Source organism: Aulonocara sp. 'chitande type north' Nkhata Bay, linkage group LG4, assembly GCF_057382095.1.
Source record: "Aulonocara sp. 'chitande type north' Nkhata Bay isolate Kocher_YH1m ecotype deep benthic linkage group LG4, A_spYH_male_GT1.1, whole genome shotgun sequence".
NCBI classification, from domain to species: Eukaryota; Metazoa; Chordata; class Actinopteri; order Cichliformes; family Cichlidae; genus Aulonocara; species Aulonocara sp. 'chitande type north' Nkhata Bay.
Genome location: NC_141347.1, coordinates 18,271,970 through 18,414,397, shown reverse-complemented (window position 1 = coordinate 18,414,397; position 142,428 = coordinate 18,271,970). Strand labels below are relative to the sequence as shown.

General features: G+C 40.0%; 7 protein-coding genes across 32 annotated transcripts; 5 read left to right on the top strand and 2 right to left on the bottom strand.

The window, feature by feature from the left end:
* The first annotated feature begins 9,952 nt into the window (after positions 1–9,952).
* On the top strand, positions 9,953–16,460 carry LOC147332350 (uncharacterized). The gene is made up of 3 exons (XM_086290793.1): positions 9,953–10,111; positions 15,488–15,694; positions 15,731–16,460. Exons 1-3 carry the CDS (start codon positions 9,953–9,955, stop codon positions 16,229–16,231), a joined length of 867 nt encoding a protein of 288 aa, XP_086146919.1. The 3' UTR covers positions 16,232–16,460.
* A 137-nt stretch (positions 16,461–16,597) lies between these two features.
* LOC147332349 (uncharacterized) lies at positions 16,598–19,583 on the top strand. Of its 2 annotated transcripts, XM_086290590.1 has the most exons (3): positions 16,598–16,990; positions 17,543–17,659; positions 18,169–19,583. In XM_086290590.1, the coding sequence occupies exons 1-3, from the start codon at positions 16,613–16,615 to the stop codon at positions 19,243–19,245; spliced, it is 1,572 nt and encodes a 523-aa protein (XP_086146716.1). In that variant the 5' UTR covers positions 16,598–16,612; the 3' UTR covers positions 19,246–19,583. The 2 variants fall into 2 exon arrangements, with proteins under 2 accessions (XP_086146716.1, XP_086146715.1); XM_086290589.1 differs by lacking the exon at positions 17,543–17,659.
* An 8,507-nt stretch (positions 19,584–28,090) lies between these two features.
* dhrs7b (dehydrogenase/reductase (SDR family) member 7B) lies at positions 28,091–33,312 on the top strand. 2 transcript variants are annotated; one of them, XM_086288854.1, is made up of 7 exons: positions 28,091–28,311; positions 28,804–28,978; positions 30,438–30,556; positions 30,674–30,884; positions 31,059–31,151; positions 31,250–31,402; positions 31,824–33,309. In XM_086288854.1, the coding sequence occupies exons 2-7, from the start codon at positions 28,825–28,827 to the stop codon at positions 32,027–32,029; spliced, it is 936 nt and encodes a 311-aa protein (XP_086144980.1). In that variant the 5' UTR covers positions 28,091–28,311; positions 28,804–28,824; the 3' UTR covers positions 32,030–33,309. The 2 variants fall into 2 exon arrangements, with proteins under 2 accessions (XP_086144980.1, XP_086144981.1); XM_086288855.1 differs by lacking the exon at positions 28,091–28,311 and adding an exon at positions 28,452–28,601 and having other exon boundaries at positions 31,824–33,312.
* cramp1 (cramped chromatin regulator 1) lies at positions 32,812–48,538 on the bottom strand. Of its 2 annotated transcripts, none has more exons than XM_086288853.1 (20): positions 48,338–48,538; positions 46,191–46,567; positions 44,190–44,392; positions 43,942–44,095; positions 43,406–43,489; positions 43,180–43,228; positions 42,863–42,948; positions 42,300–42,423; positions 41,332–41,413; positions 40,220–41,161; positions 39,756–39,927; positions 39,408–39,580; positions 39,226–39,300; positions 39,040–39,121; positions 38,754–38,864; positions 37,953–38,110; positions 37,124–37,310; positions 36,689–36,856; positions 36,307–36,452; positions 32,812–35,364 (listed from the first exon to the last, which is right to left on the bottom strand). In XM_086288853.1, the coding sequence occupies exons 2-20, from the start codon at positions 46,564–46,566 to the stop codon at positions 35,251–35,253; spliced, it is 3,486 nt and encodes a 1,161-aa protein (XP_086144979.1). In that variant the 5' UTR covers position 46,567; positions 48,338–48,538; the 3' UTR covers positions 32,812–35,250. The 2 variants fall into 2 exon arrangements, with proteins under 2 accessions (XP_086144979.1, XP_086144978.1); XM_086288852.1 differs by lacking the exon at positions 48,338–48,538 and adding an exon at positions 46,951–47,093.
* A 711-nt stretch (positions 48,539–49,249) lies between these two features.
* Positions 49,250–53,596, top strand: jpt2 (Jupiter microtubule associated homolog 2). The gene is made up of 5 exons (XM_086288856.1): positions 49,250–49,428; positions 50,174–50,325; positions 50,732–50,883; positions 51,543–51,579; positions 52,188–53,596. Exons 1-5 carry the CDS (start codon positions 49,373–49,375, stop codon positions 52,448–52,450), a joined length of 660 nt encoding a protein of 219 aa, XP_086144982.1. The 5' UTR covers positions 49,250–49,372; the 3' UTR covers positions 52,451–53,596.
* Positions 53,597–61,498: 7,902 nt separating this feature from the next.
* On the top strand, positions 61,499–93,389 carry mapk8ip3 (mitogen-activated protein kinase 8 interacting protein 3). Of its 20 annotated transcripts, none has more exons than XM_086288845.1 (34): positions 61,499–62,518; positions 66,697–66,817; positions 67,565–67,635; positions 69,399–69,490; positions 71,263–71,286; positions 72,837–72,882; positions 73,689–73,917; positions 74,045–74,147; positions 74,359–74,477; positions 75,279–75,290; positions 75,805–75,822; positions 77,882–77,939; positions 78,171–78,323; positions 78,629–78,686; positions 79,411–79,562; positions 79,867–79,923; positions 80,013–80,183; positions 80,632–80,758; positions 82,062–82,112; positions 83,410–83,499; positions 84,792–84,944; positions 86,166–86,331; positions 86,480–86,677; positions 86,762–86,945; positions 87,101–87,220; positions 87,503–87,583; positions 87,705–87,772; positions 88,261–88,409; positions 88,534–88,705; positions 88,805–88,918; positions 90,316–90,354; positions 90,796–90,960; positions 91,310–91,456; positions 92,183–93,389. In XM_086288845.1, exons 1-34 carry the CDS (start codon positions 62,213–62,215, stop codon positions 92,311–92,313), a joined length of 3,945 nt encoding a protein of 1,314 aa, XP_086144971.1. In that variant the 5' UTR covers positions 61,499–62,212; the 3' UTR covers positions 92,314–93,389. The 20 variants fall into 20 exon arrangements, with proteins under 20 accessions (XP_086144971.1, XP_086144954.1, XP_086144960.1 ...); XM_086288828.1 differs by having other exon boundaries at positions 72,837–72,978; positions 80,599–80,758; XM_086288834.1 differs by having other exon boundaries at positions 72,834–72,978.
* Positions 93,390–93,416: 27 nt separating this feature from the next.
* On the bottom strand, positions 93,417–101,020 carry nme3 (NME/NM23 nucleoside diphosphate kinase 3). Of its 4 annotated transcripts, none has more exons than XM_086288848.1 (5): positions 100,396–100,572; positions 98,955–99,085; positions 98,751–98,852; positions 98,533–98,637; positions 93,417–94,208 (listed from the first exon to the last, which is right to left on the bottom strand). In XM_086288848.1, the coding sequence occupies exons 1-5, from the start codon at positions 100,496–100,498 to the stop codon at positions 94,062–94,064; spliced, it is 588 nt and encodes a 195-aa protein (XP_086144974.1). In that variant the 5' UTR covers positions 100,499–100,572; the 3' UTR covers positions 93,417–94,061. The 4 variants fall into 4 exon arrangements, with proteins under 4 accessions (XP_086144974.1, XP_086144976.1, XP_086144975.1 ...); XM_086288850.1 differs by lacking the exon at positions 100,396–100,572 and adding an exon at positions 100,873–101,020 and having other exon boundaries at positions 93,418–94,208; XM_086288849.1 differs by having other exon boundaries at positions 93,418–94,208; positions 98,525–98,637; positions 100,396–100,552.
* Between the last annotated feature and the right edge of the window lie 41,408 nt (positions 101,021–142,428).

Here is a 142,428-nt window from a genome sequence, read left to right as displayed (position 1 = left end):
TTAGTGAGGGTAATGATAATCAATTCAATTGAGCAGAAGTGACATTCTTACTTCGATTCGTCCAAATTCATGTGAGTTTCAGTCTGTTCAGCCTGTTTCTGTGTAGCACCAAGCAGTAGACCTAAACCTGGATGTGCTTCTGGGTTCTGCCTCTAATGAAAACGGATGAGTGTAAAATAAATTTAGTTTGCACTGGAGGTGGACGACGTTTAATCTGTGGAAAGATCTGAGACGGAGTCGGAGTCTCCCCATAACATCTCCCCATCACGCCTCTATGGACCAACGGTGCGAGCTTTTGTCCTTTCTGTTTTTCTAATTTAAGCTGGAGTTGAACGTCTTTCACTCTAGATTTTAGATGACCTATCTCTTTTTCTTCATTGCCAGCCTTTCTGATCATCTGGTTCACTGGTCCAATGAGCTCCTGTTTTTGTTTGAATAAAGCGTATTCGGAAGACTTTACCATATCATTGTACTGCTTTTTATATGATTCCAGCTCCCGTGTTTTATCTAGTAAAGCTGCATCTAGAAGAAACTCCTTCGTTGTTCCAACAAAGGGGATGCCTTCCACACCGTCTACGTATTTCTTTTTCAAGTTGAGGAATTTATCCCTAAATTCCACCTTTTCTTTTTCTCTGAAGTGACCTGCATGTGGAAATGCCTTTTCAAAGGACAAAAACGTTCCAGAAACTCGTCGTCCAAACTGCAGTGTAATTATAAAACAGAAAACCTCTGTTAAATAACAGAAAATGCCCTATTTAATTATTTTGTGTGGACATATTCTCAACAAAAACATTTTTATATTTCATAACACTTTACAGATATTTTTTAAAACTTTATTAATCCAGAAGGAAACTTGTGTGGTCAGCATTTACTTTATAAAACTAAATACTGAATACAAAACGTATTAATAAATAATCATTACATTGAAATTTTCTTCAGGAAATGCATTGTCTAGTTCTATAAAATCGTGAGTTTTTTTCAGGTTTAAGGCTGGCAGTTTGCTATAACACACAACACTGAATAATAATTAAATACGTGTTTTTAAATAACACAAAATTCAAGTCGTTCTTTCATAAAAGTCTTTTTGTTGTTGTTTTGCTGTGATAGAGCTCCTGACCCAGGCCAAGCTGGCTCTCTAGGAAGACAAGGAAAAACTCCCAGGTGCCAGATGATGGGAAGAAACCTCGGGAAAGTGTGCACAAATTCCACTTGACAACACAATAAAACGCAACATAGGTCACGGAGGATCTCATAACAAGGACAGAGCAGGACGAATAGGACAATCACAGGAAAGGAACAAAATCACGAAAAAATTAACGGAAAGGACAAATAAGAAGGGGGTGCCATAACAATAGAAAAATAAGGATGGATAATGGAAAAGACATTACAGAAGGGGGTGCCAGAAAAATAATAAAAACAAAAAAAAGCCTAAGCTAACACAGGACAAACTGTCATGATCCTGGGTCAAAAGGACCCAGCGTTTTGTGTTTTCTCTTCGCGATTTTGGTTCTGTTCTCTAATTGGTGTTTACCCTGTTCCCCCCGTGTGTTCCTGTTTTATTGTGAAGGTCTGCGTCTTATGTGAGTGTTTTCAGTTTGCCTCCCTGGTCTCGTCATGTTAATCACTCCCAGCTGTGTCTCCCACCTGTGTGTAATCTCCCTGTGTTCTGAGTGTATTTAAGTTGTATTTTCTGTCTTAGTAATCGCTGGTTCGTCTGTGTTGTTTCCCCTCGGTCTCCCTGCGTCTTCCCGTATGTATTTCCTCGTTTCTGGTTTGTCTTATTAGTTTACCCAGTTTAGGTTTCCAGTTTCATGTTTTGTCGCCACCTTTGTTTGTACTTACCCACCTCTGTGAATAAACACTCACCTGCACCAGAGCTGCCGCCTTTTGGTCCCTTTCTACAATTCCACACGGCTTGCCCCGGCAATCCGTGACAGTACGAACCAGCCACCATGGACCCAGCGGCAGTAAATCCATCCGAGGAGCTCCGGGACGACGTTACATATAACGTGGAGATTCTCCTCGGGCTGTGGCTTGAGGACCCTCCAGAGGAGCTTCGCCGCGCCGTGGAAAGTCGGCTACAACGGCTCTTTTCCGGCCTGCCATGGCTTCTAACTTCGCTTCCTCCGACCGTGCAGGCTTTTCTCCGGCACACACCCCACCTTCTCTCAGCCGCTCCTGCCTCGCTGCCCAACTCGCCGGATGTGATCTTGCCCGGCCCGTCGGAGCCGTCTGCGGGGAGGAAACGCCGATCGCGCCGCAAGCGCGCCACCCCACAGCCGGACGTTTGGACTTCTAAATCGCCGGCTGTGGTGAGTGAGGACTCTTTTTCATTTCCGGACTGCATGACTGTTCATTCAGGGGCTGCATTTTGTGTGGCGGATGTCAACGCGAGCTGCTTATCGCCTGTGCAGCTACCGGCAGCTCAGTTAGCTCCCCCGCAGCCACTCTCAGCTCGGTTAGCTCCCCCGCAGCCACTCTCAGCTCGGTTAGCTCCCCCGCAGCTACTCTCAGCTCGGTTAGCTCCCCCGCAGCCATTCTCAGCTCAGTTAGCTCCCCCGCAGCTAGTGCTCCTCTCAGCTCAGTCTCCTGTGCCCCCTTCAGTTCAGTCTCCAGTGTCCCCCTCAGTACAGCCTCCAGTGTCCCCCTCAGTACAGCCTCCAGTGTCCCCCTCAGTTCAGCCTCCAGTGTCCCCCTCAGTTCAGCCTCCAGTGTCCCCCTCAGTTCAGCCTCCAGTGTCCCCCTCAGTTCAGTCTCCAGTGCCGCCTGTAGCGCAGGCCCCAGTAGCTCCAGTGCCGCCTGTAGCGCAGGCCCCAGTAGCTCCAGTGCCCCCGCTACCCGTAGCTCTGGCTCCAGTATCACCGGTTTCACTCATTCACTCCATGCAGGGAGAAAGTCTAATTTCACCTCAAGGTGCTTTTCATGGTTCAGCCGCCATTGGCACAGTTTGCCGCTCCAGGGCTTCCCCAGAGGCTAGGTCTCAGTCCCCGGCTGATTCTGGACCCCTGAAGTTTATGCCGCCACCTGAGAACTGCACCATGTCAGCGTTGCCTGGGCAGAGCCAGTGCTCAGTGCATCGCCAGTTGCCTTCGTGTTTGCCAGAGGACTCCATGACTGCTGGCTTAGTGGTGACTTCTGCTGGAGGGTCCGTAGGACCGCTCCGGCCTTCATCTCTAGTCTCCGCCGGGGGGTCCGAGAGACCGCTCCGGCCTTCGTCTCCTGTCTCTGCTGGAGGGTCCGAGGGACCGCTCCGGCCTTCGTCTCCTGTCTCCGCTGGAGGGTCCGAGGGGCCCGTTCAGCCTCCTGCCTCCGCTGGAGGGTCCGAGGGGCCCGTTCAACCCGTCCAGCCGCCTGCTGTAGCTCCATCATCATCCTCGCCTGCTGCAGCTGCAGCTCCAGGGCCTTCAGCCTCGCCTGGTCCAGCCTCAGAGCCTTCAGCCTCGCCTGGTCCGGCCTCTGCCTGTGCTTCGCCTGGTCCGGCCTCTGCCTGTGCTTCGCCTGGTCCGGATCGCCATCGCCTGAGTCACCGCCGTTGCCTTCCGCGCGGTCGGCCCCCTGAACTGCTCCGTCGTCTCCCTCGTCGCCGCCGTTGCCTTCCGCACGGCCGGCCCCCGGACCCTCTTCGCCTGAGTGGCCGCCGTTGCCTTCCGCACGGCCGGCCCCCGGACCGCCATCGCCTGTGTGGCCGCCGTTGCCTTCCGCACGGCCAGCCCCCCGAACTGTGTCCACGTCGCCGCCGTTGCCGTCCGCACGGTCGGCCCCCCGAACTGTGTCCACGTCGCCGCCGTTGCCGTCCGCACGGTCGGCCCCCTGAACTGTTTGGACTCCTGTGCTGTCGGCCCCCTGAACTGTTTTGGACTCCTGTGCTGTCGGCCCCCTGAATTCTGTTTTGGACTCTGTTTTTTCCTGTGTTCTGGTGTGCTTCGTTTCTTTTGGTTTTGGGCTCGTTTTTTGTTTTTGTCTTTTGGCCTTCTGGGGCCTGTTCTTCGTACCTCGCTAAGTAAGTTAGCTGGATTAGATCGTTGACGATTTCGCGTGATCCTGGATCGTTCGGTTCCCCGAAGCTCATCCGGGACTTGCTGTCATAGCAACAGAGCCGTAAGCGTAAACCTGCTCGTGAGCAGGTTTACTTTATGTAAACAGGATTAGATGTCCGCTTCATTTATACGAAAGCAACAGCGATATTCCACCACTGTTTCACCATAAATAAATAACATCAATGTAACTAAAGATAATGCAGCACTTGATCCTTTTATTGATGTCACACAGATACATACAGGTCATTTCCTAAAAAAGGGAAATGTACCATTAACATTCTATTACATGTATGTGATTATTACAGATGTAATTCATATTTCAGAGTAGTAATTGTAAATTACTTCGTGTAATCAAGATGAGAGACCACGGCTATAAAAGCGAAGGTGGATTTGGGAAGTCTGTCGCAGCCATGTCCTGTCCGTATACGCGACCAACCCATTGCGGAAGGTGCAAGATTGATAAGGAGAGTCCTCAGAATTCAGCGTATATTGCGGGATAGACAGGATCCTTTAGCTCAGCGCGACAGTGTGCTCATTGAGAGATATCGATATTCCCGTGAGGGTATTATTTACTTAACCAACTTGTTGACGAGGGGGTGCAGGACCACCACCTGTCTTTTTTTCCTCTGCCCTTTTCTTGGTTGCTGTTATGAACAAACTAACAGAGTATTACAGGCCAGTATTACCTTGCCAAGAGACGAAAAGCAATCTAAGAGATAAATATTACCATTCTGTAGAATACTCCTGTATTCCACTTTTACTTGTTCCCATGTTCTTGTGGGTCCTGTTGTGGCTCTAATGTGAAAGGGGATATAATATAACATATTATAATATAATATAATGCCATATGATATTGGATAATATAGTGTCATATGATAGATCTACCCTACCGCCTACTGGTGTTGGCCAGAGGGGCCGATGGCGCGATATGGCAGCCTGGCTACAACCGTAGCTGCCTCCACCAGTGTGTGAATGTGGGAGTGAATGAATAGTGGTATCGTACAGCGCTTTGGGTGCCTTGGAAAGCGCTATATAAACCCAATCCATTATTATTATTATTATTATTATTATTATTAAATTACCTACGAGTTTGATTTGTCAGCAACTTTCTGCCAGCCCTCTCTCCTTGCTTTTGCAGCCTTTGCAGTGTTCTCTTGCGTTTTAATTAAACTCTGAAACTCCTGGAATCCCTCACTCATGAGTTCTTGCTCTGCTGCCGGAAAATACCGTGCACGCCCCTTCGACATTTTCGCCGACCAATCAGCGGGTTGCCGATCAATGTTTCTACTATCGATGCGTAGCCCCTTTTACGACACCCAGTGATGTCACATTACTGCGTCCAGCTGTACTAATCGTCAACAGCAGGTGTGTTCGGGGAACCGGATTAGTGAGCTCACGGTTAGCGCGATGGTTTGGTCTTGGATGTGTCATTTGATCTTGGATGTAGTAAGCGACGTACGAAGAACAGGCCCCTGGTGCTCCGGTTTTGTTTTGCTTCGAGCCCTCCTTCCTGGGCCCCCGCCGCCCACCCTGGTCGGGTTGTTTTCTGTTTTTTCTGGCTGTTTTGTTTCTTGTTGGGCTGTCTGGAGCCAGCCTTTGAGGGGGGGGGGGGGGGGTACTGTCATGATCCTGGGTCCTTTTGACCCAGCGTTTTGTGTTTTCTCTTCGCGATTTTGGTTCTGGGCCCTGTTTCAGGAAGCCGGTTTAGAAAACTCAGAGTGAAAAACGACACTCAGGGTTGAGTAACCCCGAACTGTCCAACTCGGAATATTCGGTTTCAGAAAGGCTGATAACAATTAGTTCAGTCAACGCGGAGTTGCTTTAACCCCAAGTGAAGCGCGCGGACGAGGATACATAAAGCCCTGATAAGCGGAGCACAGATTAAGCGAGTCACCATGGAGACGGAGGGAAAGAAGGCGTGGTCAATGTATTTTACAGCGCTTGAGGCCGAAATTCTGATGGCAGCATATGCCGATAACACGCAAATTCCGCGGAAAAAAGTAACACAGCCACAGCTGCGAAAGAAAGGGAGCATGCATGGCAAAACATAGCCGACAGAGTCAATGCGTGAGTGTTAATATAAACATTGATCTAGGGATTTCCACCCATTTAACACGTTATTTTATCATATGTTATTTTATTTGTTATTTTATACATTTTATTTTGTGATGTGATGTGAGCGCAGGTGCAACCCAACAGGCCCCAAACGTTCCTGGCAGCAAGTAAAAATGAAATATAAAAATATAGTCCAAACAGGTGAGGTGTAATTGTATTATGAGCCATAGTGCTTGGTCTGTTTGTCCTATGTAAATCAATTGCAGTTAGAGGCTACATTAATTTTCTGTCTGTAAGCACTTATTGAAATTATCTGAGCACATTACAAGTACATATTTGCTTACTCTGTATGCTCAAATGTGGCCCGTTATAGCCAACAGAAAAAAAGCGGAGGCCCGAAAAACAGGTGGGGGTCCTCCACCACCACCACTCACAGAGGCTGTGGCCGAAGGCATCTCTGCGGGGACATCCTCTGAGTCAATAACCCCGCAAGACACAAGTGCCTACATAAGGGGTAAATTCAAAATAATACATGATGTGCATACATCCTTTCTTCACAGTCACCTTCGCAGTGCTGCTCATTCATTTGATAAACTCTTTACCATAATGGATTATTTTGTAGTGAAGTTATTTTCCTACTGATTTTGCCTTCCCTCAGTCTTGGTTGTCTTTGAGAGCATAATGACAATGAAGTGTAAGGTGCTTGGTATGTTTGTTAATTGCCATTTGGTCCCTTGTAAGTTATAAGTGACCTGTATAAACCTCATATTCTATCAGTTGATGGTGATGGTGTACTGCATCTGGTGCAGCCTCCTGTTGAGCCAGACCAACATGCAGTTGTGAGTAATACTCCACAGATTATATGAGTTTACAGTAGAACAGCAATGTTGTTTATTTCTTTACTACAGGAAAATAATGAAGAAACATTGACAGCTGTTACAGAGGAGGAAGCAACAGAGACACTTTATGAGGTTTACATCTTTTAATACTTTGTGTACAGGAAATACAGGCGACCAATAAAGCCAGTTGAACAAAAAATCTGTTTATTCTTCTTTCAACATGTTGAGGTGATGGGTCAAAAGAAATGATTGTGACATATGGTGTCTCTGACTGCGCTTCCATCTTGTATGTCCGTGGGAGGGTCAGGATGTTCATGGTTTGGATCACTGCTGATGTTTGGTTCAGAAGGACAGTGTTCTCCTCTAATTGTGGCAATGTTGTGAAGAATCACACATGCCACAATAATGTCACATGCCCTTTCTGGGGTGACCCTGAGTCTTTGCAGGCACTGGAACCGGGCCTTAAGCATTCCGATAGTCATTTCAATTCTGGCTCTTGTCCTGCAATTAGCCAGATTATATCGCTGCTGTGGGCCCGGTTCAGGGTCAGGGTAAGGGGTAAGCAAATAGGGTAAACATGGATACCCCCTATCACCAAGCAAGTAGCCAGTGAACTCTCCTAAGACAGAAGGATACACTTCTGAAGCAATTGGTCTTTATATATTTTAAAGTATTTTCAACTCACCATGTCCAAATTTTGTGCTCAGTGTACATTCACGGAATATTTGTGAGTCATGGACAGAGCCTGGCCACTTGGCTTCCACATTTGTGATAATGTTGGCAGCATCACATATGATCTTCACAGTGCAGAGAACACAAATTAGCATCCATTACTATGATAAAATAATTTGTTAGTTTGAAATGCTACAGGGAACTATGTACCTGTACATTAATGCTGTGGAAAGACTTCCTGTTCACATAGTCTCCTTCATTTACTAAAGGAGCAATGACTGGAATGTGAGTGCCATCTGTACAGCCAATCACGCCTGGGAACCGTGAAAATAAATGTAAAATTTAAGTAGTAGTTCAAGTATCACCACATCATGAATTAAGTTTTGGTCATCCTGCTACCTGCAATTTTGTGGCATCCCTCTTTGATAAATCTTGTGGGTCTGTGACCGGGGAACACCACAAACGAGTACAGGAGACGTTTCAGTGCAACTGTAACATTCCTGACTGCCCGACAGACGGTAGCCTTGGAAACGTGCTCAGCGTCACCAATATTATACAGAAAGCTCCCGTTTGCAAAAAACCGAAGTGCGATACAAATAATATGCACAGAACTGAGAGAATGTCCGCGATGTGTCACATGAGCAATATTAGGCCTGAGGATGTTATTCAAATAAATTATAGATTGTGCTGAGAAACGGTAACGTTCGCACAGAAAATCATCAGGAAATGATAAAATGTCCAAACGCGCTCTGATCACTCTCTCCCGGCGGAGAGCTCTGCGGAGAATTTGGGCTTCACGATCTACTGGCTCTTCAAGGAAGGAGCACGCCATGTCCGACACTTCCTACTGTCAGGTTTCCGACAAAGGGGCGGAGACAGTCAGGGTTAGTTGTAGTAAACCTGCTAGGGGGCAGGTTAGCTTCACGGCGTGTGTCGTCATAGTGACTCACTCAGGCTTCAGCTGAACTCGCTTTGTGAAACCGAAAACCCAGAGTTTTCGTTAACTCAGGGTATACTTACTCAGTTTTTCCACTAAACCGGCTTCCTGAAACAGGGCCCTGTTCTCTAATTGGTGTTTACCCTGTTCCCCCCGTGTGTTCCTGTTTTATTGTGAAGGTCTGCGTCTTATGTGAATGTTTTCAGTTTGCCTCCCTGGTCTCGTCATGTTAATCACTCCCAGCTGTGTCTCCCACCTGTGTGTAATCTCCCTGTGTTCTGAGTGTATTTAAGTTGTATTTTCTGTCTTAGTAATCGCTGGTTCGTCTGTGTTGTTTCCCCTCGGTCTCCCTGCGTCTTCCCGTATGTATTTCCTCGTTTCTGGTTTGTCTTATTAGTTTACCCAGTTTAGGTTTCCAGTTTCATGTTTTGTCGCCACCTTTGTTTGTACTTACCCACCTCTGTGAATAAACACTCACCTCCACCAGAGCTGCCGCCTTTTGGTCCCTTTCTACAATTCCACACGGCTTGCCCCGGCAATCCGTGACACAAACATTAAAGATACTGAACAAAAAAAACCAATAAAACAGAAATCCCAAGAGTGGGAGGAGACACAGCACACTATAAAAGGAGGGGCAGAGAAGAGTCTCTTCATTTTAATTTAGCCAGCGACGCATGTGCACAGCCTGAAGAAGGCACAGCCCAGCCGAAACGTAGCCACAGCCATGCGTCAGCACTAAAAAGTGTTTTTGTTTGTTGTTTTAGTTTGTTATTTTTTGGGGGGGGGGGATTTCTTTTGATGTTTTTTTTCATTTACATATTGATTTACTGGCCTAAAAATTCAAGCCTAAAAATTGGAATATCATAAATTTATAACCTAAAAATTGGATAATTTATGGATAAAAACAGTTTAAAAGCCTAAAAATTGGAATTAAAAACGACACAGAGACTAAATTCATTGAGCAAAGACAAATTTTATTAAAACACAGTTAGAAACCTAAAAAAACAGGACAAATAAAACACAACTTTGGTAAAAATTAAACATAATTTGGTACTTACCTGAACCTGAAAAAGAAAAGGACGGTACTTACCTCAATTCGGACCTGGGGATTGCCGGATACGGTAGATGGGATGGCGGGTCTCAGGAAGGGTCATGGTGCGGAGCGTGCACCTACTCCTGCCCTCCTTGTGCAGGGAGGAGTTTCCATTCCCCTAACCTAACCCATCCTAATAGTGATGGGATTTCCGGCTCTTTTTAGAGATCCGGCTCTTTTGGTTGGGCTCACTAAAAGGAGCCGGCTCTTCGGGTTGTTTTGTTGCTTTAAAGAATGCGAGGAACAACATCAATCCTTGTAGTGTTGGATTGAGGGTCTTTTGACACACAATACAAAGCTACAGGACCAAAACGAATTAATGGGTAAAACTGTGAAAGATTTAACAGACGAGAAAGATCAAATGGGCAAAGTAATACACGACCAAAAGGCCCAGAATATGGAGATCAAACGGAAATGTCAGAGTAATATTAGAGCTCTGGCCTTGGAAAAGAAAATGAAGGCTATGGTCGAAGATGAAGTTGATTCTTTGAAAAAGAAAAATGAAGACCTAAAAAAGGCCCTAAGCACCAGTGAACCAGATGGTTCAGCATGGCCCACAGAACCACCCCTGGATGTTGCCTTGCATGGAGGGAGAATAAATAACAGACTGTGACACTTGCACTTCGATTAGTTGATCAGTAGTGTATGATGATAGCAATAAATCAACAAAAGGATCAATGAGTGCATTTCTGGCTCTGGTCACACCCCTCATTCTATGATGTCATTCTAATGGTATCATGTTGTCCAGGTCATGGAGGATGCCATCAGACTGAACAATGCTGTGGACACCCATCGGGAGTATTTTAAGGATGAGGAGGAAGTGGAGGAAATTCAGGAGTCACCATCAGCCTAGAATCTAGATGCAGCAATTTTACGAGGAAAACACTAAAAAACTGGAAGACAAAGCCAATGCTGCAGACAGAAAGTTAGAAGAGGTCATGGAAATGTATGATTCCAAAATAGAAAAGCTTGAGAGAACAGTAAAGAATAGTAGAGGTGTGGCCGTCAATGCGGTTAAAGAACGCGAGGAACAACATCAATCCTCGCAGTGTTGGATTGAGGGTCTTTTGACACACAATACAAAGCTACAGGACCAAAATGAATTAATGGGTAAAACTGTGAAAGATTTAGCAGATGAGAAAGATCAAATGGGCAAAGTAATACACGACCAAAAGGCCCAGAATATGGAGATCAAACAGAAATGCCAGAGTAATATTAGAGCTCTGGCCTTGGAAAAGAAAATGAAGGCTATGGTCGAAGATGAAGTTGATTCTTTGAAAAAGAAAAATGAAGACCTAAAAAAGGCCCTTAACCACAGAGCAGGAAAACCACAGAAAGACAGCAGAATATGCATCTTCTTTTTGTTTTCATATTTTAATTTATATTTAATTGTTTTGTGGTTTGCAGTGTTTTGTGTTGTTTCACTTTAAATTTGTAAAAGGAAAAAGCTGAAAATTTAAATAGTTAAAAGTTGAAATGTGAATAGTTGATTTTTGTATTATATGATTTTTTTTATTACATTTTATGTGAAGTGAATAAAAAGTATATTTACGGTGGCCCCTACAGACAAAGCACATACAAACTTCAAATCACGTATGAACTCTGAAGCACGTACAAACCCTGAAGCACGTACAAACTCCAAAACACGTAAAAACTCCAAAGCACGTAAAAACTCAAAACACGTACAAAAGACAACAGAAGTGCTCCAGGATGCTAGGCGCAGTGTTGAGCTTTTGTTACCTAGTGGCTACACAAGCCAGCAAGTACCAAAGACCGGATTTGGTGTGTGGAACAGGTAAATGAACTTTTTTTTAAAATTATTTGAATATATATATGAGTGCGTGTGTATAAATACACAAACAATACACACATGCTTTCAATTGTGTAATTTAAGTGATCTAGTAGCTCTGCTTTGGAAGTTCAGTTCATGCTAGAAATGTGTTTTGAAGTTTGTACGTGTTTTGTCTCTAGGGGCCACCGCATATATTTATATATAAACATTAGGGGTGCAACGATATTTGTATCGATATTGAACCGTTCGATACAGTGCTTTCGGTTCGGTACGCATATGTATCGAACAATACAAAATTTGTAATTTATTTTATCAACTTTCCTTCTGACGATGCTGTCTGTGTTGAGCGCTCAGTGAATCTGCGTTCGACTACTCCGCCTAGGCTGCACTGTCGAGCGCAGATCCACTGAGCGCTCAACACAGACAGCATAGTCAGAAGGAAGAGCGCAGGGCAAGCTAGCGAGACAGAAGTTAAGCTCTCCTTGCAACATGGACCTCCCCCACCCTCATTCAGATCTGGCGTTTGGAATTATTTTGGTTTTCATGTGACGTATGACCCTGAAGGTAAGCGAGTCATGGACTAAAGTAAAACAGTATGTTGGATGTGCCATGCAATGCTCAATTACATGGGTGGGAACTAGTGTGTTAGCGCAGTTAGCTCGTTAACGTGTTGGCCGTCTAGCCCCATGCACGGGGCGATCGGCGGTAGCTCGTTAACAGAGATTTGCCGTGTTGTGGCGTTAAGGTCATTTCAACGAGATTAACCTGAAAGCACTAGTGGGAACACAACGAATATGACTGCACATTTACGCCGACATCATCCTAGTGCAAAGACAAAAACAACTAACTAACTTTAGCCGAGTCATTTAGACAGCTGTTAGCACATGATTCTCCTTATGCTGCTGAGAATATAGCCCAGAAGAAGCGGATAGTATAGCTTTTATTTTAGAAAGAGACATTTCTCTGTAATAAACTCTCTTTTCCAAAGATGAGTGATTCCTCAATCAGATACAGGGCTTGCAATATCGCTAGCCCGACGTCCTGGAGCTAGCGATTTTTTCAGTCGGGCTACCAAAATCTATCTCTTCCCTGCCCGTCGGGCTATTGTAGGAAGGAAAAATATATGTCAATGCTTTTGCATTCTTTCAGAAATGTAGCTGGGTAATTATGTCATTGGCATCGATGAGCCACTGTCAATATGTGACATATTGAAATCGCGTTTGAATTTGCGCTTGTTTTTTTTGCTTTCACTTTGCAATCGCGCAAACTGTGTATAGAGAGCGACAGCACTGATCTGTGAGTGATGATAATTTGTGCACCAATTCCTCTGACATCGTCTTATTAATTGTTAGCTTACTATGCAAACATGACAAGTGAAATCTCCCGCAGCAAGCTTAAACATGTGAGAGGTTGATCGCGCAGAGAATCGCTGAGCTTATGTGAGTGCATGTGTAAAAGCAGCAGGATATATATTTCAGTTCTGCTGAGCCAAATAAGACAGGTCAGGGTGAAGAAGTGACAGACAAAGAAAAGCTTACCACAAAACGGAAAAGTTATGACAAATCAGACTATAAGGCAAAAAGAAAGTGCAGCTTTATGGTTTCATGGACAAAATAATTTCTGTGGCTGCAATATGACGAGCTAAATAACCAGGGCTGCACATAAGTGGTCCGTACGGAGCCCCCCAGGGGACATGGGAGAAAAATTTAGACGGACTTTTGCGAGATCTCGCAAAAGTATTGCGAGCGCTCGCAAAAGTATTGCGAGATCTCGCAAAAGTATTGCGAGCGCTCGCAAAAGTATTGCGAGATCTCGCAAAAGTATTGCGAGCGCTCGCAATAAGTATTGCGAGATCTCGCAAAAGATCCCGCTCCTTTTTGATAGCGTTTCAGTTGAAGGGTGCGGTGCTACGGTACGGGGCTCCATACGGTGCAGACATGGAGGAGGATTTAGAACATTTCAAGAGAGGTCCCACACGACGACATCATGCACATGCAACAAGACAAAGTACGTATAAACAACAAAGCATTAAACACCGCGGTTCAACTTGTTGAAAAACCGAGGTCGTATATGCAGGCCTTTAATGTTAATTCTTGTAAATATGTTCAGGTTCATTAAACATAACTCGTTAAGTGCACATATGTTTTGAAATTTCAAATCGTGTCCAAATTCATGGGCTGCATCCTCCCGAGGACTCGGGCTTCGTGGTCTACGTGGGCCGGGTTCTCAGAACGGCTGGGGAAATTGGACGGTCTAGCCTTCTGATTAGCGTCACCGCTGTCTCGGTGGAGTGTAATAAGCTCGTCCGTCTGCTCCTTTCTATCTAAAATATAAGACGACACTGGAGTAAATTCTCGACCATCTCGCACTTCTGTTTAATCAGTTTTCTGTGTGACGTTGATTAAGCGCTGTAAAACCAATGTGGAACCCACCCGGGGGATTAATAAAGTTTTATTTTATCGAATTTAATCTAATAACTTTAATCTCAGCCAAACCGTTTTACTCACGAACAAATGAAACACTGAAAAAAGCCAAACATTAACATTTTTAGGTTGTCTAAGTGTTTTATATATTAAGTTTAGCCTGAGTAGCTAAAGTCCGCGGTGATCTGAAAATAATATGCCGCGAGTTGTGCCGTTCTTGGCGGCTTTAGTGACCCTTGAGCTCTCGGCTACCTATCGAGCTGGTGGGTAACAGACATCAAGGAAAACGTCGAAGCACTTGCAAATATGCGATATCTTGATAAACCGAGAAGATATTTCAAGTTTATACACCCACGTTCTCCCCTGAAATGTGTTTAAAAAAATTTTGTGACCCAGAAAGATTAATAACGGTCATTTTAAAACTTATTAACGGCCGCCATTACCGGAAACTGGAGTTTGGCTGGGCCGCACTTTGAATTCTGGGATATGGGCCACGAAGCACACACCGGACCCATCCTTCAAATTCGGTGAAAAGTGAATGTAATTCTTTGTATTACACCCCCTGGCATATGTTAATTTTGTTCTGGTTGTATACATGTTCTGTATACTGTTTCTTAATAAAGTTCAATAATTTAAAAAAAAATAGGTGAAAAGGAGGACGCATTTGTCTGCTGCATTCGGAGGAGTTTACGAATTTAAAATAGAATCTTTGTAGAGATTGCCAGAATTGTTGTACATTTCTGTGCAAATAATAAAAAAAAAGGAGTCTACGAAATTGGATAGCCTTCGGTGCATCGCTGTGACATAATCGGTCTACAAAAGGGTCCTCAGGAGGATGCAGCCCATGAATTTGGACAATGTGATAAATACAGTTTAAAAAAAAAAAAAGAGGTTGCAGCCCATGAATTTGGATGTTGTTATCTGGCTGTGCCATTACCATGGTAACATGGACAGCATGGCACAAAATACTTGGTGGAACTTACCTTACTTATACCTTACTAGCAAAATATTTTTTAGTAACGTAGTATATTGCTACAGGAAAAATGATTCTATGTTTCTTTACCTTCTTTTAAATGTACAAAGATGCCCTTTGTCTGTGGTTAGATTAGTTTAGAAGTGTCTTTTTAGACTTTCCCAGCAAAGACATATTGTTTCGGGGACATATTGTTTCAGATTGTTTTATCTCTCCCAGCTCTCTGCTGACGAGACTAGCACCATATATGGAGTTGTTTATTTTATCTGTTTATTATTTTCTTATCCTGTTCTCACTGTCTCTGTGATTTGTGCCTATAAAAATGCCAAGCCACTGTCCATGGTTGTGGGTTGTTTCCAGCAGCTCACCCGTGTACACGTTAAGCATAAAAAAGTAACTTTGTCTCATTGTGTCTCTATTCCTCCTGGGTTTATTTTTGCAGGGTTTTCTCCCAACATATATAAATATCTACTACTATTACTATACTAATACTAACACAGCAACAGTAAAGTAATAAGACAGAAGTTGACAGAGTAACTTTTGATAATGATCATGAACAGTGATTAAGAACTCTATTCTAATACAGTTAGTATTCCATGTGTGCTAGTGTGGCTTCCTAGAGTAAAAGTATATTAATACCATTTCTCTAATGTTTTATGTCTGCAGGTGGATAAGGCAGTGCTGTCCGTCATGACTGATGGACAAATGGCAAAATACATAAGGACATATGGTGACAGACTAGCTGTCCAGTCCTTCTGTCAACAAACTAAGTACAGCACAGATAAAGAGACTGTTCTGCAGAACCTAAGAGATAAAATTGCGGCACGGAAAGTAAGATCAAAAACCAAAGGAGTGCTGTGTGGTTCATCAGGTGTGTTCCAAAAGCAAAGTGAAGGGATGGCAAGACAGAGAAATACTGCAGCAGAGAAGACCTGCAGAAAAATAGAAATCGGATGGCTTCATTTAAGCAGTAATGAATACCGTCAAGTGAGAACCAGAAATGGTGGAGGAACAAGACATGCAACTGTGGAAAAAACTACAACTGTAGCTAAGATTTTGGAAATGGGAAAGGACCTGTTTTTTCCAGATGGGTACTCGCCAAAAGGGAGAGTTGAAGACTTTGTCATTGATATCTGTGATTTTAAAAAAAATCCGATTGCTTTAGATGACACTGTTGGCAAACTTTATGAACAAACCAAATTGAAGCTCCTGAGATTTTACATTTGCATGAAAGATGAAACACTGTTAACAGTTCAGTCCTCATCTGAAGAGGATTTTTCTGTCAGCATAACTGAAGAAGATTCACCGGTGACATTACTTGGATTTGACAGTGAGACAGATGATTTTGTCCCAGATCTACTTGAACATGGGGATTCATCTGACAGTGACACTGGCAAACAGGTTTGTTAAAATAAGAAAGTTATTATTAAAAATAATGATCACTTTAAAGTTACTGTATTTTGTTGTGTTTAGTAGTGCTCGGTGGTAACATGCGACATTTTCTAATTTTGTTGTACTATTGTACTAGGTTTGACTGTGCAACTGCAATAAAGAGTTGTCTTATTCAAGTGCTTTATGTACATCTACGAATATTTGCACTTCTGAAGGATGAAATTATTCCAGGAATTTGTTGTTGACTTGTGTGGTAAGGTACATTTAATACATCTGTGAAAGACTTACAGCTTTGTATTCATTAACATGTACAAAATGACTGGCTGCTGAAAAAATAATTGAATTATTTTCGTTTGTGTCTTGTGTTTGTTTTCTGGTTCACAGATTCACAATTTCCAGATGGAACCCAATCCAAAAGAACTGAAATCACTCTGTGAGGCAGTGACAACACAAAGTCCAGGAAAATCCCATCATATGCATTCAACCCCAACAGACATTAAAAACACTGTCGTGGGACAGCGGCAGCAGACTGACTCAAGTGATCATGATTTCCCTGACCACTGCTCTGAAATTATTGATCTGACCAGTATAGTTCCTAACAAATCCTTCAAACTAGAGTCCTTGGCCAAACTTCCAGAAGATTTGGAATGTCGTTTTCCACACATAGACGAAGCGGATACGGTTGTATGGAATCCTGAAGAGGATCTTGTCAGAGCAGATGGTGATGACACAGTCGTGATAACCCTGAATTATGTCAACAGTGAGGATCTCAGACAGGTAAGACCATGGACAGTTGTGGTTGATATGGTTCAAGTGTGACAAAATATGGAAATTTATTAATAATCAAATTCAGTAACTTGCATAGTTCTGATTTTAAAAAAGCTGATCATGCATTCCTGCTTGGACAAAATTTAAGCATGTGTGTTATTTTCTGTAATATTCTTTTGGATCTTAAAAGAAATAACTTACAGTACTGTGAAAGAATTGCTCGATTTCTATTAATCAGAATTCATCTCTTGTTTGTTTAAAACTTGATTTTTTTTGCAGCAGTAATACAACATTTTAAGTAGCAATAAGTACATCAAGATCTGATAAAAACCTGTGGGATTCCACTGTAATATGTCTTTTTACTCTTGTAAGTGAGACATGTAGGCTGAAAATAAAGTGGTGTATTTTTGTTCTATTTCTTAATACCTATTGACATATTTTGCAGACTTTTTAAGAACATTCATGACTTAGAATAGGCCAAGGTAGAAGATTGAAGAAGAGTCTTCTAATCTTGAAGGGTTAAGGTGTCTGTTGTCAATTAATGCAATACTTCCTTCTCAGAATGCCGACACAAATGGATTACCTATGGATGGTTTCCTGCTACCATTGTCTTCAGCTAATGGCTTGCCCACACCCCATATGCAGTCAATACAAGAGGAAGCACCCCAGATTGCACAGGTAAGATGGATCAATTCAGGCAACCATAAACACCTACCTTTACATACTGTAGAGATGCCAAAAATGTCATGCTATTTTCTGAGGATATGGCAGTTTGTGGGTCTATTTGAATTAAAAGGATATTGTCAGTTGAGAGACAATTCCAGTGTTTTACATTAACATAAGATTAAACAGGAAATTTTGTCTTGAAATCAAATTATTTACATAACACAGCAGTGAGACATTGTTTTGGTGTCACTATTGTGTTCTCTACCTATTTTGCACATAAGTGAGTCTTCTCATACATGTAAAGAACACTTGTATAATTTTCTGTGAGGCATACAAGGACATCCATCAGGCCACAATGTTAATGTTATATATAAATTGTCAGTGCAACCATGGTTTGGGAATGTACAGCCCACTAAAATTAGACAAATAAATTTCAAACTTTTTCAGAACATTGATATTGTGTAATCTGTACAATTCATTTGCATTTCTTATGGAATGTGCATGTTTTGTCTTTTACTCAGGACCATGGACTGAATTTCATCGCACAAGGTTTGCGTTTAGATTCAAGCAACCAACTTTCCCCATCAAATTCAGGAGACCCACAGAGCCCCCTACATGTATCAATTCGCAGGATAAAAGTTGTTGATGATCTTTTGGCTGTATTTATGGACAGTCGCATTCTGAATGTGACTTTAAAGATGAACTTTGTAAATGAAAATGCTGTTGATGATGCTGGGGTGTCAAGGGAGGTTTACACTGCATTTTGGGAGCAATTTTTGGAACAGTGTGAAGGTGAAAATGAACGAGTTCCAAGGCTGAGGCCAGACTTTAGTGAGGCTGAATGGCAAGCAGTTGGGCAGATATGGGTGAAAGGCTTACTAGACCATGGTGTCTTTCCAGTGAGGCTGTCAAGGGCTTTCATTTTAGCCTGCATCCACGGAATGGACTCAGTTGATGTAGACATTCTGATTGCATCGTTTCTCAACTATCTGCCTCCTGTTGAGAGATCAGCTGTTGAGAAGGCTCTCCAAGGCACAATGGATGAAAATGATGAAGAGGACCTGCTTGACCTTTTTACAAGGATGGGTTCCCACTTCCTACCACCTAAGAACAACATGCAGCCTGCCATTGAAACAATGGCTCATAAGGCCATTCTCCAAGAGCCAAAGTATATAATGGATTGCTTCTCCACACCCATGGCACATCTGCAGCTGAAACTGGCAGACAAGGAAAGTGTGTTATCTCTGTATGAGACAAAGAAGGCCACAGGCAAAAGACTAGTGCAGCTATTTGAAGCAACAAAAATCATGCTGTCTCACGGAGAACAAACAACGTTTAACCATCTTCAGCGTTATGTTAAAAACGCTGATGAAACCAAAGCTGAAAAAATCCTGCGCTTCTGCACAGGATCTTCTGTGATATGTGTTGACAAAATTTTGGTGTGTTTTAATGCTGAAACTGGGCTCAACAGAAGGCCTGTTGCTCACACCTGTGGAGCTACCCTTGAAGTGCCATGCACTTACAGTTCTTATCCTGAATTTCGCACAGAGTTCGACAATGTCCTTTCCAGCAATTACTTTGAAATGGACATCATTTGAACTTGATGAGCGTACTAATGGTTAGAGCTGTAATTTTTATTTGTATGATTATCCTTGAGTTCATAAATTCTGTCTTGTTTCATTTTGTCATTGAAGCATTTGATATATTCAGCCGTATAACAAGCAGTCACAAATTTAATTTTCTGATGGTTTAGTTGTATGTTAGGTCAGATTTCACAAGGACTCTTTATTGTTTAAAATTCTTTGAAAATGACCACATCTTTAACTTCTGTTGAAAACAAGGTTTGTGTTTAGCGTTAGAGGGACAGATCACATCAAAATTTGCTGTACACATTGTCATTATTTTCTTTTACTCCAGCCATCAGCCAGAATAAAGGCTCGCTTTTGTTTTAAGTTGATTGTCCTCTCTCTCTCCTTGTCTGCTTTTGGGTACGTTCTCTCAACACACCTGCATACCCCGCAGTGACACACATTGGCTTGCTGTTTATCCATCTAGAATGTTTTGTCGTGAGTTGCCTAGTTTTGGGAGATATTAGCTGTAGAGATCTCTTCCTTGTTGAAAAACAACATGAAGCTACATAAGGTCTACATAAGGACTTTGCTACTAAGCATTAAGTACCATGTGAAACAAGAGAGGGGTAGGCTTGTACAGTCAATATCTCTAAAATTGGGCAACTCACACTAAAACAATGTGGATTAAGGAATACTACAGCTAGCGAACAGAAAAATTTGTAAATTTGATTTTAGGGTGAAAAGTCCATTAATATTAGTAAAGAATGTCACTATGGTTGCGAAAGAAGTTATTGAAAGTTAATGATAAGACCCTTTTTACAAATTCTTAAAGCTGATGTGGCCTATAAACATCATCTTGTAACAATAAGTCCTATTTTCCCTTGATTAGCTTCCAAAATGTTTACTAGTTGTTTTGTTAAAAATCATATTGCCATCACAAGTTTTTTTTTTTTGAAAGGACTTTGCCATAATGTGACATACAGATGATTCACAATTCTTTATACTGTCTTATATAATTACAAATTAACAAGCAATGATAATCAGATTTAACAGTTTCTAGGATAAACAAGATTGTAGGCCAGGATTTCTAATTAGATTAAATAGTATATATGGTTAATTATAAAGTATTGCTACATTTTTGACAGATTATGCACTTCTGTCTACCCTTCTCTGAAATTAAAGTGCCTGGGAACACAGGCAGTCAATACACAGATGTTGTCGATATGCTTTTGTCATTTGCAATTTTTTAGTTGTCTGTACTACATAGTCCAAAAATAATTAGAAATTGATTAGATTTCAGTTTATTTGTCCGGTAGTTCAACAACACATATCATCCTTTCAGAAGTGGTGAGTTTTGCAAAAATAGCATTCGAATGAAATTGCTGTTCATCAACAGAACAGGTGGGTGCAAAGAATTTGTTATTCAGCTGATAAAATAAGCTTCAGATAAATTCAGTGACAAAAAAAGAATGTTTATATCTATTAGAAATTCTAAGAGTTCAAAAGGTCTCTATTTAGTTCTTTATTTTTTCACTTTTGTTTAACCAACATTAAAAAACTAAAGCTCTTCTGGAATCAGAATAAATAGTTTAAAAAAAAAGAAGCAAAAATGACATGAAATAACTATATTTTTAGCCAGAGAAACTGGAGTTCAGAAAAATGCCAAGGTGCCCCCTCTCAGATCATGATGCCCCTTAGTACCATTTCATGTAGCCTGCCAATGTGACAGTTGGCGTTATAATATATATAAAGCAGCAAGGCATAATATCATATCTCTTCGATTTTAAACAGTATTCTAGCCAATATCAACAACTAAACATTCCCATCATTAACAAATACAGATGGTGTAAATAAAAACCAACTCACCATTTAAAAATTATTACAAAATACTCAACATAAACCACCATTATCTGATTAAACACTGTACATTAAAACTCCTAACACATTAAATTAAGATGTGTCTTATGTTTTGATCCATGTATCAAGCCAAATACACAGTTAAAGTAATTCGAAGTAATACACATAGACATGGAACTTGATAACATTTGACAGAACATTACAGTGTTTTTGTGCTAAAGAACACTCAGAATATCATTAACAGGCAGAGACTCCCCTTTATACTTTAGTTCACTGACCCTCCTGGAACACAACAATAAATATTTCTATATAAGATATTCTCATAAATGACTGTGTACTAGAAAGCTTACAGTTTACAGTCTGTTTAACATCCAGAAGTTAGCTTTCGCACATATCACAGGTCAATTTTGAGTAATGTTCTCTGCTGCAGTGTATGCAATTTACACTAATGCCATGATGTTCTCTCTTAAATGCATGTACAAGTTCACAGCCTGATATGAGTCTGTTGGTGGAGTCAGATGGGACTCAGTCATGATGATATTGCACAGTTCATATACATCGGGGTCACATGGTTTGGTCAGTCGAAAAACACACTCAGTTTTACACATTTCAACATGTTCTTCTTCAGTGGGGCAAAGGAAGTCTCTTGTCCCGTAGAGCTCAGGTAATGTATACATTACATTAGGTCGACCACTGGGGATATTGATGTTTGCTGATGGCCTGATGGAGTGTGTATTCCAAACCTGTGCAGTGTCATCCAGCTCATCCTGTTAAAAAGAATACAGAAATTTAAGAAATGCGATCGCATGTACGTATATACATATACGCAAATCACGATGAGACAACTCACTCACTGAGAGGAAGGTTTATTAGATTTATGCAATTTATTATTTTTAAACAATCATGTGCATTTTTGTAATCATGTACTTTACCTAATGTCATCTGTACAAGTGTTTCACACACTAACTACGGTTACTGTTATGCTGTGATATCTTACATTAGTACTATTAGTCTTATTACTACCTGCTTGGCTCATCTACTCACCTCATAATAATCAATTTGTTTTATGTCACTGATCATTGTATTTTGTATTTGTAAGTTATTTTGATATCCCAATCGAAATAATTCCAAATTGTAAATAGTTAATATTATAGATAAGAAAATTTCATATGCCATGTCAACATAAACAACATAGATGTTACTGTAGTCTTGGTTGTTGAGCTCTTCCTTAAGGCGGCCGATTGCTTAAACCTAAATTATAGTATTTACACAATTTTTGATTTCATTTACTCCCTGCTCCTCTCACCCGCTTCTCCCTGTCTTGTCTCTTTCTTCCTGCAAGTCTCTCCATTCCCTAAACCTGGTACAGGGCCCTATTTCAGGAAGTGAAAAACGATACTCAGGGTTGAGTAACCCCGAACTGTCCAACTCGGAATATTCGGTTTCAGAAAGGCTGATAACAATTAGTTCAATCAACGCGGAGTTGCTTTAACCCCAAGTTAAGCACACGCACGAGGATACATAAAGCCCTTATTAGTGGAGCACAGATTAAGCGAGTCACCATGGAGACGGAGGGAAAGAAGGCGCGGTCAATGTATTTTACAGCGCTTGAGGCCGAAATTCTGATGGCAGCATATGCCGATAACATGCAAATTTTGCAGAAAAAAAGTAACACAGCCTCAGCTGCAAAAGAAAGGGAGCATGCATGGCAAAAAATAGCCGACAGAGTCAATGCGTGAGTGTTAATTTAAACATTGATCTAGGGATTTCCACCCATTTAACACGTTATTTATTATATTTTATTTTATACATTTTATTTTGTGACGTGATGTGAGCGCAGGTGCAACCCAACAGGCCCCAAACGTTCCTGGCAGCAAGTAAAAATGAAATATAAAAATATAGTCCAAACAGGTGAGGTGTAATTGTATTATGAGCCATAGTGCTTGGTCTGTTTGTCCGATGTAAATCAATTGCAGTTAGAGGCTACATTAATTGTCTTTCTGTAAGCACTTATTAAAATTATCTGAGCACATTACAAGTACATATTTGCTTACTCTGTATGCTCAAATGTGACCCGTTATGGCCACTAGAAAAAAAGTGGAGGCCCGAAAAAAAAGATGGGGGTCCTCCACCACCACCACCACACAGAGGCTGAGCAGTTGGCTTCCACATTTGTGATAATGGGAACACCACAAACGAGTACAGGAGACGTTTCACTTCCTCAGTTTCCTTTATCTCTCACTCACACACGCATGCATCCAGGCACGCAACAAAACATATTTTATTAACTCACCTGGATGAGTCCCATGCAACAAAACTGAAGGAGGTTTTTGTCCAGAAACCCACCATCAAAGTACCCGTTGTCTCTGATGTCTGCAAATAAGGATAACCAGAACTCCAGACACTGGCTGCGAAGAAAACGCCACCAGTATTCAATCCTTTGATTGGCGGTACTTGCTCCCTCCAAGTAACTCTCAGGGGTGTCGTTAGGAGCCACGGGCACAAGGAAACGCTGAAAGCCTCTAACATGGCCATTTTCAGTTCCAAGATCGCCCCTCACAACTCTAGGGCAGCCCTTTAAACGCTGCACCGCTTCTATGTAATACCCCCCGATCACTTTCGGATTACTATTTGTTGTGTATGCATTAAGCCAGATTATTTTTCTCGAGAAACCGTCAATACTACCATTGATACAGATGCCATATGGCTTCAGTTTGTCGTAGGAGTCCATGTGCCAGATGAAATTCGGCCCTTTTGAAAAATAGTTCCTCCGCCTGAAACGTCTTGCTTGCCTCAGTGCGACGCCTCGGGGATCCAGCTCCTTCAAAACCAAGCGCACATCCTCTTTCCTCACGCGTAGTCCATGTTCCCTGCATTTAGCGTACATCCATCGGTATCCGTGAAGCTGCCCAGAGTACTGCAATTGGTTGTCTATAAATTCAACCAAGACGGCCAGGTCAGAGTACGCTTTGTGGCGAGTGTGTCCCCTTGCGCTAAGAACTCTCTTCAGATGTCTTTCGCTTATATGAAAACTGTGTCTAATGCAAAGCACAGTTTTAATGTCTTTATAGTTTAGTCCAAGCTCAAAGTAAAAATCTATGAATCGCTCAAATGGGTGTGTGTCCTCCATCGCTGTGGTTGTTTCTAAGGTTTCAGTGCTGATTTGGAGGTCTATGGTACAGACCGTCTTAATTTTTTTTTTTCTCCCTAATTTTTTTTTTTTTCTCCTCCGTAATTTTTTTTTCTCCCATGTCCCCTGGGGGGCTCCGTAGGTCCGCAGGTGCACATTCGCTGTCAAAATAAAAAACACGCACAAGGGTTAGGGTTAAATTTAAAAACTGTACTTTTGAGTTAAAATATATATTTATAATTTTAATAAATGACAAATTAAAAAGGCATGAACATTTTTTTTGTATCGAAAAAATATCGAACCGTGACACCAAAGTATCAAACCGAACCGAACCATGAATTTTGTGTATCGTTGCACCCCTAATAAACATATATGAATAAAACCACTTTTTTTACGCTAGTAATTCCTTTTGTACATAATTTTATATTATTGTTAATAATAAATTAATTAACCGCATTGACGGCCACACCTCTACTATTTTTTACTGTTCTCTCAAGCTTTTCTATTTTGGAATCATACACAGCAAATCCAGCATGTCCAAATTAACACTGTCGGATTTGATTTCAACACTATTAAAGTGTCTATATGGGTCCACACCAGAGAGTGTTAATTTAACTCTTTTTGGAGAGTTGGTACGTTAACTCCGATTTAGTGTTAAACACCAAATCTGTCTGGAGTTGATAATTTAACACTTGGTGTTAAGAGTTTATATATTAACTCTCAAAGAGTATTTTAGTTTAACTACGTAAGAGTTATCTTCTAATTCATTCTAAAAAGCGGGAATTTTACTGTTCTGAACTTCTAGAAATTTCTTTTGGAAATAAACATTTACTAAAAAGATGCAATGGTTTTTGAAAAACATTTATTCTGAACTGCGCACCACAATTTCAAAACATTTTCTGAAAGATGTAACAGCGTACATGTTCTCACTTTCATTAGAATTTTGTTTATCAAAAGGTCTGACATAGGTGAGCTGGTAAATGCAAATAACAGCATTCTCATCACTTATTTCTTCAATACAATATGCATGTCCTTCATTCATCCCTTTGTGGAACTTCAACGCACTTCTGCTCTCCCCCATATTCCATCTTCACAAGCATATCCTGTGCGGAGATCGAATAAAAATTAGTTGACACTAATTAATGGCACAAATAATCCAGTAAACAATTGCAGCACAGTAACAAAAAAAAAAAGGAATCCTCTTTGAGCCATTACTTGTGTAAAGTATTTTCCCAAAAGACAAAGACACAGGCAACAGGTAATACTGAACTAAATGTAAAACCTCAACCTTTTTAATTTTTACCTAAACCGTGTGCACAAAACTCTGGAGGGATCTATGCTAACGTAGAATCGAGTCAGGACATCAGCTACTGCTGTTTGCTCGTGTTTTTTTTTTTTTTTCATGGGCGATCGTTTTCAGGCTTCAAGTAGCACCATTATACCAACATTTCACATTCTAGACATTGTTTTAGGTGTATTTGACCAAACGTTTGACTGAAAATTCACATGCAAGCTTTTTTCAAGGCTGTGGTATTTGCCCGCAAACATTGAAACAGTCTTTGAAAAAATGACTTACCAAGCATGGCAAACAACTCAAATATGTAGTGCAAAATGTTCTGAAACGGCTTCACTTCAGCTTCGATTGGAGCCGTGCTGGGGGCGGAGTCTGTGAATTTACTCTATTAGTGTCATAGCCCCTGTAGGAGTTCAGAGTGAAGAGGTCAAGAGTTAATGTTTCCATTGTAACACCTCCAGATTTGACAGAGAAACACTCATTTTTAACACTCGATTTTAACTACTATCATTTTACACCTCAGAGTTACATTAAAAGAATGTGACTCTGCTTAGAGTAAAATTAACTCTACTTTTGCAAGAAGACTATTAACACCAAAACATTTAACACTTTTGAATTTGCTGTGTACATTTCCATGACCTCTTCTAACTTTCTGTCTGCAGCATTGGCTTTGTCTTCCAGTTCTTTAGTGTTTTCCTCGTAAAATTGCTGCATCTTATTTTTTTCCTCTTTGTGGCGTTTCAATAATAATTCAATAACTTGGCTGTTGTGAAATTCCTGATGTACCACCTTTTCTTTTGCTGTTTCCAGCAGGACTTCGACTTCGTCCTCATCATCTGTGATTAGGTATTGAAACAGCTGTTTACTCCCCAGATGTTTGTGTCCTCAAAGAAATTCCATTTTGATTTATGTGAATGTATTGTGCAGGTACTTTCTCTGCTTCGCCCTCATTGCTTGCTTTATCTGAGAACATAATCTGCCTTCTTTTAGCTTGGGGTAGGCCTCAGTTTATGTTTTAAATTAAAAAGCTTGAAGACAAAGTGAACTCTGGACAAGCGTGCGGCCTACCTGAAGCCCAGGTGGGCTTGTTGATAATCACATTTTCACACTCATCTCGGGGAACATCCATGGTGTTCTGGTGCCAGCCTGTCCCCTCTGTTTTTGTGGGGGTTTTCCCCACATACGAAAATGGCCGCTTCTGCCTGGAGGGAGTTTTTTATTTTTGCTTTGCAGCTGCACAGGATCTGTTTTAAACACTTCTATTTTAGGCAATTTTATAATATTTTAGACGACAGCACATAAAACACTTTGTGCTTGGACTGAAAACTGACTCACAAACAGGTTAGAGGCTCCACCCATAGAAGACCTGCAGGGAAAGATTTAATTAAAGATGCATCAACAACTAGAACAAAAAAAGAATCCTATTAGACATGATTTAAAAAAAAACCAAAACAGTTATAGTCCCTGTTTACAACACCACACAGGTTGGAAACTAATTCTTGCAAAAATAATGCTTTCTACACAATTGCCCCAAGGGATCAATAAACTATTCTGATTCTGAAAGTCCAGATCACAATCCACACAACGGTGTATTCTTGGTATCCTTGGGAAATGTGTTGGATAGGTCTCAAATGTGGCCGGAACTCACAACTACATCAGAAGTCACATGAGATGATAAACCGTACCTTGATTTGATTTATAAATCAGAGTTTTATGGTCAGACGAAGCAAAGATTGATCTGTTTGGCCACAATGACAAGAGGTAAGCTCAGGGCAGTAATGTTGAGTCTTTAAAACTTAGTAACAGTGTTAACCAGGGTGGTAGCATCAATAGCTATAAAAAGCATCTGGTTGAAGTGCAACTTACTAAAGGACATTTAACCAAATATTACTGGGGGTGTATGTATATATTTGGGCCTATATATACTTTTGACCCTGTGTGGATTAGAGAAAATCCAAAATAAAGAAGTCTTTTTTTAAAAGTCATTAAAGATGTACGCTGTATAATCATCCCTTGAAAAAAACGTTACATTAAAATCGTTTATAATTATATTTATAAAGCACAAATTTTAACTTGCAACAGCCTTAGAGGTACATACGTTTGACCTCGTGTAACCTTGGATTAGAGAAAGTTCAAAACCAGTTCAAACTTGTTTACCTAATTTTTGTTCATTTTAAAGAAATTAAAAATGTGTGCTGTACAATCATTTCACCCAGGACAATTCAAAGAGATCATGAAATTAAAGTCCATAGTGAGTCCCTGTAAACTTCTGACCTCAGCTGTATTTATTCACAGTCAGGATGCATGACTCTGAGTCAACTTCCTGTGTTTGTAATGCAATTTCCATTCTGAACTTCTGAAGAATATGACCCTGACAAATACCCTACATTTTGTAATAAATAATAAAAATAAAGTAAACTAAAACTAAGAATTTTTAAATAATTAAAAAGAAAAACTGAAATGAGATGTAGAGCACACTTCTAATGGATCATGTAGCAATGAAGAAGATAGCAGCTGATTAAATAGGCACTAGTGGTTTAAAAAGACCTCTAAATATAAATGTAAAGCATTAATATAGCAAATTATCAAATTATGAGCTTTATGAGAAATAATAGCTTATTTCCTTATTTGTTAATCATTTGAAAGAGCGCATTTTGTTAAGTGCACACTCCAGATCAGACGGTGGCGCTAAAGCGACCAAAAGCTGTTTTTCTAACCGTCAATAAAGACAAAACAGAAGGAAGAAGATCAGCTAAAAGAAGAGGAGACACATTGACACATTACTGCTGCTCTGCTCAGCAGCACGGCTCAGGTGAGACCTGTAAAAAACAGAACTACAAACCAACACTTGGTAGTATTTGCTAGAGATGCTAGCTGTTGTTAGCTTTAGCCTCAGTAGCCGTTATTTTGACACTGCCTGCGCAGAACAAGCTAGTGCTAAACCCAGTGTGTGCATGTGCAAGGTGTTCACCTGGCATACTGAACTGTACTTTTTAACCATGCGAATATTAATGTGCTAAGTGATGCATGTATTTAGTTAACATTTGCTTAATAAGATTGTCCGAAGTCTGGTGATATCAAGTTATTGGTTGTTGCTAGCAGGTGGGGCTTAAGTGGTTAAGAAGATAAAGGAAGATCCATAACTCCTACTGTTCTTATTACAATGAATTACCATTTAATTTCCCCCCTTTTTGGCTGTATGTGTGTTTATTATTGTCATGTTGGTAGTTGCATTCAGATGGACTTTAAAGGTACAGTAAGTAATTTCTTATAAGGTATTTACTGTTAATTTTTTTACGTGCAGGTAGCTGGTGATTGCCAAGTAATGGAGCGTGTGATGGGAGGAGGAATGCTACCGGTGGTTTTAACCGGGTTGGGAGTCGTATTGTTGTACCGGATACTTGTACGTCTCAGAAAAGGGGCTTCAGTCCAAGGTGCTGTAGTGGTCATAACTGGGGCCAGCTCTGGACTCGGGAAAGGTCAGCCTCCATTCATTCATTTCAGCTTACATGTGCAAACTCTCTAAACCATACTGCTTTAGTGCTAGTAGGCTTTTATTTAGATAATGTGCAATCTCATTCTTCAGTGTTGTTGTGCAGATGCCAACATGTAGTTGTAGTTCTTTATCAGATTTGGACATTGTACTGCCCGTTGGTTGTCTCGGACCAGTCTGTGTGCGATCAATGGGAAATTAGGATTTAAACATATATACGTATACATGAATCATTTTGTCCCATTTCAGACACCAAACACTCTTTGATAAATTCCTGGTCAGAGAGTGGATTCCTGATTTTTGTAGGAAACCACATTACAAATTTGTCACTTCTATTTTGAACATGAATGCTATTTTTTTACTTTACAAACACATGTTTGTGAGCGAATGCATCTCCTCTGTAAGTGTGCCTGATCTTTTGTTTCTGAGAGTTTCTAGCCCCGAAAGATGTCAGCTGACCTTTAAAAACAGGAAAGATTGATACGGAGTGTAGAGTTTTTAACAGGACGTAGACTTCTAAATATTTAATTACTGAAGTCAGAGGTAAAGCCATGTGTTTAGTTTGTGGAGAGCAGATTGCTCTGTTTATGGATTACAGATTGAATCCCCTTTGTGAGACTAAACAGAGAGAGAAAAGAGCTGGACTGTTGCTAGCAAATCTGCGAAAAGCAACAGGACTTTTCACTAAGCCTCACACATCCAGGGATGGAGCAGGCAAGACCAGCTTTGTGATTTCAAACAAGCCATCTTCTGAGGAGTTTATCAAAGAGTGCTTGGTGGCTGTGGATGACAGTTGTGATGACCCAGCCCTGTTAATGAATTTTTTACATGGGACAACGAAAAGAGTTTAGCAGCCACAGGCTCAGTAAAAGGGACTACCAAAGTTTGTTTGTTTGTAAACAACTTACACCTGTCAAAATCTGACAGGGAAAAATGTGGGACTTTTAAAGCAGATGCAAGATAAAGTGACTGAAATGAAGCCAGAAGTAAAATTGCTTTTTTTTTTCCGCTGAATCGTACAGCAGAAGGTGTTGTGCAAGTCAGTGAACCATGCTGTTGGTGTTGTAACTAAAACCGTTAACTTCAGTTTGTTGCACTGTTGATTCACTGGATGCACTTGTAGAAACTCAAGACGGACTAGATTCCTGTAGCTGAGCAAGAAAAAATAATTAAAAATAGCAATAGCACTTATTTTAAAATAAAGTTAAGTCTTTTAAATTTTGCAAAAATATGGACATTTTGTGCACAATTGTTTTGGGGAATGTTTATTATATCATGATAAAAATGTTAGCAGTTTTCTTCTATGCTTATTTCAGTTTTATAAAGTGCTCCTGGTAAGAATTAAAGAGATACTGAGCAGATTTGAGTTCAGCTTAGTGGTGTGGCTCTCTGCACCCACCCCTGTTTTATGCTCACTAATCTACAACGAGAATTCTGCATTGTAGAGTCTGCGCGGGTCTTCCACGCTGCAGGTGCACGGCTTGTGCTGTGTGGACGTGACGCAGCTCGCCTGCAGCAGGTGGTCCAAGAACTAACAGCGAGTTCAGCAAACACACAGAAACTGGTATGTATATACACACAAAGGAGTAACACAATAAAGTCTGGTCTGTCTGAACTATAGCTTAGCCTCTAAGGATCCATATGTAAAGAGTCGTTTTGTTTCGCTTTGGTTATCCACCAGATTCACACTCCCTGTACTGTTGTCTTCGACCTGGCTAAAACGGACACGGTGGAGAGAGCTGCAGAAGAGATCCTGAAATGTTACGGACAAGTGGACATCCTCATTAATAATGCTGGAATCAGTTACCGTGGCAATATACTAGAGACTCACATTTCAGTTCAGCGGGATGTTATGGAGACAAATTACTTCGGGCCCGTTGCTCTTACACAAGGTTTGTTTAATCTTGTTGGTTTCAGCGTACGGGATGTTTTCATTTATTTTGGCTTGTGGTTGAAAGAGCCGAGCTAAATGTGAAGTTAATAAGTCATTTATGTAGAGATTTGGGTGAAGATTATCATGAATATGAGTCAGCCCTCTCTCTTTCATTTCTTTCCTCTCTCCACAGCTCTCCTGCCTTCCATGGTTCGCCGGCGCAGCGGCCATATTGTAGTGATTAGCAGCGTCCAGGGGAAGATAGCCATTCCTTACCGGTCAGCCTGTAAGTCGTCTTTGATTAATGCAAACAAACACAACATGAGTTTGCCAGCAGGAGGAGGGTAACTAAAGCAAGCCTCTGATTTGTCTCATGCTGGTCAGATGCTGCGTCCAAGCACGCCACCCAGGCCTACTTCGACTGCTTGCGGGCAGAGATGGAGCGCTACGGGATCCCAGTGACTGTGATCAGCCCCGGGTACATCCGAACCAACCTGTCGATCAACGCTGTCACAGGAGATGGATCCAAGTATGGAGGTGAGGCAGTGAGAGGATGGAACAAAAGAGTAACAGTAGCAAAAGCAGCATTTTTAAGAGTCAGCTGGTAACAGGTGATAAATCTCAGAGTTATTAAGGTGGTGTTGGAATGTGTGTGGATCTTTGATGCCAGCTGGGATTTTGTGTTTTCTTACTGATTTTTTTTTTTGACTACGTAAGGAAAAGACTACAAGCCAAATGGATTTTTATAACTAAATAATAAAAGTAAGAAGCAACATAACCAGAGTAATTTATAAGTTATTGTAGGGTCTTTCTTACCTTACATTAAAAAGCACCTTGAGGCAACTGCTGTTGTGATTTGGTACTATATAAATAAAAGTAATTTGAATTAATTGAAGTAATCTGTACTCTCTTGTATCAATGATGCAACATGTCTCTTGTCTTTGCAACTACTGCTCAGTATTGGACAGAACTACAGCTACGGGCTGGGACCCCAGGGACGTGGCGTGGGAAGTCCTAAAGGCTGTTCGTCAGCAAAGTAAAGACGTGGTTTTGGCCGGCCCTCTGCCCACTGCTGCAGTATACCTCCGCACACTCTGGCCTGCACTTTTCTTCAAGCTCATGTCCTCGCGCGCTCGCAAGGAGCAAAAACCTAAGGATGAGTGATGTTCGAGCTGGTGAGGTCTAGGACCTGAAATAAGCAAGACTTTGGAGGAAATGAGGAGATCTGTTTTATAACATCTGGGACAGAGCTGGAGTGGGTTTTTGTACTATTCATTGTTTAATGTCTAATTTACATGTTGATATTGTCTGTCATGTCTGAGAAACTTTTACCCTTCCCACCCAAAAACAACAAAAATTGTTGGCAAAAGCCTGCAGTATCACATTTTGCAGGCTGGTGAGAAGAGATGGTTTAATTTGAACTCCATAATTTGGGACTCCTGATGCAAACAGAACAGCTTAAATAAACCAAACTGTGGTAAAGGAATCATGTCTGATGTTTTGGCAGAATGTCTACCCACAACTGTGTCACTTACTCTCCTTTAAAATATCTACTGTGGTTACAAAGTCAACGTTTGCCAACAGTTTCTCATTGAAAAATGGTGCAGCACCCGACCTGTTTCTGGGTCATATTTTCCATGCAGTATGCAGAGCACATCACTGAAAATGAGTCACTTCAGCACACGTACGTGCAGTCGAGTTTTTGTTTCCGGCTAATATTCTTTGTCACTTTAAAGTGTCGTCTGGATTGGAGCATGATTGTACTTTTATTGGGAGCAGCGAGGAATTCAGTGTGGAGTCTGTGCGGATAAACCACTCATCCATCTCTGGAGAAGCTGACAAACCTGTCAGAAACAAGCCCAAGGCCAAAGACCGAACTTTGTACAAGCTTGCATATGAACTGCTGTGTATCCCCCAAACACAGTGAATACAAGAAAACAGGCAGGTTTTTATAACTATCTTTATGCACAGAATAAAACACCTTTTACAAACTGAAAACAGTATTTTTTTTTCCTCCTTTCTTGGATGTCACCTTAAATTAAAACAGAAAAAACACTTGTCTCAGAAATATTAACAATAAATAGTCCAAATATTGATTTACATTATGTTACAAAAGCGCAGTGAATACTGGAATTTCCATTTGTACAAATACATCCTTCAATAGGATTCCTTATTAAGAATCATCTAGTGTGACAAGATCAAGCGTTTCCAAATGTTCACAAACTAACACCACAGGAGCGCTTACATTTGTTAGATCGTCTTACAATCTCGTTTGTGGAATGACAAAGAGGTCTAACAGTTTACACCAAACGGGTTCACACAGCTGCATAGAGATGATGCTGGTTGATCAAATTAAATGTGAAGGCAATGAGTCTGTACTGCATGAAAAATTCAGAGAAACGATGTCTGCTTCTGTAACATGCAAGAGCCACTCTTTAGTCATAGTGTTTTGTTAGCATCCACTAGTCAAGAGGAAAGTAATTTGGGGGCATATAATAAAAAACAAAAATTAAAATAAATGGAGTCAACTATGGCTTTAGTGTTTCATTAAATTAACCGCTCGCTCTTATGGAGTGTATTTCTACTGGGAACTCAATAGTAGCCAGGACATTCATAATTCTAGTTTGTCAAAAAATGAATGTGTGGCTGCAGCCAGCTCATTTGTTTGAACTAATTAGGACGGCAAGAAAGCAACAGAACTAAGGAAAGTAAATGAGCAACATTGTTAGATTTCCTTGTAATCGATGGCGTCGGCAAGAGAGCGCCCACCTGTTGTGTCAGCGTTACTGAAAACGACAGCAAAAGTAAACAAAGACACGCCCTCCTTGCTGTTGATCTGGCAGCTTCAGGTCTGGATAGGTCACCTTTTAAAACAGCGCAAGCCTGAATGTATGTTAACAGACAGGCACGCATCAGAGTGCTGCCGCTCACGCGCATCTTTTTGAGTTGTTCATCTCCCTTCATTAAAACCTTCCTGTGCAATTCACGCTCACATCTACAATACAGGAGGGAAATTCTCCCTATTGCAGCTTGCGAATGAGGAGCTGGGAAAGCGCCGAGTCAAAGGAAACGTTTTAATGTGAACGTTCCTCAAGGCTTTCATTCAGACGCAACAACCATGAAGAACAGTACATTACGCACATTATGCTGTTTGTGGCTATAAGCACTGTCAGCACAGACTCTTTAAAACATTCTGATTCAGTCTCCAAATACCACACGTGTGAAGAGGGCTTAAATATCTAAAAAGGTATTCCTGTTTATGCAACAAAATCCAATATTTGAACTTGCATCTCTGCACACAAAACTAATGAGAAATGAATGCAACAATAAAATAATTCCAATAACATTTTCAGCATCTGTGGAGCTACCCAAGTGGAGTCAACCAACAAGCTGCCATTTTTTATTTGTATTTGTTTGTTTTTTTTGTTTTGTTTTTTTGTTTGTTTGTTTTTTAAAATGTGGGTTTGAGAAATGAAGAACCCGATTCCAAACACGTGTGACTACAACACAATCTGTAACACCTGAACTCATAAGAGATGAGGAACAAAAAGAAAAGAAAAAAGGAGGCCAACAGGAAAAATGAACTTCTACACATCACTTTGTTTTGTTCCACTTTTGCTACTGAACTATGCCAAGTATCTCTTTCTCACCGACATTACTTTTAATAAAAATCACAGTCCAGTGGCTGTTTGCCACCAGCTGATGATCTGAACTGCACATTTTGAGCGGTCAGCCTTACAGCCTTTAATACACACGCACACACAGATACATTCATGCACTCACACACCGAGAGCAGGAAGAGACATGAAAGATCGTTGCAGATATTTTGTTCGGATATGGCATAGTATTTTCCTGTACATGAGGTTGTATCTTTGTAAACTCATTTGTTTTATCTAAAGTGTTTGTATTTAAAGGGAATTGTTCCTTAGAGAACAGTTCAGTGAAACCAACGCAACTCGCTTTTGAACAATGGTCACGGTTGACCACCTATTATTGCACTTTTACAAACAGGCCATGGATGGCTTTGAGGGGGGATGGGGTTGGCCTTTCTCCCCAGTCTTCTTTCTCCAAACAGGGAGAAGACAGAGAGGAAACCTCTCCTCTCCTCACTTACAGTACCTCTTGTCACCAACAACATGAGCAAAGTTCTGCCTTGGTCTCTTTTTAGGACCGGCCTGCTTATCGACAGGTGTGAGAACCAGACGTGGTAAAAGTTGGGGTAATTTGCAGCTGCTGGCTGCAAATCGGTTTTGAATTTCTAGCAGTAGTCACTGCTTCCAAGTGTGGGCCCAGAAGTTTGTGTCTCTCTCTCCTGGAACTGTGGAAATGCCTGGAACTGGCTGTAGATTAGAGGTACAGATGACCATGGCTTGGTGGAGTCTTCCTCAGGGAGGTGGAATGGAGGGCTCAGTTACGGCGAGCTCCTGAGCCAGATCATTGAAGCGAGCGATGTAGTCTATGCTGCTCTCACTCATCATACAAGCAAGCTGAGAATCCATCTGCAAGCAACACCAAAGAGCTTTCAGACTGACAACAAGGGCAAATCCAAGAAGGAGAAAAAAAAACAAAAAAAACAAGATTTTTCCAGACATCCCTCGAACAGTTTCATGCTTTAGGTCAAGAGTGCAGGGGGGGGGGGGGGGGGGGGGGGGGGGGGGAGTTCATCACATCAATATCTGTCAATGAAATTAAATTATTTACTGAAAAAGCAGATGTGTTAGTCCAAACACAGGAGGCAACAGTCACCGGGCTCTATTCACCTCCCAGGCAGGTTTGGGCCCCATCCCAGGAAACAGGTTTAAGCTAACAAGTCTGCGTTTGTTAACCCTGAGATGAATCACTTAACACAATCTGAACTAAACCTGCTCACTGGCAGGTTTTCTTTAACAAACTTAGAGCTTCTCTCTGCCTCATCCCCTCCTGCCACACCTGAACCAGCTAACTGACACTCCCGATTCATTTCTTCATAAAGTCGCTATCAAAGCACGCAAGAGAGCGAGAGAGAGCACTAAAAATGGAAACGTGTTCACAGACTGAGATTCAGATATTAAATGCTGTCAGCATTTCAAAAGGTATGGTGTCTGAATCTCAGGGTGTGACTCAACAAGTTTTTCATTAAAAATCACCTAAAATTTGGTGGATCAGCCCAGAAGCTGATCTATCCAAAAGGTACCATGTGGTCCCTAACACAACCGGCTCTGGGTCAGAGTCCACTTGCACAGCAGGACAGATCCAAAAGGGGATAAGAACCACATTTTCAGAGTGGATATAAATGCAGGTTATTTTTAAAATGGGAAGTGATGTTTTTACATTTACATTTTAGAGACTAATTAATAACATATAACATGTTGGTTGCTGAGATTCAGACTGTGTTGTGTTTGTGGCAAGTGTTGCTTCTCAGTCACAACTTTCTTTCATTTAATCAACAAGCATTTACTTACCTCTGCCACATCAGGAAGGCCACGGGATTGAAAGGAATCATGAGAATTGCAGTCCAGGAGGCTAGGACCGAGTAGAGCTGTGCCACTGGAGGGGCCAGTGGGGGTTAGGGTGGTCCGTCTGCCCTTATCAGGAGAGACCATGCTGGCTGCAAGGAAAATAAGAGCAAAAGACTGAGTAAATGGCCTTTCATCATACAGCTGTGTTAGTAATATTGGGGATTTTACAAACAAATCTTTGTAAATGTTGACTGCACGTGCTGCTGTATGCAGCATTTTTAGTGGGAAGTAATGATAAAAATACATCCACTTAATATTCTGTTCTTCTTGGCCTAAAATGTAACTTCTGACACACTCTTGAGAAAGGAAGCAAAAAAACTCTTACAAAGGAGGCATCCCAGTGTGGAGTCAGACGAGTCGCTGGGGTACCACTGAGGGTCATGGCTGGGTGAAGGGATCCAGCCTCTGGATGGGCTGAGCGAGGGAGACGAGGCCAGCAGTTTGGAGCCGTCGCTGTTGCCCAGCTTGGCTGGAGAGAGAGCAGCCTCCTCACCTGCAGTGCAGCAGGCAAACAGAAATGAGACATCAGCGATTAAACTCAGCAGGCTCAGATGTTTAGCTGCTTGGATGTCAACGTGCACTCTTTTCCACAACCTGCAGAGGAATTAATGCTGTGGAGCCACAAAGCTGACCTCAGTGGTAATTACAAAACCTTTCTAACCTACTCTCACTTTCCATTTCACTAAACAAACATCATCAAGCTTTATTTAGCAGTTTCTTGTCAATATGGCTCGGGTAAGACGTCTGCACGTGCACGCACCGTAATGTGTGGAGTTGATGGCAAGCTCGATGATGGAGTCGCTGATCTGCGTTTGAGGTTCTCCGGGGGTTAGAGCCTCTTCAGGAGGGCCTGGGAGTGAGATATCAAGGAGCGAGGCAACGCTTGGGGGAGAGAGGAGTGAGTCTCCCCCGCCGGTGACTCCAGGAGACGGAGGTGGTACGCCATTCTATGGAAAGAGCGATTTAACTTAGCACATCACATTTTTTTAAACCATTTATTCAAGCATAGCTGACAATTTTCTTTACCAAATGGTGATCAGCTACGATTGGAAAACAAATGAGGTTACGCAGACTCACTGCCTTTAACTAAGCCAAGTGTTCCCTCACAAAGGTCCACTGTGAGCAAGGAAACGCCCTGATGGCGATACAAATAGCTTTATTAATCCCATCAGGGCAAACTGTTTGGAGCAGCTTGTTTTTAAACCGTAACAGACAAATAAACAGGTGATCATGAATATGACAACTGTATGCAAGAATAATGTCTACAAAGAAAATCTATAAAAATTACTAAATCATTTGTGAAGTCTTGTACGACAGATGCACAGTAAAAAGAAAAACATTATGCAAAACCTGGCCTACACTGCACAGATAAACAGAAAATCATTAGAGTGAGCAATAACTTTCATTAAAGTAAGATAAATCAAAAACTGACAGTCTTAAATGTAACACTCCAAGATGGTAATGGGCAATAGCATTTATTCTAATGCCACAGGCAAGGAGGAGACATCAAATGAAGGAGGGTTCTAGTCCGTGTGTGTGTGTGTGTGTGTGTGTGTGTGTGTGTGTGTGTGTGTGTGTCTGTCTCTGACCTCTGGAACATTTTGCTGGTGGAGTTGAGAGTCTGGCTCAGCATCAGCAATGGGAGTGGTGGCGAGAAGAGCGCTGTTATCCACAGTGGAAGAATCCACCTCCCGACAGGGACTGCCTGGGATGATGCCTGCAGACTTAGCTGCCAGGTCAATGGCACCTGAAAGTATTAACAGTTCAGGCAAACGAGAGATTTGTCATATCACTCCTGATAAGCATCAACAGCAACAGCATGTGAAGAGCAGAGCAGGAAGAAAAAAAAAAAAAAAAAAAGGATGGTCCAAGGTCTTCTGGAAAAATGTTTTTGCTTCTGTCGTCTGCACAGAAATACTGTCTGTCACTGACCTTCTCAGAGTTCTAGATTTTGACACAGGAATCTTACACAAATACAACTTGGACCTTAAATATGTTTTTAAGCAATTTTATAAAATATGTCTGTGAAGGTTCTCAGTCATCCAGGTCATCGTAGTCAAAGGAGCTTACAAAGAAAAGCATCTGGACTTCTTTAAGTTACTTGAAGACGTTTCACCTCTCATCCGAGAAGCTTCTTCAGTTCTAAGGTCAAATGGTGGGGAGTCCCAGATTTAAACCTAGTGGGAGTATCCCCCCACAGAGGGACAAAAGGACCCCTGATGATCCTCTAATCGCCTGAGCCAAGGTGTGAAACTGGGTGCTTATAAAAGCAAAGTTGTTGACCCCATAAAAACAACAATATGTAATTTTTTTGCAGTATATTTGGTGTAGAGTTTATCAATATTTCAATAAAACAGAAAAATGTAGTAGATAACAGAAGAAGTCCATACTAGAGAGCTGGCTGGCCCCCGCAGAGCTGGATGTTGCTGGGGTTGTTTTAGTTTGGACAGAGCGAGAGGAAGGAGCTAGTCGGGGATGGATCGGCCGGAAAGATCCAGTTCCTGAAGGAAGAAACAGGAAGTGAGAGAGCAGACAATTACCAGAGGGTCTTGCTGAGAAAGAGAAATCGTTTTTAGCTGTGATTTCATTAATGCATACTGTAAAACTACGCCCTAAACATTTCCAGCCTCAGCTGACGACATATTCTATCGTTCTGTCCTGCCATCTGAGGAGTACCTGTGGCAGAGGAGTTGGAGAGGATGGAGAAGGAGCAGACGTGTTGAGGAGTGTCTCCTGTAGTTCTGGGCAGCAGTGTTCGCTGTGAACGAGAAAGAAGTGGCCAAACAAAAACACACTTAGGAAAACCCGCCTTCCACCCAACCAAGCCCAGAACTGATGAATGGATAATGATCTTGCTCTCACCTGAACTACAAGTGGTTTGCGAAGTTGTCTGTTCCGAGGTTTTCGCTGTCTAGAAAGGAAAAGATCTGACTGCATCTGTGAGAAAAAGAAAAGAAAAAAGCACATATTAATGCTCGTTAATACATGAATTATGTCTTTGTACAGTTGGCATAAACAAAAAATGATGCATTATTCTGGCTTACACTGATCGAGTCGAGCTGCTGTCTGAAGGCTAGCTCTGCCTCTTTGTTAGGGGAGAACATTCGGTTGTGCCGTGAGCTGTTGGGTGGCAGCGTGGTGGGTACTGCGAACACGCTGCTTTCTGATTCGCCAACTGCAGTAGAACCCAGCAGAGAGCGGGGAAGGTTGCGCCCACCTGAACAGGATTGAAACAGATGTGGTGCCACATCAGGAAAGGCAGCTATTTGAAGACAACTTCTAAAGAGGAAGCATCGGTGCTGCATAATTACTTCTCGCTGTTTAATAACTACAGCACTGTAAGTACAGAAAAGACTTTATCACAAAAGCCAGCAGGAGAGAGACATAAATACCTCCAGCACTTGGCAGCTGTAACTTGGGCATGCGCAAAGACGCCTGCGGCCGCCCACAGCTAGGGCTACGGGCGCCTGCAACAGGACCCTTCGCCGGAGGTGTGAGGACCTGGTTTTGCTCCTCCTGATAGGTCTTGAGGGGTGATGTGGCTGTGGAGCACAGCTCTGGAGCCTGAAGGAAAAGGCACATGATATGCTCCTATCTCGAAATAGCACTTTCATTGAAAAAGACAAAAAAAAAAAAAAAAAAAAAAAACCTGTGGTGTTCATAGTACACAACCAATAACATGTTTTTCATCAGCTGGCTTTGTACGGAATATAAACTCTTCACACTGCTGCATCTTAAAAATGTTTAATTTTAAGCCTTAATGCCACTGATAATTACACATTTTTCATCTTTTCAACTTGTAATTTAAACAACACACCAGGCCACAATCTTGGAAGACAGAAAAGGGAAAACTTACCAGAGGTTTGGGGTTGACTTCAGTGGAAACCAGCTTGAGTAAGCAGCGCAAAACTCGATTTGTCCTGTCGGGCTTTGGCTGCACTGAGGCTTGTCCCTCTTCTGAGTTGCTGGGTGGAGCTGTGACCGGCTGCCACTCGTACTCCAGCTGCAGCTTGCCTGGCTTCCCAAACATCAGGTACAGCTCGGCCAGGGTGACGTTCTCTGCGTCACGGGCGCTCCAGCCTTCCTCTCTGATTTGCTCAACGACCCGTTCTTTGGTCGCTGGTGGGGAAGCTTGCGACACGGCTTCGTCTGAGCCAGTCACTGAAGGTTTGACTGAAGGAGGCTGATTTGCCTCCGAGGAAGACGCGCTGGTGCTCTGCTCCTCTTTGTACTGCTCAGCGGAGCCATCGGCACCACTACATGACCTGTCCGTGCTTCTGGTCATGGCTAAACCACCACTGACCTCAACGCCAGTGCAGGCCTTTCCTGGATCAGAAGATCCCATCCCATCTCCCTCTTCTCTGACAGTCTGCTGAGAGGAAACTGGGACACAAGGGGACTGAAGTCTCTTCTCCTCTACCTTTGCAGAACTGTCTGCTGATGGATCAGGGTTGGGGGTTTCAGTTCGACGAGCATCACCCGTTATAGTCAGTGAAGCACCAGCAACAGCAGCGCTTCCCCGCCCAGATTTGCTGCCAGTTCGAGGTTGTGGAGCTGCATGGATGCCCAGGATCTGGGCAGCTGGCAACTCCTTGGCATTAGGCCGGCTCTTGCCACTCTCGATCCAATGGACAGTGCAGGAGGCTTTGGAGTGAACCACACGTGCCACCCCAGGCAGTGTAGTCAATGTGCAGCTCTCAGCTGGAAAAAGAAAAAGTTCTTCCTTCTGAGTTATGCTGGGAGAGGCTGTGCTGGTCTGGTTGCCTTCTAGAGCCTCTCTCTCCATGAGACTCTTAAGCTGAGTTTTCAACGTTAAGGACCAGTTTATATTCGACACAAGCTGGTATATGCCCCAGAAAGCAGCATGTTAGAGCAGTACATTTCTAATATGTACACTAGGAATGAAAAACACTCTGAAGAGTTTTGCATACATATTGCACTGTAATGTTTTTTTTAAAAAAAGGATACAATCCGCTGGTCATGATAAGCCCACTTCTGTTTCAGATACTCTATGAGGCTGGAAACTTTCCTGTGGAGCTCCACCACCATCCTGAGAAAACAGAAAAAACATTTGATGTCAACTTTGCAAAATACAACATTACCAGGTCGAATACGTCTGACATAAACTACTTCTACATTTTACACTTAGACTACTGTGGATCAAATTTAATAGTTTTCTAAAACCGAAATAATCCTGTGTGGGAAAAATCAAAACGCCAACTACGTGCTCCAAAAATAACTAAAATGAAACAGAAATGTTCATTAATGTATAGTTTTACTATATTTGTTTTGTCACGTTTGCAAACAAATGCATACTGACATTGCTGTAATTCAGCCATTTTCACAAAGTCTTTACCCTTCTTCAACCTACCCATGATAAATAACCCTTATTATCATAATAATTAAAAAAAAAAAAAAAAAAAAAAAAAAACCCCTAACACTGAAACCAGTAAAAACGAAACTGAACCTCAAAAGAAGCAAACCCAGTCTGAACACTAACTGAAAACTGAACTGAGAACAAAAATTAAAAATGAAAGAAATAGAGTTTAAACTTTGAACAGCATCATGTCTGAGGGTGTTTACACTTTTCAAATTTCACAAGTTAGCTTAAAAAAAAAAAACCATATACACACATATTTAATTTGCACAAAAAAAAAAACAAAAAAAAAAAAAACAGAAATTTTATTACTTTCATTTCTCAAGCGCTGACCCAGAAAACGGTGGAAAACATGCAAACCATCAAACTGAAATAAGCAGTCTGAAGCCAAGAAGAGGTTCTTAAATTAGCTCAGGCTTTGTTGCATCACCATGGCTTGAACTAATAAAATAAATAAATAAAATAATAATAGAAAATGAATTAATGAAGGTATGACATCTCTCCGACTCTTGGATGTTATGCTTTTGAAAATATATTGTGGTTCTTATCCATGTCAGACCTGAGGCGAGGGTTGTGGGCAAGACTCTGAACTCGGGCCCAGGAATGGTTACTGCGTGGCTGGAGCTCCACTGCCACCTTCAAGGGCAGACGCACCGGCTTCTGGTCCTCTTCATCACTCACTCCTGCAGGACACAAAATTACAGATTCAGCCACTATAAGAAAAGCCCAAAACCTATAAACTCAACTATGCTCTCTCACTTAATCAACCACGACAAAATGAAAAGGCAGCCATCAATCTCAGTGGGATCCATTCACAGATTTACATACAACAATGACAAGAGGCAGTCTTTTTCTACCCTTGATGAAAGCAAATATTTTCAGTAAGTGTGATGAGTGGGTGTTATTGAGCAGAGGGGTTGATGACAGCTGGTCAGAACAGTCATCTCCTTCATCCTCCTCACTTTGCACCCAAAGTTACCATGGAAACACCACCAGCCCACTTGATGCCATGGTTTTTGTAAAAAAGCCCCGCCCCCGTGAACCCCCCAGTCTCACCATCAGTGAGGTTTTCAGTGCTTGTTCTGTAACGCGTGTGCTGGGTTTCTGCAGGCTCATACTCACCATCTGGATCACAAAGTTTCTTCAACGCTCGGCACATTGGAGCTTTGATCCGCAGGTTCCTCCCCTTAGAGCGCACGGTGGTGGCCCTGGTGGAACAGAAGAATCTTTATTCATATATGTTGTAAGCTCTAAACCTTGCCGTGCCACAGAGAAAGCATCTGACTACATACTGTCAACTCAGCCCTCAGATTTGTTTTTCATACTAGCAAAGTGCTAATCTGTATCTTTCCAAATGTGATCTAGTGCATCAGTTTAAAGTATCACAATCCCAGATGTGTACATAAACCCACTAGCCAAAGCTTCTGCCACAGACTTACCCTTGCTGGATGAGTTCGTTCAGCTTTGCCACATTCTTATCATCCATCACTGTCAAAGACAAAACACAAGACAGCTAGTTAAGACATGCTCCTCAGGGGCAACTGCCCCGAGCCACAGGGATCATCTGGAGTTTAATCACATCCCCTGTGTCCACAACCAGCAGAACAAACAGCAAAACACACGCAGTCTACATTGCATCCAAGCGCTTTCACAGCCCTCACTTACATCCTCCAACTTTTTTGCGAAGCTCGGCGTAGCAGATGAGGCCGTACAGTTCTTGAGAAGATTTCTTTAACACCCTGGAGTACACTGAGAAGGAAAGGAAGCACAAGTCACAACACTGGTGGAGGCCTGTGCGTGCTACATAAAGATAACATGAGAGTAACACTGGGTGCTTTTTGTAGGGGAAAAGAGCTCCAGCTTATCTGGTGAACTTCTTTAACATATGTTTTGCTTGCTAAAAAACAAAAATGTCAGTGTGAGTTCTGTTGTAGGAAAAAATAATAATATATGCGGCTGTTTAACAGCATCTCTTCTTTACTTCTCATTCACAGTGTCTGCAGTAAGTAGCATAACTGAAACAACTAAACACAAACCTAAAATAAACCAATTAAGATCAGCCTAAGACATCACCTTGTTGTATGAGTTGTACACATTTTTATGAGGCGTCATTCGATAAAGTCATTACAGTGTACAAACTTCATATTTGGGGATCAAAAATTCCAAGGTGAATTAAGAGAGAGAGAAAAAAAGCAACTCACCGTTAGCGAAGTCGATGTGTTTGGAGATCTTGTGCCAAGTTCGGTAGTAAAAGTGGCGGACCTGTTCCTTGTTCTTCACCATATTTGCTGGCTTGCCTCTCTTCTTGTACTTCATTGCAATGTTGTTCTGGATGGCCTCAAAATCCTTCCCGTGCTGGGAACAAAGGAGGGCAGCCGTGAATCTACGACGTCAAAAGATCTACACATGGTAAACTTTTAACTTGGTAAAAGGTTGTTGCAAGCTTTACCTCATAAAGACCCTCAAAAAAGCTGTTTTTGTCCTCGGCGCTCCAGGATTCCCACTGCCGACGGGCTCTTTTCTGGTTACCAGCTTGTTCTTCCTTCTCTGTAGACCCTTGGCCCTTGGAGGTCTTGGATACTCCCCCCGTGGAGCTGACCACAGGCCCGGTCTGTCCCACCACACCCTGGGAAGAGGAGCCATTCTCTGCCCCTGTTTTAACACAGAAACATTCAGAGGAAAGGCACAACTTAAATATCAGCTCACCACCCTGGCTGTTTTTTATGTCATAACGAAAAAAGGTTGATCTGAGGTGTGTGATTTGCGAGATGTTAAAATACATGCACACAAAGCCACCCACTGCCATTACAGCGCACAGAACCTGCAGAGCTTCCCTCTCTGTGGTTAAGCTCTGGCAAGGAGACAGGAAAAGCAATCAGTCCCTATGGTCAGGTCTACATTACACAGTTCCAAAACCAACTCATGGTGGGCTCCACTGGCCAAGTTTTCTGGCCCAGCATTGTGCACAACACCAGGAGACATTAGCAGGAGCACCCAGAGAGTTGCTGTTGCAGTACTGTGCTACATTATAAAAAAAAATAAAGAAAGAAAAAAAAGTGTTTTTTTTTTGTTGTTTTTTTTTTAGCCCAAATGGGTGTTAATTTGCAAACACAAGCATGTGACTGGCTCACAGACAATAACCTAGATGTGTCGCCTTCAAAATAGAAGTGCACCGATATAGCATCACATAAAAATAAGTGAGGCTTTCTTAGTCAGACGGTCAAACGTTTGTGCTCAATCTAAATATAGTTTCTGACACAATCAGAGCTTTTCTGTTTCAAACAACAAAAATCCACCAGTCATACCTGTCAAAGGATACACAAGTAAATAATATTGTTTCTGATCTGATCAATGGCTGCTGTTTTGTGGACAAAGCAATTTTAAAAGGAAAAATGTACAAATTAAAATCACAGATGTATAATGTACTGAAATATTTTTCCAAATAAATTCCACTTTTCAATGAGGAACACACAGATTACTGGGTGGCATAGCCTCATTAACAAACTCAAAAACCACCACCACCTTACTAAGTCTCAGCCCCACCCAAAGCTGTCTGTGCCTCCAGAGGGACAGGTAGTGTGGAAACCCAGGAGGTAATGCCTCGTCTGCATAGATAAACTGACACCAACCAGCTCACACTTAGCAAATACAATACTATTAGTGATTGGTAGCCTACAGGGGAATCCTTCATTGTGTTTAAAAGTCATCCTGAAAGCCTTAAGTCATCTCTAGCTTTGATTCATTGTTTAGAAAGTTCCTGATATCAGTCACCCTCTGAGTTACTACAGAGGCTCATTCAGATTATTTGCAAAACCAAAACTGAATAATGGCAAATAAATTACAATCTCTGCTTTACTGGTATTTGTTGTAAAAGGGGGGTGATAAAAAAAACAAAACAAAGGTAGCCTAGGCTAAATCTGTGGGTCAATGAAATGATTGGCTGAAAACTGCAACACCATTCTAGTCCAATTTCCTATATAGTCCCAAAAGAAAATAATAAGAAAAAAGACAAAAGAACTGTAAGCAACCCTGTTCAGTAATGTCCCTTTCCTGTCCTGATATCAGGTCCATTTTAAGCCTGTGATTTATTCCTCCTGCTGATAACAACACCGTGCCTTTATTGTTATTGCTGCCAGTTTCCAAGAAACTGCAAAAACAATCAAGTGACATCTTAATTAAAATCTAACTTCTGGCCTCTCCTGATTTTTGCTTCTTTTTTCCCCGCATAAGTGGTGTACAGGATGGTGTTGCAACATGGGCTGGAGCAGCCAAAAAATGTACCCAGAGTACAACCCAGCAAGTGGCCCACAGGGGATACACGGCAACACAACGGCATCACAGACAAGCACACTGCAAGCACCGACAGAGAAAACTAAAACTGACAGCGCAGCCCCCAATCTCTCCTGATCCCACCTGTACACACTCTTTCCCGAGCTGGTCACTCACTTACCTTTCGATTTTGCCCCGCCATGTCCATTGATGGAGGAGCCGATTGAATCCTTCCGTATCCGTTTGCTCGGAGGTCGAACGCTTGATCGGAGAAAATGATGCTGGTCGGGGCCCGGAGGGCCGGGCTCAGCTGATATTTGGGGAAGCTGGGTCGAGCCTGGTCCGGTTCGGTTCGGAGCAGAAGCAGGAAGGACCGTGGCTGAACCGGAGCCGAGACCCGTGGTTGATGGATTAAGAATTTCCACTCCGTCCTCTCCCTTTGTACTGCGCTCCTCGCTCGCCTGCTCTCCGTTCTCCTCTTCGTCGCAACCGTCGGGCTTTCTGGACGGATTCCTCCTCCCATCGACACCGATCCCCTCCCTGGAGCCCGGTGTCATGCTGCCACAACACAATTACACAAAATTCGTCACATTAGGAGCAAAGCGATGTGCAAAATTAACTTCTAAAGACGACGTTCACTGTCTCTCAACATGGCCGCCGCTGTTTGTTTCAAATCCCCTCTTCAGTCCCGTCAAAACAACACCAAATATATGCATTTCATGCCTTGAGATAAATTAGATTTAACAACTGAAGCAGTTAGAAGACTGGCAGCGATGCTTTTCCGAGTAGCTTTCCGCTCTAATGGCCAATAATGACGATTTAATTTAAACTGAATTCAAAAGCGACCGCTTTTCAGTTTAGCGCCCTGCAGAAACGACAACGAAAACCCCCTCGGTGCCTTCGACCTCTAAATAAAGTGTTTATTTCAAACCTAATTTTACCCATTTTGGTGCTCCTCTGTAGTAGACGATGTCTTCTTTCTCTTCACCATGGGTCCGAGCGGTTAGACTGGCAATTAGTGGTCAAATTGAGCATAATAAAGCCGAGAGCGATCGCTCCGCTTTTATGCCCTCTCCTTGCTCCTGATTCGACTGAGCTGAACTCTCTGCGCAGTTCAACTGTCTCTTCTATCAGCAACAACATTACTCAATGCTTTCCATGCAACGAGACATAAATGACACAAAACCAGCCGCAAATACGAGATATTTAACTGCATTTTGATGGATAATAATTTACAAAAAGCCCGTGTCGGTTGAGCTCATTTGAATTGATATAAGCAGGTATAGTTTTATTAGGCTGTGAGTGGACTTCGCTTCACACTACGTCATCATAAGCAGAAATTGTGCCTGCAAAAGAAATCATTTTATGCTCAAACCTTTGCCATGATAATGTTATTAATTGCCAGCAATACTACAGCCCCTCATAAATACACACGATGGCACGTGAGGAAAATCAGGACGTGGCTTTAAGTACACGTTGAGTAGAAGGAGCTGAAGGAGTAGAAGGGGTGCTGCACTTGTGTTAAAATGTGTAAACACTGCAGAGTTTCTTATCCTATGTGCTCTACTGTTTTCCCACAACTTAATTTTATGCTTGCTGAATAATCAGGAGAGGGGATGTCCAGTGCTTAAGGACGACAAAAATAAAAATAAAAAATCAGACCTGGGCAGCTTTAGTATGGGGAAACATCACGAATGTCTTCTTTTGCCACACAGCATTTAAATCTCTCAGTTCGTGTCAGCATACAGCTGATTATCAGGCAATTCTGGCACAAATTGAGACGAATTAATAATTTATGAAAGCCTTAGATAATTGATTCAGCTATTTAATGTTTCAATTGAGCTTAATAAGATCTTTAAACTTCAAGTGATGGACAGCTATAGCTGTACTTATTCTGTTTTATCATTTTCTTTCAGTGCAATCTGAGTTGACACCGCGGTTCTCTTTTTACTTCACTAAATGACATTACTCGCGTCCCACAGCAGTGTTACATTAAAAACTACTTAGCAGCTGTAATAGTCTCATCACGAGTATAATATTATATCGGAAGCTTCACGTGTATTTGGAAGTGCGGTGGTGTAATAATTTGAGGTGTTTACAAGCAGTTGCTAGTAAGTAGATGTAGCAAAATATATTAAATGTAGTCAAATATTTCTTCCGTGGATAGCCCGCTACTATGTCCAGCATGGCTGCTGTTGTTGGCTAGCTAACATTAACAGTATAACAAGTCAAACAAGATTTTACGTTATAAAACTGCTCCTAGCATAACGGCTATTTTGTACAGAGTCCAAAACAGGTTGTTGAATTGGTAAATATTACTGAGCTTACCTAAAGCAGAAGATTGCTGGTAGTATTCCCAAACGAGACACAATTTAGCATTGCTAGCTGACTGTAGACCTCCAGCTTGCTACCGATGACAGCTCCAGCTGCCCCGTTGTCAGCGCGCGCAGACACGCCCATTACTATACAAAAACAAAGACTGTGATTGGCTAAAAAAACACGAGGTCGGCGGTTAAAGTTTGATTGACAGAAACCTCCGCCAACTGTTAGTGGAAGAGTTAACAACGAAAGACCAATTGTCATTCTCTTCCTGTCACGCCTCGCCAAGTTTACCGACTAGTACACTAAACATTTTAAGCGACTCTGGGTGATATATAATCTAACCTTTTTTTTAGCTATTAATTTTTTTTGTTTGTTTTAACAATAGTTTATCACTGCAATTAACATTTCTGGTCCTGTAAGACAAGTTCCGCCCAAAAAATGATTGACATTTTGACGAACAATTCAGTAGGCGGAACTCAGAGGATGCGCTTGAATTTTGTATTGGAGTATAAAAAAACCCCACATGTCTAAGAAGAACTGAAACAAAACACTAACTGTGTTGAGCACTACGTTTTGAGTTGATATCATCATCTCAGACTTATCTGTTTAAGAATAAAACAAGCGCACACGTGGAAATTAGTCCATGTCTACTACTGTTTAAAGCGTTTTTGAGACTCACAAGGCGAAACTTTCCTGCTTTTGTAGAAGATGTGTATAACCTATTGCCATAATTAAACAGCCGTGTAAATCATATTTAAATAAGAAAACTATAGCCTCAGTGCTGTTCCGGGAACAATGCACAGTTGCTTCTCCAAAGTCTTTCACTCGTAATGGGAGTCTGGGTGCAGTGAAACGAGCGCACCTCAGCTTGGCAGAGGACCAGTTATAATCCTCTGTGTCATAGTTGGGTGGGCTCGAAATTCTTCACTACGGAGTTGAGCCGGGCACGCGCAGGCAGAGGGGGGAACTCGCTCGTCGTCCAGTTGGCAAACTGACGAAGAAGTTGTCTTCGGAAACTTGAAGGGTCAAAACAGAGCCACCATGACTTCGACTAACATGTTTCAAGGGTTGGATAGTGGTTCGAAACCGAGTTCAAGGTAAAGACAACAGCTGCGCGGCTTGGTTATGTGCGACTAAGAGCCGCCAGTAACGTTTTATTCCGACTGCAGCCAGGAGCTCGGACAGTTAGCAGCCCAGAATTTAGTATAACGTTGCCTGTCAGAACTTCGTAGGTTTTTTTTTTCCTTCCACTAATTTCTTTAAGCATATCTCGAACACGCAGTGCTCCCAGAAAGCTTAAATGTCTGGGTGGACGCTTAAGTGGAGCTGCAGTGGTTTGAGTTAGCAAACTTGTTAGTCATGATAGCTTTCGAGCTAGCCATTCAGGCGTTGTCTACTGCGCCTGCGGAAGTGTGAAATGCTCCTCGGAAGGCTCTTCTTTGTATCCGCCAACAGAGGCGTTATGGTCACACTTTCCTTATAGCAAGAGGTTCGGGTGCTTTTTTTTTTTTTTTTTTTTTTTTTTTAAATCTCGAAAGCACCAGTTTCCGGATCAGCTCCCCCAAGTAGAATGATCAAACTTTCAATAACGAAAGAAAGTAAAGCGTCTGTCTGATATAATCTATAGCAGACAATGGTTTCCATGCGTATATGGCGCCATTCCCGAGTCTATAATCAAGTAACCTGTTATTTAGCTCAGTTGGCCCAGCTAACATATTTATAGCCCGGTTACTTAACGTTTCCTACAAGTCTTTGAATGTAAGACATGACAGTAACAGTAGACTGTAAACATGAATCCGCATTCTGTTTATTTAAAGATTTAACTTGTATGTTAATCTGTAGGGTGTTGCAGCCTCCTGGAGGTGGCTCCAGCAATCTGTTTGGTGGCTATGAAGAGGACTCTGCAGCATCAAAAAGACCCAATAAGATGGCCTCCAAAGTTTTTGCTCCACCAGAGGAAGCCCAGAGTGCACCGAAACGCTCCAATCCTCCAGGTGAGATTAACCTGCTGGTGGCTGATGCTTTGGCTTTTCTGTCTCTGCAAATCCATGTTCAGAGTGTGAAAACTATTACTACAATGTTAAATTTCCACTGTAAACATGTTGGCTGTTCTCTGTGCCTGCACATAATACACCTGCTCATATTACTCTGGTATAGCTGGGTTTATTTACAGTTCAGGGTACTTGATTGCCCTGATGGTCATAAATATTTTTCTCTGAAATGGTCAGAACATTCTTGCCATTTAGCAAGTGCACACAGTATGCAAAACTAAACTGGGTATGTGCTACATCTGGTACAGAAGAGTGACTCTTTATGAAATGGACACAGAAATTGCATTTTATTTTTTTACCATTGCTGAAGATCGTGTCACTATATGGTATGTTGGTTAATCTTTTATAGGTGGAAAGAGTAGTGGAATATTTGGTGAATCTGAGCCTGCTGCTCAACCACAGAGACCCATGCCACCAGGTGGACCAACCAGCAACATATTTGGGCCTGCAGGCACGGGACCTGCCCAAAGTCCAAGCCGAAGCCACCCAAATAAGCCAAAGGTACTTTTTGACTTGTATTTTATGAGTTGCAGAACATTTTTATTCCAAGCCTGTGCAAAAAAAAAAGTCTCTTTAGTGAGGAATACATAGGTTTGCGACAGGCAGCACTTCAATAATAATCTCTAATAAATACACACTAACTGAGCCCCACCCTAACACCTACCTGTCTGTGCCTCCAGTGAGACCGGTGGTACGGTAACCTCAGAGATGATCTCTAATTTGCATAGATAGTGACTGCAAACCTGGCTGATGTCAGCCTGTTATTGTAGATGTCTGTGATTACTAATCAGCAAAGGTGTGTTTAAGTCAGCACGAAAGCCTGAAGCCACCTCTAGCTTGAGCACATTGTTTAATGACTCAACAAAGGTCCTGATATTGGTAACCTTTGAGTTGTAGGTACTGAGGGTCATTCAGATTATTTGCAAAAGTAAAAAAAAAATGTGGCAAACATAACCATTATGACCTTTAAAACTAAAGAAATGTATGCAGTCATGTATAATAATTGCACTTTCTTGTCCTGTTCTCATGTCCATTTGACATTAACCCATTAACATTATTAATTTCAATTTTAAGTGTGTGCAGTGAAACAAGAACACCTGTGGGGTTTTTTTCTTTCTTCCTTATCTTTACTGTTTTGTTTTTTTGTTTTTTTAATACAGGACAACCTAAGTGTGGGACCTGAACCTGAATCACCAGGTGAGTACTGTACATGTTCTTTGTGTATAATTTCTTTGCATTATACTATTAAACTACCTCTGCTAAGCCTTGCTGTTCAGACAGATCAGATTTAATCATATTGTACCGTTTTCTAAGTTTTACACCCTAAACTTTTAATCAGTCTTCAGTTAATGAGAGAGAAAAATAAATTGAGTCTATTTATGCTCTCATCTGTGCATTTCCACTGCTTAACTGCATATAGCTTCATGCAAACAATAAAAATATGTGATAGTCTCAATAAACTATCCTCAATCTCTGCAATTTTTTTTTTTTTTTTTTAAAAAGCTTACTAGTTTCACTTAGATCTCAAATGTAACAAATATGTGATTTCCCCCTCCTCTGTTAGTTAGTGAACTGCACTTGAAAACGGCAGGGCTTGTGGTGTCTTACATGAACTCAAGCTTTCTGGCTTTAGATTATAATTTGGTACTCCATGCTCTCGTCTAATGATCATCACTTCTGAATCCAAAAAATCAACATGGTGGTGTCCATCACACTACACACAACACATACAATGCAAAAACCAGGGGGTCGGGTCACGGTGGCTGTGTCCAATTTGATATCACATGTCAGTGTGTTTGTTTCAGTTCCTCAAGCTTCTGAAGCCAAAGCCAGCCAGCCTGAGGCGAAAGAAGAAATTGCACCCCCAGCCGATGCACCAGCTAAGGAAGAGCCACCCGCTGCCATTGCCGCTGCTGTCTCGGCACCCTCGGAGCCTGAACCCACACCTTCCTCATTTCCTGATGACACTTCGCCGAAGAACCACGAGCCTCACCTGGGACCCAAGCCTCGCTCCCACAACAGGGTCCTCAACCCTCCTGGAGGAAAATCTAGTGTGGTGTTCTACTGATCAGCTGAGCGTGCCACCTCTCCGAATTTGTGTCCATAAACCTCTTTGTGTGCTCCCCTGTTAATCTTCTCTCATTCCTACACTGCTCTTTTGATGGAATGTGATCTGTACACCTAAATACAGCCCAGTTATTGTTGTTGTTCACACCTGACGCCTGGGCTCCTAAGTTGTCCTCAATATCTTGCACTTTCATCCCTCGTTTTTGACTTCCTGCCATCTGTCTTCTCCTTGATATTCTTCTATAATGAAACCTGCAATCATTACAATCACCAATGAGTCAGCTGAATGGTTAGCTGTCACCTTATCACTTTAACTGTAACACAGTTTGGTTTCAACTTTGCAGTTACTATTTTCATTGTTTGTGTTACAAGCATTTGTAAGAGTAATTTGTCTGGAGGCACAATCATCTAATTTTTGTGTGTAATTTTTCTGCATCTCAAGAACGGTTTAGAGTTTGGCATACTTGCACAATTTTCAGATTTAAAACTGACCTGCAATTTGGTTTGGCTAAAAACTTCACAGCAGACATTTGCCCAAATTTTTGGGAGCTTTCTGGGGTGAACACAGCCTCTCATCAGTTTAATTTATGAAGTGCCAGATCTTTATTGGATGACCACTTAATTTCAGAATTTAAGAAACAATCCATGTGACTGAGGCCTGATATAAGCTTGGCATCCTTTCATCTCTCTAGCCTTTTTGTTAATTATGCCTTACTAAAAACGTGTACAACAGAGCACAATCTGTGATTAGGAATTGAAACAGCTGTTTACTCCCCAGATGTTTCTGTGTCCTCAAAGAAATTCCATTTTGATTTATGTGAATGTATTGTGCAGGTACTTTCTCTGCTTCGCCCTCATTGCTTGCTTTATCTGAGAACATAATCTGCCTTCTTTTAGCTTGGGGTAGGCCTCAGTTTATGTTTTAAATTAAAACGGCTTGAAGACAAAGTGAACTCTGGACAAGCGTGCGGCCTACCTGAAGTCCAGGTGGGCTCGATGATAATCACATTTTCACACTCATCTCGGGGCAGACCTGTGGTGTTCTGGTGCCAGCCTGTCTCCTCCGTGTCGATGTGCCTGGTAGGCAGCGAGCGCAGCAGAAGAAAGAAATCCTGTGTATTGCAATAAAATGGTTGTTTTGCAGTAAGAGTTTGTTTACTGTGTCTGCATTCATCATCTACTAAAAACTGAGAAACACTCAGGGGTGATTAATTTAAACATGTACATTTTGTTAAACTGGAATTCATCTCTCCCGTTGATGCTTATGAGGATTTGTGTAAATCTGACATACAATCCAGTGTTGTCTGTCCCATTTTGAATCACTGACAGTGGTGCTTTTGTCTGAATTTGTCCTCGGGCAGCACTCTCTGGAAGCCGCTTCTTTTTTTCTCCCCACATACAAAAATGGCCACTTCTGCCCGGAGGGAGTTTATTTTTGCTTCGCAGCCACAGAATCTGTATAGAATTTTTAAACATTTCTATTTGAAGCAACGGTACAGATGACAGCACATAAAACACTGTTTGCTTGTGTGTTTGTGTATAAAAACTGTCCAAAAGTTGATTCTGTTCATCTGGACGTATCATTTTCAGTGGGAGAAACGTTTCGTCACTCATACAAGTGACTTCTTCAGTCTCAGCTGACTGCAGGTTTCCTCAATCTTATAAATAGAAGAGTTACCTCATCAGGCCAGGACTCTGCAGTCTATTTACACCTACAGGGCAGTGGACACTGTTTCAATGATGAGGATGTAACATCCTGGATAGGGAGGAACGCTGGTTTAAGCGGAGTCAAGGAGGTCATCTCTGAATCGAGGAGGGGGCCTAAGGGTACATCTTTCGCCATCTTACAAAGCTGTGATTGCAGCCATTCCCCAACTCTCTGAGAATGGTACTCATGGCCATTGATCAGTGGTCTTTGATCAGTGGTCATGAGAATTTGCATAATTAAGATTAAGGAACTGACCTCCCAGCCCATTATTCCTTCAGTGAGCTGGTTTCAGTCATTTTGCAAATGTACTGTATAAGACTGGGGAAAGCTGCAGTCAGCTGAGACCGAAGCAGTCACTTGTTTAAGTGACGAAAACTTTCTCCCACTGAAAACGCTACGTCCAGATGAACAGAATCAACTTTTGGAGATTTACTTACCTGGATGATTGAGAATGTATTAAGATGTATAAAAACTGAGATGTTCAGAGGTCTTCCTTCATGGTATCGAGCAGCCCACACAAAACAGGGTCTTTGTGTTGGTTTTAATGTAGGTGCTGATGTTAACCACCATGTTCAGCAAACATCTATCAGGTCATTCGACTTGTTAGCGTCCTCCTGAGCTGAAGGTGGTGGCTATAAGTGACTCAAACATGACAAAAATGGGTTCTGAGTGACTGGCTGGACAAAAATATTAAATAGCTTGACTAGTTAGAAATCATGAGGAGCAACAACTCCATGACTGCTCTTCTCTTATGTGGGATATATTAACAATGGACAAGCCGTTTGAAAATATGATGTGAAATCACTTAAATAACCTGCTGGGTTTGCTAAAAGTTAAAATATTTATACTACTTTGGCTGATGGGTTTTGCACATCACTTTTAACTTATTAAGTGGATATTAGTGAGGGTCATGATAATCAATTCAATTGAGTAATGGGTTGATTAAGTCCATTTCCAGACTAAGAGAAAAAGTCAGTGAACATATCAGTAGGTTTAGGTGTAGGCTAATCCATGTCTGGTTATGGATGTTCACTGACATGGTTTCTTCTTACTTGGATTTATCCAAATGTATGTAAGTTTTGGTCTGTTGAGCCTTCGTGTAGCACCAAGCAGTAGACCTAAACCTGGATGTGCTTCTGGGTTCTGCCTCTAATGAAAACGGATGAGTGTAAAATGCAACCATTGTTTGTAGTTTGCTGCCACCTACTGAGTGAAACTGTTAGTTACCCGTTCAGTTTAGTAAGAAGCATTAGTGTTTCACAGCCAAACACAATAGTTTGCAGAAAACGCCTGAAAATATAAACATGAATTCTTCCAGGGATAATATAAAAGACAAAATTAGGGACTTCTTTATTACTATGACAGACGAACAGTAGGGTGCACTGAAAACAGGGTGCCCACATGAAAACACCATGCGTTCACTTGGCAGCATTACATCATCGGTGATTCACATCTGCTTAACGGAACTCATGGCAATGATCAAGGACTGTGAGGGTGGTTTCGGCCAAGGGCCGGGTGTCAACTTGGGGGAGAAATCGGAGCACTGTGCATGTTGCCACAATTCATGCACCCAGCAACTGAATCATGAGGGGCCAAAAGATGCACCAGTGCCTGAGCCCACCAAGGACTCCACAAAGGAGTGTGACGTGTGCGAGGCTGAGCCCTCTGCACCTTGTAATGATGTGACAGTGGAAGCTCCACTGTCAGGGGAACAGTTGCTTGTTAAAGAGCTCATAAAGGCAGTAATCACACATGCCTCAAGAGAGGCCAATGTGTCGCCATCCGATGAGATTCAGCAGGGTCTCTTCATAGCTCTGTGGGCGCAACTTAAAGAAGAAACTCTAAATATAAAAAAAGAGGATCAAAAGTCTTGCAAAGGCAATTTTCAAAGACATTACAAAGGTACTGGGTATTACACCTAACCTTGTTATCATTGCGTTGGCTGTACCTTCGCCGTACCAACAAGTGGTGATTTCGATATTCAAAGACCACCTGTTTCGAAAGAAGCGAAACCTACTTACAAGGTTTTTCGCATGGTGTGGAAAAACAGAGGATGATGAAGACCAGCTACCAGAAACTGACAATATCTCCCAGACACTTTTGAACGAATTTAAAGATATTATATTTCCAATACCGGGAGAAAAATCATCATCTGGAGTTACTGGCAGATCTTATGATGCTGGCAAAAATGAGCACGTGAGCGCACTTATTCATGGTGTACTCTCACATGCTGAAAAAACGTCCCGCTACAAACCTTCAGCTAAACTACACAAGCTGCTCTTTGACAATGTGGTGTCTGATGTCAACATCAAAGACCTGTATGTAGATGAAAAAAAATTAAAAGGTCTCGATAAGGCCATTTACCAAGAGCTCCAAACACTTTGCAAAGAAAAACCTTTGTTAAAGTTACTGAATGACAGGAACCCCTTAATGCGCAGGGTGACGGTTCATACAATTAAAAATCACTTGATCAAATCGTTGCAGAATCCTGCCCTTAGGGCAGCTGGAGAGGTTCAAAAATACAAGTCTTCTGTGGAAATGTGTATTGAGGACTTGGTGAAGCAGATTGTCGAAAATGCAGACTCACCCTGCTCTTCTGAAAAAGCTGATACTATCGCCAAACAGTTGTTCAGTAAAGTCTGGCCTCGAATCAAAAGGATTCCAATCCCTGCTGTACATGTGATATTCCTCAGTAATATGATGTACAATTCTCTCATAGAGAAGTGGAAAGACCCAGATGTAATGCTGACATTCATGGCATTAGACCACAGATATGTTTACGAGCTCATTATTAGGGTCTACAAAGAGCATGCTGTAACCATATTAGAAAGTGAACCTTTCATCAGAAGCTTCTTTTCCTCTGTGGGTCGAGCTGTAGGGTTCGCACACGCACACGCACAAAAAATTTTGGGGACATTACATTAACTTACATTAATTTCCTGGAGACTTATCCTGACTCTACCCATCACAAGTCCCTGCCTGAACCTTACCCTAACCCTGACTCAAGCCTTCACCCTAAAATTGAATGATTTACCTTGCAATTTGTCCCCATAAAGTAGGCGAGACCTCATAATATGAGTGTGTAAACAAATTTGTGTCCCCACAACAATAAGTAATACATGACCACACACACTGACACCCACACAGCAATATTGGTATGGCAGGGATCAGGCCCACACAATGTGCTTACACATGGCCCACATACCGCAAAGAATGACGGCCCTTTGGTGGCCCAGACCTGGTTTGCCAGAGGTGGCCCACACATGGGCCAGCACAAGGCCAGTTTCAGACACCCTGGTTGTCCTGTGCTGGCCCATGTGTAGATTACCTCTGGCAAACATGATCTGGGCCACCAAAGGGCCGTTATTCATTGCGGTATGTGGGCCATCTGTAGGTGGTGTGCAGCCACGGGCCAGTTGTAGACACACTTCTGGCCCTGTGCTGGCCCAGAACGGTTTCAGCTCTGGCCCCAGATGTCAGCATAATGTGTACCTTAATCAAGCCATGCAATAACAACATGTGCCAGAACATGCAAAACAGTGCAAAAGTAACATGCTGAAACTCTGTTCAGACAGTGAATGGACTGATTTTTATGTAGCGCTTTTCTACTCTCCCAGATTACTCAAAGTCCCGGCTTGATACCAGATCCTGGCCAGACCTGCTTGGTATGTGGGCACTAACACACACACAGACACAGTTACTTTACCAACTGACCCCTGACCCCTGAGCTCCTAAGTGTCCCTCAAACCTCATTCAGGGATCCACTCCTCTACTTCACTGTCACTCCCTGAAAACTCACTGTCCTCACTTTCTGAGGACAGAAAGTGCACATTCCTTTGGTTTCCTTGCATAAAAAGTTTTTACATCCATGTCCTGTAATTATGAGTAGATTCTAAAGTAAAAAACATTGACTATGATCATATAAATGCACACAAACACATCTCTACACACATATCCAAATGCATTATATTGCCTGAAAAAAATTGGGCTAACTGCGCAGTGTTGCCTTGAGGCAACAAATGAAAATGAACAGTTTTACAGTATAAATAAATTTTAAAAAGTAGAACAAACAATCAAATATGCTTCTTAACATTTTCATGCACATACAAGTATTTTTTAATATAAATTTATTTCACTATAAACATGTAAAATAGTGATCTTTATCTTGCCTCCTAATGAAGATGTCTCTCATGTAGTGCAGCTTGCAGAAAGTTTTTCCTCCCCACTGTCGCCGAGTGCTTGCTCAGAGGGAATTGTCAGATTATTGGGGTTTTATTTTTGTCAACTAATACACAACTCAGGGCTCGCAAAATCGCTAGCCCGACGTCCCGGAGCTAGCGATATCTTCGGTCGGGCGACCAAAATCGAGCTCGCAAAATCGCCCGTCGGGCTTTATGATAACCCGACGGGCGATTTTGCGAGCCCTGCGATCTTATTGGGCATTCCAAATTGATTTTTTTTATTCATTAATAAAGTCCTAAAAAAAATTATATTGTGAATATTGCATGTTTTCATTGTCACACAAATGTGTACATTTTCAGCCTAGACTGAACATGTGTGCTTGTCTTCTATTCAAAATCAAACATTTTAGTAGCAACCATTGTATTAAAATATGGCAGATGTTTTACTCTGATTACACAAACTTTATGTAGGAGTAGGTCACAGATAAGAGGTATTTATTTGTAAATTTGACCTCTGACCTCACAGAGATACAGGACGACAGGATATGTGATATTAGAATCCACATATATTGGTATATAATCTCCTAAATGTTGCCAAAAGCAGTAAGGAACATAGCTCTAAATAACATTATCATCTTTTTGACCCTCACTATAGTCTGTATGACAAGTCAGAACAAAAGGTCGGAGGTCAAATGCGGCATTAAATCCTAATGCGGTACATTCCTATGTTGAGAATACACACCACACTTGTAAGAAAGTTATAAGTTAAATTATAAGGCTTTTTTAAAGGTGTTTCTCTATGAAAGCAGTTAAGATCATTATGCAAATACATAGGGCAGCAACTGGGGGACCCCAAAGTGCAAGCCCACCCTCAGTATATTGGGGTCTGGAATAAAACTAGAATTAATTAAAAATGTGTAATTAATTATTTAAAAATAGAAATACAGAGCATTTTAAACTAAGTAAATGTATATTTTAATTACTTATTTATATATCTAGTGAACTATTTCCTGACATATTCAGTTATTTTGCTACTTATCAGCAGCAGTGCTGTGCATCCTGCAAATTTCGTTATCGAGTAAATTAAGAGCAGTATTGCAGATACCGATACTTTTAACCTATAAAGGGAGCTTATGTAGGGGAGAGCAGTGTGTTATTATTTATGAGCTGAATCATCGTACATTTGCCAAGTTCAGAACACATTTTCATGAACACCAACACAACAATGTTGTAAGTTTAACAACCCACAGTAATATACTAGTTAACACAGTTTTCTTGTGTATTGATACTGTGGATTTTTAGAGACCTGAAATGTAAATGTGCTGTCTTTAAAGGAGTTTGGGTCAGCTTCTGTTGTGTAAGTTTGTTATAGGCTATAAAGACTTGGAATGAAAATATTTTTAATAAAAACAAGCTTTTAAAAATGCACAGTTCAGTGGGATATAGTGGGATTAGATTGGCTGTGTCTCGGTGTAATCTGTAGTCCTGCGACAGACTGGCGGTCTGTCATTGTGCAATTGCAGAATAAATGTATGGATGGATGGACAATGGGATACATGCTGAACTTTGAGGATAGAAACAAAGTATCAATCCAGTTGTGTTTGTATTGATCCAATTATGAAACCATAGATCATATTAAAGGGTTAGAACCTTCCCAGGAGTGTCCAGCCTACTAAAATTACTCCAAGAGTGCAGCAATGACTCATCCAGGAGGCCACAAAAGAACCAGAACAACATCTAAAGAACTGCAGGTCAGTGTTCATGATTCAACAATCAGGTAGAGACTGGGCAAAAATGGCATCCATGGGAGAGTTCAAGGAGAAAACCAAGGTCCCAAAGGCCCTCTCACATTTACCAAAAACATCTTGATGATCCCCAAGACTCTTGGGAAAGGCACTGACATTATAAATTCACTTGTATATAAAATATAAACAGGGTAGAGGTTTTGGGAAGGAGAAAAGTAGTCACACAAAACCAAAAAGGTCCCTGTGTCAAGCTGTAGACGTGTTTATTTCTGCTTTACAGTTGCACATTTTAACATGAGAGTCTATGGAGAGACAGACTCAAGTGGCCATTAGAGGAACTGCAGGTCTTGGCACAATAACTCACAGTTATTCATCATTTCATACAGACCGATCAGCTCCCTGAGATGAGCTCGGATCCAGTGAGGTACTGACATAGGATGTGAGCGTCTGTCATATGTTGCCCGCTTTCGGCTCATCCTATTGGCTCGTTCCTCGAGCTCCTCCAGCTGTTTTGAGCTGCTGCAGAAGGCCACTGCCATTGAGGGAACACTTTTGCCACAGTTGTACACACACAAAAAGATTCTAGGTCTGACCAATGTCGCAGCCATAGGCAAAAAGATGACAGTCAATAAAATTCTAAAAGGTAATTTATTAACACAATGATCAAAAAGTAAAAGATAAAACAGTCCAGTGTCCAATTTGCCTGTGAAGTAAAAACACACAGTCCAAGGCCAGAGCCAGCTATGCCACAAAGCCAGGTGATCACTCTGGCCTCTGCAACTCAGCTGCCTTTAGGCTGCGGCATATAATTGGCCCTGGCCTGCACAGAGACACAAAGTAACATGTTTCATGTCTCTCTGTGCAAAATGGGTTCAAAAACATAAACAACTGTGGTATACTGTTTGTCCGTGATTTGTGGCAGGATCAGCCTGATATTATTTGTGTCCCACTGTAACTTTACTGTATAAAGAGCTAAGATCTCCAAAATGTCAGCAGCAATGACTGTAGTCATTGGTCAGGAGTAGTTTATAAGAAGTATTTGTGAACTAAAAATCAAGAATGTGGGATACTGTTTGTACGTGATTTGGACAGCCCAGCGCGTGCTCCCGACGCAGGGGGAACTAATTCTGTTGGGGAGACCTACCTTGGCACTTGTGCAGGTGAAGCCAAAAGCAAGATAAGATATGCCTCATCATATTTTCTAGTATTTGGCTTGGAAGGAAGTTAGTTTGGAAACATATTTGCTTCATCTTCTGCTTTGCGTTTGTGTGGAAGCCCTGTCAAAAACCTGCCCATTATATGCTAGCACTCTGCTCTAACCTATGCAGCTTATTGTGAAATTTTGCAGCCAACTTCCGGTTTTGCCTCGCTGACTTGACGCACTGCCTCTGCTTGCTCTATGCAGACGGTGTGACGTCAGCCAGAGTCGGTCAGCTGGCTCCTCCATCTGAGCAGCACAGAGAGCCTCTCCCACAGGGAGACATCACCAAAAAACGCCCGAGTCTGGCCAGCAGCATCGGCGGCCTGCCGGAAGAGGAAAAGATATGGATAAAACGAGACTATAGTGGGGGATCGGCCATCGGCGATTATCGGGAAGACTAACTAGAATATTTATTTACCTATTTATTAATTATTTATTTTCCCTGCCAGCAATGGCTGGGGTCCATGGCTGCGGCTGCTGAGAGGCAGGTGCAATACCATCGACGAAGGCGTTTCGCTTCTCGGCATGGACGATCTACAGGCTGGCCCAGTGCCCATCCACAGCGCCCAGGATCTGATGCTTTCTGCCGGAGGACAGGGATAACAGGGCCGCGACTGGAGGAGATAGCCCGTAACTGGCTGGAGGAGCGGGAGGAGGAGGAGGAGGAGGGGGTCTATTCATATCAGTTTATTAGAACCGATATTTTCAGCAGGGGAATCAAGGTTATGCGCACACAACAGTCTGCCTCCGTTCTGTAAACCTGCTGCAAAATGGCATGACTGTTCTCCTTTTTGAAGGCAGACTGTGATTGAATGTGCCCCTTCCCCCGTGCTGAGCGCATTCAAAAGCGGTGACACCCTCGCCTTTTAGGAGGGCCTGAAAAACTGTTGAGAGGAGGCGCAGCTTCATCTGGACCACAGCTGCCAAGATGATGGAGCTGCAGATAGACGAGGTGGTCTACCAGGACGACTACGGCTCCGGCTCCGTGATGTCGGAGCGGGTGTCGGGCCTGGCAAACAGCATCTACCGGGAGTTCGAGCGGCTGATACACAGCTACGATGAGGAGGTGGTGAAGGAGCTGATGCCGCTTGTGGTAAACGTCCTGGAAAACCTCGACGCGGTGCTGACGGAGAACCAGGAGCACGAGGTGGAGCTGGAGCTGCTGAAGGAGGACAACGAGCAGCTCATCACCCAGTATGAGAGGGAGAAAGCGCTGCGCAAGCAGGCGGAGGAGGTGCGTTAAAAGAGCTCCCCACACAGCACCACCGGCCACCGCAGGCCCGTCATTATCATCACTTCCAGCCGTCCTGTTCTGTAGGCACATGTGACTCATGTTTAGGCCCGTGACAGGGATTGCTAAACGTATTATTAGTGTCAATGCACTGCAGTCACTCGTAAACACACTGCTTACATTACTTAGGGATATTTAAATCAGTATAGAGACACCACTGGAAGTTTCTTTTTCTTTTAAAGAGGGTCAACCAGGTAAACAACAGGGACGTTTCCGGGATTTCTGAAATCAGGGGGCCCAGGGATGGGCAGACCAAGGCAGGGGTGCACAGCAATGTTGAAAACACTAGGCACAATTATCATAATTATCAATTAGGAGTCCACATGCAGATGGTGTTATTATAAAGGTAAACCATTGTTTTGGTTTAAAACAATGTTTTTGCAACATGATAAATAAGTATTTAGATACTTTAGGTGAGTAAAAGTTGTAATCCTGCATCCAAATATGGGTTTATGGCAGAATCCTAAGCATTGCATTACCGGATCATAGTTATTGGTCCATTTATATCTTTATCACTTTAATCTTACGACTGGAGACAATTTTAATCATGTTAATCATGTTGCTACGGGGAGTTTTATGAATAATGTTAATAATAATAATAATATAGATTTTTAGATCCATAGATTTAAATTTTAAAATCTGCTAAATTAGAGTAAATTAAATGGTATGGAGTACAAGGATAATAACTGTACTGAAAATATAGTGAAGTGGAAATAGAAACCAGGAAAACTTCAGTAACATACTTGAGTAAATGTGCTACAAGTAATACACCATCACTCATTATACTCCAGCTCGCATCTGTACTGTAAGAACTGTCTGAGACAATCATATTTCTGGGGGTGGGCAGTGCCACCCTGTGCCCCCCTTCTGACCTTTGAAGTTAAGCACATGCATTGAAACAAAAGACATCTTACAGTTTTACCCTCGTTGTCTGTTTATCAACATCAGATTCTTTATGAAATGAAGTTAAAATCTAACATCGATTAATTCTGTTACTACAAGTTTTCCAAATATTGCTGTTTAACTTTAAAGTTAAAGTTAATAGCTTTGTCACTATTACAGATTTTTATTATCACTTTTTTCCTGCCAGTACTCCAGCTAACCGTTAACAGTGCTGCTACCACCATCATCACACATGGAATTTTAAGTGCTCCTTCCTTAAACTTTAACACAACACAGCAGAAGTATATGCAAATATAACACAAACACAGTATGCAAACACAAAGTGAGGGAGGACATGTTAGCAGGACATGCATGAAGATAAAGGCACAGTCAGCGTGACTCTCTGTGTGGGCGTTTGCACTCGAAAACAGTGAAAGAACAGGAACACAAACAACAAAAAGTGTGTTTCAATACGGGGCTATTAAATTACAGACTGAACTCCACCTGCAGCCACTTTTATCTCCTCTGTTTTTACCTGAGTGGTGTCATAACAGCAGTGAGATCCTGCAGGCAGACATCATAAAGCAACTTTAATCCTCCTCCCATCCAAAGAGGCCTCAGAGTATCACTGGCAGCCTTGCTGGTGTCAGCTTAGCTCAGCTTTTAGCCCACTTTGTCATCTGCTCTCCCCAGCGCCGTCCCCTCTGTTAGTTATCTAGTTTGTTTTCACTTTAAGCTGCCTTGTATTTAAGCTTCGGTTTAATATCATTACAGACTGAAAATGCTTATTGTGAAAATGAGATTTTGTAGGGCCAGTACTTGAAAATGAACATGTGCTGCAGGTTAAAGTAGGTGCTGAGCCATCAGTCGTGCCTCTGCAGAAACTGAAAAGGAAAACTGTAACAACAATGCATGCCTTTACATGCTATTTATATGTGTGCCAAAAACCCCCAAAACACTGTATAGAACTCAGATCTTCTCTTTGTCATCAGCAGGGACTCTTTTCTTGCCTAGATTTTTGTCACGCACATGCAAATCTCTCTTTGCACTTCTGGCACAAGCTGTCTCGAAGACATTGCATATTTAAGATTTGAAGTTTTGTGCAGGGCTGCCCACACTTTTGCACAAACCTGTACTTGTTTGATGACCTTAGATGACAAATAAACAGACAGTTTTCTCCATCACTGGGGTGCAGAGGGGGATGGGATGATGTGCAAATGGGTAGAAGTCACAGGAAATCAATAGCACACAGAGCTCACTGGGGGAGTCTGGGACTGTAATCTGATTTGTGCTCATGAGAAGCAGAGAGAGAGTGAGAATAACAAAAGCAGAGAGAAAGAAACAGACTGAGGGTTTTATGAAGCTATGGCAGAGGCGAGGCAGCCCAGGCCAGATCGGAAAGAGTCTAAGGATAATAAGAGGAAAAAGAAGCAAACAGAGTCTGAGGAAAACAATAATGCCTCCTCCTGCAAGACATGGACAACAACAAGCAGAAAAGGCAGCTCACATTACAAAGTTATTAGAGCTAATGGTAAACAAAGACAACAGCCGCATCTTTTTACTCATGAAGCGTTCGACCGAGATACCCACAAGCACAAATTTAACCATTTTGTAGCATCTCCTGCTAAAACATCCTGTGTTTGTCTCCAGCCATCTTTTCCCCATCTCTCTTAATGTGATTTACATACAAAGGATTAACGAGCTATGCTCCACATGTTATCTTAACCTCTAGATTTTATAATAATTTCAAAGATTTCAGATTTTCCTCTGCTCCTCCTAATGCTGTTGTGACTTCACACCCTCCTCAGATATCACTCAGATATAACTCCTCAGATATCAGTGTGGTCACAGTTGAGCGTGTGACCACACTGCAGTCACACTTAGAGTCAGTTTGTCAGGAAAGCTCCTTAGTTTCACTTGTCACACATCGCAGGATTGCTTAATGAGAATTATTCCGACTGGACCGCGCAAACGTTCATTCCTACGCTGTGTCACGTTACCTGTCTGAGTGCTGTTCGCACAGTTTAAAGTTATTTATGAGAATGCACCGTGTTTTTCTTGCTTCTGTAGTTACACCAGTGCACACTGCAAGCTGTGCCTCACTAACACTGCATTTTAATGGAAAGCGATGTGCCTTTACTTGCACGGGTTTAGGAGCCTCGTGCAGATAAAGGCATGGGGGATAGAGGGATGGACTTGAAGGGCACCTTCCCAGTCTGAGGGGGGCAGGACGAAAGATATTGCTGTGTTTTGTTTCAGCGAAAAACAAAGACATCTAGTGTGTCACAAAGACAGTGTTTTGATGCGTAAACTCGGTCGTTTATCATTGAATCTATAGTATGTTAATGCTGTGGATGTTCAGCAGTGACAAGGCTGGAGGTTCGCTCTTCCTGCACCATGAGTACAGTGCAAAAACTGCAGCAGCTACAAGAATGCTGCAGCAATCACTCTGCAATTTCTCCAAGAATTTCACATTCTCCTTCTGCTAAAGCTGCAAGGAGACCACAGCATTAGTGTTGTTTACTGTGCTGCATGGGTCAGGGTGTGTTTTGCCACATTTTCGGTAACTCATTAAACTTGGTTAAATTCTTTAGTGACCTTTTCCCTGTAGCCGTGGAGATATTTCTACATGTGTCAATGACAAGTGTTGTTCATTCCCTGCAATTAATGCTTTAGGTACAGCATCAGCACTGGTTGTATTTTCAGAGTGCTGTTGTGTTGCAGTGCTTGCTATTTTGTGTAGCGTGTATCTGCTGCACGTTGGTGTTTCCAAGGTCTGTCTGCAGTCAGAGGATTACCGTATTAAGACTTTGTGGACTTGCGGAAAAAAGGACGTCATTGTGAGCAGCTTTATTTAAAAAAATGGAACAGGCAGCATGGCGGGGGGAGTAGGCAGCTCTGTGTTTCTGCCTGTATTGTGAGATAAATCTATTACAGACAAACTGTGAAATACTTTTACCATAATACACAGATACTACTGGCACATATAACCACATGTAAAGTGAGTTCAGTTTTCATTTTTTGACATGTGCACAAAAGCCCCGATGTATCCTGAAAACACACTGCTCTGAAGCTGATATGAACAATTATGTAATTCATAGACAATATGAAGTAAAATGATATGCTGTTTCCCTTCATATGAATTATAACAAAAATGCAAATTTTATGTGACCTTTCGCTTTTAGAGTCTGTAAATTAATTTCTTAGTCTATTTTTTTCTCTTGTTTGCCTTTTATCAGAAATTTATTGAATTTGAGGATTCGCTGGAGGCCGAGAAGAAGGACCTGCAGATACAGGTGGAGTTTTTGGAGCTACAGGGGAAACAGCTGGAGCTGAAGGCAAAGAACTATTCTGACCAGAGTGAGTGCATAGATGTCATGTTATATGCAGTGCATGTAGGACACCTGGCTCAAAGGGTGACCCTTATACCGAAGGTTGTACTGCTTACTGCAGGGTCCTGGGTTTGAGTCCGCCCCAGGCTGTCCTCTGAAGGTCATCGTGCTCCCGCTTTTCTCCACTGCCTTCCTGTCTACACTACACTGTCCTGTCTAATAGAATATGCTGTACATGTGGCTGCTGAGGCTCATTCAAAACACTGGAAATAGTGTTTAACAGCTGTGTGTGTGTGTAAGAAGGAGGACAGCAGGAGAGATAACACAGAGGCTCCAGGATACATTTCCACTGTAGTTTTGAAGGGAAGGCAGAAAGAGAAGTAGACACGCTCAGGATGTATTTTTAGACTTTGGTTGATTTTGAAATGAAACACTGATTTTCTTTGCTGTACATTATAAATACAGGCATCCAGTTAGCTTTGGGATTTATTTATTTGTATGTTTGCGGGGATCCACTGTACCCTTAATGTTTCTTTGTTTCTCCCCCAATGATTACTATATTAAATAGTGCAGCAATTTAAATACAAGCAGGCAAACATAAATTTGCAATCATTTCAATTTCATAACTTTGCACTCCTACTATGCAATCCAAAATGATACTTCATGTCCATTTAATTGGTGAAAGGTTATAAAGTGAGCTGGACGTCACTGCTGTTTAAATGTACTTTTGTTCTTGTTGCTGCTGAAGTTGATGTTGTGTCCGTCTGCTTCACAGTCACTCGGCTGGAAGAGCGAGAGTCAGACATGAAGAAAGAGTACAACGCTCTGCATCAGCGCCACACTGAGGTGAGCAAACCTTGGGCCCTCCTGTGAAATCACAAGAGTTAGATATTCTGCTGAACACCTACTCTTTTCTTTTTGATTTCTAGCTAGGATTTATTACACATTAGGCCCCATATCGGCATAATCCACCAAACATGCTCACAGTCATTTCAAATATTCATGATACTAAGCTTGAATGATACAGCCATCATGAGCGATGTTTCAGTAAAAGAAGCAGAATGGTGTTTTTTTGTTTTCTACAACTCAGAGTATCTAAATATGTGTGATATATGTGAAGTATTCAAAGCACTTTTGACCCCCATCAGTCTGGTTATCCATTAATTCACAAAACACAGTGTGTAGTAGATTATAGGTCAATCATGAAATAACTCTAATCTTTTATATTGTCAATGTATTTATTTAAAGAGGACGATGTGGTTCAACATACACTATATTGCCCAAAGTATTTGCTCATCTGTCTTCGCACGCATTTGAACTTGAGTAACATCCTGTTCTTAATCAATAGGGTTTAATATGATGTTGGCCCACCCTTTGCAGCTATAACAGGTTCACCTCTTCTGGGAAGAAGACTTCCACAAGTTTAGGAGTGTTTATGGGAATTTTTGACCATTGTTCCCGAAGCACATTTGTGAGTTCAGACACTGACGAGGTCTGGCTCACAATCTCCGCTCTAATTCATCCCAAAGATTTTCTGTTGAGTTGAGGTCAGGACTCTGTGCATCCTAGTTGAGTTCTTCCACACCTAACTTCCTCATCTACAACTTTATGGAGCTTGCTTTGTGCAATGGTGCACAGTCATGTTGGACCATCTGGGACCCAAAACTGTTCCCTTAAAGTCGTTAGCATGAAGTTGGCCAAAATGTCTTGGTATGCTGAAGCATTAAGAGTTCGTTTCACTGGAACTAAGGGCCTGAGCCCAACTCCTGAAAAACATCCCCACACCTTTATCCTCACTCCACCAAGGTTTACGCTTGGTACAGTGCAGTCAGACAAGTACCGTTGTCCTGGCAACCACCAAACCAAGACTCATCCATTGAATTGTCAGACAGTGAAGCGTGATTCGTCACTTCGGCTTGGATGCAGCTGTTTTCATGGAACTGTTAAACTCTCCACACATTGCTCTGAGCTAATCTGAAGGCCACATGAAGTCTGGAGTTCTTTAACGATTGAATCTGCAGAAAGTTGGCGACCTCTGCACACTATCCGCCTCTGCATCGGCTGACCCTGCTCTCAGTTCCTGTCATTCCCAATCGCTTCCACTTTGTTATAATACCACTAACAGCTGACTGTGGAATATTTAGTAGTGAGGAAATTTCATGTGTGAACAGGTGGCATCCTATCACAGTACCACGCTGGATTTTACTGAGCCCGTGAGAACGACAGATTCTTTCACAAATATTTGTAGAAGCAGCCTGCATGCCTGGGTGCTTGATTTTTATACACCTGTGAACATGGAAGTGATTGGAACACCTGAATTCAACAGTCTGGAAGGTTGACTGAATACTTAGCATTAGCACTATAGCATGCTACCAATATGGAGCATGAAACTGACATTTATAGCTATTGCTAATTTTTAACTCTTATTCCTTGCTGGGCTTTTACATTCATAATGCACAACATTCAGTTACATAACACCACAAGATACTATAAGCAAAAGTACAATAAATAAATAAATAGTGTAAAATATAGTGTAAGAAAGATAGATATTGCCCTGCTCTCCGGTTGTTCTCAAAACGATTTTTTGTTCTTGATTTCTTGGATCACAGATGATCCAGACGTACGTCGAGCACATAGAGCGGTCCAAAATGCAGCAGGCGGGGAGTAACAGCCAATCAGAAGGCACCGGCTGTGGACGATCGTGAGTGTTTTGTTTTTTCTTTCATTTATATTCTGTGTGTGTGTAATTGTCTGTTTCTGTGGATCTGAACTATCATGTTTTGCACAGATCTATCAGGCTTTTCGTGTTGCAGCACATTTCTTGTGTTGAAGCCGGCGCCGTTTGTCATCAGCCACACTGAACAGCTGCCGTGTCCCGCTAACAGAGAGGAGAGGCGATGTGCAAACAGACACAACAGTCATTATAAACCTCTGTGGAAAATAATTAGAAAAACGAAGGAAGTTTGACTTTAATGTGCCAGCTTGTTGTGTTGAGCCAGGGCCAATCCCATGGGCTCGACAGCTAGAAGAGGAGCGGGACATCTGGTGTAGCTGCCTACCTAGGCTCCAGATTAGTCACTTTTAGCAATATGTCCACTAACTCATAAAATACCCACAGTGAAAGGCATGCAAGAAGTTTGCTCCAGACTTCTGATACTGTAAATAATCAATTGAGTAAATGATGAGCATGCTTTCAGCAGTACCTATCTTTTAGTTTTAGTTTCGATTTTTTTAGCCTATTTTTCCTGTAAAAGGTGTCAAACTGTGAGATTCTTGCATGCAGGTTCTCTTGAAGTCTACCGAAAGACTGTGACCGACTATGTTTAGGTTACAGATGACCATAAAAGTCGTAGCAAAACCTTCAGCTTGCGGTTTTTCTTCTTTTTTTTTTAAACAGTGATATATTTGCAGGTTTTTAATTGAATCCATTTGTCCTTCTACGAGTGGATGTCCAATGTCAGTGGCTGCAAAATGAATCCAAAACATTATTGATTCAACCCCGAACAGTTGCAGAGATGGTCTCATGGTGATAATCTGCACCCTTTTTTCCCCCTTTCCTTTTTTGGCATTTGCAAAGTTTTGATGCAACTTTGTGTTAAGTATGCAGGAAAGATTTCCCTTCAATAACTTCCCTGTGATGATTATATCTGTGCTCCAGAGTCTCCTAAATCTTGTTGAAGGGTTGAAGTGAGAGAAGGGTTTGATTTGTAATTGTTCCAGAAAGTTTTCTTTTTCTTTCTGAACTAAACAAAACCTCCAGTATTGTCACTAGCTGCCATTTCTCCGAGGCTCTGATTGAGTTTGCTGTATTTTTGTTGACTTTTCCTCCTTTTTGGACATCAATTACTTTAATCGTCTTGCTGCCATTAAGCTGCTGGGACAGGACTTTGCTTCCGCTGGCCTTTCTTAACCATGACTGTGAACAAGCCAGAGCCCCAAAAAACTGAGACACTAGAAAAAGTTAAACACCAAAAAGTTAAAACACCAGATTTTAAACGTTAAAGAGAATATTTCATCTTCACCTCAGCTCATTTTTTCCTCACTAAGTAATGCAGTTACAGAACTTTTGACCAGTCGTGCTCAAAGCTTTCCATGCCACTGTGTATCGTGTATCTCTAAAGTCAATTCGGCTACAGCGTCTAATGAAATGCATCTCAATCCTGCAAGTCTTCATCAACTGTGCTTATTACTGGAGAATGCATGAGGACAGTGTTATAGGTGGTTATGGGAGTCCTGCTGGGGTGTTCAGAATTAATAAAGTGAACATTTGATTATCCGAAGCAGTTTTAAAGACAAGACAGTGAAGATGTGCAGAAAAAACGAAACAAACTGTAGTTTAACTAAATGTGTAAAAGTGCGTGTTTGTTTGTGCGGTGTTATGCGTCATGGCATGTTCCTGTCTCCTGTCCTTCTCTAATCAGTGTCTGTCTTGTCTGTCTTGCTGGCTTGCTCTCTGTGCTGCTGTTTGCACAGTCAACGACACACATGGAGGAAAAGGTAAATCCAACATGATTCCTCGACTGCCTCGCTCCGCTTCCCTCGAGTCTGAATTAAAAATATCCCTCCCCTTATATTTGCTGCGCTTCCACACTTTATGGATGAAAGTATTCCCTAATGCACTTAATTTGCTAGTTACCGATGCTTTAAACATCTATTTATTATGTTGGATGCATCAGTGATGTTGTACTTCAATCTTAAATTAAGGACTAAGGAATGGATCAAGGGTCATGTTAAGCATATTTTCCCGATATCTCCCCCTACCTTCTCCTCTTTCTCCCTCATGTGTTTCTGCCAGTCAGTTTGTCCCCCGTCTGTCTGTCTGCCTGTCCTGCTTGTCTTTTGCTTTGTTATATATAATTTTAAACATCAGGATCTGAGGTTGTTTTTTCTTTGGATGCTTTTTGTTGGGATTAGTGAGATCAATGCTGTCATGTCTGGGCAGTAATTGTGATGTTTAAACCAAAGGTTAGTGTAGCTTCACACAAACACATGGTGCAGCTAGTCTGGACCTTTCCAAAGGCAGCAACAAAGCCATAGCACATCTAAAACTCATTAGTTTACATGTACGGGGTTAAATCTATAAAAAAGCCAAGTGTTAAACCATCAGTCTGTTGTTTTAGCAGTTTTTGGAGGTCATGATGTGGAGCCTCTGCTGCTAGCTAAAACAGTTGGTGGATCTTTTTGCCTGTGGACTGAAACAAAATAGCACTCTAAGCTAAGCTAACTGACAGCTTCACCTTTATTGTACAGAGACAGCAACAAAGAGTCATGAATGAGAGTGTGAGTGACTGTCTATAGCGGCCCAACAAAAACTCCAGTCTGGCCCATTGGATACAAACTGTGGAGGGGGGAAAGATTTTGGACTAACTATACATTCATAGAGCTTTTTGTAGGGCTTTTCCTACTGATAAAGACCTCCCCAAATGCCATTCATACTATTCTAAAGCAGACAAGTAAGAGTTAAGCTATTAAAAGACAGAAACGTGTTAGCGCGGTTAGCTTGTTAATGCGTTGACGCTGTCCAGCCCCATGCACGGGGCGATCCGCGGTAACTCGTTAACGGAGATTTGCCGCGTTAATGCAGTCATGGCGTTAACGCCATTTTAAAGAGATTAACGCTGACAGCACTAGTTTTTTGTTTTTTTCAATGTTAATGATAGAAAAGCATTTATGTTTAGGCATTTTAGCATTTCATCCTGTAGAAAAACTGAATTGAACTGTTGAAGTGCACTTCTTTTTCCTATATTTAAGATATCTCTGGATTTTTAAAGGTGCAGTAAAAAGGCTTTAAATTGACAAAGGGTTGAGTTTTCAATAGTATGATCAAAGTGAATTGCATGTGGCCACGGTGTAAAGTGAGTTTGACATTCTTGGGCTATAGTTTAACCCAGGCACAGACTTAAAAAACTGGTTTTGCTTTGCATTATATGCCTGCCAGAGTGAGCTCCAGCACCCCGGGGGGGAAGGGCACTGAATATGATACACTGAAATAACCAAGAGGCAGTCTCACCTAATCTCCACCACCTCTGTGTCTCCTCCTCCAGCAGCAAAGCAGAGCGCCCACCATCGTTGAGCCTGTACCCTGATGGCATGGTACGTGGGGGACTCGGGGGGGCTAGGATGATTCCCGGGAAAGACATCTGGCAGGTCAGCGAGCTCGGCCACTCTACCTTCAGCTCTGCCTACCAGGTGGGACAGAAAATGGCCCTGTCCTCCTCCTTCGGCCATAACAGCAGCCTGGGGAGTGGAAAGGGGGAGAGGCTGGCATTACTGCTGCCGGCCACACCCACACGGACCACCTCCCCTCCCACGCCTGCTTGTGTCACTTTTGAGGAAATTAATTTTGCATTGGAAATCTCAGTTGTTGTTTTTTAATCTAATTAGTTAGGTATAAACGATATGTTGACCCAAGCAAGCAGGGACCGCCGTTAGATGTTTGTTTTTGGCTTCATGCAGTTTTTTCTTGTGTCCTTATTTTACTGTGGCGTTGTGAAGCTGCTTTTTGTGTCGTGTTTTAGTTTACGCTTTTACGCAAAGTTTAAGCTCATGTTTATTAATGTTCATATAAACTGACAGCATACAGTGCTTCATATGTTATCCAAGGAAACCCCATTTCCTTGAACTCAGTCTGAAACACACAATTTAGAATTTTAATATACTCAATACAATTTAAATGACTCAGCATAATTTTTTTTATCCACAAGAGTCTAATGTGTTTTGCCTTACATATTTAGCCCCGTCACTTTACCTATTTGTTATCTAAGATAAATGTTTAAACCCATTCCCAAAATAAAACAGCAGAAAATTCCCAACTTTACAATCAGTGAGCAAAGTAAGAGACATCCCCGGCCTTCTTTCATTGCACGATGCTCATATAATGTCATTTGTGTCTCACCAAGGAGGACGGATCAGAGTCGGACTCGGTGGCGGCCACACCCAGCAGCACAGGAAGTAAGTCCAACACACCCACCTCCTCTGTCCCGTCCGCCACAGTCACCCCCATCAACGAGAGCTTCCACGGGCACGACTTTGACGTCACGCGGCCTGGAAACCGCAGGAAAAGCGCTAAGCGTCTCAGCCGGAATATGGAGGTGCAGGTTTCCCAGGAAACCAGGAATGTCAGCATCGGTAAGAGGATGTCACTGAGCGTGTCCTCACTTCAGAGGTTTGAAGTTACGCTGCATAAAATGTCAGTAGATTGCAGAGTTGCTCACAAAACGTTCAGACAGCCACACTCGGTACTCTGCTCTTCCAGGTATGGGAAGCAGCGACGAGTGGTCGGAGTTTCAGGAGCTCATCGATTCTACACCAGAGCTGGATATGTGTCTGGACCCCCGTATTTATGGAGGAGGAAACAGGTACAAGCAACAGTGTAGCTGCTTTAAGCACACAGTGTAAAAGGATATCAACATCCATGTTTTCCTGTCAAAACAAAGACAGAAACAGGTCTAGAAATCCTTTAGGTGGTCAGAGCTTTGATGGATTAGTCCTGCATGTCAACAGCATTATATTATATATTTATTAAATAAATAAATATATGAAAAATAAATGTGTTTTCATGTGTTTCAGCCCCTCCCAGGGCATAGTTAACGAGGCCTTCGGCATCAACACAGACTCTCTCTACCACGAGATCAAAGACGCCAAGTCGGACATCATTGGGGATGTGGATGCAGGTGCTGAGCTGCTGGGTAAGAACAGGATTCTGGTTTCAGTATGTTTTGATGTATTCATTATTGACACCCTAATCCAAGAGCCCCAAAGCCTGAAAGATAAATCATTTTCCCATGAAAGTGCAATGCTGGTCAGCAGCACATGATTTACTTCAGAGGAGATACTTGAAAACAAATAAAAGCGCCATCTTTACCTCGTCCTCCCAGGGTGACTTTTACTATAAGCTAACAGGCCAATATGCCATGTTATTGCACTCTAAATAGAGAAAATAAGGGCAGATGCATGTGCTGTGTGCGCGTGTTACACAGAGCCAGCATTTGTATTTTCTTTGCACTGCAGGCTCCGAGCTCCATGCGAGGCTGTGCGAATCTGCCGCTGCACTAACTTTACATTCTTTGTCTTGCATGGGGCGCTGCAGCGCACGTCTGCATCACCACACAGTCATCCTAAAAAACACACAATCTCACACATCCATGCACTTTTTCTTTCATTGTTTGTCTTTGTTATACTTTGCTCTTGTTTTTACAGCAGTTTTAGGGGCAGAGGAACAGTAAATGGAGCAGATTTGAACAGATGTTTTTGTCACTTTTGTTCACATTACTCAGTTTAGATGCCCACTATCGCACACACCCCGTTTTGGGCTTATTCACACTGGGAGATTCTGGGAGATTTTGTGTATCAGTATTGACTCACTATCCCTGAGTTTTATGTTACAGAAGCAGGAAGCGCACTCTGACCCCGTCTCCTTGTCCATCTGTTAACCTCTCACCCATTTCCTTTTTTCCCCTTTTATGTGCTTCTGCCGGTGACACCCATAGGCGAGTTCTCAGGTGTGTATCTGAACACACGTTGGTTGGTATTGTTTTCTCTTAACTCTCTCAACTCCTCTCTACTTTCCAAAATCCACTTTTAAAAGTAGATGCTAATCAGTGGATATAATTGATAACAAAGTAACTTTGGAGTTATTGTGATGCTATGCTAGTAGATGACAAGTGTCAATTAGCAAGCAGTGCAGTGGTTTAGTTCCAGTCCTTTGAGGTAGCGGTGAAGTAGCAGTTAATATTTTATTTTTATAATATTTTATTACTAGAAGCCATCCCTGTTTAATTTTCAGTGAGGATTTCAGTGGTGGGTCCTTTCAGTGGGTCTTTCTAATAGATTTGATGATATAAAGGTCAGATTGTCCTTTGGTTCTGTAGCCATGCCTAAAAACCAAATCAATAAATGCTTATCAGCGTCTTCTCTCCTCTCTTCCCGTTCTTCCTTTTCTTTTTTCCATCTCTAATCTTCACCCTTTCCTCTTTTCTCTCGTCTCCTTTTCTTCTCTCCTTGTTTTGCTTCCAGTCCCTGATGATTTCTTAGGTAAGGCGCCCCATGCCTGCGCTCACATTTGCTTTAGCTTTCACATCCCTCTGTTTGTTTATGTTATGTGGCTTCTTATTTATATTTTCTGTCATTTTTTTTATTCCTCATATGCCTGAAATGTTATCATCCTTCGGTAATTGCAGTAAATCTTTCGTACATTATAGAACATTAAAATAATCCAGTGTTAAAGAGATGTTGCAGAGCTCTTATTCAAACAAATACTAAATGTATATATAGTGGAAGATATAATAACAAAAGAGAGTCAGGCAATGATAACAAATTAAGAAATGCATGAGCTCAAAAGCGGTCATGTGATAAAGAAAGTTTTCATATGACTGTGTGCAGTTCAAGAACTATGTGATTCAATCACCCTGTGATTCAGTGGGAATTAAGAGGGTCAGTAGCTGCCAAGCAAATGCACTTGACTAACTGATCATCGGCGAATGTGAGCACCTCCATCAAAGCAGAGGTTTTGGCAGTTTGCTGGTCTGGAGGAACGCTAAGGAGGAAAGACATCAGCGATGATCTTCGAGGAGTAAATGTTGATGCCCAACAATCTGGGAAAGGTTAAAAGGTCATTTCCAAACAACTTAATTCTACAGTGAGAAAGATGAAAACATTCAAGACAGATGCCAATCTTCCCATGAGTGAATGTCTCAGGAAATTCTATAGGCGTCTATAGGCATGTTAAATGTTACTGATAATGACAGTACAATTAGAAAAAGACTGAACAAGTATGGAGATACTTTCTCATATTGCACAGCACCAACAACTCATACCAGCTGTCAAGCACGGTGGTGGAGGGGTGATGTTTTGGGCTTGTTTCTCAGCCTAGAGACACCTTAAAGTCATTGAGTCAACCAAAATATTCTACAGTCAAGTGTGAAGCATCTGTCAGACGGCTCAAACTGGGTCATGGCACAGTGATTCCAAGCGCAGCAGCAAATCTATAACAGAATGGCTGAAAAAGTAAAGAATGAAGGTGTTGCAATGAACCAGTCCAGTCCAGACTCAAGGTTTTGACTGAAATGCTGTGGTGGGACCATAAGAGAGCTGTGCATAAACAAATGCTCACAAATTTCGATGACCTGAAGCAACATTGTAAAAAAGAGTAGGCCAGACTGTCATACAGAAACCAATTAATTCAAGTTATTGCTGTTAAAGGTTTTTCTACTGAATCATGGGGTCTGTTTAGTTTTTTCACAGGTCTGCATCGAATGATGTGAAAACTTTCTTTTTATTTCTTCAGGATGAAATTCTTTAATTAATTTGAGCTCATTTTAAATTTGCTGTCAGAAGTGTTAAAACATGACATCCTGATACTGAGGAGTTATTTTTCCATCCCTGCAGTGACATCACACACCACAACATAAACTTACACTTTTAATCCAGCGTATAATATAATCCACTAAATGTAACACCTATAAAGACCCATTGGCGTTTTTGTTTTGCTTGTTTTTGATGCGTTCTCATGTCTCAGAGTTTCTCTGAGTCGATGTGAGCTTTGCTTTTGCTTTTGCTTCCATGTTTGGGTTTTTTTTTGGGGGGGGGGGGGGGGGGTTTCAGTTCAGTTTGGGCAATAACGTCGATAAATAGAATTGAATTTTCAACACGATGACATGTTTATGCATGATAACGCTAATACTATAATCATTAAAAGATGAACCCTGAATTTTAAAAATTTTGCAACTAGTTTGGATTTTGTGTTTAAGGTGAAAATAACCTACTTTACTCTGTCTACATTCAAGACATAAATGATAAGAGCAATGAGTTATTTTTAAGATTTCTCAGTATGTTTCCAACATTTTACAGATAAGTTCTTTGTTAGCTTGACTTCTCCTTGTTGTGAATAGTAGAACTTCAATCATTAATAACTTATTAAACCTCTTATATGAAAACTCATCCTTTGTCCCACACTTACTTTGGTTTGCCTTGAAAGCAGCATTAACACATAAATGGTTTTCTCATCAATCAGTCGATTGAATAGATCGGCTTATAAATAAATTATGATTTTTGTTGTGGGGGAGTAACAGTGATGTGAATGTGATTGTTTCAGGGATGAGCAAGGAGTGGGAGAACATGCTGGCAGAGAACAAACAGCTCTTACAGACCAAGTAAGAGACTCGGTGAAGCCTAATATGCGCCTGATGATGCTAACGTCACACCCTTTCTGCATTTCATTCAAAGGAAACGCTGAAAGATTTGTTTTTAGTATTGAGACACTTGATCATGGTTACCTCCTGTTTTCTTATACAACATGTTCTTAGACCAAAAACCTACATGTGAATGTGAAATTGCAGCTGGTAGTTTCCCACTATATCCCCTTTCTGTCCTTTGCTTGGCAGAAATGCTCTAAATATTGTCAAAAATGACCTTATTGCCAAAGTGGATGAGCTGTCGGGGGAGAGGGAGGTACTGAGGGAGGAGCTGGAGGCGGTGAGACAGTCAAAGAACAAGGTGGATGCCAGAATCAAGGAACTCGAAGAAGAACTCAAGAGGTAAAAAATAGCAACGAATGTTTGAGTCCTTGCACAGACGCAGGATGCTGTGCTTGCTTTTGTGTAATTTAGACTTTAATAGGTTTTTTCACATGACACCCACCTTTAAGATCATCAGTAAAACAATCAAATCAACCCGCAGCAACATAAATGATTAAAATGATCTTAATGAGACATGCCGACATCTAACTGTTCTATTTCTGTTAGCTAATAAGCATCTTTAGCACTTTATTGAGTTCAAATGTTATTGTTTAGTAGTTGCTTTGGAGGAGTATGTAATCTGTGTTTTTGTTTGTTGGCTGCAGGTTGCGAGCAGAGGCTCTGGGGGCTTCTCGGGACTCCAAGGATGAAGTTGGTGATGATGTGAGTAGAACTGTGCCTGCCTCAGGCTGAACTACTGATGCGTTCATGTCTCTATACAAATATGAGAAGCAGAATAGAAAGTCTTCAGTTAGCTTTCAGACTGAAATGTCTAGTATTGGTTTGGACATCTTATCCTCTCAGATCTGTCTCATTACTTTGTGGCACAGATTCACCAAAGTGCTGGAAACATTCCTTAGAGATTTTGCTCCATATTGAAGTGACAACATCACACAGTTGCTGCAGATTTGTCGGCTGCACCACCAGCACCAGCGTTACCCAGGATGGATCCATGCTTTCATGTTGTTTACACCAAATTCTAACCCCACCATCCAAATGTTTCAGGACAAATTGACACAGTGGACCAGTCAAAGTTTTTCCAATAGTAGCACACGTAGGCTTTTCTGCTCTACTCGAGTACTCTGTACAACAATCCTCATTCACCCATATATACAAGCACTTTTTGAAGTACTGTTCCTATCACCTTCTCTTTTTTGGACCATTCTCTGTAAAACTTGGAGATGATCATGTGAGAAAATCCCAGTAGATCACCGCTTTCTCAAATACAGCAACGCGATTGGTTGAATAGATATTTGTGTTAACAACCAGTTGATTGGGTGTACCTAATAAAGTGGCCAGTGCATGCATATGCCACAGGCTAGTTTTAGGCTGATGTAGAGAGGGATTTCCAAATTAACACCACGTCTCTGTTCTTTCATGTGACCAGTTTTCATCGCCGATGCAAGACGGCGACATGACAATGACCCAGCGGCGGCGATTTACCCGGATGGAGATGGCCCGGGTGCTGATGGAGAGAAACCAGTACAAAGAGAGACTGATGGAGCTGCAGGAGGCCGTACGGTGGACAGAGATGATCAGGTAGACTTGAGAGAACAGGAAGTGAAATGCTTCTGGGCTTAAAGTCAACACAGAGTTTTCCTTAAATGTGAACCCATATTCTGTGTCAGTATCTTGTTGTTCTGAGGTGGTTTTTCTGAGTGGCATCATATTTTTTACGGCATTTTTAACTGTTTTTATTCAATTTTTGTCATTTTCTTATACTTTCCAGTTGTTTTCACTTCATGTGCCCTATTTATAATGTTAAAAGTGTTATATTATAGTACTATAAATAACTTTTATAAGTAGTCTTATTATTTTAATTTCATCTCTCTTTCCCCCTCAGAGCATCCCGTGAGAATCCTCCCATCCAAGAGAAGAAGAAGTCTACCATCTGGCAATTGTGAGATTCTGCTTTTAATCAGCTTTCTATAGTGATATAAAAGAAAAAGAAATATCCTAAGCAAATTTCTCTTTCTGTCCATCTTCTAGCTTCGCACGTCTCTTCAGCTCATCATCCAGCCCGCCGCCCGTCAAGCGGCCGTTCTGCAACGTCAACATCCATTACAAATCTCCCTCACCGGCCGGTTTCCCTCAGAGACGCAGCCACACCATGTGTCAGATCTCCACCTCCAACCGTACCCTGGAGTTCTTCCCTGAAGAGTGAGCGGCGGCTGAACTTCCCCACATCACGCATCACTCTAAACCCCCACACTTGTCTGCTAAACAGCTTGCTGCTCGCTCGCTTGTGGCCACTCGGACCTCTTTTATTTCCCCTTAAACGCAGTTTTTTGACCACAAATGTTTGTCTGGTAAAGACACAAAAGCCACAAAAACACCAACCTCCCAATCACACAGACACAGAGGCCTCCAATTTTCTTCTTTTATGTCTTAAAACACTAAACTGCACGTTACTTTTAGTCATTTTAGAAGATTGCTTGGCGGTAGTTATTGCACTTGCTTTTACTTGCCTTCTCTTCTTCATCTCTCTTCTCTTTGTCTCCTGCTGCTGGCTGGCCAGGCTGCTAACGCTTCGCTTTTTTCTTCTCTTCCCTTCCCTGCCTCCCGCTTCTTCCAGACTGGCCAGTAACGGTGTTGCGTCTCTCCTCAGTGACTCGGCGATGTTGGCCCGCCGAGAGCAACGCCGTGAACAGTACCGGCAGGTTCGTGAGCACGTGCGCCGTGATGACGGCATCATGCAGACCTGCGGCTGGAGCGTGCCATCTCGATTCAAACAGGTACCCAGAGTGCTGCCTGTGCGAACAAGAAAACACACATGAGGAGAAACATAAGATTTTAACAAAGCATTGACTGGCAAGAGGGTGAATACTTAAGTGCGTTCAAAATAATTTTTAAAAATCTTTTGTAAAGTTGTGAAAAACTCCAGGTTCCACATTATCTCCATATTAAATGAGAGTGCCAATTACTTGGGTTTGAATGAATTTCTTAGTAGTTCTCAATTACGTTTGCTACTAAAAGTTCAGTAAAACCAATATTCAAAGTCCCAGAAGTTTGATTCTGTTCATCTGGACGCAGCGTCTTTAGTCGGAGAAACGTTTTGTCACTTGGATGTGTGAACAGAATCAACTTTCTGGGATCCTTACCTGGATGACTGATGACTGAGCATGCATCAAGACAGTCTATGAAGTCATTTCTGAACCTTTGAACAGCTACTGGATCTTATTTAAAACTATACATGCCTCTTTTTTTAATGCTAATTCTTATATGTGAAAGTTGAGGGCATTGAGCATTATTCTGCAGCACACTGTCAGTGAGAGAAGATTTCATTCAGTGATTTTAAATTTGCTTACCCAAGCTTCAAAGTGAAATTATCACTAGTTGGCCCTGCGGGGCATTTGTATAAACAGGAAATAAAAGTACGCAAAAGCCAGTGAGAACATGTGGTCTTTTTGAAGTTTGTCTGCTAATGCATGCAGAGCTGTTTAAAGTTACCCAACAGAAGTAAACGAGACGGTTGGAAATATTTTCAGCTGTGGTTTAAACGCATTTGGTACTTTAGTGAGCATTTGCTTGACATGCTGGACAGCATGACTGACTCTGAACTAGCTAACAAACTTCCTGTTTACTGACATGATGGAAAAATATCTGATCACTGGATATTTCCTCTTTTTAGGGCCACACTCTGTAAACCTTAGAGTTGGTTGTGTGGGAAAATCCCAGTAGATCATCAATTTGTGAAACACTCAGATCAGCTCGTCTGTCTAAATGCATAAATGTACAAAGATCCCGCCATGTGGAAACAGGTGTACCTAATAAAGTGGCCAGTGAGAGTATCAGGATATACATAATTGTTAGAGGAATCCGTTTATTCTGGGTTCTGGCTTTTATGAGGTTTGCTGATTTTAAAACTGATCAGCACGGAGACGAGCTGACAACCCTCAGTGTTTGATTTTAAGCTCGCAGCATGGAAGCGTGCTTTCAATTTCGGCCAGCGGACTTTAAGGTTGGCTCTGTGCAGCTTGAAGGCCAGAGTGCAGAAGGTGCTGGTAGGCAGGTGGCTCTAACTCTGGTCTCCCACAGACTGGTGGTCAGACGGACAGCGCTCAGGACAGCCCGCTGAAGAGGCAGCAGGCAAGTGAGACCGACAGAGTGCCAGCATGCGCCTTTATGGCTCCCTCTCCCTTTTAACCTTCCAACCAAAGCTCTGACCCCTAGACAGCAGCGGACAGCTAATAGCAGAGGAAAGACGTGCAGATGCTTAAGGAAGACTTTTATTTTGAGCACTTCAAGTGAAGGCTTTTAACAAAAAGACTATTCTGTGAGGAAAAGGTTGCCACTGTACAGTACATTCACTGTTCCTCTGGAAATGCATGAATAGTTTTGTTTTTCAGCATGATGCAAATCAGAAAAGGCTGTATTTCGAAAACATACATGTGTAACACACCTTGCTCTTTGATGAAGGCCTTCCTGTGGAGTTTATTCCATCTGATCTCCTCTCCCTCTGCTAGTGGTGTTGCAACCTTTTAACCTCTAACCTCTGTCTGTCTCAACCTGCCCTACTTAACATATGGATGTTACTCCTGTGCATTATCTCAATATCTTAAAGGAAAAATCCACTTGGAAAAATACTCACAGTCACCAAGTCATTAGGCAGAGTTTTGTCAACCCGAGATGTTTAGATGTCTCATTTTACTCCTTTTGCTAACAGAATTCTATCAATATATTACGATTTTTCAAGTAGAGCTACAAATGTTAGCAGCCGTGTAAAGATTATACTTCGGTTAGAGAGCTGCACTGTTTTGCACCTGTGTATATTTACTGTGCCAGTCATTTCACCTCCTTATAAAGGTGCTTTAACTAAGTGGTAAAATGCTTTTACCCTAAAATTATGTGTCTCACCTCATGCATAATGCACACGCTCTCTGGGGACAGCCCTGCGGCATCCTGGGAAAAACAGGGAACTGAAAAAGGAGTTGAGATTGTGTTAGCCCCCTGTAATGCCAAGTGTTTTATTTTATACATTAGATTTTTTAGACATCTACATCATCATTGTGATTTTTTTTAACAAACTTTGAGAAATAAATTGCACAAAAATGCCAGATGTAGCAAGATTTATACAACTTAAAAGTCATGTATGCAAACTGATATTTCATATCTTTTAAAAAAAATTCTATAGGTTAAAAAAAACCTCCCATTTTTAAAAAATGTAAATTGTGTGGCAATTATTTCATGGTTCAGGCTTTACAGGGTTGCAGATAGGAGAGAAGCAGTGGAGTTTTCCTTTAATGCTTGCTGTGTATGTGCTGTTTACAGCACATTCACATACTGGGAATGTTTTCATTTTCTTCAGTGTCCAGTAAAACTGGAGACCAGATGATAATTCACTGCTTTTGCTTTTCTGCTGACAAATTCCCACCTGTGCTTTTAGACAACCAACGAGAAAGAGGATAACCGCATGAAGAATGTCCCCGTCCCAGTTTACTGTCGCCCTCTGGTGGAGAAGGATCCCAACAGGAAGGTGGGAGAAAATCAGGAGGGATGAGGGTTTTCTGTGAAAAAACAAAAACACCTCAGATCTGTCGTTAAATGTCTTTTTGTTTAGGTTTTGTAGAATTATTACCACTAACCATGTGACATTAACTTGCCTGCCATTTCGGACATATGGCAACCATGGTGAATAAGACCCCAGTCACACGGGCCCTGAGACTGCTCTGTGACCATCTGGCAACCATTTGTAAAGGAACAATGATTGTTGGTTGCTGGAGGTTGATGGCATTCTTGGGGAAAGTTATTTTCTAGTGACTTGCCCATGAAGCACACAGGTCACACAAACCAAGAACAGACTTTTCAGTAAAGGAGATCTCGAGACATGTTGTATCCCGTAATTAACCGTTTGTAATGATCAATACTGGGGGGAAAAAAACTTCAAATGTCAAAGTCTAGCTGTGCAAAAGCAGAAAGTGGACTCCAGAGACATAATGTGAACTTAAAATCAACTTTTAATGCTGATCATTCAGAGGAATAACAAAAAACTTCAGAAACTAGGTAAGTATTTGAGTTGAACAGAAGGCAGAGAGACACACAGCTATGGTGGAGGACACGACAAAGAGCTGAGGAAAACTGAGGACTTAAATACACACGAGGTAAAAGAGAGAGCGGAAACAGCCGGGGGGAAATAAAACACAGGTGAACAGAATCTAACTAAGGAGATGAGAGACTAGCAAAACTAAACAGGAAACATAAACACTGACACTCAGAATAGGACATATGAGCATTAAACAGACATCATCTAAGGAAGAATATAACAGAACTAGGAAATAATATTGTACATAATAGACATCTAAGACTCAAAAGAACACATCATGAACTCCACATCACTCAAAAGCCTGGCTCATGACCCAAAGTCACATGACTATACAGATTATTTTGCCCTGAAAACATTTGTTTGTGTTTCTTTTCTGCTATCTCACTGCAAGCGACATTTTCATGAGGATCTGGTGACAGCTGGTGTTCAGTCACTGCTAATCAAATATGATCAGCCCACACTCACAGAGTCATCATAAAGCACTTGAGCTGAATGTCTCTGTGCTAAACTCTGTTATTTAGCTATAAATAATTATTCTATCTGAAGGCGACATTATAAGACCAAAATTATGACTCTTGCACCGGGAGCCACATTAAGCCTCCAAATCATTTTTAAAAAGGTCACTATTGCAGGCATCTGCTTGCTTTTAGAAAACACATATATTAATATAATATGTATATATGTATTTATTATGCCTGTGTGTCTGTGTGTGCACATGTGTGTAGCTGTGGTGTGCAGCAGGAGTGGATTTGACAGGATGGAGAGTCAGCAGCCAGGAGACATCAGAGAAAGCACCAGCGTGCAGCACCGACCCTCTGCACGCTGAGGAGGACGGAGCTGATAAGAAGAAGAACCACACGTCTCCCGAGAAGAGGAAGGTGATTACAGCTCGCTTTCAAAACAGGCATTCATGTTGGCTAACGCAGAACACTATAAGTTAATATGTGCAAGAATTATCCTCAGTCGATTAGAGTATGTCTAAAAATACTTCTGCTGGTGCTGGTTTCACTCACCGAGTAGACAAGGGTGCAAATGTGCAGTGAGGCCATTTACTGGATGTCTTTCGCCACGTTTCCTGTCTTCTTGTCTAAAAAAAAATCTTTAGATGCATTTAACGGCTCAAAACGATTCTAGATAGCATACACGAGTCATGGCTGTGTGCAAATTTAATTCTGCTTAGAAGGATTAAGTGAAGATCTGTCCAGGAGCCATTGTAGGAGCAGGCGGAGTTATCCAAATACTAATGAATGGTGCTTCAGTGCTTCCTTTACTGACCCATCGATTATGAAACAAAAAGAAATAAAAGCATCTCAAAGCCTCAGATCTGGCCCACTGCTCAGCTTTGGAAAATGTGGAAAACTATTTAACTTGGGTCTTTTAACTGTTTTACATCTTTTTCTACTGATACAGACCTGAGACCATAAGTACTTAAGTAATACAAAAACAGTTAAATGACAGAAAAGTTCCTATTTTTTCACCGCATGCTATAGAAATATTTGTGTTTTTTACAATAAGTTAAAAAAAGGGTGGTGTATGCGACTCACATCCCTGTCCTAAGGGCTTCTTAGAGCACTGAGACAATGGGCACATGTGCTGCTGTTTGGAAACAAGCCACACCTCCTCTTCGGGGTGGAGAGGACTTTCCCCCTTTGAACACCTACTTGGTGTAACTGAGTGATTTCTATCATATTTCATCTCTGCTGTATTTGAAGAATCCAAATCTGTTCTAATTATCATTAAGGGTCCAGGGGCGGTCGTCACATGTCGTCTTTACGAGAGTTAAACCAGAGCTTGTTGTTTCATGTTGCTACTCTAGGAAAATGTGTAACGCAGCTGGTCGGCAATGAAGTGATATTTTCTGCTGGGTTTTCCATGTTTATCTAATGTGCAGAGTAGAGAAGGAAAGTGTCTAAGATGCCATTTTTGTTGTCAGGTATTGAGACGTAGTTTAACAACAGCAGGTCCACATTATCCACATCTCACTTCTGTGAGATTTCCTCGTCACGTTTTCCACAATAATCAGGGAGCAGTGATCATTTAAAGACATCTGTGCTCTTTCTCTTTGTCATCTTTGTCTCCTCTTTCCTTTGCTCCCTCAGTCAAAGGAGCTCCAGGAAACAGACACAATGAGCAGTCGAGTGTGGATCCTCACCAGCACCCACTCTGCCAGCAAGGTGGTCATCATCGATGCCAACCAGCCCGGCTCACTGGTTGACCAGTTCAATGTCTGCAATGCCCATGTACTCTGCATCTCCAGCGTGCCAGGTGAGAGTGGAAGTGCTGCTTTGTTAGATGTTCGAACATGTGACTGCCTTCAACTTCTTGTTGCTTTGCGGTAAATGTTGGGTTTCTTGCATTTTCATATGTTAAAGTGCGTCTGTGTGTCTGTCTGTGGGTGTGTGCCTGTGCACAGCTGCCAGCGAGAACGACTATCCAGCCGGAGAGATCGTGTTGGATCCAGGTGAAGGTGGAGCAGGGGGAGGAGAGGACACCGGCAGCGTGGAGGGCATGTTGGCCGGCATCACTCTAGTCGGCTGCGCCACCAACTGCAGCGTTGCACGTAGCAACTGTTCCTCTCGCACAGATACGCCAATTATGGACAAAGGACAAGGTGGGCGCATGATAGATACTCCTTCACTCATGTACTTTTAAGGAAAGTGAGAGGTGTGGATGTCATAGTGTCATTTTGCTTTAGCTCCCATTGCTCCACCGATGAATGGGAAGATTCACCCAGCCCAATCAGCCGAGGAAGCCACGGAGGCCACAGAAGTTCCCGAGTCAACGGCCAGCAACACAGAAATGAGATCTGGACCTCCGGGACCGTTTACTGAGCACGTCTTCACTGATCCTCAGCCTCGTCCAGCAGATGCCTCTGATAGGTAGGAGGTCAAAGTCTGACAAGTCCTCAGGATTGTCTAGGATAAATTAAATAGCACGTTATCAGACAAGGGAAGGAAACAGTTACTGTAAGCATGCCATCAAAAGTGGATCAACTTCCCTGTTTGGAACCTGAAACTCTGAATTTTCCACACAGGAGCTCAGGCCAGTCCAAGGAGGAAACATCACACCCTCCAGAGTCAGAGGATGGAGGTGATGAGACCAAAAACTACACCAGCGTGGCCCCCACCATGTGGCTCGGGGCCCAGAATGGCTGGTGAGTCACTCACAACGTCTGCTGAAGCCTCACAGTGTCCACTATCACAGCAGTTTATGGCGTTTTTCAGCATTTTTAACCCTGAGTCATTAGAGTCATTAGAGTCAACTAGAGTAAGTTAAAGCTTAAATCAACATTTGATGGATGCTTTTTGATAAACATAACAGCTTTACAGTTACTTTATCCTTATCCTTGTGCCTTCCAGCTAAAACACACATAAATCTTGTGCATCTTATAGTTTCTGTGAGCTCGGGAGTAACCTGATTCTGTTTTTCCTTCCAGGCTTTATGTCCACTCAGCTGTGGGAAACTGGAAGAAGTGTCTCCACTCCATCAAACTTAAAGACTCAGTGCTCAGTCTGGTGTAAGAAGAAGAAAAAGACATCAATGCATCTCTTATTTTTATATATAGTTTTAAGCAGAGTCGAGGATTTTATTTTTATGAGTTTCAGTTTGTCCAGTGATCTCCATCCTTGTAATTGCAGGCATGTGAAAGGCCGCGTGCTGGTTGCCCTCGCCGATGGGACACTCGCGATATTCCACAGATCGGAGGGTAATCGAACTTTAACAGAGACACCAGACGTTAGTCTGTTAGGGGAAGTTATGGTTGCAGGTGGAATTGGAGCGTTGCCACCAGTTCAATGTGCGTGCACAGTCAAAATCAAAGATAGAGAAAGCAGTCGATAAATGACTCCAGTAATATGACACAAAAGGCACAAAAATGCACATTAGAAAGGAATGTAGGGATGATTTCATTTATATGTATGTTTATTTACCTTTGTATTAATTCTTCCATATATTGATTTTATATAAATAAATAGCCTCAACCCACAGTATTATTGTTAGCTAGGTTAGCTCGGCAGCTCAGGTCTTGAGAAATCTCTTGTCTGAGATTCATCAGTTGTCTAACAGGCTGTGATTCAAAGTGTTTCCAGAGGACAGTTACAGGGACAGTCCCTTTATTTACCTCATTTAATGAAGCAGAGATGTGCAAAAACTCACAGAAACACATTTAGCTAATGTGTGTGTTTCTGTCATCAGATGGCCAGTGGGATTTGTCCAACTACCACCTCATGGACCTCGGCCGACCTCATCACTCCATCCGCTGCATGGCCGTCGTCCACGATAAAGTGTGGTGCGGCTACAAGAACAAGATCCACGTCATTCAGCCAAAGAGCATGCAGATAGAGGTGAGGCACGAGCCCGCTGTCGCATCGCTGTGCTGAAGAAACGTCTGCAGCTTCAGTGCTGCAAACGTGTTGTTTTTAGTTGTAATAATATAATAAACACCACTAAATCCTTTCTGTTTGGCAGAAGTCCTTCGATGCCCACCCTCGGAGGGAGAGTCAGGTACGGCAGCTAGCCTGGATCGGTGATGGAGTCTGGGTGTCGATCCGACTGGATTCAACCTTGCGTCTCTATCATGCGCACACGCACCAGCACCTCCAGGATGTAGACATAGAGCCATACGTCAGCAAGATGCTGGGTGAGTTTATCTTAGTTTATTTTGTGAAGTGTGACGTTTCACTTTTGGAGTTGCATGTGATCTGTGCAGCATCCCACTCACTCTGGTTGTGTCTTGTAGGTACCGGCAAGCTGGGATTCTCTTTTGTGCGAATCACAGCGCTTCTGATTGGTGGAAATCGTCTTTGGGTCGGGACTGGAAACGGTGTCATCATCTCCATCCCACTGACAGAGAGTATGAGTCTTTTTTCTTTATTTTTTGGTGCCTAAAGGATCAAAGGTGATTATTTGTCATAAATACTTGAAGTTTTAGGTGGTTTACACAGCAGAATATCTGGATAACCTGTCAGCAAATGTTTGTTACATTTGATGCACGGGACCAGGCTCCCAAAGGATACAGATACAGGTGTACAGTTCATAAAGTTGGCTTTATTTTACCCTCCAAAATGTTAAAAGGTAAATCAAAAACACAACAGCACTTTACAAAATAAAAGAAGAACTTATAAACTGACCAAATGGGCACAACTTGACTTATATTACTCATGGAGCAAGCCATTATAAACACAAAGGGAGGTAATAACCACACTCACTACAAAGAAACCCTGCCCAAGCTATCAAAGCAGATGTTTAATGCACTTGTTAGGCATCTCCATGCAAACCAGCTCCACCCTCAGCTATAAGCAGTATCAAATATTTATGTAGTCACTGTGACCTCACCCACTGCTTTTAAACTGCATTTTTAAAATTCAACTTTTAAAGTTGTTTTTTTTTGTTTTTTTTTAACCTGATGAGGTTGAAGTGATGGAGTCCTAATTTATCAGCTTCCCCATGGTGTAACACAGACACCCATACTGGATAATTAAACACTAGGACTTTAACTCACCAAAACCTCTGCAATGATCTGAACCACACAGACATGAGTTCAATAATCCATTAGAAAGGGACACTTCCCAATCAATCACACATAACACCATGATCATAATCATCAAAATATACTTTATTTACTTTATAATGAAATTGATTTTGCAAGTTTTAAGTTAAGGACAGCCTCGTGAGATGATGATTTTAAGTAGCAGAATTCCTAAAGTCTGACTTGCATGCGCTCCACAATCTGTGTCCTTTTCAATCATGCTGCTACGATTGGTGGTAAGTGGCTCCTAGAGGAAATGCAGTTTCTGGTCTCAGCTAGTTCTTTTTGTAATAAACAGGCAGGACTGGAGCAGCACAGAGGTTACGCAAAAGACAGAGGAAAAAAGAGTGTAAATGAAATTTAGATGACAGTGAACGAAGACAAACAAACTGAATGTGTGCTGAATCTGAAGCTCAGCAGGTAGGACTACAGTAAACTTAACATGAACCCAATCTTGTCAAATGTCCTCCGTAAAGGAAATTCATTAGGTGGCCGAATTTGGCTCATTTGTCCACACAAACACTCTCCGCTACCGCAGCACTCTCTATCAGTCTCTTTAGTTTCCTTCTTCTTCTCCCCATCAGCTCCCCAACTTTCTCCACCTTCTGTTTTTCTTTGCTTCCCTCTGTGGTTTCACCCCTTTCACAAACTCTCCGTCGTAACTGTTACTGTTGCTGTGCTCTTTCTCCCGCTCTCCCTCCACTCTCCTCCGCCTCCCGTAGCGGTGGTCCTTCACCGAGGACAGCTCCTGGGTTTGAGGGGTAAGTGGGAGCGCTCCTAACCTCCTTTTCACCTGGTCGAGCCTCCGTGTCTCCTGATACAACATGTCACTTGCTGTTAAACTTTGTCTGCTATGTGCTTGTTCTGGGTACGTGTCCAGCTCTTTGAGCAGTGCAACAGTTTAGCTGAAGGTCACAGAGTACACTGTGTGCAAGGATTTCACAGTTTGCTGAACTTTAAAAGCAGCTTTTTACTTGGGATTTGTTTTGCATGTCTATGATTTGTTTATTTTTATGCGTAACAAATCCATTGCATGCAGCGGGCGTCTTTTAGCGAGCTGAGATTTTTTTTTCAAAAATCCTTTGTTTTCAGTTGATCTGTGGAAAATTAATTTTTATTTGATGATGTCATGCTACCGAATGTGATTTGTTCACAAACACGTGTTACTCGTGTACTCTTACCCTTTACGCTCTCTCTATCAGCCAATAAGGTGTCACCTACATCTTCTGGCGGGGTGATCCATGTGTACGGCGACGATGGCTCTGAGAAGAGCAGCGGCAGCTTCATCCCCTACTGCTCAATGGCACAGGCCCAACTCTGTTTCCATGGACACCGTGATGCTGTCAAGTTCTTCGTCTCTGTGCCGGGTAGGCCTGAATCTCTGCCTGAATCTCTGCTCCCTTTAATTCTGAATTTTAAATGGACTGTGCACTAATAGGCATGTTTAAATTTACACGTCTTGCCTTAAATGTTAAAAGACACATATGTAGACATCACAAATCTGTGATAATACTGTTCCATCGCTCCCAAAATGTTAGTGACTATTTATTATCTAAGCTCTGCTTCTTTCCAAACCTTTCTGATATATTAATCTGACGTTAAAGAAAGATTGTGTTTTGTTACTTTGTGAAGGTGTCATCAGTGACACTTTCAATACGTAAATGTCATTTTCAGTAACATCTTTCTTTCCTGTTTTTCTTTTTCTTTTGGTGACAGGCAATGTCCTGGCTACCCTAAATGGCAGTGTGTTGGACAGTCCATCAGAAGGACAGGGCTCCACCGCTCCCACAGAGACGGAGGCGCAGAGTGTTCAGAACGTGTTGGTGCTGAGTGGAGGCGAGGGTTACATCGACTTCCGCATAGGTGAGCATTCAAACCTGTCCTGAAACCAGTGCGTATATCCGATACTGCATATTTTGGTATCGATCTGATATCGAGTAAATACAGTATTGCCGATACTAATACCGATATTCATACTTTTAACTTATTCAGTTCAATTCAGTTTTATTTACTTAGCACCAAATCACAACAACAGTTTCCTCAAGGCACTTTATATTGTAAGGTAAGTACCCAACACTAATAAAGGTACAAGCATTGGTACTTGTGTTTCTGATACCTGGATTGAACCACTCACCCCTAGCAGCCATGGTTTTTTAATTTGAGAAGTTGGAACTTTTTCCGTTTGGTCCTGTAATGGTCTTGGACTTGGATGGTTCATTAGCAAGTAATGAGTAATTAGTTAATTAAAGGTTAAAGAAACCTACTGGAATAGGACATGCCTTTTATAATCCATGTCACCAGCATAGTTATGTACTTTCTCATGCCTGCTTCTTTACCACAGCATCCAGGTAAGTTGGTTAAGTGTAAATAACAGCAGACGGTCTTTGTTTTTGCTTGAACAGCAAAGCTGATTAGCTGTCTGAAAGAGCAACGTGAGTGTATTTAGACTCATGAAAAGTACAATAGTATCACATCAAATTATGATGAATGAAACAGTTTCAAAAAGTACACAAAATGCTTGTAACTATTTGAGCACAAAGTTTGCTTTCATGTTTTCATGGCTCTGCTTTGTTTTTTCTTTCTTCTCAGGCGATGGAGAGGATGATGAGACGGAGGAAGGAGAAAATGGTAGTGGTGGGGCTTCGCAGAACAAACCTACTTTGTGCAAAGCTGAGCGGAGCCACATCATCGTCTGGCAGGTGTCTTATGTACCCGAGTGACACCTGAGATCTGCTTTAACACCTCACGCATCCACCCATCTCCTTAACGAGATCTCTTCTCCTGCCCAGAAGCTTTCAGCCACCCAAACCTTGTAATTTTCCCCCGGTCATGTAAAAGTCCCCCCTTTGGCTCTAAAACGACCATTAAAGCCGTGTATCGTCCCTTGTAACTATTATACCCCCTCCTGTCCCAGACCTTAAAACCTAGAAACCTGCCTGCCATCCTGTTTCTGTCCCACGCAGGGCATTGTAATGATTCATGAGCTTTGTAACCCAGCCTCATAACTACCTCCCTTCTCTGTATCAACCTTATATTCACCCTGTAAGCACACTGTATCTCTTCCTATATTTACCTCAATTGTCCTGCATCTGCCCCAGAGTTATTCCTCATCTTCCTCCATTTAGTTAATCATCAGTGAAAACTCCACCTCATTTTAAAGCAAAGCCCCAAAATGCACAAAAATAAGGAAAAAGAACAGCAGCAGCAGGAAAGGCAACACCGGCATGTAGACATCAGTCCTACCAACGGCCATCTGGCAGACCATTAACAATCAGGGACTCTGCTTTATGCATCTACATATTCTTAGACGGTGTGCGAGGAAGCAGAAAGCTGAGGCCTCGGTTTAAGGTCAAAGTTCACACAAAAGTGTGGCGTTCAAGTCAGGATGAGCATACACGGAACAAATAGGAAGTCAAATTACTTAATTTCCAACCCCCTGCAGAAGCCTGGGTTCTCCCAGCTGCTGATTAAAACATGTTGCTTCACATGTCACAATGAGTCGCCTCCATAAGAGTCCTGATGGGGCTCTAAGGTCAGATTGTGTCCACATACAAAAGGAGTTCCACTGTGTCGAGGGTTCAGTCCAGATCTCATCTCTCTCATTTCTCTGCCTGGCTGTTGATGGGACGGTGAACAGTGGCGTGTTGTCATCGTATGTACAGGGAGTTGTGTAAATCTCCACTGAAACCCATCCTCTTTGTTCAGTATGGAAATTCTCGCATTGATCTCCATCTCTGTGTATTAAATATTAAACATATGTGTGCTCAGAACAATTAACCCGGGTTTGTGTCGTCTGTGTGTGTGTGTGTCTCACTTCACAACAAGAAGAACATTTTAAAAAGTATGTTAGGTTTATTCTTTTTTTTTTTTGGACAGTGGTAAAATAAAGCTTCTTAACAGCCAATAAAAGCATAAACGTGACCAATCAGGTAAACATTATTTAGTGCAGCATCACTTTAACAGGCTATATGCATTTGGGGAGCTGGAAAGTTTACATTCAAGTACTTTTACGTGATCTTTGTACTTGGAAAGTACAAGAAGCTGAACATGTGTGCAAGGCAAAGACAATGTGTTGGTAAACTGCTCCCGTTTAGTTAGAAGTGCCAAAATAAAATATAAAAAAACATTCATCTATGGGACACGCTTCATATAAACATTACATGTTTGTACCATACATGAACTGCTTACATCAGTGCCTCTCAAACTCGTTCTGAGTTTTACTTTTTAATATTGTGGACTGAAAAAACAAGCAAAAGCTGGAAAGAAAGCAGAAGCCAGGTTATTGCTCACTTAGTGCATTTTGCTTGGTAGTGTCGTCTCACCTCCCTTAAGATATAGAATAATGTATGAAAAAGATGAAATACAGGACGGCAGAGATGAGCTTTCAAGTATCTACAAACTACTAAAGCCAAACAGTTCATCTGAGGTATGACGTGATCCACCTTATATGATAAAAACAAAAAAACGTTTACGATCGGACAGTGTTCGTGCAGAAAGTCAGTTGTAGAGCCAGCGGCTGCTGCTGCTCTCCCAGCGGTGAAGCTCGCTCTGACGAAACCACAGAGAGATTTCCTTCTGCGCGCTCTCCACAGAGTCGCTGCCGTGGATCACGTTTCTGCCAACAAACATTTAAAGAACACTGAGACTCGAAATACCATCTGCCCCAAACACAAACTGAGTCATTCATTAATAATAAGCAGGGGTCTGAGGGACAATTCACCTGTTTGTCCTCATCATTGACTTTATTTTTCCAAATAAAGACTTTTTGAAGTTGATGACATCTCAAAAAGTCTGATTTAAGATGTTTACAGTAATTCAATTCAGCTTTATTTATATAGGACCAATTGACAACAACAGGTCATTTTATTTTGCAAAGCAAAGGCCCAACAATCACATGTTCCCTTATGAAAACGAGAGAAAAGGGAAACGGAGCGCACAGGGAAACAAGGACAAAACAGGAGCTTTGTGAGAGGGACGACAAAACTATGACATGCACAGTGTTGGGGAGTAACGGAATACATGTACCGCCGTTACGTATTTAAAATACAAAATATGAGTAACTGTATTCCGTTACAGTTACCGTTTAAAAATGTGGTATTCAGAATACAGTTACTTTGTTGAAATAAATGGATTACACTGCGGTACTTTCCTGTTTCATTTTGTCGCGGGTCAGGACTGTTTGGGTTTTGTTTGACAGCTACGTTCTGTTGTTCCAGGCGGCAGGGTTACGGTTGCCATGGTTACAGGGCGACGCTCTCTCTCTCTCTGCGACTGTGTGTTTCCTGGGTGAGAGAGCGCCTTTTCGTTGTTGTTGTTGTTGTTGTGCTAAGCTAACAGGCAGAATGCTACAAGCATAGTGTGAAGTAGTCACACTCGAACGTCAAGGAAGGTGGTAGGGAAGCAGACTATGCAGACATTTTGGGTTTCCAAGGTGAGCAATTTATTTGCAGTGAACTTAATTTAATGTATAACTTAACAAAACTTTCCCCAAATCAATTCATTTAACAAAACTCAACATAACATGGCTCTGGTGACACAGCTCACCTCTCCTCTCTCCTGCATCTGGTAGAGACTGGCTTTAAATAGGGCCCTCAATTTCCCTCCAATTGCCCAGCCAGTACCACTCACTCAACTGAGGGATCTAAAACTCTACTCAGGTTATCTAAAAACACAAAACCTCTACACACTTCTAATATGCACATTTACACAACTAAATGGCAGTATTAACAAAAGGAAAAACATTCAACAAATCCCTTTAAACATTAACACAAACAAAAGGAAGCATCTCTCTGGAAAAAGAAACCCCTCCACATGGTTTGACCTGATGATGTCATGTGTGACATGATCAGGACTTTAAAATGAGGAAATGCCAAGCGGGCGTTTCCCCACACCTGACACTCATGATGACTGAAAAGACAAACAGAGTAAGTATGAACAAATGACTTAATCTGTAACATAATAAAGTATAAAGAAACATAACTTAGTATTTGTCTTAATTTGCAGAATGTTTGATTTGATTTGGGATAGTGAGTGAAGCAATGTTACTTGACAAATAGCAAATCATAGCAAATACATAGAAACAGAATAACGTGTACAATGTGCAAAAAAAAAAGGTAAACACATCTGGGACAAATGGAGAGAATTACAACTGCTTCTCCACTTTGTCACACATAGCTCTAAAGAATGTAGCATCATGGGCAGTGTAGTCCGTGCTGCAGGGAGAATGGACTGCCATACACATTATGGGTCTGTGAGCGCGAGGAGGGAGAAAAAGGGGAGTGGAAAGGTACGAGTTGTCATAGAGGAAAAACGGGAGCTGGAAGCATGTAAATATAATAATAACCACTTCAGCCAAGAAGAGTGCCTGACGAGCCCAGTTGTAAGTACGCTATTAAGACTCGACTCTACACCATGTTCGTGTTTTCCTCCGAAAACAATAAGTTCCGTTGGAGCAGTCTTTCAACGCCTGTCTCTGTCTCTCGCCAGAAAAGTTGACCCACACAACAAAGTAAAGCTATTTTTCGGCTACGAGCCGACAGGGACCCCGCCGTATTAGTCAGAGGTCCCTTTACTACAGTTCGGAGTCGCGGACCTTCAGTAATAGTAATAAATCACACAGCAATAGTACATTCACGTTGTTGTAAAAAGCATGATAATATATTAAGTAATCCAAAGTATTCAGAATACGTTACTGTCATTGAGTAACGTAACGGAATACGTTACAGAATACATTTTGGGGCATGTATTCTGTATTCTGTAACGGAATACATTTTAAAAGTAACCTTCCCAACACTGGACATGCAGTAGTGAAAAGAGGTGAGTGGAGAAGAAGTTCTCAGTGCATTATGGGAAGTCCTGCAGAAGTCTGAGCCTATAACAAGGGAGGATTCAGGGTCACCTGATCCAGCGTGAACTATAATTTTATCAAAAAGGAAGGCTTAAAGCCTGATGTTATATCAGCGCTTATGCGTCGGCATTGTCTGAGTGGCGACTATCTTTCTGAGCATGAATAGAAGTGACCGTGTGATGATGTTGTGTCAGTAAGCAAGCCACCAATGAGGAAGGTATACTGGCACCTAGAGCTGGGCGATAGAACGATAACGATATGTATCGCGATATAACTTTTTCTCGATAGAAAAATTTAACTATTGCGATAGACCTCGCCGCTCTTGTCCTCTTTAAAAAAAAAAAAAAAAAAAAAAAAAAAAAAAGAACAGCCAATCCAAATTAAGTAGCGCAGAGCCGAACCAATCACAGCCGCAGCGTCACGTCACGTGACTTGTTACGTACAGCACAAGTGCCAAGCCGCACATGTGTATTTGTTTGGGAAGCAGCCAGCCACCGTACCGCCCGGGTAATGGAGGAAATGAGTGTGCCGACTAGAAAAATCAACCGAGCGTGACCAAAGAGAAAACAGATGATGGTTCCAATGCCGGAGAGATTGTCGAACGGAAGAGCCATAGAAGTTCCGTAGTGTGAAGGTATTTCGGCTATTTCAAGTCTGACAAAAAACAGAGTAGCGTGCACTGTAAATTGTGCCGAAAGCAAGTCTGGAAATACAATAAACTGGTGCATGCTCAGGCTACGTCCACACGTACCCGGGTATTTTTGAAAACACAGATTTTTCTATGCGTTTGCACCTTTCGTCCACACGTAAACGGCGTTTTTGGTCACTGAAAACGAAGATTTTTAAAAACTCCGGCCAGGGTGGATATTTTTGAAAACTCAGTTTTTGCATTTATGTGTGGACTAGAAAAGGAGAGATTGAGAATTTCCTTTTAGTTCTCAGTTTATTTGATATTGACAAAAGTTAGTCAGTTTTGTCTGTTCTTCTGTAAAACAAACTAAGATTTATTTTTAGAATTAATATTTTGTTTCTAAGTGGAATTGACAATTTAGTCTGTTTCGTTTGTTCTATTTTGAAACTTAAACGCTTTAGCGGCTGCCTTTTGTGTAGTTTGCAATATTTGCCTTTATTTATCTGAAAAAGTCTCATGTTCCTTAAGTACATCTACCCTGTTGAACTTATTATGGGAAATAAATATTTAAATAAAAACAAGCTGCTGATTATTTCACATTTTACTTGTGAGCAACGGCACATTTAAATCTTACAAATATAGTTATTTGGCTTATATCGTGATAGATATCGTTATCGCCTGAAATGAAAAAAACATATCGTGATATGAAAAAATCTTATATCGCCCAGCTCTACTGGCACCCTTAGGATAATAAGGTCCTTTGACATGTTAGCTGTCGGGGCAGCTGCTGCAGCTGCACAGTCAACAGTAGTACCAGCAACAACTAATAACAAGCTCTCGCAGTCACAGGAGGCTGTTGTTGCTAGCACCAGCAGTGCAGAAGTGCAGGAGGAGGGACAGCAGTCCCAACAACAGAGGGAGAAAGAGACAGAGGAAGGTGTAATTAAGGACTCATGTAAAATGAAAGGCTATATAGAGGCTTTCTAGTCTCTGCCAGTGCTCTCAATGCCACATTCGGGATCAACTGCAGGCTTTTCAGGGAGCTTTTAGGACATCCTGATGGTAAGAAATTACAACAGTCTAGCTGTAACAAGTAGTTTTTGAATATCACTCTGAGACAGCATGTTTAAAATGTGAATGGCAGCACCTATCTTGATCAAAAAAGACTCAAAGGTTCCTCACAGACTTACTAGAGGCCATGCAGAACATGTTTCTAAGATTGTTAGCTCCAAAAAAAGCATGAAAGCTTAAAATTTCAATAATTACCATGTATATTGATTAACTAATCATTTGAACTCTGCAATTAATATCAGCAAACTGTCAGTGACAGTTTTTGCCTCTGTGTACCATCACAATGATACAAATCAATTGAGACATTCAGCTTGAATTGAAATAAATAAAAATGCATGGCATAAAAATCTAATTCTCCTTTAAGTAGAGTGAAATCGCTCACCTGCCCACCTCCACACTCAAATCTCCCCGGATGGTTCCAGGCAGCGAGTCTGCAGGGTTGGTCTCTCCCAACATCTTCCGTGCAGTCTTGACCACATCCAAGCCCTGCCACACCTGGAGGAGCACAGAGAGGTACACTACAGCACATCTGTAATCTGAGTGACCCCACAAGCTACTGCGAAAACCTCAGCGTGGAACAATGTGCGCATCACGTCGAGGAGTCTCACCATCGCAACAACTGGTCCCGAGCTCATGTAGGTTACGAGTCCACCGAAGAAGGGCCTGCTCCTCAGGTCCCAGTAGTGTTCCCTAAGAAGCTCCTCTGAGGCCTGGTATACAAACACACACACACGACAGATTAATGGATAATACCGTGGTTCATGGGTCACAGATCAAAATATTTTGGAAACACGCAGCTGCTCCAGGCATACCTGCACAAGTTTCAGCCCCACCAGTTTGAAGCCTTTCTTCTCAAAACGACGCACGATTTCGCCCACCAGTCTCCGCTGCACGCCATCTGGTTTTACGGCAACGAAGGTGCGTTCATTCACCCCAGTCCAGCCTAGAGTTGAATAAAACTTGCTTACACTTGAGCTTAAATGAGCAATACAATTACAATTATTCTGCTTGTAGCCACTGCACTCTGCGCATAGACACATTAAAGGGGGCCTGTTGTGCATTTCCTTATTTTATGTCACATATGTACCATTACAGTGTTGGCTGCTCACATCAAAGCCGGTCAAAATATCAAAGAATGACATCAGCGTGGGCCACATTTGTCCCAGAGATCTCTCAATATAAGAAAAGGAAGTGTGATGGCAACAGTACAGCCCAGTTTTCTCACTGTTGTAGTTAATGAAAGAAAGCTGTCAGCACAACTCTTTGGGCTTAAACTGGAAGAAGTTAATGTGTAAAATTACGGAAAAGGTTCTCATAGCTTGTTGGCCGAACTGTCCTGTAAATATAAGGAGGAAACTTTTTGTTAATTCACAGTAAATACAGTATTTTGTGCATTTATTTGGTAGCACTATATAATGATGTTACACAGATTGGCATTATTAAGGTATTAGCAAGTGCTGAACTCATCATTTACAAAGCATTACTCCTCCTCAGTATGCAATTTTTAAATACAGACATTTTATTATTATGACCATGATTATGATTATTGTTAGCAGTGATAGTAATACAAGGTGAAACAGTAACAGCTGAATAAACATCTGTATTTATAAAACACATGCGAAAGAGGAGTAAAGATATAAATGATGAATTAAACTTTACTAATGCTTAATAGTGGGACATTATTATAAAGTGCTACCACTTATTTTACTGTGGAAACAAAAAACCAGAAATATTTCTGGGGGGGGTTTGTGGGGGAGGTCTTAAATACAGTTAAGAGCCCCAAATTTATGTTTATTTATTGCCGGGTGATTCTGGTCCCTGGAGCCTTATGTTTGGCACCCCTGGTTTAAACCTCTTGTTTCCACAGGGATGAACTGAATGGCTACACCCAGATCAGTAAAACGTCTACAATGAATATTTGGAACTGTTAATCGTGCAGAGCCCAACAATAGAAATACAGAGTTGAAAATAAGCACAGAAAGCCCCTTTTAAAACTTCGCAAGCAAAAGTGCACACGTCTGAAAGCACTAGGTGCATTTGCTGTTTTAACCACACTACGTCTTGATGCATGCTCAATCATCCAGATAAGTAAATGCCAAAAGGTTGATTCTGTTCATCTGCGCGTAGCGTTGTCAGTGGGAGAGACGTTTCGTCACTCATCCACACTACATTTCCCACACCGTGGAGGCCTGTGGAGGATCAAACCTAACGCCCCTAACGCTCAGCTGCTCGTGCCACAAACCTCGCGCTTACAACTTTCTGGGTGTTCCTCACAAAATTCTTCGATTCTCGCGTGTTTAGCCACCAAATCCTCGAGCTCGGACCGGTCTGGCTGTCCCCTCTTTCTCGGCCCCATTGCAAAGCTCTTCCTGCAGCAGCCAATCAGCGCACACACGCGCTATTAATAGGATGATGAATCAACTTTTCTCACGCTGAGGACGACACATGGACCACGCGGCTCTCAGCATAGATTAGTTAACAAGCTGGCCACACTGCAGTATCACCCACGGTCACAGAAAAACTAACCACTAGTCAGTCCGAGTTTCTTCTGTCAAACTAAAGTTAGTAAAGGCAACACAACACCACTGCTGTACCGGTTAACTGTGCCGCTGCCTGCAGCTAGCCGAGGCATCTGTCCGGAGGGTTTCCTGGGAATAAATGATCCTGTGAAAGTCAGACTGGAGGCCCGTGAGTGACAGAGGAGCAGATACAAGCACGTTTATTACCAACCTGACTGAAAGATCTGAGCAAATATGGACAGAAATAAGCAGATCATTGTCGTCAGCGGACGGGGATCAATGTCGGGTACGATAAAGAGGAGGAAAGAAGGATGCGCGTGCACGTAGCTTAAACGCGGGCTCACGAGGAGCGGCTGAAACTGCAAATCATGTGGCGCAAACGACCAATGGTATGCCGCTCCCAAAATTTGCTCCATCTGATACCAAGTGCCGATACTTTCAACCAATGAAGGTAGCTTATGGAGGGGAGAGCAGCATATCATGACTGCAACATCGCTGTGCTTAATCTGAATACTTTTAATGACAACGAAATGATGTGATTTTTGCTTTCCACTGTTAAAAAGTATCCCTTCATAGTATACTGTTAGCTGAATTCTACTGATATACTCTAAATATAAGTTGCAGTAATTCATGCAGTTTGGTAGCAAAAATCTAATAAGGCATTGCAGTGCAAGCTCAATGTAATTAATCAGTTCAAAGTAGTTTAGTGTTGCTGCAGCAGTCCAGGATGACACTGAACAGATGGGCATGCACGGGTCAGACTATGGGAAGTATCCCTCCTGTCTGTTAAAAACGAAATACATCATCAGTTTGTGCAGCTGGTTTGAAAGCATGGCCCTGCTTGAAAAGGGCCACAGCCCTTGCCAAACAAACAGAATGGTAATGTGTTTGAGGGTATTGTGTGCTCACCATGAGCTGTTCTTGTGTGTGACAAGTTCATTGATCGTGCACAGAGAGTCTCTCCTGTTTGGCATTTGCAGTCTAAGACAAATATTTGTGCGCTTTTATAACTGTAGCTACATTCCTTTATAAACTGACAGGCAGTTCACATGTTCTGCTCCCAGCCCTGATGATACCAGTGCCAAAGTTGTTATCCATACTATCAATTTTGCCAGAGTGAGATGTAGAATAAATACAAATAAGTAAGTAAGTAAAATTTTATTTATATAGCACCTTTCTAGACAGAGAATCACAAGTGCTGCACATAGGATAACAAGTCATAAAACAGGCAAAAATTAACCAAAAGCAATTTTAAAAGGTGAGTTTTGAGTTGTTAAATGTTGGTTTTACATCAAATGACTTCTTTATTGTAACTTTGTGAATGCGATAAGAGTTTGAGTGTAAAAAGTGTGGAGGACAAGGATAGTCAGGCACATCAAGAACATCAAAGCATTTAGGGATTTAATCTTTAATTGTGCAATAAAATGCATATTAGTACATTCATTTACATTATTTATATAGAAATTAATATAACAATTCATTATTAGACAATTTAATGGGCAATAAGAAGAAGAATGAATGAATGAATGAATGAATAAAACATTTTCAGATTCAGAAAACCTTTTTTTTTACCCTTGTTTAAAAAAGGAAAATAAGTAAATTAATTCAAAAATCAAATCACAAATATAAATTATTTCTGACATTTAAAGTGGTGATTCCACAAATTGATTCTTTCATTCATGTTAATACTGAACCAGCAGCATCATGACTGGTTTAGACTTCTGCTGTGGATCTTTGTAGAGTTTAACCTAAACAAGCAGCTGACGTCATTCTTAGCATTTATGCTTGTGCAGGTAAATTATGTGTTCATTACTTTGTGGTTGTGTCCTGGTGTTTTATATGTGGTGCCAAACACAACAGATACATGCTGACATTAACATAAACATAAAAATGTGTCAAATGGAACTAAATTCAGTATTAGCATATACATTTTGAGCTGACATAATCTATATGAAAAAATCCCTAAGGGGTTCATGTATAGCATCCCCAGCTAAAGCTCTACAGCAACATGCAAATAAATGCAGTACAGAGTGAGGTGGAAAATCAAAATATTTGTTTATATCTCATCATCCTGTTTCTTGTCAGGCATGTGGAAAACGTTTCCATCAGGCTGCATCACCCAGCTGATGTCTACAAGCTACAACTACAAGATGTCCTGACAGCACAAAATCTTCTGTCTGTTTATGTCACAGGTGTTGTAAATGGCCAAATTGTACAATAAGATAGTTGTTGAATGATTATGGTGTGGTTAATGTTTTTTACTACACATCACTGCATCTTACATTAATTTCTGAAGAGTGATAGTCCACAGTATTAGCACGAAACAAAAAGACATCAAAGCCATCGCTTTACTACACCATATGTGCAGTAGTCCACGTTAATTTTGTGTTTGCCAGTTTGCGCTTCACACGAAATTCAGTTGTTCTGCATTGAAGTAGAAACAAGCACTTTGTCAGTATCTGTGTATGCAAAGGTTGTGCTTTCCTATAATGTTATTTTCTGTGAACGACGTCTGTTGTTCTTAAACTGGAAATGTTAACTTTGTTTGTACAACACTATTAAAAACACAAAGTTACAGAGTGCTTCACAGTTTTAAAAACCACATGATAAATATACATGTTCAAACAAAGAGACACATAATCGACCACACAGTCAGACATTCATTCCAACATAAATGCAGACGCACAAACGATCCATGGGCAAAGATAAAGGAAGAAACATTTGGGGAAAGCTAACCTATAATTTTTTTTTTTTTAAATATTCTGAAGTGAAAATATGATGATAACAGGGTTATGAATAATATGTTTGAGATATGTAAAAAGAAATGAATTATGTATGGAGCAGTAATTCATAATGGTGTGTTGTTATCATTTTAATTTAAAAAAAATTACCTTTTTTGGCCTTTTTGCAAAATAATTTTGTTTCTGTGTGCAAAATAGAATAATATAAGCATCCAAAATAAGACTGTGATGTTTAGAAAATCTGTGTTAAAAAATTTGTATAGTTTAACATTATTTGGGAGCTACTTTTTTCTTTCTTTTTGTAAATGAAATTTAATAGGGGGACTAATATTTCTGTCCTCATTTGTATATAAAATGTAATTAAACAGAACAGCAACACACATTGATGGAGTTGCCCATGGTGAGGCAACAGGCTGGGGTGGGGGTCGTAGCTTGCTGCCTGATTGACAGGCTTCACCTATTTACCCAATAACGGGGAGAAACACAGACTGTATATGGAAGATGGACACCACCTTAATATCACCTATTTTTTTAAGCTGTGCATTTTTACGGCTCTTTAAGGTGTTTTGCAAACAGGTGTGATGACAGATGGGTAGCTTATGGAAAAATTGTGTTGCACAATTATGATTCAAATTTTCAGATTATCTTGAAATTTTAAATTAGGTATCTCAGCATTTCAACTTTCTTTGTTGAAATTGTTTTTCTAACTAGAGGAGTGTGCCGCCAGCTGGCCATTATACTCATGTAAGACACTGATGTGACTTTTCACACCCAGGAGCTGTACTGACCCCAATCTCCACATTGTTCTCACTTTGGTCCCCAGCAATAGATATGCACATTTTTAAGCAGATCAGATGAATAGTTGTTGAGATAGTTGATGAACAGATGCCTTCATTTATTATTTATGTCTGAATCTGACCAGTGGTACGACACTCTACACTGGATTAAGATCCTTTTCATTAAAATGTACTTTTAATATCCTGGCAAAGGTTTGCCTTCTTAAAACACAAATCATAGGAAATGCAATAAACCAGCAGAATGGCAGCAGTATACTAAAAACTACCAGTGACTCCATGTTTAACATAATTTGCGAAGTGACTATGTAGGTTAGCTTGGTAGCACATGCAGCTTTGGGGTCAAATGTTGAAAAACACTGTATGAACTGCAACATCATGCACATGTCCCCTTCAGTCATTGTGTGGATGCTTTAAGCATCCACACTATTGAGTTCCTGTTTCTCTTTATTCTTTATTATTATTGTGTGGATGCTTTAAGCATCCACACTATTGAGTTCCTGTTTCTCTTTATTCTTTATTGTGTGGATGCTTTAAGCATCCACACTATTGAGTTCCTGTTTCTCTTTATTGTGTGGATGCTTTAAGCATCCACACTATTGAGTTCCTGTTTCTCTTTATTCTTTATTATTATTGTGTGGATGCTTTAAGCATCCACACTATTGAGTTCCTGTTTCTCTTTATTCTTTATACTTTATTCTAGTTGCTTCCGTACACTTTTTGGCACTTAACTACTTCCACAATTTTCAGCCGATTTTCACCATTCAAATTTTAAACTATTCTGCTATTTTTGCTAATGCCGGCTATATCTTTTGGTATTTTTAACTATTATACTTTTTAAAATATTCCACTTTTTTCCTTTAATTTGTCCCATTGAAATTAATGGGAAACTTCAGCAATTCTGCTAAATTTTGCTTGTTTTTGAAACTTAACTACTTCCTCAAATTTTCACCTAGAACAACCATTCAAACTTTAAAATGTTCACAAATTATTGGGCTATTCATGTATGATTCAGCTTTTTCAAATCTTTTACCATTTTACTTTTATGCCTCTTAAAGTTTTGAGTTGCACAATTGTGATTTTTCACAAAATACATGCGTTGTTATGGTTGCTATGCTCTTGGCTTCCAGTGTGTCACTGAAGGTTTTGCAATTTTCACTTCATGTCCGAACAACTTCTTGCTACTTGCTCAATTTTCACTCAACTTCCACAAATTATACATCAAAACGTAGGTATTTTTGCTGGCTTTCAGAAAATGTCACTATCATTGTTGTGGGATTTATAGAATTTTGGCAAATCTCCTCAGACCAACACAAGGTCAGAAAACTCTCCATACAAAGTCAATGGAGAGCTTGTTCAAAATCATCGCTGGCTTTCTGTAATGAGAGGCATATTCGAATCGTCATATCTCCTTAACGAAGCAAAGTTAAGACATGAGGCTTGTCCCCGAATATCTTCAGACACCCCTGACGCTCACAATTCAAGAATTTCTTTCTCACCTATTACCGTTCTGAAATGAGTTGGACTTGTTTGAGGGTAGGAAATTCGTCCTTCGCTCAGATTTCTTCAGATTTCAAACTGTGGAAATGAACCACTTTTTTCTCTCGTCATAACTTTTTGTTGGATTTCCACAGAGACCTGAAAATTTCCATGATTGTTCACCAAAGCCTGCTGTCTCTTACGGTGAAAGAATGATATCGATACTCCAAATAGATTTCAAGTCACAAAGCGTTGTTTGAGGGCAAGTCAAGGCAGTTTTTGCTTCGCTCTACTCAGTTATGGTGCATTAGAAGTCAAATATCTTTAATAATTCATATTTTAATGATAAATTGTAAACACTGGAAGATTCCCCCATCTCTTCTGAACAAAACGGTGTAAGAATGACCGCTCTAGCCCCTACGGTTTGGAAATTATGGTCATTTGTTTGAGGGGAGTCCTCACTATGAGAAATAGGCTGCAATAATCCTGTGCCTCTCTGTGCTGCGTGTGTAAAAAGAGGCACATGTTTTGGCGGGAAAAAGTACACAGGCTCTCTGATTGGTGGATTCAAATTCAGCAGCTCCCAGGCTGACCTACAAACTTACTTCTCTCTCCCTGTGCATTTTTTTGCTGATTTTTTCATTTAACAAGTATATTTGAGGGACCCTCAGCATGTTCAGCATTTTTTCAGCTGTCCATTTTGCTTTTCTAATTTTTCTGTTTAACTTATTACTATTGTGCTAAATCATACTGTTTCTGCTATTTTATAAGATTTGTGCTTAATATAGTATTTCTGCTTTTTATAGGATTTGTGCTTAATATAGTATTTCTGCTTTTTATAGAATTTGTGCTTAATATAGTATTTCTGCTTTTTATAGGATTTTTGCTCAAACATAGTATTTCTACTAAATGTAGTGTTTATGCTTAATCATCCTATTTCTGCTTTTTATAGGATTTGTGCTTAATATAGTATTTCTGCTAAATTATAGTATTTCTGCTTTTTATAGTATTTGTGCTAAAACATAGTATTTCTACTAAATGTAGTATTTATGCTTAATCATAGTATTTCTATATATTTCTGCCAGGTCCCCAGGCAGCCAATCCTCTGTGAGGACTGAGAAATTCAAATTTTCAAATCAGGGCCTGCACGGCTTCCCAGCCAATCATATATGTGTCCTGAGGCATTCAAATTTGCATATTGGGGCCTTCATGGCTTCTAAGCCAGCCAATCATATCTGAGGGCTGAGGAATTCAAATCCACAAATCAGGGCCTGCACAGCTTCCCAGCCAGCCAATCATGTATGTGGGCTCCAGGTATTCAAATTTGCATATTGGGGAATTCGTGGCTTCTAAGTCAACAAGTCATCCATGTCATATATCTCTAAAAATTCATATTTTAATGATAAATTGTCAACACTTGAAGATTCCCCCATCTCTTCTGAACAAAACGGTGTAAGAATGACCGCTCTAGCCCCTATGGTTAGGAAATTATGATCATTTGTTTGAGGGGAATCCTCACTATGTGAAATAAACTGAAAGAAGCAGGTCTATGTCTCTGTGCTGCGTGTGTAAAACAGATGCACCTGTTTTGGCGGGAAAACGTAAACAGCCTCTCTGATTGGTGGATTCAAATTCAGCAGCTCCCAGGCTGACCTAGAAACTTAGTCCTCTCTCCCTGTGTGTGTGTGTGTGTGTGTGTGTGTGTGTGTGTGTGTGTGTGTGTGTGTGTGTTTAGTGGGAGAGAGAGGACCCTGCCCTTATTTGACAGCATGTCATTGTAGGATTTAAATTGAACATAGTTAGACTGGTTGACTGGATTAGAGCCTGTGTTTGTGTGTCCCTCTGTGCATTTGTGTTTCAATAAGTTATTACTATTCTGCTAAATCATAGTGTTTCTGGTACTTTTCGGTACTTGTGCTAAATACAGTATTTCTGCTAAATCATAGTATTTCTGGTACTTTTCGGTACTTGTGCTAAATACAGTATTTCTGCTTTTCATAGGATTTGTGCCTAACATAGTATTTCTGCTAAATTATAGTATTTCTGCTAAATTATAGTATTTCTGCTTTTTATAGGATTTGTGCCTAACATAGTATTTCTGCTAAATTATAGTATTTCTGCTTTTTATACTATTTGTTCTAAATTATAGTATTTCTGCTTTTTATAGGATTTGTGCTTAATATAGTATTTCTGCTAAATTATAGTTTTTCTTCTTTTTATAGTATTTGTGCTAAAACATAGTATTTCTACTAAATGTAGTATTTATGCTTAATAATAGTATTTCTATATATTTCTGCCAGGTCCCCAGGCAGCCAATCCTCTGTGAGGACTGAGACATTCAAATTTTCAAATCAGGTCCTGCACAGTTTCCCAGCCAATCAAATAAGTGTCCTGAGGCATTCAAATTTGCATATTGGGGCCTTCGTGGCTTCTAAGCCAGCCAATCATATCTGAGGGCTGAGGAATTCAAATCCACAAATCAGGGCCTGCACGGCTTCCCAGCCAGCCAATCACATATGTGGTCTCAGGCATTCAAATTTGCATATTGGGGAATTCGTGGCTTCTAAGTCAACAAGTCATCCATGTCATATATCTCTAAAAATTCATATTTTAATATTAAATTGTCAACACTTGAAGATTCCCCCATCTCTTCTGAACAAAACGGTGTAAGAATGACCGTTCTAGCCCCTACGGTTAGGAAATTACGGTCATTTGTTTGAGGGGAGTCGTCACTATGAGAAATAGACTGCAAAAATCCTGTGTCTCTCTGTGCTGCTGCGTGTGTAAACAGATGCACCTGTTTTGGTGGGGAAAAGTGCACAGCCTCTCTGATTGGTGGATTCAAATTCACCAGCTCCCAGGCTGACCTAGAAACTTACTTCTCTCTCCCTGTGTGTGTGTGTGTGTGTGTGTGTGTGTGTGTGTGTGTGTGTGACAGAGAGAGAGAGAGAGAGAGAGAGAGAGAGAGAGAGAGAGAAAGGCTTTTAATGGGATGATCTCATTCTAAGATTTAAATTCAATATATTTAGACTGGTTGACTGAATTGGATCTTGTGTGTGGGTCTCTCTGTGCATGTGTGTTTCCTCATGTGTACATATTTGTGATTGTGTGGCTGTAATAAATTTTTTTGCAGATTTTTGTCATTTAACAAGTATATTTGAGGGACCCTCAGCATGTTCAGCATTTTTTCAGCTGTCCATTTTGCTTTTCCAATTTTTCTGTTTAACTTATTACTATTGTGCTAAATCATACTGTTTCTGCTATTTTATAAGATTTGTGCTTAATATACTATTTCTGCTTTTATAGGATTTGTGCTTAATATAGTATTTCTGCTAAATGTAGTATTTATGCTTAATCATACTATTTCTGCTTTTCATAGTATTTGTGCTTAATATAGTATTTCTGCTAAATTTAGTATTTCTGATTAATTATAGTTTTTCTACTAAATCATAGTACAGTATTTCTGCTTTTTATGGGATTTGTGCTAAAACAAAGTATTTCTACTAAATGTAGTATTTGTGCTTAATCATACCATTTCTGCTTTTTATAGGATTTGTGCTTAATATAGTATTTCTGCTAAATTATAGTATTTCTGCCAAATTATAATATTTGTGCTAAAACATAGTCTCAATTTAAAATTACAATATTCATAGTTCATCACAGTGTCTCTGGTAAATCACAATATTTCTGCTCTGTTGTACTATTTTTCTAAATCATAGTGTTTCTGTAATGTTTAAGTATTTTTGGCTAAATATATTCTTTCTGTTATCTTATACTATTTCTCCTAAATTCTTGTATTTTTGAGAAGTTATCATGTTTCTGGTAAGTTACAATATTTCTGCTAAATTCTGCTATGCTATTGTATTTCTGCCAAGTATTATGTTTCCTCTAAGATATTGCAGTTCTGCTAAGTTATTCCATTTTAGCAAACTTCTTTTGCTTCTGCAAAGTTTTTACAATTTCTGCAACTTTTCAGCTTTTTCAGCTACTTTTTGCATACAGCTTCAGCTTTAAGCATCCACACTGCATTTTCGCAGGAAATGCAAATTTTTCTAGTTGTGTGGATGCTTTAAGCATCCACACTATTGAGTTCCTGTTTCTCTTTATTCTTTATTATTATTATTATTCCGGGTGTTTCCGTACACTTTTCGCCGTAGAACTACTTCCACAATTTTCAGCCGATTTTCACCATTCAAATTTTAAACTATTCTGCTATTTTTGCTCTTTCCGGCTATATCTTTTGGTATTTTTAACTATTATACTTTTTAAAATATTCCACTTTTTTCCTTTAATTTGTCCCATTGAAATTAATGGGAAACTTCAGCAATTCTGCTAAATTTTGCTTGTTTTTGAAACTTAACTACTTCCTCAAATTTTCACCTAGAACAACCATTCAAACTTTAAAATGTTCACAAATTATTGGGCTATTCATGTATGTTTCAGCTTTTTCAAATATTTTACTGTTTTACTTTTATGCCTCTTAAAGTTTTGAGTTGCAAAATTGTGATTTTTCACAAAATACATGCGTTGTTATGGTTGCTATGCTCTTGGCTTCCAGTGTGCCACTGAAGGTTTTGCAATTTTCACTTCATGTCCGAACAACTTCCTGCTACTTGCTCAATTTTCACTCAACTTCCACAAATTATACATCAAAACGTAGGTATTTTTGCTGGCTTTCAGAAAATGTCACTATCATTGTTGTGGGATTTATAGAATTTTTGCAAATCTCCTCAGACCAACACAATGTCAGAAAACTCTCCATATAAAGTGAATGGAGAGCTTGTTCAAAATCATCGCTGCATTTCTGTAATGAGAGGCATATTCGAATCGTCATATCTCCTTAACAAAGCAAAGTTAAGACATGAGGCTTGTCCCCGAATATCTTCAGACACCCCTGACGCTCACAATTCAAGAATTTCTTTCTCAGCTATTACCGTTCTGAAATGAGTTGGACTTGTTTGAGGGTAGGAAATTCGTCCTTCGCTCAGATTTCTTCAGATTTCAAACTGTGGAAATGAACCACTTTTTTCTCTCGTCATAACTTTTTGTTGGATTTCCACAGAGACCTGAAAATTTCCATGATTGTTCACCAAAGCCTGCTGTCTCTTACGGTGAAAGAATGATATCGATACTCCAAATAGATTTAGAGTTAGAAAGCGTTGTTTGAGGGCAAGTCAAGGCAGTTTTTGCTTCGCTCTACTCAGTTATGGTGCATTAGAAGTCAAATATCTTTAATAATTCATATTTTAATGATAAATTGTAAACACTGGAAGATTCCCCCATCTCTTCTGAACAAAACGGTGTAAGAATGACCGCTCTAGCCCCTACGGTTTGGAAATTATGGTCATTTGTTTGAGGGGAGTCCTCACTATGAGAAATAGGCTGCAATAATCCTGTGCCTCTCTGTGCTGCGTGTGTAAAAAGAGGCACATGTTTTGGCGGGAAAAAGTACACAGGCTCTCTGATTGGTGGATTCAAATTCAGCAGCTCCCAGGCTGACCTAGAAACTTACTTCTCTCTCCCTGTGCATTTTTTTGCTGATTTTTTCATTTAACAAGTATATTTGAGGGACCCTCAGCATGTTCAGCATTTTTTCAGCTGTCCATTTTGCTTTTCCAATTTTTCTGTTTAACTTATTACTATTGTGCTAAATCATACTGTTTCTGCTATTTTATAAGATTTGTGCTTAATATAGTATTTCTGCTTTTAATAGGATTTGTGCTTAATATAGTATTTCTGCTTTTTATAGAATTTGTGCTTAATATAGTATTTCTGCTTTTTATAGAATTTGTGCTTAATATAGTATTTCTGCTAAATTATAGTATTTCTGCTTTTTATAGTATTTGTGCTAAAACATAGTATTTCTACTAAATGTAGTACTTATGCTTAATCATAGTATTTCTATATATTTCTGCCAGGTCCCCAATCCTCTGTGAGGACTGAGACATTCAAATTTTCAAATCAGGGCCTGCACGGCTTCCCAGCCAATCATATAAGTGTCCTGAGGCATTCAAATTTGCATATTGGGGCCTTCATGGCTTCTAAGCCAGCCAATCATATCTGAGGGCTGAGGAATTCAAATCCACAAATCAGGGCCTGCACAGCTTCCCAGCCAGCCAATCATATATGTGGCCTCAGGCATTCAAATTTGCATATTGGGGAATTCGTGGCTTCTAAGTCAACAAGTCATCCATGTCATATATCTCTAAAAATTCATATTTTAATGATAAATTGTCAACACTTGAAGATTCCCCCATCTCTTCTGAACAAAACGGTGTAAGAATGACCCTTCTAGCCCCTACGGTTAGGAAATTATGGTCATTTGTTTGAGGGGAGTCCTCACTATGAGAAATAGACTGCAATAATCCTGTGCCTCTCTGTGCCGCGTGTGTAAAAAGATGCACCTGTTTTGGCGGGAAAACAGCCACTCTGATTGGTGGATTCAAATTCAGCAGCTCCCAGGCTGACCTAGAAACTTACTTCTCTCTCCCTGTGTGTGTGTGTGTGTGTGTGTGTGTGTGTGTGTGTGTGTGTGTTTGTGTGTGTGTGTGTTTGTGTGTGTGTGTGACAGAGAGAGAGAGAGAGAGAGAAAGCCTTTTAATGGGATGATCCCATTGTAAGATTCAAATTCAATATATTTAGACTGGTTGACTGAATTGGATCTTGTGTGTGTGTCTCTCTGTGCATGTGTGTTTCCTCATGTGTACATATTTGTAATTGTGTGGCTGTCATAAATTTTTTTGCAGATTTTTGTCATTTAACAAGTATATTTGAGGGAACCTCAGCATGTTCAGCATTTTTTCAGCTGTCCATTTTGCTTTTCCAATTTTTCTGTTTAACTTATTACTATTGTGCTAAATCACACTATTTCTGCTATTTTATAAGATTTGTGCTTAATATACTATTTCTGCTTTTATAGGATTTGTGCTTAATATAGTATTTCTGCTTTTTATAAGATTTGTGCTTAATATAGTATTTCTGCTAAATGTAGTATTTATGCTTAATCATACTATTTCTGCTTTTCATAGGATTTGTGCTTAATATAGTATTTCTGCTAAATTTAGTATTTCTGATTAATTATAGTTTTTCTACTAAATCATAGTACAGTATTTCTGCTTTTTATGGGATTTGTGCTAAAACAAAGTATTTCTACTAAATGTAGTATTTATGCTTAATCATACCATTTCTGCTTTTTATAGGATTTGTGCTTAATATAGTATTTCTGCTAAATTATAGTATTTCTGCCAAATTATAATATTTGTGCTAAAACATAGTCTTAATTTAAAATTACAATATTCATAGTTCATCACAGTGTCTCTGGTAAATCACAATATTTCTGCTCTGTTGTACTATTTTTCTAAATCATAGTGTTTCTGTAATGTTTAAGTATTTTTGGCTAAATATATTCTTTCTGTTATCTTATACTATTTCTCCTAAATTCTTGTATTTTTGAGAAGTTATCATATTTCTGGTAAGTTACAATATTTCTGCTAAATTCTGCTATGCTATTGTATTTCTGCCAAGTATTATGTTTCCTCTAAGATATTGCAGTTCTGCTAAGTTATTCCATTTTAGCAAACTTCTTTTGCTTCTGCAAAGTTTTTACAATTTCTGCAACTTTTCAGCTTTTTCAGCTACTTTTTGCATACAGCTTCAGCTTTAAGCATCCACACTGCATTTTCGCAGGAAATGCAAATTTTTCTAGTTGTGTGGATGCTTTAAGCATCCACACTATTGAGTTCCTTCTTGGTGTTTCCGTACACTTTTCGCCGTGGATCTACTTCCACAATTTTCAGCCGATTTTCACCGTTCAAATTTTAAACTATTCTGCTATTTCTGCTAATAACGGCTATGTCTTTTGGTATTTTTCACTATTATACTTTTTAAAATATTAAGCTTTTTTCCTTTAATTTGAAATGAATGGGAAACTTTGCAATTCTGCTAAAATTAGCTTGTTTTTGAAACTTAACTACTTCCTCATATTTTCACGTAGAACAACCATTCAAACTTTAAAATGTTCTCAAATTATTGGGCTATTCAGGTATAAATCAGCTTTTTCAAATCTTTTACCGTTTTACTTTTATGCTTCTTAAAGTTTTGAGTTGCAAAATTGTGATTTCTCACAAAATACATGCGTTGTTATTGTTGCCACTGAAGGTTTCGCAGTCTTCTCTTCATGTCCGAACAACTTCTTGCTACTTGCTCAATTTTCACTCAACTTCCACAAATTATACATCAAAACGTAGGTATTTTTGCTGGCTTTCTGAAAATGTCACTATCATTGTTGTGGAATTTATAGAATTTTGGCAAATCTCCTCAGACCAACAGAAAGTCGGAAAACTCTCCATAGAAAGTCAATGGAGAGTTTGTTCAAAATCACCGCTTGATTTCTGTAATGAGAGGCATTTTCGAATTGTCATATCTCCTTAATCTCCTTTGTGCTAAACCAGAGTATTTGTGCTGAAACACAGTATTTCTGCCAAATGATAGTATTTCTGTCAAATGATAGTATTTGTGCTAAACCATAGTATTAATTTAAAATGACAATATTCATAGTTCATCACAGTGTCTCTGGTAAATCACAGTATTTCTGCTATGTTGTACTATTTTTCTAAATCATAGTGTTTCCGTAATGTTTAAGTATTTTTGGCTAAATATATTCTTTCTGTTATCTTATACTATTTATCCTAAATTCTTGTATTTTTGAGAAGTTATCATGTTTCTGGTAAGTTACAATATTTCTGCTAAGTTCTGCTATGCTATTGTATTTCTGCCAAGTATTATGTTTCCTCTAAGATGTTGCAGTTCTGCTAAGTTATTCCATTTTAGCAAAGTTCCTTTGCTTCTGCAAAGTTTTTACAATTTCTGCAACTTTTCAGCTAGTTTTTGCATACAGCTTCAGCTTTAAAGCATCCACACTGCATTTTCGCAGGAAATGCAAATTTTTCTAGTTATTCTTCAAGTTGCTTCCGTACACTTTTCGCCGTAGAACTACTTCCACAATTTTCAGCCGATTTTCACCGTTCAAATTTTAAACTATTCTGCTATTTTTGCTCTTTCCGGCTATGACTTTTGCTATTTTTTGCTATTATACTTTTTAAAATATTAAGCTTTTTTCCTTTAATTTGTCCCATTGAAATGAATGGGAAACTTCAGCAATTCTGCTAAAATTTGCTTGTTTTTGAAACTTAACTACTTCCTCATACTTTCACCTAGAACAACCATTCAAATTTTAAAATGTTCACAAATTATTGGGCTATTCAGGTATGATTCAGCTTTTTCAAATCTTTTACTGTTTTACTTTTATGCCTCTTAAAGTTTTGAGTTGCAAAATTGTGATTTTTCACAAAATACATGTGTTGTTATGGTTGCTATGCTCTTGGCTTCCAGTGTGCCACTGAAGGTTTTGCAATTTTCACTTAATGTCCGAACAACTTCCTGCTACTTGCTCAATTTTCACTCAACTTCCACAAATTATACATCAAAACGTAGGTATTTTTGCTGGCTTTCAGAAAATGTCACCATCATTGTTGTGGGATTTATAGAATTTTGGCAAATCTCCTCAGACTAACACAAGGTCAGAAAACTCTCCATATAAAGTCAATGGAGAGTTTGTTCAAAATCACCGCTGCATTTCTGTAATGAGAGGCATATTCGAATCGTCATATCTCCTTAACGAAGCAAAGTTAAGACATGAGGCTTGTCCCGGTATATCTTCAGACACTCGTGACGCTCACAATTCAAGAATTATTTTCTCACCTATTACCGTTCTGAAATGAGTTGGACTTGTTTGAGGGTAGGAAATTTGTCCTTCGCTCAGATTTCTTCAGATTTCAAACTGTGGAAATGAACCACTTTTTTCTCTCGTCATAACTTTTTGTTGGATTTCCACAGAGACCTGAAAATTTCCATGATTGTTCACCAAAGCCTGCTGTCTCTTACGGTGAAAGAATGATATCGATACTCCAAATAGATTTAGAGTTAGAAAGCGTTGTTTGAGGGCAAGTCAAGGCAGTTTTTGCTTCGCTCTACTCAGTTATGGTGCATTAGAAGTCAAATATCTTTAATAATTCATATTTTAATGATAAATTGTAAACACTGGAAGATTCCCCCATCTCTTCTGAACAAAACGGTGTAAGAATGACCGCTCTAGCCCCTACGGTTAGGAAATTATTTTCATTTGTTTGAGGGGAGTCCTCACTATGAGAAATAGGCTGCAATAATCCTGTGCCTCTCTGTGCTGCGTGTGTAAAAAGAGGCACATGTTTTGGCGGGAAAAAGTACACAGGCTCTCTGATTGGTGGATTCAAATTCAGCAGCTCCCAGGCTGACCTAGAAACTTACTTCTCTCTCCCTGTGCATTTTTTTGCTGATTTTTTCATTTAACAAGTATATTTGAGGGACCCTCAGCATGTTCAGCATTTTTTCAGCTGTCCATTTTGCTTTTCCAATTTTTCTGTTTAACTTATTACTATTGTGCTAAATAATACTATTTCTGCTATTTTATAAGATTTGTGCCTAATATAGTATTTCTGCTAAATTACAATATTTCTGCTTTTTATACTATTTGTGCTAAAACATAGTATTTCTACTAAATGTAGTATTTATGCTTAATCATACTATTTCTGCTTTTTATGGGATTTGTGCCTAATATAGTATTTCTGCTTTTTATAGGATTTTTGCTCAAACATAGTATTTCTACTAAATGTAGTATTTATGCTTAATCATCCTATTTCTGCTTTTTATAGGATTTGTGCTTAATATAGTATTTCTGCTAAATTATAGTATTTCTGCTTTTTATAGTATTTGTGCTAAAACATAGTATTTCTACTAAATGTAGTATTTATGCTTAATCATAGTATTTCTATATATTTCTGCCAGGTCCCCAGGCAGCCAATCCTCTGTGAGGACTGAGAAATTCAAATTTTCAAATCAGGGCCTGCACGGCTTCCCAGCCAATCATATATGTGTCCTGAGGCATTCAAATTTGCATATTGGGGCCTTCATGGCTTCTAAGCCAGCCAATCATATCTGAGGGCTGAGGAATTCAAATCCACAAATCAGGGCCTGCACAGCTTCCCAGCCAGCCAATCATGTATGTGGGCTCCAGGTATTCAAATTTGCATATTGGGGAATTCGTGGCTTCTAAGTCAACAAGTCATCCATGTCATATATCTCTAAAAATTCATATTTTAATGATAAATTGTCAACACTTGAAGATTCCCTCATCTCTTCTGAACAAAACGGTGTAAGAATGACCGCTCTAGCCCCTATGGTTAGGAAATTATGGTCATTTGTTTGAGGGGAATCCTCACTATGTGAAATAAACTGAAAGAAGCAGGTCTATGTCTCTGTGCTGCGTGTGTAAAAAGATGCACCTGTTTTGGCGGGAAAACGTAAACAGCCTCTCTGATTGGTGGATTCAAATTCAGCAGCTCCCAGGCTGACCTAGAAACTTAGTCCTCTCTCCCTGTGTGTGTGTGTGTGTGTGTGTGTGTGTGTGTGTGTGTGTGTTTGTGTGTTTAGTGGGAGAGAGAGGACCCTGCCCTTATTTGACAGCATGTCATTGTAGGATTTAAATTGAACATAGTTAGACTGGTTGACTGGATTAGAGCCTGTGTTTGTGTGTCCCTCTGTGCATTTGTGTTTCAATAAGTTATTACTATTCTGCTAAATCATAGTATTTCTGGTACTTTTCGGTACTTGTGCTAAATACAGTATTTCTACTAAATCATACTATTTCTGCTTTTCATAGGATTTATGCCTAATATAGTATTTCTGCTAAATTATAGTATTTCTGCTTTTTATAGGATTTGTGCCTAACATAGTATTTCTGCTAAATTATAATATTTCTGCTTTTTATAGGATTTGTGCCTAACATAGTATTTCTGCTAAATTATAGTATTTCTGCTTTTTATACTATTTGTTCTAAATTATAGTATTTCTGCTTTTTATAGGATTTGTGCTTAATATAGTATTATAGTTTTTCTTCTTTTTATAATATTTGTGCTAAAACATAGTATTTCTACTAAATGTAGTATTTATGCTTAATAATAGTATTTCTATATATTTCTGCCAGGTCCCCAGGCAGCCAATCCTCTGTGAGGACTGAGACATTCAAATTTTCAAATCAGGGCCTGCACAGTTTCCCAGCCAATCAAATAAGTGTCCTGAGGCATTCAAATTTGCATATTGGGGCCTTCGTGGCTTCTAAGCCAGCCAATCATATCTGAGGGCTGAGGAATTCAAATCCACAAATCAGGGCCTGCACGGCTTCCCAGCCAGCCAATCACATATGTGGTCTCAGGCATTCAAATTTGCATATTGGGGAATTCGTGGCTTCTAAGTCAACAAGTCATCCATGTCATATATCTCTAAAAATTCATATTTTAATATTAAATTGTCAACACTTGAAGATTCCCCCATCTCTTCTGAACAAAACGGTGTAAGAATGACCCTTCTAGCCCCTACGGTTAGGAAATTACGGTCATTTGTTTGAGGGGAGTCGTCACTATGAGAAATAGACTGCAAAAATCCTGTGTCTCTCTGTGCTGCTGCGTGTGTAAACAGATGCACCTGTTTTGGTGGGGAAAAGTGCACAGCCTCTCTGATTGGTGGATTCAAATTCACCAGCTCCCAGGCTGACCTAGAAACTTACTTCTCTCTCCCTGTGTGTGTGTGTGTGTGTGTGTGTGTGTGTGTGACAGAGAGAGAGAGAGAGAGAGAGAGAAAGGCTTTTAATGGGATGATCTCATTCTAAGATTTAAATTCAATATATTTAGACTGGTTGACTGAATTGGATCTTGTGTGTGGGTCTCTCTGTGCATGTGTGTTTCCTCATGTGTACATATTTGTGATTGTGTGGCTGTAATAAATTTTTTTGCAGATTTTTGTCATTTAACAAGTATATTTGAGGGACCCTCAGCATGTTCAGCATTTTTTCAGCTGTCCATTTTGCTTTTCCAATTTTTCTGTTTAACTTATTACTATTGTGCTAAATCATACTATTTCTGCTATTTTATAAGATTTGTGCTTAATATACTATTTCTGCTTTTATAGGATTTGTGCTTAATATAGTATTTCTGCTAAATGTAGTATTTATGCTTAATCATACTATTTCTGCTTTTCATAGTATTTCTGCTTAATATAGTATTTCTGCTAAATTTAGTATTTCTGATTAATTATAGTTTTTCTACTAAATCATAGTACAGTATTCCTGCTTTTTATGGGATTTGTGCTAAAACAAAGTATTTCTACTAAATGTAGTATTTGTGCTTAATCATACCATTTCTGCTTTTTATAGGATTTGTGCTTAATATAATATTTCTGCTAAATTATAGTATTTCTGCCAAATTATAATATTTGTGCTAAAACATAGTCTCAATTTAAAATTACAATATTCATAGTTCATCACAGTGTCTCTGGTAAATCACAATATTTCTGCTCTGTTGTACTATTTTTCTAAATCATAGTGTTTCTGTAATGTTTAAGTATTTTTGGCTAAATATATTCTTTCTGTTATCTTATACTATTTCTCCTAAATTCTTGTATTTTTGAGAAGTTATCATGTTTCTGGTAAGTTACAATATTTCTGCTAAATTCTGCTATGCTATTGTATTTCTGCCAAGTATTATGTTTCCTCTAAGATATTGCAGTTCTGCTAAGTTATTCCATTTTAGCAAACTTCTTTTGCTTCTGCAAAGTTTTTACAATTTCTGCAACTTTTCAGCTTTTTCAGCTACTTTTTGCATACAGCTTCAGCTTTAAGCATCCACACTGCATTTTCGCAGGAAATGCAAATTTTTCTAGTTCTTTATTATTATTCTTCAAGTTGCTTCCGTACACTTTTCGCCGTAGAACTACTTCCACAATTTTTGTGCTATTTTCACCGTTCAAATTTTAAACTATTCTGCTATTTCTGCTTATTCCGGCTATGACTTTTGCTATTTTTTGCTATTATACTTTTTAAAATATTAAGCTTTTTTCCTTTAATTTGTCCCATTGAAATGAATGGGAAACTTCTGCAATTCTGCTAAAATTTGCTTGTTTTTGAAACTTAACTACTTCCTCACACTTTTGCCTAGAACAACCATTCAAACTTTAAAATGTTCACAAATTATTGGGCTATTCATGTATGATTCAGCTTTTTCAAATCTTTTACTGTTTTACTTTTATGCCTCTTAAAGTTTTGAGTTGCAAAATTGTGATTTTTCACAAAATACATGCGTTGTTATGGTTGCTATGCTCTTGGCTTCCAGTGTGCCACTGAAGGTTTTGCAATTTTCACTTCATGTCCGAACAACTTCCTGCTACTTGCTCAATTTTCACTCAACTTCCACAAATTATACATCAAAACGTAGGTATTTTTGCTGGCTTTCAGAAAATGTCACTATCATTGTTGTGGTATTCATAGAACTTTCGCAAATCTCCTCAGACCAACACAATGTCGGAAAACTCTCCATATAAAGTCAATGGAGAGCTTGTTCAAAATCATCGCTGGATTTCTGTAATGAGAGGCATATTCGAATCGTCATATCTCCTTAACGAAGCAAAGTTAAGACATGAGGCTTGTCCCCGTATATCTTCAGACACTCCTGACGCTCACAATTCAAGAATTTCTTTCTCACCTATTACCGTTCTGAAATGAGTTGGACTTGTTTGAGGGTAGGAAATTTGTCCTTCGCTCAGATTTCTTCAGATTTCAAACTGTGGAAATGAACCACTTTTTTCTCTCGTCATAACTTTTTGTTGGATTTCCACAGAGACCTGAAAATTTCCATGATTGTTCACCAAAGCCTGCTGTCTCTTACGGTGAAAGAATGATATCGATACTCCAAATAGATTTCGAGTTAGAAAGCGTTGTTTGAGGGCAAGTCAAGGCAGTTTTTGCTTCGCTCTACTCAGTTATGGTGCATTACAAGTCAAATATCTTTAATAATTCATATTTTAATGATAAATTGTTAACACTGGAAGATTCCCCCATCTCTTCTGAACAAAACGGTGTAAGAATGACCGCTCTAGCCCCTACGGTTAGGAAATTATGGTCATTTGTTTGAGGGGAATCCTCACTATGAGAAATAGGCTGCAATAATCCTGTGCCTCTCTGTGCTGCGTGTGTAAAAAGATGCACCTGTTTTGGCGGGAAAACGTAAACAGCCACTCTGATTGGTGGATTTAAATTCGGCAGCTCTCTCCCTCTGTGTCTGTCTGTCTGTGTGTGTGTGTGTGTGTGTGTGTGTGTGTGTGTGTTTAGTGGGAGAGAGAGGACCCTGCCCTTATTTGGCAGCATGTCATTGTAGGATTTAAATTGAATATAGTTAGACTGGTTGACTGGATTAGAGCCTGTGTTTGTGTGTCCCTCTGTGCATTTGTGTTTCAATATGCCTCCATATTTGTAATTTTGTATTCTATTTGTGCCTAATATAGTATTTCTGCTTTTTATAGGATTTGTGCCTAATATAGTATTTCTGCTTTTTATAGGATTTGTACCTAATATAGTATTTCTGCTTTTTATAGGATTTGTGCTTAATATAGTATTTCTGCTAAATTATAGTATTTCTGCTTTTTATAGTATTTGTGCTAAAACATAGTATTTCTACTAAATGTAGTATTTATGCTTAATCATAGTATTTCTATATATTTCTGCCAGGTCCCCAGGCAGCCAATCCTCTGTGAGGACTTAGACATTCAAATTTTCAAATCAGGGCCTGCACGGTTTCCCAGCCAATCATATATGTGTCCTGAGGCATTCAAATTTGCATATTGGGGCCTTCATGGCTTCTAAGCCAGCCAATCATATCTGAGGGCTGAGGAATTCAAATCCACAAATCAGGGCCTGCACAGCTTCCCAGCCAGCCAATCATGTATGTGGGCTCCAGGTATTCAAATTTGCATATTGGGGAATTCGTGGCTTCTAAGTCAACAAGTCATCCATGTCATATATCTCTAAAAATTCATATTTTAATGATAAATTGTCAACACTTGAAGATTCCCCCATCTCTTCTGAACAAAACGGTGTAAGAATGACCGCTCTAGCCCCTATGGTTAGGAAATTATGGTCATTTGTTTGAGGGGAATCCTCACTATGTGAAATAAACTGAAAGAAGCAGGTCTATGTCTCTGTGCTGCGTGTGTAAAAAGATGCACCTGTTTTGGCGGGAAAACGTAAACAGCCTCTCTGATTGGTGGATTCAAATTCAGCAGCTCCCAGGCTGACCTAGAAACTTAGTCCTCTCTCCGTGTGTGTGTGTGTGTGTGTGTGTTTAGTGGGAGAGAGAGGACCCTGCCCTTATTTGGCAGCATGTCATTGTAGGATTTAAATTGAACATAGTTAGACTGGTTGACTGGATTAGAGCCTGTGTTTGTGTGTCCCTCTGTGCATTTGTGTTTCAATAAGTTATTACTATTCTGCTAAATCATAGTATTTCTGGTACTTTTCGGTACTTGTGCTAAATACAGTATTTCTGCTAAATCATACTATTTCTGCTTTTCATAGGATTTATGCCTAATATAGTATTTCTGCTAAATTATAGTATTTCTGCTTTTTATAGGATTTGTGCTTAATATAGTATTTCTGCTAAATTATAGTTTTTCTTCTTTTTATACTATTTGTGCTAAAACATAGTATTTCTACTAAATGTAGTATTTATGCTTAATAATAGTATTTCTATATATTTCTGCCAGGTCCCCAGGCAGCCAATCCTCTGTGAGGACTGAGACATTCAAATTTTCAAATCAGGGCCTGCACAGTTTCCCAGCCAATCAAATAAGTGTCCTGAGGCATTCAAATTTGCATATTGGGGCCTTCGTGGCTTCTAAGCCAGCCAATCATATCTGAGGGCTGAGGAATTCAAATCCACAAATCAGGGCCTGCACGGCTTCCCAGCCAGCCAATCACATATGTGGTCTCAGGCATTCAAATTTGCATATTGGGGAATTCGTGGCTTCTAAGTCAACAAGTCATCCATGTCATATATCTCTAAAAATTCATATTTTAATATTAAATTGTCAACACTTGAAGATTCCCCCATCTCTTCTGAACAAAACGGTGTAAGAATGACCGTTCTAGCCCCTACGGTTAGGAAATTACGGTCATTTGTTTGAGGGGAGTCGTCACTATGAGAAATAGACTGCAAAAATCCTGTGTCTCTCTGTGCTGCTGCGTGTGTAAACAGATGCACCTGTTTTGGTGGGGAAAAGTGCACAGCCTCTCTGATTGGTGTATTCAAATTCAGCAGCTCCCAGGCTGACCTAGAAACTTACTTCTCTCTCCCTGTGTGTCTGTGTGTGTGTGTGTGTCTGTGTGTGACAGAGAGAGAGAGAGAGAGAGAGAGAGAGAGAGAGAGAGAGAGAGAAAGGCTTTTAATGGGATGATCTCATTCTAAGATTTAAATTCAATATATTCAGACTGGTTGACTGAATTGGATCTTGTGTGTGGGTCTCTCTGTGCATGTGTGTTTCCTCATGTGTACATATTTGTGATTGTGTGGCTGTAATAAATTTTTTTGCAGATTTTTGTCATTTAACAAGTATATTTGAGGGACCCTCAGCATGTTCAGCATTTTTTCAGCTGTCCATTTTGCTTTTCCAATTTTTCTGTTTAACTTATTACTATTGTGTTGTACTATTTTTCTAAATCATAGTGTTTCTGTAATGTTTAAGTATTTTTGGCTAAATATATTCTTTCTGTTATCTTATACTATTTCTCCTAAATTCTTGTATTTTTGAGAAGTTATCATGTTTCTGGTAAGTTACAATATTTCTGCTAAATTCTGCTATGCTATTGTATTTCTGCCAAGTATTATGTTTCCTCTAAGATATTGCAGTTCTGCTAAGTTATTCCATTTTAGCAAACTTCTTTTGCTTCTGCAAAGTTTTTACAATTTCTGCAACTTTTCAGCTTTTTCAGCTACTTTTTGCATACAGCTTCAGCTTTAAGCATCCACACTGCATTTTCGCAGGAAATGCAAATTTTTCTAGTTGTGTGGATGCTTTAAGCATCCACACTATTGAGTTCCTGTTTCTCTTTATTCTTTATTATTATTATTCTTCAAGTTGCTTCCGTACACTTTTCGCCGTAGAACTACTTCCACAATTTTCAGCCGATTTTCACCGTTCAAATTTTAAACTATTCTGCTATTTTTGCTCTTTCCGGCTATGACTTTTGCTATTTTTTGCTATTATACTTTTTAAAATATTAAGCTTTTTTCCTTTAATTTGTCCCATTGAAATGAATGGGAAACTTCAGCAATTCTGCTAAAATTTGCTTGTTTTTGAAACTTAACTACTTCCTCATACTTTCACCTAGAACAACCATTCAAATTTTAAAATGTTCACAAATTATTGGGCTATTCAGGTATGATTCAGCTTTTTCAAATCTTTTACTGTTTTACTTTTATGCCTCTTAAAGTTTTGAGTTGCAAAATTGTGATTTTTCACAAAATACATGTGTTGTTATGGTTGCTATGCTCTTGGCTTCCAGTGTGCCACTGAAGGTTTTGCAATTTTCACTTCATGTCCGAACAACTTCCTGCTACTTGCTCAATTTTCACTCAACTTCCACAAATTATACATCAAAACGTAGGTATTTTTGCTGGCTTTCAGAAAATGTCACCATCATTGTTGTGGGATTTATATAATTTTGGCAAATCTCCTCAGACTAACACAAGGTCAGAAAACTCTCCATATAAAGTCAATGGAGAGTTTGTTCAAAATCACCGCTGCATTTCTGTAATGAGAGGCATATTCGAATCGTCATATCTCCTTAAAGAAGCAAAGTTAAGACGTGAGGCTTGTCCCGGTATATCTTCAGACACTCCTGACGCTCACAATTCAAGAATTATTTTCTCACCTATTACCGTTCTGAAATGAGTTGGACTTGTTTGAGGGTAGGAAATTTGTCCTTCGCTCAGATTTCTTCAGATTTCAAACTGTGGAAATGAACCACTTTTTTCTCTCGTCATAACTTTTTGTTGGATTTCCACAGAGACCTGAAAATTTCCATGATTGTTCACCAAACCCTGCTGTCTCTTACGGTGAAAGAATGATATCGATACTCCAAATAGATTTAGAGTTAGAAAGCGTTGTTTGAGGGCAAGTCAAGGCAGTTTTTGCTTCGCTCTACTCAGTTATGGTGCATTAGAAGTCAAATATCTTTAATAATTCATATTTTAATGATAAATTGTAAACACTGGAAGATTCCCCCATCTCTTCTGAACAAAACGGTGTAAGAATGACCGCTCTAGCCCCTACGGTTAGGAAATTATTTTCATTTGTTTGAGGGGAGTCCTCACTATGAGAAATAGGCTGCAATAATCCTGTGCCTCTCTGTGCTGCGTGTGTAAAAAGAGGCACATGTTTTGGCGGGAAAAAGTACACAGGCTCTCTGATTGGTGGATTCAAATTCAGCAGCTCCCAGGCTGACCTAGAAACTTACTTCTCTCTCCCTGTGCATTTTTTTGCTGATTTTTTCATTTAACAAGTATATTTGAGGGACCCTCAGCATGTTCAGCATTTTTTCAGCTGTCCATTTTGCTTTTCCAATTTTTCTGTTTAACTTATTACTATTGTGCTAAATAATACTATTTCTGCTATTTTATAAGATTTGTGCCTAATATAGTATTTCTGCTAAATTACAATATTTCTGCTTTTTATACTAGTTGTGCTAAAACATAGTATTTCTACTAAATGTAGTATTTATGCTTAATCATACTATTTCTGCTTTTTATGGGATTTGTGCCTAATATAGTATTTCTGCTTTTTATAGGATTTTTGCTCAAACATAGTATTTCTACTAAATGTAGTGTTTATGCTTAATCATCCTATTTCTGCTTTTTATAGGATTTGTGCTTAATATAGTATTTCTGCTAAATTATAGTATTTCTGCTTTTTATAGTATTTGTGCTAAAACATAGTATTTCTACTAAATGTAGTATTTATGCTTAATCATACTATTTCTATATATTTCTGCCAGGTCCCCAGGCAGCCAATCCTCTGTGAGGACTGAGAAATTCAAATTTTCAAATCAGGGCCTGCACGGCTTCCCAGCCAATCATATATGTGTCCTGAGGCATTCAAATTTGCATATTGGGGCCTTCATGGCTTCTAAGCCAGCCAATCATATCTGAGGGCTGAGGAATTCAAATCCACAAATCAGGGCCTGCACAGCTTCCCAGCCAGCCAATCATGTATGTGGGCTCCAGGTATTCAAATTTGCATATTGGGGAATTCGTGGCTTCTAAGTCAACAAGTCATCCATGTCATATATCTCTAAAAATTCATATTTTAATGATAAATTGTCAACACTTGAAGATTCCCCCATCTCTTCTGAACAAAACGGTGTAAGAATGACCGCTCTAGCCCCTATGGTTAGGAAATTATGGTCATTTGTTTGAGGGGAATCCTCACTATGTGAAATAAACTGAAAGAAGCAGGTCTATGTCTCTGTGCTGCATGTGTAAAAAGATGCACCTGTTTTGGCGGGAAAACGTAAACAGCCTCTCTGATTGGTGGATTCAAATTCAGCAGCTCCCAGGCTGACCTAGAAACTTAGTCCTCTCTCCCTGTGTGTGTGTGTGTGTGTGTGTGTGTGTGTGTGTGTGTGTGTGTGTGTGTGTGTGTGTGTGTGTGTTTAGTGGGAGAGAGAGGACCCTGCCCTTATTTGACAGCATGTCATTGTAGGATTTAAATTGAACATAGTTAGACTGGTTGACTGGATTAGAGCCTTTGTTTGTGTGTCCCTCTGTGCATTTGTGTTTCAATAAGTTATTACTATTCTGCTAAATCATAGTATTTCTGGTACTTTTCGGTACTTGTGCTAAATACAGTATTTCTGCTAAATCATACTATTTCTGCTTTTCATAGGATTTGTGCTTAATATAGTATTTCTGCTAAATTATAGTTTTTCTTCTTTTTATAATATTTGTGCTAAAACATAGTATTTCTACTAAATGTAGTATTTATGCTTAATAATAGTATTTCTATATATTTCTGCCAGGTCCCCAGGCAGCCAATCCTCTGTGAGGACTGAGACATTCAAATTTTCAAATCAGGGCCTGCACAGTTTCCCAGCCAATCAAATAAGTGTCCTGAGGCATTCAAATTTGCATATTGGGGCCTTCGTGGCTTCTAAGCCAGCCAATCATATCTGAGGGCTGAGGAATTCAAATCCACAAATCAGGGCCTGCACGGCTTCCCAGCCAGCCAATCACATATGTGGTCTCAGGCATTCAAATTTGCATATTGGGGAATTCGTGGCTTCTAAGTCAACAAGTCATCCATGTCATATATCTCTAAAAATTCATATTTTAATATTAAATTGTCAACACTTGAAGATTCCCCCATCTCTTCTGAACAAAACGGTGTAAGAATGACCGCTCTAGCCCCTACGGTTAGGAAATTATGGTCATTTGTTTGAGGGGAGTCCTCACTATGAGAAATAGGCTGCAATAATCCTGTGCCTCTCTCTGCTGCGTGTGTAAAAAGATGCACCTGTTTTGGCGGGAAAAAGTACACAGGCTCTCTGATTGGTGGATTCAAATTCACCAGCTCCCAGGCTGACCTAGAAACTTACTTCTCTCTCCCTGTGCATTTTTTTGCTGATTTTTTCATTTAACAAGTATATTTGAGGGACCCTCAGCATGTTCAGCATTTTTTCAGCTGTCCATTTTGCTTTTCCAATTTTTCTGTTTAACTTATTACTATTGTGCTAAATCATACTGTTTCTGCTATTTCATAAGATTTGTGCTTAATATAGTATTTCTGCTTTTAATAGGATTTGTGCTTAATATAGTATTTCTGCTTTTTATAGAATTTGTGCTTAATATAGTATTTCTGCTTTTTATAGGATTTGTGCTTAATATGGTATTTCTGCTAAATTATAGTATTTCTGCTTTTTATAGTATTTGTGCTAAAACATAGTATTTCTACTAAATGTAGTATTTATGCTTAATCATACTATTTCTATATATTTCTGCCAGGTCCCCAGGCAGCCAATCCTCTGTGAGGACTGAGACATTCAAATTTTCAAATCAGGGCCTGCACAGTTTCCCAGCCAATCAAATAAGTGTCCTGAGGCATTCAAATTTGCATATTGGGGCCTTCGTGGCTTCTAAGCCAGCCAATCATATCTGAGGGCTGAGGAATTCAAATCCACAAATCAGGGCCTGCACGGCTTCCCAGCCAGCCAATCACATATGTGGTCTCAGGCATTCAAATTTGCATATTGGGGAATTCGTGGCTTCTAAGTCAACAAGTCATCCATGTCATATATCTCTAAAAATTCATATTTTAATATTAAATTGTCAACACTTGAAGATTCCCCCATCTCTTCTGAACAAAACGGTGTAAGAATGACCGTTCTAGCCCCTACGGTTAGGAAATTACGGTCATTTGTTTGAGGGGAGTCGTCACTATGAGAAATAGACTGCAAAAATCCTGTGTCTCTCTGTGCTGCTGCGTGTGTAAACAGATGCACCTGTTTTGGTGGGGAAAAGTGCACAGCCTCTCTGATTGGTGGATTCAAATTCACCAGCTCCCAGGCTGACCTAGAAACTTACTTCTCTCTCCCTGTGTGTCTGTGTGTGTGTGTGTGTCTGTGTGTGACAGAGAGAGAGAGAGAGAGAGAGAGAGAGAGAGAGAGAGAGAGAGAAAGGCTTTTAATGGGATGATCTCATTCTAAGATTTAAATTCAATATATTCAGACTGGTTGACTGAATTGGATCTTGTGTGTGGGTCTCTCTGTGCATGTGTGTTTCCTCATGTGTACATATTTGTGATTGTGTGGCTGTAATAAATTTTTTTGCAGATTTTTGTCATTTAACAAGTATATTTGAGGGACCCTCAGCATGTTCAGCATTTTTTCAGCTGTCCATTTTGCTTTTCCAATTTTTCTGTTTAACTTATTACTATTGTGTTGTACTATTTTTCTAAATCATAGTGTTTCTGTAATGTTTAAGTATTTTTGGCTAAATATATTCTTTCTGTTATCTTATACTATTTCTCCTAAATTCTTGTATTTTTGAGAAGTTATCATGTTTCTGGTAAGTTACAATATTTCTGCTAAATTCTGCTATGCTATTGTATTTCTGCCAAGTATTATGTTTCCTCTAAGATATTGCAGTTCTGCTAAGTTATTCCATTTTAGCAAACTTCTTTTGCTTCTGCAAAGTTTTTACAATTTCTGCAACTTTTCAGCTTTTTCAGCTAGTTTTTGCATACAGCTTCAGCTTTAAGCATCCACACTGCATTTTCGCAGGAAATGCAAATTTTTCTAGTTGTGTGGATGCTTTAAGCATCCACACTATTGAGTTCCTGTTTCTCTTTATTCTTTATTATTATTCCGGGTGTTTCCGTACACTTTTCGCCGTTAAACTACTTCCACAATTTTCAGCCGATTTTCACCGTTCAAATTTTAAACTATTCAGCTATTTTTGCTAATTCCTGCTATGATTTTTGCTATTTTTAACTATTATACTTTTTAAAATATTAAGCTTTTTTCCTTTAATTTGTCCCATTGAAATGAATGGGAAACTTCAGCAATTCTGCTAAAATTTGCTTGTCTTTGAAACTTAACTACTTCCTCATATTTTCACCTAGAACAACCATTCAAACTTTAAAATGTTCACAAATTATTGGGCTATTCAGGTATGATTCAGCTTTTTCAAATCTTTTACTGTTTTACTTTTATGCCTCTTAAAGTTTTGAGTTGCAAAATTGTGATTTTTCACAAAATACATGTGTTGTTATGGTTGCTATGCTCTTGGCTTCCAGTGTGCCACTGAAGGTTTTGCAATTTTCACTTCATGTCCGAACAACTTCCTGCTACTTGCTCAATTTTCACTCAACTTCCACAAATTATACATCAAAACGTAGGTATTTTTGCTGGCTTTCAGAAAATGTCACCATCATTGTTGTGGGATTTATAGAATTTTTGCAAATCTCCTCAGACTAACACAAGGTCAGAAAACTCTCCATATAAAGTGAATGGAGAGTTTGTTCAAAATCACCGCTGGATTTCTGTAATGAGAGGCATATTCGAATCGTCATATCTCCTTAACGAAGCAAAGTTAAGACATGAGGCTTGTCCCCGAATATCTTCAGACACCCCTGACGCTCACAATTCAAGAATTTCTTTCTCACCTATTACCGTTCTGAAATGAGTTGGACTTGTTTGAGGGTAGGAAATTCGTCCTTCGCTCAGATTTCTTCAGATTTCAAACTGTGGAAATGAACAACTTTTTTCTCTCGTCATAACTTTTTGTTGGATTTCCACAGAGACCTGAAAATTTCCATGATTGTTCACCAAAGCCTGCTGTCTCTTACGGTGAAAGAATGATATCGATACTCCAAATAGATTTCGAGTTAGAAAGCGTTGTTTGAGGGCAAGTCAAGGCAGTTTTTGCTTCGCTCTACTCAGTTATGGTGCATTACAAGTCAAATATCTTTAATAATTCATATTTTAATGATAAATTGTAAACACTGGAAGATTCCCCCATCTCTTCTGAACAAAACGGTGTAAGAATGACCGCTCTAGCCCCTACGGTTTGGAAATTATGGTCATTTGTTTGAGGGGAGTCCTCACTATGAGAAATAGGCTGCAATAATCCTGTGCCTCTCTGTGCTGCGTGTGTAAAAAGAGGCACATGTTTTGGCGGGAAAAAGTACACAGGCTCTCTGATTGGTGGATTCAAATTCAGCAGCTCCCAGGCTGACCTAGAAACTTACTTCTCTCTCCCTGTGCATTTTTTTTGCTGATTTTTTCATTTAACAAGTATATTTGAGGGACCCTCAGCATGTTCAGCATTTTTTCAGCTGTCCATTTTGCTTTTCCAATTTTTCTGTTTAACTTATTACTATTGTGCTAAATCATACTGTTTCTGCTATTTCATAAGATTTGTGCTTAATATAGTATTTCTGCTTTTAATAGGATTTGTGCTTAATATAGTATTTCTGCTTTTTATAGAATTTGTGCTTAATATAGTATTTCTGCTTTTTATATGATTTGTGCTTAATATGGTATTTCTGCTAAATTATAGTATTTCTGCTTTTTATAGTATTTGTGCTAAAACATAGTATTTCTACTAAATGTAGTATTTATGCTTAATCATACTATTTCTGCTTTTTATGGGATTTGTGCCTAATATAGTATTTCTGCTTTTTATAGGATTTTTGCTCAAACATAGTATTTCTACTAAATGTAGTGTTTATGCTTAATCATCCTATTTCTGCTTTTTATAGGATTTGTGCTTAATATAGTATTTCTGCTAAATTATAGTATTTCTGCTTTTTATAGTATTTGTGCTAAAACATAGTATTTCTACTAAATGTAGTATTTATGCTTAATCATAGTATTTCTATATATATCTGCCAGGTCCCCAGGCAGCCAATCCTCTGTGAGGACTGAGAAATTCAAATTTTCAAATCAGGGCCTGCACGGCTTCCCAGCCAATCATATATGTGTCCTGAGGCATTCAAATTTGCATATTGGGGCCTTCATGGCTTCTAAGCCAGCCAATCATATCTGAGGGCTGAGGAATTCAAATCCACAAATCAGGGCCTGCACAGCTTCCCAGCCAGCCAATCATGTATGTGGGCTCCAGGTATTCAAATTTGCATATTGGGGAATTCGTGGCTTCTAAGTCAACAAGTCATCCATGTCATATATCTCTAAAAATTCATATTTTAATGATAAATTGTCAACACTTGAAGATTCCCCCATCTCTTCTGAACAAAACGGTGTAAGAATGACCGCTCTAGCCCCTATGGTTAGGAAATTATGGTCATTTGTTTGAGGGGAATCCTCACTATGTGAAATAAACTGAAAGAAGCAGGTCTATGTCTCTGTGCTGCGTGTGTAAAAAGATGCACCTGTTTTGGCGGGAAAACGTAAACAGCCTCTCTGATTGGTGGATTCAAATTCAGCAGCTCCCAGGCTGACCTAGAAACTTAGTCCTCTCTCCCTGTGTGTGTGTGTGTGTGTGTGTGTGTGTGTGTGTGTGTGTGTGTGTGTGTGTGTGTGTGTGTGTGTGTGTGTTTAGTGGGAGAGAGAGGACCCTGCCCTTATTTGGCAGCATGTCATTGTAGGATTTAAATTGAACATAGTTAGACTGGTTGACTGGATTAGAGACTGTGTTTGTGTGTCCCTCTGTGCATTTGTGTTTCAATAAGTTATTACTATTCTGCTAAATCATAGTATTTCTGGTACTTTTCGGTACTTGTGCCAAATATAGTATTTCTGCTAAATTATAGTATTTCTGCTTTTTATAGGATTTGTGCCTAACATAGTATTTCTGCTAAATTATAGTATTTCTGCTTTTGATAGGATTTGTGCCTAACATAGTATTTCTGCTAAATTATAGTATTTCTGCTTTTTATACTATTTGTTCTAAATTATAGTATTTCTGCTTTTTATAGGATTTGTGCTTAATATAGTATTTCTGCTAAATTATAGTTTTTCTTCTTTTTATAGTATTTGTGCTAAAACATAGTATTTCTACTAAATGTAGTATTTATGCTTAATAATAGTATTTCTATATATTTCTGCCAGGTCCCCAGGCAGCCAATCCTCTGTGAGGACTGAGACATTCAAATTTTCAAATCAGGGCCTGCACAGTTTCCCAGCCAATCAAATAAGTGTCCTGAGGCATTCAAATTTGCATATTGGGGGCTTCGTGGCTTCTAAGCCAGCCAATCATATCTGAGGGCTGAGGAATTCAAATCCACAAATCAGGGCCTGCACGGCTTCCCAGCCAGCCAATCACATATGTGGTCTCAGGCATTCAAATTTGCATATTGGGGAATTCGTGGCTTCTAAGTCAACAAGTCATCCATGTCATATATCTCTAAAAATTCATATTTTAATATTAAATTGTCAACACTTGAAGATTCCCCCATCTCTTCTGAACAAAACGGTGTAAGAATGACCGTTCTAGCCCCTACGGTTAGGAAATTACGGTCATTTGTTTGAGGGGAGTCGTCACTATGAGAAATAGACTGCAAAAATCCTGTGTCTCTCTGTGCTGCTGCGTGTGTAAACAGATGCACCTGTTTTGGTGGGGAAAAGTGCACAGCCTCTCTGATTGGTGGATTCAAATTCACCAGCTCCCAGGCTGACCTAGAAACTTACTTCTCTCTCCCTGTGTGTGTGTGTGTGTGTGTGTGTGTGTGTGTGTGTGACAGAGAGAGAGAGAGAGAGAGAAAGCCTTTTAATGGGATGATCCCATTGTAAGATTCAAATTCAATATATTTAGACTGGTTGACTGAATTGGATCTTGTGTGTGTGTCTCTCTGTGCATGTGTGTTTCCTCATGTGTACATATTTGTAATTGTGTGGCAGTCATAAATTTTTTTGCTGATTTTTGTCATTTAACAAGTATATTTGAGGGAACCTCAGCATGTTCAGCATTTTTTCAGCTGTCCATTTTGCTTTTCCAATTTTTCTGTTTAACTTATTACTATTGTGCTAAATCACACTATTTCTGCTATTTTATAAGATTTGTGCTTAATATACTATTTCTGCTTTTATAGGATTTGTGCTTAATATAGTATTTCTGCTTTTTATAAGATTTGTGCTTAATATAGTATTTCTGCTAAATTATAGTATTTCTGCCAAATTATAATATTTGTGCTAAAACATAGTCTTAATTTAAAATTACAATATTCATAGTTCATCACAGTGTCTCTGGTAAATCACAATATTTCTGCTCTGTTGTACTATTTTTCTAAATCATAGTGTTTCTGTAATGTTTAAGTATTTTTGGCTAAATATATTCTTTCTGTTATCTTATACTATTTCTCCTAAATTCTTGTATTTTTGAGAAGTTATCATGTTTCTGGTAAGTTACAATATTTCTGCTAAATTCTGCTATGCTATTGTATTTCTGCCAAGTATTATGTTTCCTCTAAGATATTGCAGTTCTGCTAAGTTATTCCATTTTAGCAAACTTCTTTTGCTTCTGCAAAGTTTTTACAATTTCTGCAACTTTTCAGCTTTTTCAGCTACTTTTTGCATACAGCTTCAGCTTTAAGCATCCACACTGCATTTTCGCAGGAAATGCAAATTTTTCTAGTTATTATTATTATTCTTAGGACTTCCGTACACTTTTCGCCGTTAAACTACTTCCACAATTTTCAGCCGATTTTCACCGTTCAAATTTTAAACTATTCAGCTATTTTTGCTAATGCCGGCTATGACTTTTGCTATTTTTAACTATTATACTTTTTAAAATATTCCACTTTTTTCCTTTAATTTGTCCCATTGAAATGAATGGGAAACTTCAGCAATTCTGCTAAAATTTGCTTGTTTTTGAAACTTAACTACTTCCTCATACTTTCACCTAGAACAACCATTCAAATTTTAAAATGTTCACAAATTATTGGGCTATTCAGGTATGATTCAGCTTTTTCAAATCTTTTACTGTTTTACTTTTATGCCTCTTAAAGTTTTGAGTTGCAAAATTGTGATTTTTCACAAAATACATGCGTTGTTATGGTTGCTATGCTCTTGGCTTCCAGTGTGCCACTGAAGGTTTTGCAGTCTTCTCTTCATGTCCGAACAACTGTTTGCTACTTGCTCAATTTTCACTCAACTTCCACAAATTATACATCAAAACGTAGGTATTTTTGCTGGCTTTCAGAAAATGTCACTATCATTGTTGTGGTATTCATAGAACTTTCGCAAATCTCCTCAGACTAACACAAGGTCAGAAAACTCTCCATATAAAGTCAATGGAGAGTTTGTTCAAAATCACCGCTGCATTTCTGTAATGAGAGGCATATTCGAATCGTCATATCTCCTTAACGAAGCAAAGTTAAGACATGAGGCTTGTCCCCGAATATCTTCAGACACTCGTGACGCTCACAATTCAAGAATTTCTTTCTCAACTATTACCGTTCTGAAATGAGTTGGACTTGTTTGAGGGTAGGAAATTCGTCCTTCGCTCAGATTTCTTCAGATTTCAAAGTCTGGAAATGAACCACTTTTTTCTCTCGTCATAACTTTTTGTTGGATTTCCACAGAGACCTGAAAATTTCCATGATTGTTCACCAAAGCCTGCTGTCTCTTACGGTGAAAGAATGATATTGATACTCCAAACAGATTTCAAGTTACAAAGCGTTGTTTGAGGGCAAGTCAAGGCAGTTTTTGCTTCACTCTACTCAGTTATGGTGCATTAGAAGTCAAATATCTTTAATAATTCATATTTTAATGATAAATTGTAAACACTGGAAGATTCCCCCATGTCTTCTGAACAAAACGGTGTAAGAATGACCGTTCTAGCCCCTACGGTTAGGAAATTATGGTCATTTGTTTGAGGGGAGTCGTCACTATGAGAAATAGACTGCAATAATCCTGTGCCTCTCTCTGCTGCGTGTGTAAAAAGATGCACCTTTTTTGGCGGGAAAACGTAAACAGCCACTCTGATTGGTGGATTTAAATTCGGCAGCTCTCTCCCTCTGTGTCTGTGTGTGTGTGTGTGTGTGTGTGTGTGTGTGTTTAGTGGGAGAGAGAGGACCCTGCCCTTATTTGGCAGCATGTCATTGTAGGATTTAAATTGAATATAGTTAGACTGATTGACTGGATTAGAGCCTGTGTTTGTGTGTCCCTCTCTGCATTTCTGTTTCAATATGCCTCCATATTTGTAATTTTGTAAGTTATTGCTATTCTGCTAAATCATAGTATTTCTGGTACTTTTCGGTACTTGTGCTAAATACAGTATTTCTGCTAAATTATAGTGTTTCTGCTTTATTATACTATTTGTGCTAAAACATAGTATTTCTACTAAATGTAGTATTTCTGCTTTTTATACTATTTGTGCTAAATTATAATATTTCTGCTTTTTATACTATTTGTGCTAAATTATAATATTTCTGCTTTTTATACTATTTGTGCTAAATTATAATATTTCTGCTTTTTATACTATTTGTGCTAAAACATAGTATTTCTACTAAATGTAGTATTTCTGCTTTTTATACTATTTGTGCTAAAATATAATATTTCTGCTTTTTATACTATTTGTGCTAAATTATAATATTTCTGCTTTTTATACTATTTGTGCTAAATTATAATATTTCTGCTTTTTATACTATTTGTGCTAAAACATAGTATTTCTACTAAATGTAGTATTTCTGCTTTTTATACTATTTGTGCTAAATTATAATATTTCTGCTTTTTATACTATTTGTGCTAAATTATAATATTTCTGCTTTTTATACTATTTGTGCTAAATTATAATATTTCTGCTTTTTATACTATTTGTGCTAAAACATAGTATTTCTACTAAATGTAGTATTTATGCTTAATCATACTATTTCTGCTTTTTATAGGATTTGTGCCTAATATAGTATTTCTGCATTTTATAGGATTTGTGCTTAATATAGTATTTCTGCTAAATTATAGTATTTCTGCTTTTTATAGTATTTGTGCTAAAACATAGTATTTCTACTAAATGTAGTATTTATGCTTAATCATAGTATTTCTATATATTTCTGCCAGGTCCCCAGGCAGCCAATCCTCTGTGAGGACTGAGACATTCAAATTTTCAAATCAGGGCCTGCACGGTTTCCCAGCCAATCATATAAGTGTCCTGAGGCATTCAAATTTGCATATTGGGGCCTTCATGGCTTCTAAGCCAGCCAATCATATCTGAGGGCTGAGGAATTCAAATCCACAAATCAGGGCCTGCACAGCTTCCCAGCCAGCCAATCATATATGTGGCCTCAGGCATTCAAATTTGCATATTGGGGAATTCGTGGCTTCTAAGTCAACAAGTCATCCATGTCATATATCTCTAAAAATTCATATTTTAATGATAAATTGTCAACACTTGAAGATTCCCCCATCACTTCTGAACAAAACGGTGTAAGAATGACCGTTCTAGCCCCTACGGTTAGGAAATTATGGTCATTTGTTTGAGGGGAGTCGTCACTATGAGAAATAGACTGCAATAATCCAGTGTCTCTCTCTGTGCTGCGTGTGTAAACAGAAGCACCCGTTTTGGTGGGGAAAAGTGCACAGCCTCTCTGATTGGTGGATTCAAATTCACCAGCTCCCAGGCTGACCTAGAAACTTACTTCTCTCTCCCTGTGTGTGTGTGTGTGTGTGTGTGTGTGACAGAGAGAGAGAGAAAGGCTTTTAATGGGATGATCTCATTCTAAGATTTAAATTCAATATATTTAGACTGGTTGACTGAATTGGATCTTGTGTGTGGGTCTCTCTGTGCATGTGTGTTTCCTCATGTGTACATATTTGTGATTGTGTGGCTGTAATAAATTTTTTTGCAGATTTTTGTCATTTAACAAGTATATTTGAGGGACCCTCAGCATGTTCAGCATTTTTTCAGCTGTCCATTTTGCTTTTCCAATTTTTCTGTTTAACTTATTACTATTGTGCTAAATCATACTGTTTCTGCTATTTTATAAGATTTTTGCTTAATATACTATTTCTGCTTTTATAGGATTTGTGCTTAATATAGTATTTCTGCTAAATGTAGTATTTATGCTTAATCATACTATTTCTGCTTTTCATAGTATTTGTGCTTAATATAGTATTTCTGCTAAATTTAGTATTTCTGATTAATTATAGTTTTTCTACTAAATCATAGTACAGTATTTCTGCTTTTTATGAGATTTGTGCTAAAATAAAGTATTTCTACTAAATGTAGTATTTGTGCTTAATCATACCATTTCTGCTTTTTATAGGATTTGTGCTTAATATAGTATTTCTGCTAAATTATAGTATTTCTGCCAAATTATAATATTTGTGCTAAAACATAGTCTCAATTTAAAATTACAATATTCATAGTTCATCACAGTGTCTCTGGTAAATCACAATATTTCTGCTCTGTTGTACTATTTTTCTAAATCATAGTGTTTCTGTAATGTTTAAGTATTTTTGGCTAAATATATTCTTTCTGTTATCTTATACTATTTCTCCTAAATTCTTGTATTTTTGAGAAGTTATCATGTTTCTGGTAAGTTACAATATTTCTGCTAAATTCTGCTATGCTATTGTATTTCTGCCAAGTATTATGTTTCCTCTAAGATATTGCAGTTCTGCTAAGTTATTCCATTTTAGCAAACTTCTTTTGCTTCTGCAAAGTTTTTACAATTTCTGCAACTTTTCAGCTTTTTCAGCTACTTTTTGCATACAGCTTCAGCTTTAAGCATCCACACTGCATTTTCGCAGGAAATGCAAATTTTTCTAGTTGTGTGGATGCTTTAAGCATCCACACTATTGAGTTCCTGTTTCTCTTTATTCTTTATTATTGTGTGGATGCTTTAAGCATCCACACTATTGAGTTCCTGTTTCTCTTTATTCTTTATTGTGTGGATGCTTTAAGCATCCACACTATTGAGTTCCTGTTTCTCTTTATTGTGTGGATGCTTTAAGCATCCACACTATTGAGTTCCTGTTTCTCTTTATTCTTTATTATTATTATTATTATTCTGGGTGTTTCCGTACACTTTTCGCCGTAGAACTACTTCCACAATTTTCAGCCGATTTTCACCATTCAAATTTTAAACTATTCTGCTATTTTTGCTCTTTCCGGCTATATCTTTTGGTATTTTTAACTATTATACTTTTTAAAATATTCCACTTTTTTCCTTTAATTTGTCCCATTGAAATTAATGGGAAACTTCAGCAATTCTGCTAAATTTTGCTTGTTTTTGAAACTTAACTACTTCCTCAAATTTTCACCTAGAACAACCATTCAAACTTTAAAATGTTCACAAATTATTGGGCTATTCATGTATGTTTCAGCTTTTTCAAATATTTTACCGTTTTACTTTTATGCCTCTTAAAGTTTTGAGTTGCAAAATTGTGATTTTTCACAAAATACATGCGTTGTTATGGTTGCTATGCTCTTGGCTTCCAGTGTGCCACTGAAGGTTTTGCAATTTTCACTTCATGTCCGAACAACTTCCTGCTACTTGCTCAATTTTCACTCAACTTCCACAAATTATACATCAAAACGTAGGTATTTTTGCTGGCTTTCAGAAAATGTCACTATCATTGTTGTGGGATTTATAGAATTTTGGCAAATCTCCTCAGACTAACACAAGGTCAGAAAACTCTCCATATAAAGTGAATGGAGAGCTTGTTCAAAATCACCGCTGGATTTCTGTAATGAGAGGCATATTCGAATCGTCATATCTCCTTAACGAAGCAAAGTTAAGACATGAGGCTTGTCCCCGAATATCTTCAGACACCCCTGACGCTCACAATTCAAGAATTTCTTTCTCACCTATTACCGTTCTGAAATGAGTTGGACTTGTTTGAGGGTAGGAAATTCGTCCTTCGCTCAGATTTCTTCAGATTTCAAACTGTGGAAATGAACCACTTTTTTCTCTCGTCATAACTTTTTGTTGGATTTCCACAGAGACCTGAAAATTTCCATGATTGTTCACCAAAGCCTGCTGTCTCTTACGGTGAAAGAATGATATCGATACTCCAAATAGATTTAGAGTTAGAAAGCGTTGTTTGAGGGCAAGTCAAGGCAGTTTTTGCTTCGCTCTACTCAGTTATGGTGCATTACAAGTCAAATATCTTTAATAATTCATATTTTAATGATAAATTGTAAACACTGGAAGATTCCCCCATCTCTTCTGAACAAAACGGTGTAAGAATGACCGCTCTAGCCCCTACGGTTTGGAAATTATGGTCATTTGTTTGAGGGGAGTCCTCACTATGAGAAATAGGCTGCAATAATCCTGTGCCTCTCTGTGCTGCGTGTGTAAAAAGAGGCACATGTTTTGGCGGGAAAAAGTACACAGGCTCTCTGATTGGTGGATTCAAATTCAGCAGCTCCCAGGCTGACCTAGAAACTTACTTCTCTCTCCCTGTGCATTTTTTTGCTGATTTTTTCATTTAACAAGTATATTTGAGGGACCCTCAGCATGTTCAGCATTTTTTCAGCTGTCCATTTTGCTTTTCCAATTTTTCTGTTTAACTTATTACTATTGTGCTAAATAATACTATTTCTGCTATTTTATAAGATTTGTGCCTAATATAGTATTTCTGCTAAATTACAATATTTCTGCTTTTTATACTATTTGTGCTAAAACATAGTATTTCTACTAAATGTAGTATTTATGCTTAATCATACTATTTCTGCTTTTTATGGGATTTGTGCTTAATATAGTATTTCTGCTTTTTATAGGATTTTTGCTCAAACATAGTATTTCTACTAAATGTAGTGTTTATGCTTAATCATCCTATTTCTGCTTTTTATAGGATTTGTGCTTAATATAGTATTTCTGCTAAATTATAGTATTTCTGCTTTTTATAGTATTTGTGCTAAAACATAGTATTTCTACTAAATGTAGTATTTATGCTTAATCATACTATTTCTATATATTTCTGCCAGGTCCCCAGGCAGCCAATCCTCTGTGAGGACTGAGAAATTCAAATTTTCAAATCAGGGCCTGCACGGCTTCCCAGCCAATCATATATGTGTCCTGAGGCATTCAAATTTGCATATTGGGGCCTTCATGGCTTCTAAGCCAGCCAATCATATCTGAGGGCTGAGGAATTCAAATCCACAAATCAGGGCCTGCACAGCTTCCCAGCCAGCCAATCATGTATGTGGGCTCCAGGTATTCAAATTTGCATATTGGGGAATTCGTGGCTTCTAAGTCAACAAGTCATCCATGTCATATATCTCTAAAAATTCATATTTTAATGATAAATTGTCAACACTTGAAGATTCCCCCATCTCTTCTGAACAAAACGGTGTAAGAATGACCGCTCTAGCCCCTATGGTTAGGAAATTATGGTCATTTGTTTGAGGGGAATCCTCACTATGTGAAATAAACTGAAAGAAGCAGGTCTATGTCTCTGTGCTGCGTGTGTAAAAAGATGCACCTGTTTTGGCGGGAAAACGTAAACAGCCTCTCTGATTGGTGGATTCAAATTCAGCAGCTCCCAGGCTGACCTAGAAACTTAGTCCTCTCTCCCTGTGTGTGTGTGTGTGTGTGTGTGTGTGTGTGTGTGTGTGTGTGTGTGTGTGTGTGTGTGTGTGTGTGTGTTTAGTGGGAGAGAGAGGACCCTGCCCTTATTTGACAGCATGTCATTGTAGGATTTAAATTGAACATAGTTAGACTGGTTGACTGGATTAGAGCCTGTGTTTGTGTGTCCCTCTGTGCATTTGTGTTTCAATAAGTTATTACTATTCTGCTAAATCATAGTATTTCTGGTACTTTTCGGTACTTGTGCTAAATACAGTATTTCTGCTAAATCATACTATTTCTGCTTTTCATAGGATTTATGCCTAATATAGTATTTCTGCTAAATTATAGTATTTCTGCTTTTTATAGGATTTGTGCCTAACATAGTATTTCTGCTAAATTATAGTATTTCTGCTTTTTATAGGATTTGTGCCTAACATAGTATTTCTGCTAAATTATAGTATTTCTGCTTTTTATAGGATTTGTGCTTAATATAGTATTTCTGCTAAATTATAGTTTTTCTGCTTTTTATAATATTTGTGCTAAAACATAGTATTTCTACTAAATGTAGTATTTATGCTTAATAATAGTATTTCTATATATTTCTGCCAGGTCCCCAGGCAGCCAATCCTCTGTGAGGACTGAGACATTCAAATTTTCAAATCAGGGCCTGCACAGTTTCCCAGCCAATCAAATAAGTGTCCTGAGGCATTCAAATTTGCATATTGGGGCCTTCGTGGCTTCTAAGCCAGCCAATCATATCTGAGGGCTGAGGAATTCAAATCCACAAATCAGGGCCTGCACGGCTTCCCAGCCAGCCAATCACATATGTGGTCTCAGGTATTCAAATTTGCATATTGGGGAATTCGTGGCTTCTAAGTCAACAAGTCATCCATGTCATATATCTCTAAAAATTCATATTTTAATATTAAATTGTCAACACTTGAAGATTCCCCCATCTCTTCTGAACAAAACGGTGTAAGAATGACCGTTCTAGCCCCTACGGTTAGGAAATTACGGTCATTTGTTTGAGGGGAGTCGTCACTATGAGAAATAGACTGCAAAAATCCTGTGTCTCTCTGTGCTGCTGCGTGTGTAAACAGATGCACCTGTTTTGGTGGGGAAAAGTGCACAGCCTCTCTGATTGGTGGATTCAAATTCACCAGCTCCCAGGCTGACCTAGAAACTTACTTCTCTCTCCCTGTGTGTGTGTGTGTGTGTGTGTGTGTGTGTGTGACAGAGAGAGAGAGAGAGAGAGAGAGAGAGAAAGGCTTTTAATGGGATGATCTCATTCTAAGATTTAAATTCAATATATTTAGACTGGTTGACTGAATTGGATCTTGTGTGTGGGTCTCTCTGTGCATGTGTGTTTCCTCATGTGTACATATTTGTGATTGTGTGGCTGTAATAAATTTTTTTGCAGATTTTTGTCATTTAACAAGTATATTTGAGGGACCCTCAGCATGTTCAGCATTTTTTCAGCTGTCCATTTTGCTTTTCCAATTTTTCTGTTTAACTTATTACTATTGTGCTAAATCATACTATTTCTGCTATTTTATAAGATTTGTGCTTAATATACTATTTCTGCTTTTATAGGATTTGTGCTTAATATAGTATTTCTGCTAAATGTAGTATTTATGCTTAATCATACTATTTCTGCTTTTCATAGTATTTGTGCTTAATATAGTATTTCTGCTAAATTTAGTATTTCTGATTAATTATAGTTTTTCTACTAAATCATAGTACAGTATTTCTGCTTTTTATGGGATTTGTGCTAAAACAAAGTATTTCTACTAAATGTAGTATTTG

Bases quoted from the DNA above. Each gene is read 5' to 3' on its own strand.
- LOC147332350 (XM_086290793.1), top strand. From the start codon at position 9,953: ATGGGTAAAACTGTGAAAGATTTAACAGACGAGAAAGATCAAATGGGC. The intron at 10,112-15,487 runs GTTGATTCTTTG...TTATGTCTGCAG, and splicing joins AGGCTATGGTCGAAGATGAA to GTGGATAAGGCAGTGCTGTC. The intron at 15,695-15,730 runs GTGTTCCAAAAG...ATGGCAAGACAG, and splicing joins TGCTGTGTGGTTCATCAGGT to AGAAATACTGCAGCAGAGAA.
- LOC147332349 (XM_086290590.1), top strand. From the start codon at position 16,613: ATGGAACCCAATCCAAAAGAACTGAAATCACTCTGTGAGGCAGTGACA. The intron at 16,991-17,542 runs GTAAGACCATGG...CTTCCTTCTCAG, and splicing joins ACAGTGAGGATCTCAGACAG to AATGCCGACACAAATGGATT. The intron at 17,660-18,168 runs GTAAGATGGATC...TCTTTTACTCAG, and splicing joins AAGCACCCCAGATTGCACAG to GACCATGGACTGAATTTCAT.
- dhrs7b (XM_086288855.1), top strand. From the start codon at position 28,825: ATGGAGCGTGTGATGGGAGGAGGAATGCTACCGGTGGTTTTAACCGGG. The intron at 30,557-30,673 runs GTATGTATATAC...GTTATCCACCAG, and splicing joins CAGCAAACACACAGAAACTG to ATTCACACTCCCTGTACTGT. The intron at 30,885-31,058 runs GTTTGTTTAATC...CTCTCTCCACAG, and splicing joins GCCCGTTGCTCTTACACAAG to CTCTCCTGCCTTCCATGGTT.
- cramp1 (XM_086288852.1), bottom strand. From the start codon at position 47,000: ATGGTGAAGAGAAAGAAGACATCGTCTACTACAGAGGAGCACCAAAAT. The intron at 39,301-39,407 runs GTAAGCCAGAAT...TTTTTCTCACAG, and splicing joins AGCAGCTCGACTCGATCAGT to ATGCAGTCAGATCTTTTCCT. The intron at 36,857-37,123 runs GTGCGTGCACGT...GCTGCACTGCAG, and splicing joins CATCAACTCCACACATTACG to GTGAGGAGGCTGCTCTCTCT.
- jpt2 (XM_086288856.1), top strand. From the start codon at position 49,373: ATGACTTCGACTAACATGTTTCAAGGGTTGGATAGTGGTTCGAAACCG. The intron at 50,884-51,542 runs GTACTTTTTGAC...TTTTTAATACAG, and splicing joins GCCACCCAAATAAGCCAAAG to GACAACCTAAGTGTGGGACC. The intron at 51,580-52,187 runs GTGAGTACTGTA...TGTTTGTTTCAG, and splicing joins ACCTGAACCTGAATCACCAG to TTCCTCAAGCTTCTGAAGCC.
- mapk8ip3 (XM_086288826.1), top strand. From the start codon at position 62,213: ATGATGGAGCTGCAGATAGACGAGGTGGTCTACCAGGACGACTACGGC. The intron at 83,500-84,791 runs GTGGGAGAAAAT...ACATGTGTGTAG, and splicing joins AGAAGGATCCCAACAGGAAG to CTGTGGTGTGCAGCAGGAGT. The intron at 84,945-86,165 runs GTGATTACAGCT...TTGCTCCCTCAG, and splicing joins CGTCTCCCGAGAAGAGGAAG to TCAAAGGAGCTCCAGGAAAC.
- nme3 (XM_086288848.1), bottom strand. From the start codon at position 100,498: ATGGGGCCGAGAAAGAGGGGACAGCCAGACCGGTCCGAGCTCGAGGAT. The intron at 98,638-98,750 runs GTGAGACTCCTC...GTGCTCCTCCAG, and splicing joins CGGGACCAGTTGTTGCGATG to GTGTGGCAGGGCTTGGATGT. The intron at 94,209-98,532 runs GTGGGCAGGTGA...GTTTGTTGGCAG, and splicing joins GGGGAGATTTGAGTGTGGAG to AAACGTGATCCACGGCAGCG.